Source organism: Geotrypetes seraphini, chromosome 8 (assembly GCF_902459505.1).
Source record: "Geotrypetes seraphini chromosome 8, aGeoSer1.1, whole genome shotgun sequence".
In the NCBI taxonomy this organism is placed as follows: Eukaryota; Metazoa; Chordata; class Amphibia; order Gymnophiona; family Dermophiidae; genus Geotrypetes; species Geotrypetes seraphini.
This window is the reverse complement of record NC_047091.1, coordinates 69,077,627-69,200,757: the sequence shown is the minus strand read 5'-3', so window position 1 is coordinate 69,200,757 and position 123,131 is coordinate 69,077,627. Positions and strand designations below refer to the sequence as shown.

The following is a 123,131-nucleotide window of genomic DNA, read 5'->3' as shown; positions in this document are numbered from 1 at the left end:
TTCCCTCCATCTTAGTTTAAAAGCTGCTCTATCTCCTTTTTAAATGTTAGTGCCAGCAGCCTGGTTAAGGTAGAGTACATCCTTTTGGAATAGGCTCCCCCTTTCCCAGAAGGTAGCCAAGTTCCTAACAAATCTAAATCCCTTATCCCTGCACCATTGTCTCAACCACGCATTGAGACTTCGGAGCTCTGCCTTCCTCTTTGATCCTGCTCATAGAACTGGAAGCATTTCTGAAAATGCTACCCTGGAGCACCTGGATTTTGCCTGAGCCAAAATTTGGATTCCAGAACCTTCCTCCCACATTTTCCTATGTCATTGGTACCTACATGCACCAAGACAGCTAGCTCCTCCCCAGCACTATCTAAAATCCTATCTAAGTGACGTGTGAGGTCTGCCACCTTCGCACCAGCAAGTGACCAGGTGATCCTCATGCCCACCAGCTATCTATATGCCTAATGATCGAATCGCCAACTATAACAGCTGTCCTAACCCTTCCCTCCTGAATAGAAGCCCCTTGGTGGGCAGGTCCTTGCTATAGGATTATTTCCTACTTCACCAGGGTGATGCTTTCCTTCTAGATCTCTCTCCAAGGCAGCACAGGGGCTATCACTGTAGGTCTCCTCTATGTGCTTCTCTGTCTCCCTCAGCTCCTCTAGCCTCAAGGGAACGTATTCATTCTCTGAGAGCTAGATGCTCTTTGCAGTGAGCACACACATAACTTCTCGCCAACCAGGAGAATATCATGCATATTACACTCAATGCAAAAGACTGGATAGTACCCCTTTTGTGGCTGGACTACTGTTTCAATCTTATTATTGAGCTGACTAATTAATTAAACCTTATTAAGCTACTAGGAATATATTAGACTAGGAAGGCAAACAAAATGTTAAGCATCATTAAGAAGGGTATCACGACCAGGACAAAGGAAGTCATCCTGCCACTGTATCGTGCAATGGTGCGCCCGCACCTAGAATACTGTGTCCAGTACTGGTCGCCGTACCTCAAGAAGGACATGGCGGTACTTGAGAGAGTCCAGAGAAGAGCAACTAAGCTAATAAAGGGTATGGAGGACCTCTCATGTACTGACAGACTGAAAAAGTTGGGGCTTTTCTCCCTGGAAAAGCGGAGACTTAGAGGAGACATGATAGAAACCTTCAAGATCATGAAGGGCATAGAAAGAGTAGATAGGGACAGATTTTCCAAATTATGGGGAACCACAAGTACAATGGGGGCACTCAGAGAAATTGAAAGGGGGAAGGTTTAGAACAAATGCCAGGAAGTTCTTTTTCACCCAGAGGGTGGTGGACACATGGAACGCGCTACCGGAGGATGTGATAAGCAGGAGCACGCTACAGGGCTTCAAAGAAGGTTTAGATAGGTACCTGGAAGACCAAGGGATTGAGGGGTATAGATAGGAGTAGAGGTAGGTTATAGGGATAGGATTAGAGACAGTACAGAATTAGTCAGGGACAATGTTCAGGCAACTAGGCCTGATGGGCCGCCGCGGGTGCAGACCGCTGAGCGAGATGGACCTCTGGTCTGACTCGGCGGAGGCAACCTGTTATGTTCTTATGTTCTTAGTATAGAGAGCCTTAGGATTACATTATACTAGTCTTTAAGCCCGTTGCATTAACGGGTGCTAGAACATATGTGTGTGTGTCTGTTTTTATTTCTTTCTCTCTCTCTCCTTAGCCGCTTTTTTTCTTTCTGCCTTTCTTTTTCCTTGGCTGTCCATCACCACCCCTTGCCTGCTCCCCCTGTCCATTTTCCCTTCCTTTTACCTCCCCTGTGTCCACCACCACCCCTTCACTGCTCTCCTTATGCAGCAGCAGCCCTTGTCCCTTTGTTTTACCTTCCCCCTGTCCAGCAGCACCTCTTTCCTTCTCCCCCTGTCCAACATTAGTCCTCCGTTGCTTTTCTTCAACCCCCTGTCCATCAGCATCTCTTTCGTTCTCCCCCTGTCCAACGGGTGCTAGAGTAGACGACTTTTTTTTCCTTTCTCTCTCTGTGCTTGGATGCTGTCTGTCTGTCTGTCATTCTTTCTGTCTGTGTCTGTCTTGCGCCCTGCCTGCCTGTATTTCTCCATTGCGCCATGCCTGCCTATCTCTCTGTGGCCCCCTTCTCTTCCCCGGCATGATTGGTGTGTGCCCCCAGCACACCCTTCCCCCCGTTTCCCATTGCCCCTGCCCCCTTTTGTGCCATGCCTGCCTGCTCCGTGGCCCCCTTATGTTTCCCCCCTATGATTGCTGTCTGGCCCAGCAAACCCCTCACCCCAAAGCAGCCCCCTTTCCCTCTCCCCTTGTTGAGCCATGGCTGCCTGCTCTGTGATCCCCTGCCCATGATTGCTGTGTGCCCTCAGCACACCCCTACCCCCAAAGCAGCCCCTTTCCCTCTCCCCCTGCTTGCCTGCCTGCTCCCTGTACATCAGCATCAGCATTTCCCTCCCCCTCACCTGTTCCTTCGTAGCAGCATGGAGATAAAACGGCTCCCTTAGTTCTTTGCTGGATTTTTTTTTTAAGTTTAAAGATGCCGACGCGGCTCCTCTCACGATCCGGTCTGTGTCGGAAGCCTTCTCTGACACAGGCCGGGATCGTGAGAGGAGCCACGGTGGCAGTTTTAAACTAAAATAAAAATGCAGCGAAGAACTAAGGGAGCCGTTTTCAAAGCCGCCGCCGCGGCTCCTCTTATGAGCCGCCGCCGTGGCTTTGAAAACGGCTCCCTTAGTCAGAAGATGAGAGAGGAGCCGCGGCGGCGGCAGATTTGAAATGAAAATAATTTATGCGGCCGGCCGGCTCCCTTGAAACCCTCCTCCCCTCTCCTTTCCCTTCCCGCGGTCCGTCTGGCTGCGGTGCGGCCTGTGGAGGCGATCGGCTGGTGACGTATTAGGGCGCATGCGCACTCCTTCGGCCACAGACCTACACGCACGGAACACGCAAATAGCAATGCACATGCGTGGCTAGCTCTTGATTATATTAGATGCTTTAGTGTTTGATTCTTTGCAGGTAATTAAATATAATAATATATAATTAAGTTCTCCTGTTGTCCTAATCAAGTTTATTTAAAATTTCTTATACCACTCAATCAGACTTCTGAGCCGTGTACAATAAAAAAAAATACAGCTTTGGTAATCCTATATAATAAAACCCTAGCCGCGCATGCGCACTTACCTGCATGCTTCCGTGATCTGTGATCAGTAGGTCCGTGGCCAGCATGAGTGCGGATGCGGCGGCCAGGCAACTCAGAGACACACAGCACAGCCGGCGACTCCCCTCCTCCTGCCCTCACTCACCGCCAAAACCACCACTGCCAAAGCCTCCTCCTGGCCGGCTCACCCGCTTTAAATTAAGAGAAAAGCGCTGCACCGCGCTAACGCTGGCCTCGCCATCTTCTGTCCACTGTGGCCCGCCCTCTCTGACTACTTCCTGTTTCCGCTAGGGTTGGCCTCAGTGGATAGAAGATGCCGAAGCCAGTCCGATGTGTAGCGGCATTGTGTCGGGTTTCTTTTTACACTCGCCGAGTGCATAGGTGGCCTCTGGGACCTCCCACTGCTGCCGTTGACCTTCATAGTGCCGAGGTTTTGAGGAAGACAGCTGCAGTTCTGGCATATGGTCCGGCGAGAGCAGGACGGCATAGCAGGGTAAGGAGGAGGGGCTGCCGGATTCCCTCCTGTGTTTCGCATTGAGGTGTTGTAAGGGAGTAGGACTGAGGTTTTCTTAAGTGGATGGGAAGGGGCTGCTGCACAGGGAAGTGGGTGTGTGTGGGGAAAATGCTGCTTCTGCACAGGGAAGGGTGGGAAATGCTGCTGCTGCTGCACAGGGAAGTGTGTATGCGTGGGAGGGGGAATGCTTCTGCACAAGGAAGGCCGGGAAATGCTGTTGCTGCAAAGGGTAGTGTGTGTGTGTGTGGGGGGCAGGACTGCAGGAAGGGAAGGGGGGTAAGGGAAATGCTACTGCTGCACAGGGAAGTGGTGTGGGGGGAGGAAATGCTGCTGCTGTGGCTGCTGAACAGGGAAGTGGGGGGGATCGAAATGCTGCTGTACAGGGAAGTAGGGTGGGGGGAAATTCTGCTGCACAGGGACATGGAGGGGGAGGGAATGCTGCTGTGGCTGCTGCACAGGGAAGTGGGGGGAAAGAAAGACAGACAGCTAGCACCCGTTAATGTAAAGGGCTAAAATACTAGTATAAAATAAAGGTGAACATTTGACTATTAGAATCTACATAATAAATTCAGACAATGATGGACATGAACAAATGGAAAAAGGGGAGGAACTACAATATTTTGAAAAAAGAGAACAATTAAGGAAAAAACGACAGGGAGGAAATGGATGATGCCATCTGCAGTCAATATGTGTTTAGCTCTTATAAGGGCAGTTAATTATCTAATTCGTCTTGAAACAGAAATGTTTTAGCTTTGTTTTAAAATGGGGCAGAGATACTTCTTCACAAATGTAATTAGGAATAGAATTCCAAAGCGCTGGTGCGGTCACTGCAAAGTTATTTGATCTTATCGTGTTAATATGCTTTAGAGATGGGACCGCAAGAAAGTTTTGTGTTGTAGAATGAAGTGTTTTAGATGGACAATGGGGAATTAGTAAGCTATTGATAAATTCTGGTTGGTTACTTTGGCGTGTCTTGAATGTAAGTAATAGAATTTTATAATTAATCCTGTATTCAACGGGCAACCAATGTGCTTTGTGCAGGAGGGGGGAAACGTGGTCGTATTTTTTTAGCATTAAATATAATTTTATTACGGTGTTCTGTACAATTTGGAGGCATCTTAGTTCTTTTTTTGTTATGCCTTTATAGAGGGCATTGCAATGCAATAATCAATACGTGATATCACTATGGAATGGATTAGTACAGGGCTGGGCAACTCTGGTCCTTGAGGGCTGGAATCCAGTCAGGTTTTCAGGATTTCCCCAATGAATATTCATTGAAAGCAGTGCATGCAAATAGATTTCATGCATATTCATTGGGGAAATCCTGAAAACCTGACTGGATTCCGGCCATCGAGGAGCGGAATTGCCTACCTCTGGATTAGTATGTTTAAAGAGAAAGGTTCCAGCAACTAAGACTACAAGTAAAGAAGTGAGCTAGAAGTGGGATTGGAGACTAAGCTAGACTCTGCTCTACCTGCCAGAGACTATCTCTAGCAGAAGATTCAAGCTTATAAAACTGTAGAACTATAAAAGGCTATTATTCTATGGAGACTAGCTAAGTAAAGTGCTCTTTTAAGATCTAAGCTCAGAGGAAAATAATGTATACTTTCCCAGAGAGATCGCTTCTACTTTTCTCCTCTCAAAAAGAGAATGTCCTTTTCCCTCTTTCTCTCCTCCAGAAAGAATGTTCTTCACAGGATGGATAAACATCAGTGATTTACAAAATAATCTGATTTTATTTTTTATTTAAAGGGGATATTTTTAAATAAATTGCTTTTTGAGGAAAAATTTGATAGTTTTCTATTTATGATACACTAGCTGATTACCTGGCGTTGCCCGGATAATTATTTATCCCACTCTTCCAGTAGCAATAGACTTGTGTTCAGTGATTTCGCCTGGTAAAATGGTATTTGATTATTTTGTGACCATCTTCATTTTTAGCAGCAAGAATGTCCCTCTGTATGGGGCTGAACTTGGACTTAAACGGCATCAGGAGTGTATTAATCTCAGTGAGGGTGAAAATTATAAATTAGACAAATATCTGTCGTTTTTGATTATTTTTACATGTCACCTCCATCCCATAAGAATGTCCCTCTCTCTGGGGCTGAACTTGGACTTAAACGGCATTGGTAGTGTCAGTATTCATCTCAGCGAGCCCAAAAACTATGGATTAGACACTAAGGGCTCCTTTTATCAAGGTGTGCTAGCGGGGTTAGCGTGTCGGACATTTAATCACGCGCTAACCCCTGCGGCAAGCCAAAAAACTAATGCCTCGTCAATGGAGGCGTTAGCGACTAGCGCGGCAGGCGGTTTAACACGCAGTATTCTGCGCGTTAAACCCCTACTGCGCCTTGATAAAAGGACCCCTAATACTATTTACTGTGCCTCCTAGCCAAAGACTAATGCCACTGAAATTGCTAAATACTTCTCTCAGCTCCCTAAATATCCTGAGATGGATCCCATCTGGTCCCATGACTTTGTCCACCTCCAATTTTTCAAGTTGTTCAAAAACACTTTTTTTTCCTGTGAGTGGTGTGATATCCACTCCATTCTAAAATTTACTTTTCTACACAATTGTAATTCTCCTCCAGGATTTTCTTCCATGAACCCAGAAGTATTTAGCACATTTGCTTTAGAGAATGACACAGGAACAAAGTTTGTTCCCGTCCACACAGGCTCTTTCTCCATTCCTGCCCCCACCAACCCCATGAGCTCTGATCCTGCAGACTCTGTCCTCATTTGCACAAGCCTCATACACTTATGATTTTATATTTAAATTTTTATTAAAGTTACTACTGTTATGCTGTTAACAAAATTGTAAGTTTTATGTTGAATCTCTTCATAAAGGCGGTTAAGAAATCCCAAGAAATAAAGTATAGAAAGGGTCATTATTCTGTACAACTGTTTATAAATCACAAATAGGGGCTTCCATTTCGATCTGGTTTTGGTAGAACCTTCCCAAAGATTCAGTTGTTTATGTTTTTATACCATCTGGGAAGGCAACTGGATTGTCTCTCAGAGATGGGTGTGGAAGCGAACCTAAATTGTGTAGTGGATGTTAGAAGTGTTCCTTGATGCCAGCAACAATGGATGAATCTGTTGCAGTAATAGTAAGATGCTTAAGCAGCTGGGCACATGATGGAAGGACTTTGCAGATGGTAGGAGTCTGATCAGCAGACAAATCTCTTGTTGCCACATCAAAGGCAGACAAGACACAAATGGTGTCAGTAGAAGCAGTACCCATAATTACGAACGGGGGTCCTGCTCTACCTTTAGTGTCCCAATGCGCCCCTCTCTCCCTTCTGTGCCCCAAGTACGTGCCTCCCTCCAGTGGGTGTTTACCTTCTAGTTGGCTTCCTAAAGCCGCAGGCAGCGGTTCCTACGCATATCCTACGGCTGAGCCAGAAGCTTTCCTTCTGACGGGATGCACATAGGAGCTGCAGCCAGCGGCTTCGTGCACAGAAACAACTGCAGCTAGAAGGAGGGAGCCAGCCAGAAGGTAAACACCCGCCAGAGGGAGGCACATACTTGGGGCACAGAATTGATGAAGGGAGAGAGAGGGGTGTGTTGGGACGAGGGAGCACAAACTTAGGACAAAGGAAGGAAGGAGGGGTATGAACTTGGGACACAGAATGGAAGGGAGCATGAGACATAGTATAGAAGAACAGAGTGAGGGAAAGAGATGCTGAGGTGGGGGAGAGAATAGAAAGGGTGAATTGGGTGTCTGAGAGAGAGGGAAAGAGATGGTGCACATGGGGAGATGAAGAAAGAATTGTTGGGCATAGGGAGGGAGAGAGAATTATTGGACATGGTGCTGGGAGAGGAGTAAGGTAGAGATGAATGGGGAAGAGAGATATGAGAGGAAGTATTGTTGTATGTGGTGGTGGAGAGGGAACAGTGGGATGGATGGAAAGGGATGCAAGAGGGGCCTCAAGGTGGGAAGAATACTAGGATCTAGGTTACATACAAATTCAACTTAAGAAGGTTTAAAAAATGGAATCCGTTCTTAACCCAGGGACTGCCTGTAGTTCATTTAAATCCAAAAGCAGTTTCTGTAGTTATTTTAATGATTGAATTCAGGTGCCAATTAACTAAGACGTGTTAAGGTTTTACATATTGATACTAGTCTCAAGTAAATTAAAGAATGACACGGACAAAGTTGGTCCCTGGGCCTGTGAGCTCTGTCCCTGTCCAATCCCTGCAGGGTGTCTTCATCCAGGTGCCAATTAACTAAGACGTGTTAAGGTTTTACATATTGATACTAGTCTCAAGTAAATTAAAGAATGACAAGGACAAAGTTGGTCCCTGGGCCTGTGAGCTCTGTCCCTGTCCAATCCCTGCAGGGTGTCTTCATCCTGCGGTTAACCACAGGTATCCGTCCCCATGTCATTCTCTAGTTTGCTTTCTCCTCATCACTCTCCACATAAGGGCTCATAGCTTCTTTCAGTTTCACTATATTTTTAGCCTTCATCCTTTCACTAATATACCTGAAAGAAGGAAGGCTAAAACTACTAATCATTTCTAGTGCTGCTAAACAAACACACAGCTGTTCATTAAAACATTCAAGAGAGTCTCTTCTCAGTAGAGCTTACAATCTAATCAGAAAAACAGGACAAATAGGGAATTGGGGAGTTTCTCAAAAAGGGGCACTTTACAATGGAACTGTGAGATTTATTTTATACCCTGGATGTAACTAAAAAATCTCAATCCTTGGTCTTCAATCTCACTACTCCTTGGTGTGGGAAATCTCACTCTTTGGGATGGTTCAGCTTTGGCATGTCTGGAGTAAGAGTAGAGAGAAGAGGGAGTGTTGGCCACTTGGGTGGGGGATTAAAGAGGAGAAGGCCAGTAGGCTTTAAGCCACACCTTGGATGGGGAAGTACAGAGCTAAAGGTGGGCTTAAAAGCCTTAGGACTTCCAGTCTCTTTGGTCAGACCTGCATACGTCAGCTGTATCCGCTGCAGAAGCTTGTAATAAAGGAAACACTTTGCAGACGCTTCCTACGGTTTATTTGAGTCGCGACCGTCTGGAGCGCATGTGCAGAAGTGACTTACGAAGAAAAAGAGGCGGAACTTCGCCGGTGACGTATTTGGTGTCGAAAAAAGTGGGGGAGGGGCACTCCTCTGCTTAAAGGGACAACCGCAAGAGCTCTTCTCTATCCCATGCCATGTCGTGCCGCGCGGGTGGTGCTGGCAGAGGCCGCTGGCAGGAACACGAGCGGCGCTATTCCGTTTCCGAGACCCGCACCCACGAGAAAGGCTTCACAGAATACCGGGTAACCGCCCAGGTGTGGCGCATGTCTTTAACGAAGGACATTACGTCATTAGGGACCTTAAGGCAGAACGAAGAGGGGGTTACGCTTGTAAAGAGCTGTGAGGGAAGTAAATCGGAAGGTCCTTTAAAGGGGAATAAGGGAATCATATCCAATTAACTTTATTGAGGCATAAGAGTTTAAAAGGAAGACCAAAGTAATACATTTAATAGTTAAGGTGAACAATAAAAAACAAACAAACCAGTTTTATAAACTTATAGGGAGGATTCCCTAAGCTTAAGGTGTTATGCAGGGAATAGCATAGGGTATTTTAAGGAGGGCTGAAGAAGACTGCTGGGTTTCTTGACAGGACAAAGAGGAAGATAATGATGGGGGAAGGGAGGAAGGTCTATTGAGGAATGAATTGTACGGTGTACAGATACAATTAGTTCCTTAAAGATTGAGCAAATCCTATTGGTGGGTATAAAAAAAATCCAGGGGGTTCATTCTATACTTTTTTTTTCTTGAGAAATTTTCTCTTTCTCCTCCTTTGGAGTCAGCCCAATTGGAGCTAGCTGTGAGCTCAGACCTTAGTGTAGTAGGTACTGGAGCACCCCCAATATTGAGCAAACTCCTTCATTGTGTTCACAGAGGAATAATCCAAATGAGGTTTAGTACCCTCAGTTATTTTGATTGTTGGCTCTATAGGCCCGGCTACTGCATCATTAGCTTTCGTTTGTAACTGGCTGTGATTTTTGTCCTATTTTGTAATCCCATTCCCCACCTTGGCCAAGAATCACTGATGCAGCTCTCCCTGCAGCCTGGTGCACATGCTCCTTAAATCCAACCACCAACAACCCCTCATTCTATAAACTTTTGTGCACATTTTGTGCAATAAAGTACACACAGGTTATAGCAGTGGTTCCTAAACTTTTTCTGTTTACAGCTCACTTAATGTTTCAAAATTTTTCCACAGTTTCCCAGGTCAAACAATAGTTCTGTAATCTAATACATACCTGATAGTTGTTAGCTTGAGACAATTATTAATTTAAAAAATTAAAACAATTTATCATAAAGGTTATCATAATACTGTAATCTTAAATTATTTATTTGAAGAAATTCAACAACGAATATAAAAAAAATAATCACAAAAAATATTGATAGAACTAGTGAGATGAATGAGCTTGCTGTTCATTACAAATTTTCTCAAACCTCGGAACCATGTTTGATACGGCCAGTCTCATTTCTTGTTCCACATTCGCTCTGTATTTGCTTCTAATCACAGTGAGCGTCAATCTCGCATAAATAGAATGTCGCAAACCAAATTAAGATTCTCTGTGCTCTACTGCTTAATAGCGGATATTCATCTCTTACTGAACACCAAAATTCAGTAATATACATGCTGCTAAATCGTGTCTTGAGCGTATTGTCGCAAGATAGCTCAATGAGATTTTCTTCTTCAGAAGTAAAGTTAGCTGGAGATTTGGCTCTGAAGGGATCCTGAATCCAGGCGAATTTCGTGGGATCATCTTATTGAAAATATTTTAAAACCATTTGATACTTTGTGATAGGTGAGCTTCAAAAACTGATTTTATATTGTCAGACAAAACAACTTAATTGGAGATCATGAACTGCTGCAAAAGGGGAAAACAATCTTTGCCACTGTCTTCATGCATTTTTCTCCACCTTAATTAAAATTTATTTTTTGAAAGCTGAAATCTTCTCGATCAGTTTCAAAATGTAAATGTTGCCTCCTTGCAAGGAGAGATTCAGCATATTTAACCTTTCAAAAATATCACACAAGTATGTCAGTTTCATCAAAATAACTCTCTCCACAAAGTTTTTGACATACTTGTGTTTTTCTTCTTCAAGAAAAAATGTAGAGTTCTTGTCATAATTAAAATATACGGGCCAACAAGAAAGCCAGTGTGAGTGGCAGTAGTATAACAAAGATGTGTATTCAGCTCCCTTAGCTTCACACAATTAAAAAAAAAAAATCTTGCTTTTACTAGGCGAGTTTTTATAAAGTTTATCACATCCACCACATATTCTAGGACCAAATTCAATGTAGGATTCAAAAGATTTGATGCAAGTACTTCTCTATGCATTATGCAATGGGTCCACATTGCAGCTGGAGCTTTCTTTCAAATAAGTGCTTGTAATACTCCATAACGTCCTGACATCGAACGACCAGGCAAGTAAGTAAAAGTAAGAGGACAAGAAGGCCACTTTGGTTCTCAAAAGTAGTAACTTGAGAAAGTAAGGAATAAAAGGGTTAGGGTTAGGTAAAGTACAAAAGATCACAGAAAGAGGAACACAGGCAAAAAATAACTGACATTTTTTAGATATATTAGTGCTAGGATGAAGTGCAAAAGTGGCAGTGTGAGTCGGAGGTGAAGGGGAGAAATATGTAGAAGCTGATAAAGAAAAGGCTGCATTGCTTAACAAATATTTCTGTTCTGTGTTCACGGCTCCTGGCATACCAGGATACAAGTTATATCATAGGGATCGAGTGAATCGAATCGGTGGAGGCATAGTGTTATATGTTAAGGAGGGCCTTGAATCGAATGGACTGAAAATTCTACAGGAGCAGAAACACACCTTGGAATCCCTATATGTAGAAATTCCATGTGTAAGAGGGAAAAGGATAGTGATACGAGTGTACTACCATTCACCTGACCAGGATGAACAGAAGGATGCTGAAATGTTATCATAAATTAGGGAGGCTAACAAACTGGGTAACATAATAATAATGGGTGATTTCAACTATCCTGATATTGACTAGGTAAATGTAACATCAGGGCATGCTAGGGAGATAAAATTCCTTGATGTAATCAAGGACTGCTTTATGGAGCAGCTGGTTCAGGAGCCAACAAGATGTGAAGCAATTCTAAATCTAGTTCTTAGTGGAGCTCATGAATTGGTGCGGGAGGTAGTGGTGCTTGGGTTAATTGATAACAGTGAACATAACATAATCAGATTTGATATAATCTCTGGAATAAGTTCACAGAGGAGATCCAATACAAAAGCATTTAACTTAAAAAAAGAAGACTATGATAATATGAGGAGAATTGTCAAAAAGAAAGGAGCAGTTGCAAAGGTCAAAAATTTACATCAGGTGTAGATGCTATTCAAAAATACCATCCTGGAAGCCCAAGCTAGATATATTTCATGTATAAAAAAGAGGAAGGAAGACCAAATGGCAGCTAGTGTGGTGAAGGAAGCTATTAGAGTTTAAAGAGAATCCTTCAGAGAGTAGAAGAAGGATCCGACTGAAAATAATTGTAAACAACACAAGGAATGTCAAGTCAAATGCAAGGCGTAAATAAGGAAGGCGAAGAGACACCTTAATCAGACGATTGTGCTGGAAGCAAAAATACACAGTAAACTTTTTTAGGTATATTAAAAACAAGAAGCCAGGAAGAAAATCAGTTGGACCGCTAGATGACCGAGGGATAAAAGGGGTTCTCAGGGAAGACAAGGCTTTAGCAGAGAGATTAATTCATTATTTGCCTCGGTCTTCACCAAGGAAGATGTAGGGGAGCTACTGATGCAAGAAATGGTATTCAATTCTGATAAATCAAAGAAACTCAAATAAATCTCTGTAACACTGGATGATGTAATGGGTCAATTTGACAAACTGAACAGTAGTAAATCACTTGGACCAGATGGTATACATCCCAAAGTATTGATATAATTGAAAAATGAACTTGCAGAGCTATTAGAAATTAGTAATTTTTCTTTAAAATCCAGCATAGTACTTACTGAAAGACTGGAGGGTGGCCCACATGACACCGATTTTTAAAAAGGGTTCCAGAGGTCATCCGGGAAATTATAGACCAGTGAGTCTGATGTCTGGGCAAAATAGTAGAGACTATTATAAAGAACAAAATAACAGAACATAAATAAGCATGGATTAATGAGAGAAAGCCCACATGAATTAAGTGAAGGGAGATCATGCCTTCTGCATTTCTACTAATCAGGCCACATATCATGCAATTATACCATCATTCTTTATTTTTTATTTCTTATTTTAAACTTTTAAGGATTTCGGATAGGTGCAGTAAAGCTTCATTAATATGCTTTATGAAGTTATGCTAAGATCGTAATTCATCCTTAAAATTATCTTAACTTTTAGTGCTGTGTTATATGCTTATATTTTCTTTGTGCTTTTCTTATATAAATATATGTTTAAAAGCCACTTATCTTTTGTGTTCAATTTAGTCGGCTGGGGACTTCTGCTAACATGTTTCACCGTACTGACTGTATCAAGGATGTCCCCTAGGTGAAAAATAGGCTGGTTATTACTGCATCCTACCATACAAATTTATTGCAATTAGAAGAACGAATGCCAAAATAATTTCGACTTTCTGTATTTCTACTGCATTTTCTCTCGCTCCTGCCTTCTTGTGGCTGCCTTGACCTCTTGCTGCAGATCACAGTACTACAGGAAATGCCACGAACAGCTGCAAGAGGTCATGGAAGCTATTTTAGAAGGCAGCCATGAGGAGGCAAAAGCGAGAGGGCCACGCTTCTGCCACAAAGACCCCTGCTGGACCACCAGGTACCTCAGTAGGCCCGGGGGGGGGGGATTGTGGGGCTGGGAGGGAGATTAAAGGATGAGAGCCTGGAGAACGATTCCATCAGGCAGCCTCAAGGCTTTTGTTAAGCAGACCACCTCTGAGGAAAGAGGAAGTTGCATCATTGGAGGCAGGCCGCTAGCAAAGATCCCAAGGCTGCCTGATAGAATTGCTAAAGTAACGTTAGCAGCAGATGTGTGGGGAAGTTAAGAGCACAGTGAGCTGCCACTGCTAGTTTGGGAGAGCTGGGGAGAGAAGACGATGGTGATAAAATATGCAATGGCAGAAGGAGGGTGGGAGACTTAAAGCACCGTACTGTGTACTCCCTGACAATGGTGAGTATCGCGTGTTGAAAACTTCTGTAATAGATTAAGGGGATTTCCCTCCCCCATGCAAATGCTATACCTCCGGCAGCAGGAGGTGCTAATCAAATGTGGAACTACAGGTCCCAGCATGCACTGGGCTATGGAGCTCAGTGTTGAGTCACAGGGGTGGGACTTGCAGAAGAGAGGTATTTCTACCCAGGCTGGGTTTATTCTGGAGTGGTCCCCAAGGGAGAAAGAGGAATTCTCAAGTTTTCCCTAGAGATAGGAAGAGGCAGGTCTTGGGAAAACAGACTAGTGCCTGTATGTGCTTGACTGAGGTAAGCCAAATTCATTCTATTTTGTGTGAGGCAAACAATAAAACAAAGTGTTTTGTTTCTGTGAAAAGTGTTTGTATTACTTGCTCCTAGCAAACTGGCTAGCCTGCTAAACCAGGCTAGTCTATCATAGTGAGCAAGTGCAAAATGATGCATGTGGGAAAGAGGAACCCAAACTATAGCTACTTGATGCTGGGTTTTATGTTAGGAGTCACTGCCCAGGAAATGGATCTAGGTGTCATTGTTGAGGATATGTTGAAACCCTAAGCTCAATACTATTTTAGAATGTTGCCTGAGTAAGACCTGGGTTTCAGTGTCTCTCTCTTATATTTTCAAGTTTTTAGTTATATTTAGTTTTATTTTGTTGGTTTCTACTTTATTTTGTTCCTTTCATCTATCTTATTCATAGTTCTATACTTTATTCTTTTAATTTTCACTCGGGCGAGTCAGAAAACATCTTGGATAGGAGGAGTTTGACAGTTATAGAATCACAGCATAACAGTCTACTAACCTAAAGACTTGGAACGGTTAATTTTCAGCAGAGGCCCTTCCTACCTGCGTGTGGTGACTGGAGATCGCTGCGGGGAGATCGTTGCTGGAGACGAGACCAGTGGAGGCATGGTTGATCGCTGCTGGTTGTTGCCTAGGATGGTCCAGAGTCTGCTCTCTCATTGGGGAGGGGCTGGTGGTGTCTCCGGATCCGTGGAGTGGGGCCATGCCATGGACTTCTCCCGGTTGTCCGCCGATGGAGGCAGAATGCTGTATTCTTTGGGAGCTGCCTATGAGCATCCGCCGCCCACCAAGAGCAGTGCGGCTCGGTGCTGAATTGTTCTATCTCTTTGCATCTTCTGCCTGAAAGTGATGACTCGGGGCTGCAGCAGCTGGAAAGCCCAAGCTGATATCTGTCCAGTCTGGACTTTTGCCGTTGGGATTATTTAAAATATGCTGAGGCAACAGAGCTACTTCAGGAAATTGGACTTCTGTCAGACTTATTTGATTTTGTTTCCCAGTTAATGAATTATTTAAAATTTTATTCCATTGTTTTTACCCCTATTGTTTTTATTTTATTAATTGATCAAATCGGGAAAGATTCTGGAAGACTGGAAGGTGGCGAATGTTACGCCGATTTTCAAAAAGGGTTCGAGGGGAGATCCGGGAAACCATAGACCAGTGAGTCTAACCTCGGTACTGGGAAAAATGGTAGAGGCGCTGATAAAGGACTGCATCATTGATCACCTTGACGGACACGGTCTGATGAGGACCAGCCAGCATGGTTTCAGCAAAGGCAGATCTTGTCTGACGAACTTGCTGCACTTCTTTGAGGGACTAAACGGGTGGATAGACAAGGACGACCCGGTCAAGTTTCAAGTTTATTAGGATTTTATATTTTGCCTATCAAGGTTATCTAAGCGGTTTTTACAATCAGGTACTCAAGCATTTTCCCTCTCTGTCCCGGTGGGCTCACAATCTATCTAACGTACCTGGGGCTATGGAGGATTAAGTGACTTGCCCAGGGTCACAAGGAGCAGCGCAGGGTTTGAACCCACAACCCCAGGGTGCTGAGGCTGTAGATCCAACCACTGCGCCACACACTCCTCAACATTGTATATCTGGATTTTCAGAAGGCGTTCGACAAGGTTCCACATGAACGACTACTTTGGAAAATTGCGAGTCATGGAATCGAGGGTGAAATACTCACGTGGATCTAAAACTGGCTGGAGCTTAGGAAACAGAGTGGGGGTAAATGGACAATACTCGGACTGGAAGAGCGTCACCAGTGGGGTGCCGCAGGGCTCAGTTCTTGGATCTGTGCTCTTCAACATCTTTTATAAACGATCTGGACATTGGTACGATGAGTGAGGTAATTAAATTTGCGGATGATACGAAGTTATTCAGAGTAGTGAAGACACAGGGGGATTGTGAAGGTCTGCAGCATGACATAATCAAGCTTGAGAAATGGGCATCGACATGGCAAATGAGGTTCAACGTAGATAAGTGTAAAGTGATGCATGTAGGTAACAAATATCTCATGCACGAATACAGGATGTCCGGGGTGGTACTTGGACCCAGGAAAGACTTGGGAGTTCTGATCGACAAGTCGATGAAGCCGTCCGCACAATGTGTGGCGGCGGCAAAAAGGGCAAACAGAATGCTAGGAATGATTAAGAAGGGGATCACGAACAGATCAGAGAGGTTATCATGCTGCTGTACCGGGCCATGGTCGCCGTACACAAAGAAGGACACGGTACTACTCGAAAGGGTCCAAAGAAGAATGACAAAAATGGTTAAGGGGCTAGAGGAGTTTCCATACAGTGAGAGATTGGAGAAACTGGGCCTCTTCTCCCTTGAAAAGAGGAGACTGAGAGGGGACTTGATCGAAATGTTCAAAATACTGAAGGGAATAGACTTAGTAGATAAAGACAGACTGTTCACCCTCTCCAAGGTAGGGAGAACGAGAGGGCACTCTCTAAAGTTGAAGGGTGATAGATTCCGTACAAACGTAAGGAAATTCTTCTTCACTCGGAGAGTGGTGGAAAACTGGAACGCTCTTCTGGAGTCTGTTATAGGGGAAAACACCCTCCAGGGTTTCAAGACAAAGTTGGACAAGTTCCTGCTAAACTGGAACCTTAGCAGGTGAAGCTGGGCTCATTTAGAGCACTGGGCTTTGATCTGAGGGCTGCCGCGTGAACAGACTGCTGGGCAGGATGGACCACTGGTCTGACCCAGCAGCGACAAATTCTTATGTTCCCTGAATTCTATTGTTTAATGGTTCCTCCCTTCTATTCCTTTTTACATATTACTTTAATTTATTTAAATATCATTTACATAGATGGTGCTCCTATCTGTAAAGTTAGGAATTTCTATGAAATATACCACATGCTTCTCTCCACTCCTTCCTGCCCTTCATAGTCCTCCCTACCCTCTTCTAACCCCTTCCTCTGTAATGTCGCCTAGAGCTTGTATAGGAATGTGACGCACAAATGGAAGAAATAAAAATAAATAAATAAATGTGCGGCGACTAAAAAGGTAAATAGAATGTTAGGAATTATCATGAAAGGAATAGAAAACAAAGATGAAAATGTTATAATGCCCTTTTATTGCTCTATGGTATGGCTGCACCAGTTCTGGTCGCCGTACCTCAAAAAGGAGATAGCGGAATTAGAAAAGGTACAAAGAGCAATGAAAATGATAAAAGGAATGGGATGACTTCCCTATAAGGAAAAACTAGAGCTGCTAGGGCTCTTCAGCTCAGGGGTGTAATGATAAGAGGTCTATAAAATAATGTGTGGAGTGAAAAGGGTAGATGTGAATCACTTGTTCACTCTTTCCAAAAATACTAGGGCATGCGATGTAGCTACTACCGTGTTTCCCTGAAAATAAGACAGAGTTTTATATTAATTTGTGCTCCAAAAACACACTAGGGCTTATTTTCGGGGAAACACGGTATATCTCTCCCTTTTCCTTCCCTTTGTGTGCAGCATGTATCTTCAAAGGCCTCTCCCTTCCTGTGCTGTATGTCTCTCCCTCCTCTTCATGTGTAGCATGTCTCACCCTCTACCTTTCCTTTCCTGTGCAGCATGTCTCCCCTTTGTATGCAGCTGCATTTCTCTCTTGGCCTCTCCTTTTACTCTCAATATGTCTTTCTCTCCTGCTCCCTTTCCTTCATGTGTAGAACATCTCTCTCTCCCTAACTTTCCCTTCCTGTGCAGTATGTCTCGCCTCTTTCCCACCCACCTTCCCTCCCATGGACCCAATCTCCCTTCCTGCTTCCTCCTCACTCCTCAGGTTGGTTTCAAGTTTACCAGTATTGCACCCCTGACAAACCTCTGAAGCCTTCAAAACCGCAGTGGTGGCAGTGCTCTGAACGAGCTGCTTCGCGAGTTTGCGGTCTTCCCCACCAGGATCTTACCTCTGCCGCGTCACTGACCCATCACTGATGAAGTGGCAAAGGGAAGGCCATGGTGGGGAAGACTGTGAACTCGTAAAGCAGCTCATTCAGAGCGCTGCCACTGGTTTTGAGGCTTCAGAGGTGTTGGTGAGGTTCCGGTGCACAAAGGGATGGGAGGGAGGGATTTTAACTAGGGCTTATTTTTGGGGTAGAGCTTATATTAGCACCTACCCTAAAAATCATGCTAGGGCTTATTTTGGGGGAAACACAGTAAGTAGTAGATTTAAAACAAACTGGAGAAAATATTTCTTCACACAACATGTAATTAAGCTCTGGAATTTGTTGCCGGAGAATGTGGTGAAATCAGTTAGCTTAAAGGGGTTTAAAAAAGTTATGGATAATTTCCTAAAAGAGAAGTCAATAGGCCATTATTGAGATGACTTGGAAAACCACTGCTTATTCCTAGCATAAGCAGCATAAAATCTGTTGTACTACTTGGGATCTAGCTAGGTATTTGAGACCTGGGTTGGCCACTGTTGGCTTGATGGACCTTTGGTCTGTTCCAGTATGGCAATTCTTATGTTCTTAGAATAGACATGTTTCTTGAGGAGCGTCCCCATACCCCTCCATTTTCTCTTTCATTTCCAGGGCTGACCTTCTGCTTTGATATGAACTGAGGATTTGGAGTACAGCCCAGAAGGATGGGAGGCAGAGCAAAAGAATGCTAATGAGGCTTTCTTCAAGAATTCTTACGAGAAGGGATTAACTACCCACATGTTCAGGAATAAAGTGTCTGTCTGCTAGAAAGAAAATTACTGAGGTAAGAACCTAATTTTTCCATATAAATAGCACAATCCACTTTATTTATTTTTAGTATTTATATACCACTTATAGTCTAAGTGGTTTACATTCAGGTACTCAAGCATTTTTCCCTGTCTGTCCCGGTGGGTTCACACTCTATCTAATGTACCTGGGGCAATGAGTGATTAAGTGACTTGCCAAGTGTTGTATGGAACAGTGTGGGATTTGAACCCACAACCTCAGGGTGCCGAGTCTGTAGCTCTAACCACTGCACCACACACTCCTCAATGATAGCCCATTGATGAAAAATCCTAGTCTAAACTCAGTTCAAAGTCCAGATTGTCTGATATGGGAAGAAGATTGCTATGTTTAGTCTTTGACTTCCACAGTGTCAATAATATTTGCCCTCATTCTCCTTATTGAAAACAGCAATACATTCTGTTTCAAATACACAGGAGCATCAGTATATGCAACAGTGGGGGAGCATGATGAACACTGGACCAAAATAAGAAAGGAGAGATGAGAGGGTGGTCCCAGGATGGGGTAGGAGGGGGAAGAAATGGTGAATGGGGGAAGGGGAGATGAGACACTGGACCTGGAAGCAGGGGAAATGCTGGATCTAAGGGAAGATAAAGGGGGGGGATGTTGGCTACTTGGGGGGGGGCAGGAAGGAGAAGAGGAGATGCTGGCTGGATTACAGGAGTAGGGCCCCCTGGAGCTGATGAGGAAGGAGGTCACCTTGGGCTAGTGCTGAAGGAAGACCAGTGAAATAATACTGGAGACTCCAAAAAGAAAAGGCTTGCTTATAATGGGCAGGAAGGAAACTCTGGGTTGCCTTAAAAAGTAGGAAGGTAAATCATTTGGCAGATTCTTAAGGAGAAATGAGAGCTTTATCTACTCTTAGTGACACGGTGTATGAAAAACAGATACACTGAACCATAGGGCACACTAAGGTGAGGAGGGAGGGTGACTTGCAATGTAGCGTATATGCATAGTTAACACAATACATGTGTGCGCGTATGTATATGTGTATATATATATATATATATATATATATATATATATATATATATATATATATATAGTACATGTATATACATACATAAATATATATATATATATAGTACATGTTCTATATCAGCATCTACCGGTACCTTGCAACATATATAAATTTGTTGAGAGCATTTGCATGCTATTGGGGATAGTTTTGGGTGGCCGTTTGATAAGACATGTAGGTGCCTATCTTGTCTGCATAAAAAGGCACAATTTTGAAAAATGATATAAGTGGTCTGCTATAAGAAGTACCCTAGTATTAATTCTCTGTTCATTATGTTTAACTTCCCACCAGTTCATTTCAAAGAAGAATCCAGAGGATATCAAAGAGGTAAATGACACAGTATTGTGGTTTTAATGTCATCGTATTAACATTTTCACAAAAAGTCACACATGTCACACAGCTAGCGAAGTGGCTTCCCAGTAGGACACACACACTCTATTCATGTGAAGCATATATGTGTGATAACCTTGGACCTGCTCTGCAGTCATCTGACATTTTGGGTAAAACATCAACTGTGCCCTCTTCCCAGGGTGGTCAAAGCTGTACACCTTCTCCACCCAAAAGTCCAGCACCTCTCCTTTTCTTCTATATCTCACCAGGTGTCCATCACCCTTCCTTTTCCTACCTTCCCACCTGGTGTCCAGTATCTCCCCTTTCTTTAGCAACTTTCCATACCAGCATAGGTTAATTTTACAAGCGGATTATCTCATCATGACCAGCAAGTGAAGACTGAGACAAAACTTTAGAATAGTACATATCATGTGACCCCTCCCTAATTACCTCAGTCTTCTCTCAGTCTCCAGCAGGTGTGAGCTGTACCCATCTCCCTTGGTAGGGCTTTTGGAATTTGTTTAGGACTTTTGTCCCCTTTTGTATGCTGGATTAAGCTTGGGTGGACCCTGTATGGGATCCGTCCGACCTTAGGGGGGTGTCAAACCCGGTGGGTCGTGTGCTGGGTCTCTTCCCCCCCTTTCCTCCACCTCCCCAACATTTTTTTAAAGGTGCCTCAACAGTAAGCCTTACCCCCTGGTTGGTAAGGCATACTGTTTTGAGAGCCAAGTGGAGTCTGTTATGTGAAAACAAGACAGCCAACAGCGTGTCAGATTTTAAAAGAAAATGGGATACTCACGTGGGATCTCTAGGGGAGTAAAGTCAGGGGGTGGGTCATTAGAGTGGGCAGACTTGATGAGCTATGGTCCTTTTCTGCCGTCATTTTCTATGTTTCTATGTTTCTAAACCAAAAAACTCTGAGGTAGTGCCAGTCTGAAAGGTTGTTTTCCCTCTAAAAATACTGTAATTTACTGTATTTCATCTAACCGGCACTTTTCTTTAGTTAGGTCGCATATGGAACAATGAGCACTTCTCAAGGGAAGAAGTGCTCAATTTGCTCCAGACGCAAGGCACTCTTCTTAAACAGAATTTTGATATTTCTGCCTTGGGGGTCCAGGCAGCCATTTGTGGGGGGCTCGTGGCTCGTGCCGTGTTTCGGTGGGCCGAGTGTGTTCTTGACTGTGAGTCTGATGATTGGTCCTTGGTGGATCTTGGTGCAGACCTCCGCCAAGTCTGTGGCTTTTGAGGTAGCCGCGCGTCATACCTTGTGGTTGCGCTCTTGGTCAGCAGATGCGGCATCTAAGACTAAACTCACAAAATTTCCCTTTTGGGGTCTTTTTTGTTTGGAGAGGATTTGGATAAGTTGGTCTAGACTCTGACCAACCTGCCCCGCCTGCCTGAGGATCGTGCCCACCCAGCGATTAGAGGTGGCACTGCTAGGGGGCGTCTGTGGGATTTCCACAGCTTCCGCCCTGGGCGTGGGGCTACTACCTTCCCGTCTCCTGGGTTTTCTCAGGGGCGTTTCTTTAAGCGCATGCAGTCCTTTCGGGGAGCCCGTCGGGGGGCTGGGAATCCCCCCTCCAGTTCCCCTGCAGCCTGTCCTGCCCAATGACTCCTTGCTGGCATCTCCTCTGGTTCTGGTGGGTGCCCGGCTGCGCAAGTTTTCTCACAAGTGGGCAGAGATCATGTACGATCAGTGGGTCTTGGAGGTGATTTGGGACAGTTATGCTCTGGAGTTTGCCCACTCCCTGCCAGATCTTTTTCTATCTTCTCGTCAGGCAAAGTGGAAGAAGCAGGCTTTTCTCCAGACCTTTCAAAGATTGCTACATCTCAGAGCTGTGGTTGCAGTGGCCCCTCAGAAGTGGTGCACCAGCAGGTACTCAATTTTTCTTTGTGGTGCCCAAGAAAGAGGGGACTTTTTGGCTCCTCTTAGATTTGAAGGGGTCAACAGGGCTCTTAGAGTTCCGTCTTTTCTCATGGAGACACTGCGATCGGTGATTCTAGCGGTTCAGCCAGGGGAGTATCTAACCTCTCTCGACCTGATGGAGGCCTACTTGCATGTTCCAATCCGGGCCTCCCATCAGCGCTTCCTTTGTTTTGAAGTCTTGGGTCAGCACTATCAGTTCTGTGTGCTCCCTTTTGGTCTGGCTATGGCTCCACAGACGTTCACCAAGGTTATGGTGGTTGTCGCGGTGGCCTGGAGGACAGAGGGCATTCTGGTGCATCCCTACCTGGATGACTGGTTGATTTACATTCCAGGAAAGCACCTGGGTCACGGCTCGGGTGGTAAAATTCCTACAGTCACTGGGATGGGTTGTCAACCTTGCCAAGAGCCGGTTGGTCCCCTCACAACGCCTGGAGTATCTTGGAGTTGTGTTTGACACCTCCTTGGGGAAAGTCTTCCTCCCAGAGGCCTGGATAAGCAAATTGCAATTAGAGAATGACACGGTGGCGGTTACCCACGGATAGCCGCGTTTAGCCGCGGGTAACCCGCCGAAACGGGGAAGAAAAAATAGTGGCCTCTGCGGGGACGGGGACAAGGCCATTCACCGCCCCGTGGAGCGGTGAATGGACTTGTCTCCGCAGTGAGGCAATCAAGGATCGCGTGGTCCCCACCCGGCCATCTCCCTCCCTCCACCTTACTTTAGATTTGTAGATCACTGTTCCTCAACTGCTGGTTGAATTTCTGCCAGTCCGCGTGAAAAAAAAAAGCCTCTCCTTTTCCCCTGCTCTCAGTTGCTAAAGCCAACAGGAAGTCTTTCTGACGTCAATTCTGACATCGGAGAGGACGTTCTGGGCCAGACAATCACTGCCTGGCTGGCCCAGAATGTCCTCTCCGACTTCAGAATTGAGTCAGAAAGAAGACTTCCGGCTTTAGCAGCTGCAGCATGGCGGTAAGAGAAGGGGAAAAGGAAGGAGGCTTTTTTTTTTTTAAGCGGCAGGGAGGCAGCAGGCTGGCTTTGGCTAGGGAGGGAGAAAGGTAGACCGGCAGGCAGGCTTCGGGGGTGGGGGTGGGACAAAAATTATTGGTATGGTGGATGGGATAACTACAAAGGAAGGGGAGAGAGGGTGTATTTACACTTTATATGACACCTATATCGCTGTAAAAGCAAGTCTGATTTGTTTCAGAATTCAGATATATTCAAATCATTGCCACGAATCATGGTTTAAAAGCTTTACCGGGTAGTCCTGCTCTAAAGGTGGGGCTAAAACCAGAATATCTACTGCATTATTGTATTCAGCCAGGCAGGCTCATCCTAGCACACTGCACATGCTGAGAATTTGCAGACCGAGGCCAGAGGGGAGGCAGTGAGAGGGACATAGGAAGGAGGCACTAGGGGCACTAAAGACATGGGAAGGAGGCACTAGGGGCACTAAAGATAGGAAGGGGCACTAAGGACATGGGAAGGAGGTACTGGGGCACTAAAGACATAGGAAGGAGGCACTGGGGGCACTAAAGACAGGAAGGGGCACTAAGGACATTGGAAGGAGGCACTGGGGCACTAAAGACATGGGAAGGAGGCACTGGGGGCACTAAGGACATGGGAAGGAGGCACTGGGGCACTAAAGACATGGGAAGGAGGCACTGGGGGCACTAAAAACAGGAAGGGGCACTAAGGACATGGGAAGGAGGCACCGGGAGCACTAAAGACATGGGAAGGAGGCACTGGGGGCACTAAAGACATGGGAAGGAGGCATCGGGGGCACTAAAGACATGGGAAGGAGGCACCGGGGGCACTAAGGACATAGGAAGAAAAGAGGGAGGGAATAGAAAGGGACAATTCTTGGGCCTGAGTGCAGAAAAAAAGAAAGGATAAACAGGCAGAAGGAAACGCAACCAGAGACTCATGAAATCAATCACCAGACAGCAAAGGTAGGAAAAATGATTTTATTTTCAATTTAGTGATCAAAATGTGTCAGTTTTGAGAATTTATATCTGCTGTCTATATTTTGCACTATATTTGTCTATTTTTCTATAGTTACTGAGGTGACTGAGCTTGAGGAGATGGGACGGAAACAGGGTTTTAAAATTTTAGTCCTAGTAGTTTGCCGGTCCACAAAATAATTCTTTTATTTCTGCCGATCCACGGGTGTAAAAAGGTTGAAAAACACTGATGTAGAGTATGGCGGCTTTCTTTTTTGCCTAGCCGCACGCGTTCAAAAAGCCGCGCATGCGCGGCTGCTCGAGTTGATCAATCTTCTCCTCTCTTGCAACCTCCTGTTTCTGGTTGCATCAGAGGAGAATATTGAACAAATGAGCAGCCGCGCGTGCGACTGGGCGAAAAAAAGCCAGCATACTCTACCTCTAAGGTGAGGTGGAGGGAGGGAGATGGAGGAACGCTGCAATCGGTCTGGTGTCTGCTGTTTTTGTATCACTGCCTGCCTGCGCTCACGTTCCATTCAGATAAAGTGTGCATTTTAGTGTGCACAATTGACCTGATTCGAGCTATAGGTGAACATGGGGGACACGTCATTGCAAGGGAGGACAAGTCAATTGATTTATTTTATGTTCTGTTTTTACTACAGGGCAGAGGCACTGAAACAGATTTTCAGTGCAGTAGTAGTAGTGGCAAGACTCTCTTCTGTGTTTATGGTGTTTCGCAGTACTGAGGCTTATATGGATGCTGTGGGGACGGTGACGAGGTGGTGAATGAGATGGCAGTGGCGGTGAGGGGGCGATGAAAGGGATGGCGGCGATGGTGACGGGACGGTGAAGGGAACGGCGGTGACGGGGCGGTGCAAAGGATGGTGGGCCGGGGACGATGCAGTGACGGGGACAGATTTTTTCCCCGTGTCATTCTCTAATTGCAATCTCAAATTCACCTGCTTATGGCGTCCCGGTGTCCTCGGGTGCAGGGTTTCCTCCAAGTTTTGGGGTCAATGGTGGCTTCCCTCAACGTGGTGAGTATGCTCTGCTTTGGAGGTGATCGCCTCAGAAGCACTGTCTGGATCACCCTGTTCCTCTCTGGGGCTTGGCTCACTGCAGTCTTCGTTGGTGGCTCCAGACCTTCCATCTTGTTCAAGGGACGAGTCTGGATCAGCCACAGTGGACGGTGCTTCTCACCAAAGCCAGTCTCCTCAGTTGGGGAGCTCAGTGTCTAGGTCACTCAGCTCAGGGCACCTGGTCCATGGAGGAGGCGTCCTGGTCGATTAATGTTCTGGAGACCAGAGCCATCCATCTGGTGATGTTAGCCTTCCACTCCTTCTTGACGGGCAAGTTGGTCCAGGTTTTGTTGGACAGTTCCATGGCGGTGGCCTACGTCAATCGTCAGGGGGGCACCAAGAGCACTCAGGTGGCGCAGGAGGCGGCTCTGCTCATGGTCTGGGCCAAGTCGCATCTTCAGGACATCTCGGCTTCCCACATAGCAGGCGTGGAGAACGTTCAAGCAGACTTCCTCAGTCGTCACATGTTAGATCCTGGAGAGTGGTGTCTAAGTCACATGCCTTTTCAGTTGATAGTTCAGTCTTGGGGTCAACCCCTCATGGACCTGATGGCCACAGGTGTCAGTGCCAAAACACCCTGCTTCTTCAGTCATCACAGAGACAGTCGGGCTGAGGGCCTGGATGCTCTGGTTCAACCATGGCCAACGGAGGAGCTGTTGTATATGTTCCCTCCGTGGCCATTAATGGGCAGAGTTCTACTCTGCATTGTTTGCCATCCGGGCCTAGTGGTTCTGGTGGCTCCGGATTGGCCCAGACGACTGTGTTATGTGGATTGGTGCTGCATCTGTTATCGGTTCCTCTTCCTCTGTCTTTTTCGCCCGATCTTCTGACGCAGGGCCACATTACCATGTTTGATCCAGCTCCCTTTTGAAAGGGTATGCCTAGGTAAGAAAGGGTATTCAGATAAAGTGATCTCCATTCTCTTGGGGTCCCACAGACTTTCCACTTCTAGGGCTTATGTGCGGGTTTGGCGTATATTTGAGGAGTGGTGTACAACGTGGGGAGTGGTCTCTTTTCGCACTTCCCTGCCTAACATCTTAGAATTCTTGCAGGATGGCCTGGCTTGGTCTTCTCTCCAGGTTCAACTTGCAGCCCTATCAGCCTTTCGTGGGTTATTACAGTCTGATTGCCATTCCTGATGTTGTTCGCTTCTTGCGGGCAGCCAAGTTGCTCAAGCCTCCTGTGTGACCATCTGTTCCCTCTTGGGATTTGAATCTGGTCCTCTCCAGGCTGGTGCATCCCCCTTTTGAGCCTTTGGGTGCCTGCTCATTGAAGGACCTTACTCTTAAGGCGGGCTTCTTGGTGGCTATTACTTCTGCTAGGTGTGTTTCGGAGCTGCAGGCTCTTTCTTGTAGGTCTCTCTTTCTGGAGTTTTTTAGGGAGCAGGTTGTGTTAAGGCCTATTCCTTCCTTTCTGCCGAGGGTAGTTTCTCCTTTTCATGTCAATCAGTCTGTGGTCTTCCCGGTGCTGGGTAGTCGGGAAGGTTCTTCTGAGCAGAAGCAGTTGCGCAAATTGGATGTTGGTCAGGTCCTTAGAGCCTATATGCGGAGGACCCAGAAGATCAGGGAATCAGATCATCTTTTTGTCCTTCTAGTGGGTCCTCGTAAGGGGGGTGGCACTTCCAAGGCTACCATTGTGTGCTGGATCAAGGAGACTATTGCTTCCGCTTACCTTCTTCAGAAAAAGCCTGTTCCAGAATTTCTCATGGCTCATTCAACTTGGGGTCAGGCATATTCTTGGGCTGAGTCTTCGCTAGTGCCTCCAGTGGATATTTGTAAGGTTGCAGTCTGGTCTTCTCTGCATTCCTTTGTCAGTCACTACCTTGTGGACATTCAGGCGCGTTGGGACGCAGTGTTCGGTGAGCGTATTCTGGTGTCGGCCCTTTGGAGGTCCCACCCATGATGGGGACTGCTTTGATACGTCCCACTTGTAAGATTAACCTATGCTGGTCTGGAGAGTTGCTAAAGAAGGAAAAATTATGTTCTTACCTGCTAATTTACTTTCTTTTAGCCTCTCCAAACCGGCACCCTGTCTTTTGTTGTGTTGTTCTTGCGTGCAGATTTTGATTTTTTGGCAGATTCTAGTATTTTTTCTAGGGCCGGAGAGATCTAAGAACAGTGGCTGTGGCTCGGCTGGCATAGCTGGTGAGCTGTGGGGACCTTTACTATTTGCATTTGTTCTTTTGCATTTTCCAGCAGCATTCCTGTTTTTTATTAGTTATTACTCCTTTTGGAGTCGTGTTTGTTTCTGTTTATAGTTTTTAGTTCTGCTGGCTATTCGTCAGACTGAGATAATTAGGAAGGGGTCACATGATATGTACTGTTCCAAAGTTTTGTCTCAGTCTCCACCTGCTGGTTATGATGAGATATAACCCGCTTGTAAGATTAACCTATGCCGATCTGGAGAGGCTAAAAGAAAGTAAATTAGCAGGTAAGAACCTAATTTCTCCTTTCATCTCCTCAGGTGTCTAGCATCTCTCTCCTGGCTTCCCAGGTGTCCAGCATCTTCCACTTCCCTTCCCCTTGCTGCTGCTGTACCTACACCAGAGCCAACCTGTACACAATACTAAAAGCAGCATACAGCAGGCTTTTGAGCACCACATGCACTTATGGCCTGCTGGGTCTCACACTCTCCAGGCCTAGGCCTTGAGTGCATTGTGTGGGTGTTCAAAACCTGCTGCCACACTGCTGCTTTTATGCCTTTTGTACCCAGGCTGTGTTGCCAGCCTCCTGCCCTAAAGCCTATCCTATATGACTATCTGCCACTGACACCCTACACAGGACTAGGAGTAATAAGCTCACTGCTTGATCCTAATGCATGGCTTCCCTTCTATTCCTTGTGCAGTAAGCTCTTGAAAGAAGAACCTTGCCACCCTCAATTATTCACAATGTGCCAGCTGTTCTTTTTTCTACAGATAGTGATTTGGAAGCGGTACAGTGACTTTAAGAAGCTCCACACAGACCTTTCCTACACTCACCGAAACTTGTTCCGCAAGATGGAAGTATTCCCAGCCTTCCCCAAAGCCCAGCTGTTTGGTAAGAGTTGAGGTCTTGCTCCACTGAGCAGTGATTCAAAAAACCATTAGCCATTCCTTGTGGAGAGTGTATCAGGGAGTTAAGAGATCCTTGTGGACATCCTGCGATGTGTGTGTCGGGGCTCAGTTATGATTTTGTAAGGTTGCAAGCTGGCTCTAGATCAGGGGTGGGCAACTCCAGTCCTTGAGAGCCAGAATCCAGTCGGGTTTTCAGGATTTCCTCAATGAATATGCATGAGGTCTATTTGCATGCACTGCTTTCAATGCCTATTCATTGACTGGATTATGACCCTCAAGGACCGGAGTTGCCCACCCCGGCTCTAGATTATCTGATAAGGTTGATCCAGACTTGGCTGTGCCCCAACATATGTAGGACCTTCTAGTTCTAATTTCCCAAAGCATTCCCTGAGAAAAGTAAGACTAGGTCCCTGCATTCAGTGGGGTAAACCCCAGGAATGGAACAATTAACAGGAAAAAAATAGTTGATAGTGCTTCTGTATATGTCTTTAGTCTTTATTACATTTGTCTTAGTATTTATTACATATATATCGCTCAAATGGCCCAATGGACTTCATGGCAGTTTACAATAAAAAAATATATATAATAAACACCTTCAAAGCATATTTAAAATACAGTCCTAGGATGTTTAAATTGCACACAATGGGGACAGGATAGAAGGATCACATATAATAACAAAAAAACAGACAAATTAGGTTCGGTACATCATCATAGCCAGAGAGATACTACTGGGGGTGGGTGGGAGAGAGGGAAAGGAATAAAGGCTTGTGTGAACAGGGGAGTCTTCAGAGCTTTTTGTAAATTCTGAAAGGGAAGATTATGATTGGGTAGCTCGTTCCAGAGTTTAGGACAAATATAACAAAGCGCTGAAAGATGAGAGGAGGAAGTTGTATCTCCAATAATGGAGGGAGGGTTCATAGGTTGTGATTGGTAGATCAAAGGATTTGGGTGGAGTTATATGAAATGATTAGTTTATGGAGGTAAGAGGGTGCAGTTGATAAGCAAGACTCATAGACTAGGGTCAGCAGTTTGAAGTTGATTTGGGAAGAAAGTGGAAGCCTGTGTTCTATTTTGAGCAGGGGAGTAACATGGTCAACTCAGTGGGCTGAGTGAATCAGCTTGACAGCTGTCAACTGAATAAGCTGTTATATTTTCAGTGAGGTTAAAGGCAAGCCAGTGTAGAGAATTGTAGTAGTCTATGAGAGATATAACTAAGGTATGGATGAGTAGGCAAAGGAGGATAGGGGAGACCTCATTTATAGTACTGTGTACAGTTCTGGAAACTACACTCTCTAAAGGATATAAACAGGAAGGAGTCAATTCAGAGGGTGGCTAATAAAATGGTCAATGGTCTCTGTCATAAAGCATATAGAGGGGAGAAAAGATAGACATTTAAATATCTGTGGCATAAATGCACAGGTTAGAGCAGTGTATCGCAAACTGTGTGCCTCGGCACACTAATGTGCCTTCGAAGATTTCAAGTGTGCAACTGCACACTGGGTAGGAAGAGAGGCTCCGGCACGGGTGTCGGCTGACTTGCATCTTCCTGCCTTCTGCTGCTGGGATTTGTGCTTTCCTCTTCTCTCCCCACGCCCGACCAGCAGTGGCAGCTCAGTTTAATTTTAACTTAACCACACAGCTGCCGCGAGCATTAGTTTACACGCAGTTCATCAGGCAGCCTCGGGGCCTTTGCTAGGTCGGCCTACTTTGATGATGCAAGGTGGGCCGGCCTAGCAAAGGCCCCGAGGCTGCCTGATGACACCATGGCTAAACTACTGCTAGCGGCAGCTGTGTGGCTAAGTTAAAAGCTATGCTAAGTTAAAAGCTGTGTGGCTAAGTTAAAAATGGATGATGAACCATAAGCTGAAGCTGAATGCGGAGAAAACCAAATTCCTACTACTAGAGAAGGAACAAAAACCATCCCTAACAGAACTGGAAGTAAACGCAATCAAATATCCAATACAGAGCACTCTCAAAATTCTGAGAATTCAATTAGACAGATGCTGCACAATGCAAACACAAATAAACAAAATCATACAAAAAGCATTCTTCACCATGCGAAACCTAAGAAAAATAAGAAAATTCTTTACCAAAGAACACTACAAGATCATTGTACAATCCCTCACACTTAGTTCCTTAGATTACTGCAATAGCCTCTACCTACCATGCCCAAACAACATGATAAAACAACTACAGACCGTTCAGAACACAGCCATCAGACTCATCTACTCTCTTATCAAATTTGACCACATCACCCCCGCCTATGTAGACTCTCACTGGCTCCCGATAAAAGCAAGAACCCAATTCAAACTCTATTGCCTACTATTTAAAGTAACCCACGGTACCGCCCCCAGTTACCTAAACAACCGCCTTTACCGCTACCGAGTACCCAGATCAAGGAGAACTCAGAACCTATTCACCTTCCCCCCTCATAAAGATACCCGACGTAAGAAACTTTACGACAGCCTTCTAGTGACACAGGCAGCGAAAATTGACCCCACCATCACCAATCTGATGATCAATACAACAGACATCAAAGTATTTCGAAAAGAAATCAAAACATTCCTATTCAAAAAACACGTCCTTACTTACTAATCTCCTCCCTAATTGCACACGATCTCTCCCCCGTGAATAACACATCAGTCAACTCCTCGAACCTCACCTGCCAAAAATATTAGATTCCCAAATAAGCATCACCCATCGCTATCCAACAATCCTATCCCTTCAAAGTAAGGTAACTTTCTTCTGTTACCCGAATATATTGTTATTCTCCACTGTATCCTGTAATTACTGAATCTTGCTAAGTAATTCTATCGGAAAAACTCCAGATATCCTCTAATTTGTAGTTCTCTACCACAATATGTAAACTACTTGTTTCGTTGTTATGTAATTCTCTCGGTAATGTCCAGATCTCTTCTAATTGTAATCCGCCTAGAACCGCAAGGCACAGGCGGAATAGAAATCACTAATGTAATGTAATGTAATGTAAAAGCACATAGTGAGTTGCTGCTAGGCTAGAGAAAGGAGGAGTATTGCTGCAGAGGGAAGGGAGAAGGGGACCTGCTGGACAGGGGAGGAGGGAAAGGGAAGGGATGAAAGTTTCTGATGGATGGGGGAAAGAAGGGAGGAGAGTTATTGCTGGACAGGGGGAAGAAAAAAGGGGTACTTCTGGACAGGGAGGAGGGAAGGGAAAAGGGGTACTGCTGGATGGGGGGAGGAGGGAAGGGAGAAGGGGTACTGCTGGACATGAGGAGAGAGAGGCCCTGCTGGACAGGGGGAGGTAAAAGGAAGGAAGGAGAGTTTCTGATGGACGGGGGAGATAAGGGAGGAGAGTTATTGCTGGACAAGGGTAGGAGGGAAGGTGTACTTCTGGACAGGGGGAGGAGGGAAGGGAGAAGGGGTACTGCTGGACAGGAGGGAGGAGGGAAGGGAGAAGGGGTACTGCTGGACAGGAGGTTGGCGGGAAGGGAGAAGGGATAATGCTGGACAGGGGGAGGAGGGAAGGGGTACTGCTGGACGGGGGAAGTAAAAGGAAGGGAAAAGAGGTGCTGCTGCTGGGTCTGGCAGAAAGGGAGGGAAAAGAAAGGTGCTGCACACTGGAGGGGAGGGTTAGATAGTGCATGGGAAGAGAGTATGTTGGGTTAGGGGGTTGGGATGGATGGATGCCACTCGAGGGAAGAGGCAAGGACAGAGAGAGAAAGTGTGCAGGAGACAGAAAGTGTTGGACTCATGGAGAAGGCGAGATGAATGGGGTGGACAGAAAGGGGGCAAGGAGAAATGTTACATTCTGGGAAAGGGGGAGAGAGCAGAGAGTGAAAAGTTGGACTCATGGAGGGAGGGAGAGAGAGAGATGTTGGTTGGGGGAGGGAAGAAGGACCAGAGAAGAAGCAGGAGGAAGAGAGAAAAAAATGTTGGACTGGTGGAAAGGAGGGAGATATGTTGGACTGGGAGGGGGGCCAGAAAGGAGGAAGGGAAGGGAGATGGACTGAAGGGGCAGAAAGGAGGAAGGGAAAGAGAGATGACTAAATGATGGGAGAGATATCAGACCAGGGAATGGAAGGGAAGGAAGGGAGTCTGGTAGCACTATAGAAATAATAATAGTAGTAGTAGAGAGAGATGCCAGATTATGGGAAGGAGAGGAGAGAGATGCCAGATTGGGAAGGTGGGGAAGGAAGGAGAGAGATGTCAGACCACTGTGGGGGGGAGGGAGGGGAAGGAGAGAGATGTTGGACCATGGAAATAGTGAGGGAAGGAGAGAGAGTTAGGAAGGGAAGAGAAGACATAAAAAAGTAGATTTTGAGAAGAAAGCAGAAAAAATTGAATGTTAAGTTAATGCCAAAGATGGATGCAAGGCAGAAAGTGAAGATGAAGAGAAACAGTCAATGGTTAAGAAGGCCCTGGAAACATAGTTAAAAGCACAGAAAAATAGTCACCAGACGACAAAGGTAGGGGAAATGATTTTATTTTCAATATAGTAATTGAAATGTGTCAGTTTTAAGAATTTATATCTGCTGTGTATATTGTGTGTGTGTATGAAAATTGAAAGAAAAAAATTGCATTACAATTAGTAAAGGGGGTGGGATCAAGGGAATAGCTTGGGTGGGTCTAGGATGGAGTTTGGGAGGTCTGTGGTTGGGGGTACTCAGTTGATATTTGTTAGACTTCCCTGCTGGCACGCCCTACTGGCATTCAGAGCCTGTCTGGAGGGCCTCTGCGCATGCATGGATGTCATCACGGTGACGTCTGCGCACTTCTGGGTGCCTCGGGCCATGGCCACTATCTTTCGTGTGCCCTGGCTTGAGAAAGTTTGAGAGACACTGGGTTAGAGACATCTTCCAGTTAAAGGAAACTGAAATGAGAGAGCATAGTAATTTAAGGAAATATTTATTTATGGAAAGGGTGGTGGATGTGTGCAATGGCCTTCAGTGGAGGTGGTGGAGATGAGAACTATACCTAAATTCAAGAAAGTATGAGACAAGCATAGTGGATTTCTGAGAGACAGGAAGGGATAGTAGAGATTAGTAGCTGTTGTTTTCTATGTTTAATTATATTGAATGAATCAGGAGCCACTTGGCAACCCTGAATTCTTGGTGACGAGGCTTCTACTTTATATTGCTGAACCACTTGCATAGCGGGCAATATTTGGCTCTTCAAGGAAATTGCCATGGAGAGTAACCACCTAGGGAATGTTTCACAACATAGCAAATACATAGGAGAGACATGAATGTTTGCTCCCTGTACTATGCCAGCATTAAAAATTGGTGAAGGACTATATCACAAGACAGAGCCTAAAAAGCTCATAATCAAAACATCCAGATGTCCAACCCGCCTAAGTCGGCACTTGGATGTCTTAATCGACAGGACGTACAAGTACCAAGTTTTGAAACCAATATTCTGGATGTTCAGAAGGACTTCTAAGCTGCTGTGCATTCAGAGCTCAAAAGGGCGTGCTGGGAGGAGTATTATGGGCGGTGTTCGGGCAGGCTCTAGGCAGGCTTGGACTTAGATGTCCTAAAGAGATAATTGAATGTTTTGGCAGATGTCCTGGATGGAATTGAGGGTGAAATACTCACGTGGATTAAAAACTGGCTGGCGGATAGGAAACAATGAATGGGGTAAATGAACAATACTCAGACTGGAAAAGCTTCACCAGTGGAGTGCCGCAGGGTTTGGTGCTTGGGCCTGTGCTCTTCATCATATTTATAAACGATCTGGAAATTGGTACGACGAATGTGGTGATTAAATTTGCAGACGGATACTAAGTTATTCAGAGTAGTGAAGACGCAGGAGGATTGTGAAGATCTGTAATGTGACATAAACATGCTTGAGAAATGGGCTGCAACATGGTAAATGAGGTTCACTGTGGATAAGTGTAATGTACACAGGTAGGGCTGGTCTCAGTTAGGGCACTGGTCTTTGACCTAGGGGCTGCTGCGGGAGCGGACTGCTGGACACGATGGACCACTTGTCTGACCCAGCAGTGGCAATTCTTATGTTCTTAAAAGAGTATAAGTGTAAAAAAGGTACCCAAAGTGACCACATAACCACTGCAGAGATAAAGACCTCCACACACTTCCCCAGAGCTCATTGACTCCCTCACACTCCACAAAGATCAGAATACAAAAGTACCTCCAGAACAGCAGCACCTGGTATAGGAAAGCCTAGTAGACCTACACACAGATGTTTTAAGTAGCCTGGTGAGTGGGCTAGTGAACCACAGAGAGGAGTAGCAAGTCCCATAAGCCCCATTAACCACTACATTTATGGTAGAAAGTGTTGAGCCCACCAAAACCCACCCAAAACCTATTGTACTGCCATATAGATGACACCTGCATTGATAAGGGTTATTGGGGTGGTAGTCAGGTGGATACTGTAGATATTGGGGGAGTTTTGAAGGGCTTACCAAACACTAAGAGGGTTCTGGTGAAATATGTACATTTATGTGACATTCGCAGCAGTACCTCACTGCCCTGTTGAGATGTCTGTGTGGCCAGTCCATTAAGATGCTGGTCCCTCCTATGTCCAAATGAACTTGATGTGGATGTTTTGAATGTGGACATTTTTGTATTTGAAATTGGCCAAAAAAGTTAGACATCCTAAGGACCAAAACGTCCAAATAGGTCATTTTTCAAAAAAACATTTAGATGTCTAGCAGTTTTGAAAATGGATGTTTCCTTGCCCCAATTTTTGGACGTCTTGCAGGAAACATACAAAATCGAAAATGCCCCTCCACCTGTATAATTTTGTGGTTGAAAGGACAACATTATGACTCCTGGTGATCTAGGTTCCAATCCATCATCTCCCATAAATTCTCCCATGTGGTGAAAGCACAGAGCAGTCACCACTGTAGGTTTAGCTTCCAGTCAGATCCCTGCCACTGAGATGTGGAAAAGTCATGTCTCCTCCTGAATTTCTTTAACTTCTCTTTCTTCTCTATGGCATTTCACAGGACGTTTTGAGGATGCAGTAATTGAAGAACGGCGGAAGGGAGCAGAAAACCTGCTGAGGTTCACCGTGAATATTCCAGCCCTGAACAATAGCCCCGAGCTTAAGGCCTTCTTTAGGGTATTTATTTATATACCACTTATATCTTAAGTGGTTTAATATTTAAGTACTTTATCATATTTCCATATCTGTCCTGACAGGCTCTATCTGGTGTACCTGGGGCAATGGGGGGATTAAGTAACTTGCCCAGGGTAGTGAGGGATACAGCTGCCAATCACTATTTTCACTTTTTTCACAGACACAAAATGGGAAGACCCCTTCAGTATCTTTGGCCTGCTGTTTCTCACTTATATACTGGCTATAATGCCACCTCTTGGCGCTGGCTTAACCATTAGGCAAACTAAGTAATTATCTAGAGCAGTGTTTCTCAGTTCAGTTCTGGAGTAACCCCTTGCCAGGTTTTCATGATATCCACAATGAATATGCTTAAACTTGATTTGCATATACTTCCTCATCATATGCAAATTTCTTTCATGCATATTCTTTGTGGATAGGAGAGACAAAAGAGGCAGATGATCTGCAGTGATTCAGGGGTAGAACAAAGAGCAGACCAAATGATTATATGGAGCAAAAATAAATTTAATTTAACATGTGTCTGTTGTGGCCATGTTTCAACCAAGGGCTGCGTCAGAGGCAAAACTGCAAATGAAATCCTAATTGTTAAATCAAACCAACATTCATAGCAATAAAATCATATAAATCATATACTTAAATAGTTAAAAACATTTGAATGTTTACATAAAACAGAAAAGACGATATACAAAAACCATTCATGAATAAGGAAATCATGCATATATAGAACCTGTACTTGGCTTATCTTTTTCTTTATGTATGGTTCTTTTTTTTTTTTTTTTAAACCAGTGATGGTGTAAGCTTAAGGTGTAAGCTTAGGGAGATCAATACTATACAGATAAGTGACAGGATCCAGCCCAGTAGGAGGATTCTAACAAATAAAGATATTTATAAACGCTCAAAATAGCATTAATTTCCATATCAGTATGTACCAGGGTTAAAATCTGGGGACCCGCCCTGCCTTGGAAAGCCTAGACAACAACCTCCCTGCCTTATTCCCATGTTTATGCAGCTAATATTGAAAGTAAAGGGAAGATTTTTTTTCACTTTCTGGTGGATCAGCTCATTAAGAGCCACTTGCATAGCCAATAATTGAGCCCTATTCTGAGATGTGGGAGAGGAGCCACAGAGTTGGCAATAGCAGATCAATTGCTGTTACAATCCCAAGATTGCCTGATCTCTAAATGTTCTCTTTGGACTAGCATAAGCAGTAATGTTCCCTCTAAGAACAGCTTTGGCTGTATCCCAAAATAAAGCAGCTTCTGATATAGGCTAAATTAAACCTTTTATAATCCACCCATTTGAATCTAAGATACTCCACAAAATTAGCATCCAAATATAATTCCAATGGGAAATGCTATCATCTTGTCCCTCACTCAGCCCCAGCCAACTGCAATTCCATCCACACCAGAACATGATCCAAAATCTCCACAGACTCCATATTTGCTCCAAGAACATCAGAAAATATAGCTCTGTCCACTAATATGTAATATATCCTAGATAGAGTGTCATATGAGCCTGAGAAAGATGAGTATAATCACGCTCTGCAGGATGGAGCATCCGCCAAATATCAATAACCTCCTGTGTCTCATAGAGTAAAGGAACTCCCTTGGTGAAATCTTACAATGTAGGTTAAAAGTTTTATCTAGAATAGGGTCAGTGACATAGTTAAAATCGCCTATTATTTTTGGATATTCACTGTAAGGATGAATGAGACTGATAAGGATATGAAAGAAAGATTTGTTGTATATATTGGGAATATAAAGGTTGCACAGCAAAAAAGGATGTCTGTCAATCACAACCTGAGCAAATCTTCAATGGAGATCAAGCAGAAAAATTAACATACATGGAAGTGAGCCTTGAAGACATACGCAGGCAGATAGAAAAATTAAAAACTGACAAATCCCCGGGTCCGGATGGAATCCATCCAAGGGTTCTTAAGGAACTAAAGGAGGAAATAGTGGAACTACTGCAGCAAATTTGCAATCTATCCCTGAAAACAGGCGTGATCCCGGAGGATTGGAAGATAGCCAACGTTACGCCTATCTTTAAAAAGGGATCAAGAGGTGACCCGGGAAACTACAGACCAGTGAGTCTGACCTCGGTTCCAGGGAAAATGGCGGAAGCACCGATAAAATAAAACATCGATGAACATTTTGAAAGAAACGAACTTCTGATAACCAGCCAACATGGTTTCTGCAAGGGGAGATCGTGCCTAACGAACTTATTGCACTTTTTCGAAGGAATTAACAAACGGATGGTAAGAGGAGACACCATAGACATCATATATCTAGATTTCCAAAAAGCCTTTGACAAGGTACCCCATGAACGCCTACTTCGGAAACTGAAGAACCATGGGGTGGAAGGAGACATACATAGATGGATCAGAAACTGGTTGGCGGGTAGGAAACAGAGGGTAGGAGTAAAAGGCCACTACTCGGACTGGAGGAGGGTCACGAGTGGTGTCCCGCAGGGCTCGATGCTCAGGCCGTTGCTATTTAATATATTCATAAATGATCTAGAAACAGGGACGAAGTGTGAGATAATAAAATTTGCGGATGACACCAAGCTATTTAGTGGAGCTCGGACTAAAGAGGACTGCGAAGAATTGCAAAGGGACTTGAACAAACTAGGGGAATGGGTGACGAGATGGCAGATGAAGTTCAACATTGAGAAATGTAAAGTATTACACGTGGGAAGCAGAAACCCGAGGTATAGCTATATGATGGGAGGGATGTTATTGAATGAGAGTACCCAAGAAAGGGACTTGGGGGTAATGGTGGACATGACAATGAAGCCAACGGCACAGTGCGCAGCGGCCGCTAAGAGAGCGAATAGAATGCTAGGTATAATCAAGAAGGGTATTACTACCAGAATGAAAGAAGATATCCTGCTGTTGAATCGGGCGATGGTGTGTCCATATCTGGAGTACTGCGTCCAATATTGGTCGCCATACCTTAAGAAGGATATGGCATTACTTGAGAGGGTTCAGAGGAGAGCAACACGTCTGATAAAAGGTATGGAAAACCTTTCATATGCTGAGAGATTGGAGAAACTGGGACTCTTTTCCCTGGAGAAGAGGAGACTTAGAGGGGATATGATAGAGACTTACAAGATCATGAAGGGCATAGAGAGAGTAGAGAGGGACAGATTCTTCAACTTTTGAAAAATAAAAGAACAAGGGGGCATTCGGAAAAGTTAAAAGGGGACAGATTCAAAATGAATGCTAGGAAGTTCTTCTTTACCCAATGTGTGGTGGACACCTGGAATGCGCTTCCAGAGGACGTAATAGGGCAGAGTATGGTACTGGAGTTCAAGAAAGGATTGGACAATTTCCTGCTGGAAAAGGGGATAGAGGGGTATAGATAGAGGATTACTTCACAGGTCCTGGACCTGTTGGGCCAGCGTGTAAGCGGACTGCTGGGCACGATGGACCTCAGGTCTGACCCAGCGGAGGCATTGCTTATGTTTTTATAAAATGGCCTTCATTACAGATTGTTTATCAATGTTCAGATTTTTATGGAACAATTATTACCCCCCACTTTCTTGCCTACAGCAGGAACTTTGATGTAATCACCAGCCCACTAGGTTTTAAGCTTGCTATGTTCTGTGGTAGTGAGGTGAGTCTCTTGGAGCATGGCTGTGGAAGCCCAGTTCCTAAGAAGAGTATGTAAAATCTTCTTCCTTTTAATTGGAGAGGATGTATCTACCACATTCCAAGTATAAATGTTCAGACTCATAAAATAACTACATCAGTGACAAAGGATCCCAAGCAGAATCGTGACCTAAACCAGAGATGTTGTCCAAGCCACCAGCACCCCCAAGAGGCCAAGCATATTGGAGGTGAGGTGGGTCTCTCTTTATAAGACACGTCATCACAATAAGAATAATCAGCATATGACCTCCCACCTCTTCCAAAGCCTAGAATTCCCCTTACAGACAAAACAGAAGAGTCGCAAATATATATCACCTTCCACACCTACCCGAGGCATCATTCAAACCATCCTATGCCCACAATCCCATCCCCTGTACCTCCCATACAATACCCCCACCTTTCCTGAAACATCACATATTAACCCACCCCCCACTATGCAATTAGACTTCTCCTTGCTTTCATACAAGAACTCCCCCCCTGGCCTCCCCCACAAAAAGAAAAAATTATAACAATGACATAAGACCCCAGCACCAGTGGCATAATAAATCCAGTGTCTCATTGAGGTGAGAAAAATTAAATTTCACTGGAGACGGCAGCAGAATGATAGCAACCTAGAAGTTCTTCAAATTTCAAGTTTATTTTTAATTTGATATACCGCCTATCTGGTAGTCAAGGCAGTGTACATGCATATAAATTTAAAAGCAAATAAAAAAAGGATAAAAACTAATTATAACAAATACTGACAATGTACAAAGACGTGGCCCAAGAGGAAGGGAAGAGAAACTGGTTACAGTAATTTCCTATTAAAAGCAAAGGGTATGACACAGTGGGATGAGGGAATGTGTCTGGGCATAAAGTTTTGATTGATGGAATTATGTGGTAAAGGCATCTTTATACAGAAATGTATTAAGATTGGATTTAAAGTTTGTCAAGTTGTCTTCTTTCCTAAGGTAATAGGGGACGGTGTTCCAAAGGCTGGGAGCTGTAATTTGAGAAAATTGTTTTCCAAGTTGTGTCCTAGAATATATGACGAATCGGAGGGACTGAAAGAAGATTTTGTTTGGCCGAACAAAGTGATTTTGAAGGGGAATAAAGTATGAGTAGTGTACGTTTTGATTGTGTACATTCTGATCGTGCTTTGAAAGTAAGTACAGTATAACCTTGGTTTGCGAGCATAATTCGTTCCTGAAGCACGCTTGTAATCCAAAGCACTCATATATCAAAGCGAATTTCCCCATAGGAAATAATGGAAACTAGGATGATTCGTTCCATAACCCAAAAACTTTAATACAAAATACTATTCAGTACATACTTGTATTGCAAGACCTCATTAATTTAGAACAGTCACTACACTCCCGCAGCATCAGAGAGAGAACCATCGGCTCAGTTGTGATGACGTGACGCGTGTACTCGTATTGCAAGACTTTGCTCGTTTAGAACAGTCATTACACTCTTGCAGTGTCAGCGAGAGAAGAACCTTCGGCTCAGTTGCGATAATGTGATGTGTGTATACTCTATGTACTTATATTACAAGACATTGCTTGTATATCAAGGTAAAATTTAATAAAATGTTTTGCTTGTCTTGCAAAACACTTGCAAGCCAAGTTACTTGCAATCCAAGGTTTTACTGTATAAGGATTTTGTATGTTATTCGATGGGTGAAGCAAAGCCAATGGGGGGTTTGAAATAGAGGTGTGACATGACCAAATTTGTTTTTCTTGTAGATGATTTTGATGGCGATATTTTGGATTAATTGGAGTCTTCTTATCTCCTTATTAGTAATCCCTTGGTGTAGGGAATTACAATAGTCAAGATGAGATATCACTAAAGAATGAGGATATTCAGTGAATGGGGGTTCAAGAAGAGTGGCAATAGAGCGGATCGTTTTTAATTTGAAAAATATTTCCTGACGACTGTACTTATTTGCTGGTGGAAAGAAAGTTTGTTGTCTGTAAGGCTCTGAGAAGTTTGACTGTATTATATAATTTGATCGGTGTTGATTTATATGGATTGGGATTGCTTGAGTTTCTTGTTCATTAGAACAGTGGCAAGGGCACAACCAAGCTACAAAATAAATAAATATACATATGCACATATATTTAAGTTTATTTAAATATATAACTCTAACAAACCACCAGTTATGCTGTGTTATCTTTCCAAAAATTTCACTATACCATAAATCACAAAAGCTGGATAAGGGAAAAGGCCTCAGAAGCCACGAGGTGCACTAACATCAGGGCTATGGGTGAGAGCTGAATATGGCTCTTGGCTTTCCCCACACTTAATCATCAGCCAGAAAAACCCTTGTTATACTACAGCGATTGTACTATGTGTAAACAGATAAATTAAAATTGACCAATGCAAGGCAAAAGGACTGAACTTATCTTTGTGTTATATTGTGGTATCAGTGCAGTCCATTGCTGTTGCCATGGTCCCATGTATTAAAGAGCTGAACGCTGAAGCTGAAATAACCAAATGTTGACACTGTGCTGAAATAGCCGATGATGGACAACATTTCACGATAGAATCATCGTTTCATCAGGGCTCTAAAAAACAAAAAATGCAATCAAATTCATCCTATCGCTGCTTACACCACACTCGAATAAACAAACATACCTGAATAAGCAGGAAAATTGCCTGTCCTGCATTCCGTTCTAGAGTGAAAATTGCTTTTATAAAAACAGCTGACAGCTTATGACGATCTTGATGCGCTGTGATTGGCTGGAGCTGCAACATTGCTAAATAGCATTTAAAGACACAGAAAAAGTGTCTCATTGCTGAATGAGCACAAACTCTTCGCTGATTGTCCAGCACTTCTTGTTGTAAACCGCCTCGAACTTTCATGGCTTTGGCGGTACATAAGATACATAAGCAATGCTTCTGCCGGGTCAGACCTGAGGTCCATCGTGCCCAGCAGTCCGCTCACGCGGCGGCCCAACAGGTCCAGGACCTGCATAATAATCCTCTATCTATACCCCTCTATCCCCTTTTCCAACAGGAAATTGTCCAATCCTTTCTTAAACCCCAGTACCGTACTCTGCCCTATTACATCCTCTGGAAGCGCATTCCAAGTCTCCACCACCCGCTGAGTAAAGAAAAACTTCCTAGCATTTGTTCTGAATCTATCCCCTTCTAATTTTTCCGAATGCCCTCTTGTTCTTTTATGTTTTGAAAGTTTGAAGAATCTGTCTCTCTCCACTCTCTCTATGCCCCTCATGATCTTGTAGGTCTCTATCATGTCTCCTCTGAGTCTCCGCTTTTCCAGGGAGAAGAGCTCCAGCTTCTCCAGTCTTTCTGTGTATGAAAGGTTTTCCATGCCCTTAATCATTCGTGTCGCTCTCCTCTGGACCCTCTCAAGTATTGCCATATCCTTCTTAAGGTGCGGTGACCAATACTGAACACAGTACTCCAGGTGCGGGCGCACCATTGCCCGATACAACGGCAGGATGGCTTCTTTTGTTCTGGTCGTAATACCATTTTTAATAATACCCAACATTCTGTTTGCCTTCTTCGCGGCTGCTGCGCATTGCGCCGTTGACTTCATAGTTGTATCCACCAGTACACCCAAATCTCTTTCAAGGTTACTTCCCTCTAATACTAATCCCCCCATTTGGTAGCTGAACATCGGGTTCTTTCTCCCTATATGCATGACCTTGCATTTCCCTACATTGAATTTCATCTGCCATTTATTCGCCCACTCCTCCAGTTTGCTTAGGTCCCTTTGTAGGTCCTCACACTCTTCCGTAGTTCTGACCCTTCTACAGAGTTTAGTGTCATCCGCAAATTTTATAACTTCACATTTCGTCCCCGTTTCCAGGTCATAAGAATAAAATTATTATTATTATTATTATTAATGTACTAGAAACAGTAAAACTGAAACAGATAGAATAGTGTCAAGAACAAAAGTCAGTAAAAATGAATCCAATCAATGGATGTGTTTAAACCTGCAGGTTGTACTGTGTGTAGTTTGTGAATCCACAATTGTTCCATCCTCAGGAGCAGAAGCTTCCTGTTCCCTCCTCATATATTCTGCAATATGTGGTCAATGATGAAATATTTAAGATCACTGAACTGGTGAGACTGTTAGACACAGTGTTGCACCATAGGTGCTTCCATTATTCATCTGTTGATGGCACTGCGATGCTTATTCACTCTTATATGTGAAAGAGGCCTGTATGTCACACTAATGTAAATTACATTTTCCCATTCCCTCTTTCCAGTTTGACCCACGGTGCCTCTTCCTTACTTTGTAGATCCTGCAATTTTGTTGCTTTAACATATAATGCCACTCCTCCTCCTGTTCTTCCTATTCTCTCTTTTTTGAACAGATTATAGCTGGTATAACTATATCCCAGTCATAGTTCTCTGTGAATCACATCTCTCGGATCGCCACTAAATCCAACTGAGTCTGCTATCACTGCCTCTAGATCCAGACTTTTGTTTCCTATACTTCAAGCATTAGTATATACCAGCGATGGCGAACCTATGGCACGCGTGCCAGCTGTGGCACGCGTGCCAGCTGTGGCACGCGAAGGCCTTGCAGCTGGCACGCGGGAAGGTCCGCAATTAAGATATGTGGCGCGGCGGGAGGCGAGTGTGCCGGTGTCTGCTTTGCAGCTCACCTGGCAACAGGGCTGGACTGGCCATTGGGAGGACCGGGCATTGTCCCGGTGGGCCGCGGCCCATCCTCCTGTGCTGGCTGCAGTCCTGTGAGTGGATGTTTAGCCTGCCTGTCTTCCCCTTAGTATCCTATGAGCCAGGCAGTGTGTGAGGGGGAAGTGGGGGCTGCTCAACCTAAAATGCCCGGGCCTATTTTTTGTCCCAGTCCGGCCCTGCCTGGCAATGTGTTCCTCGCGGCTGCCTGAACCTCAGCGGGGCTGTGAGAAGCAAAGTCTCACTCCCCGCCTCCGCCTCTGAACCCGCCCAGGTACTCGCCTACAGCACCGAGTGTTCTTCTGTCACGCCCTCCCACCCTGGCGGGAGACTTGAGGAGAACAGGAGACGCAATCTGCATTCTACATCATTTATTATTAGGTAAACTTCTACTTTGCCCTACCTGTGCTGCCTAAGTTTAATTGGACCAATAATACTAATGTTAATTATAAACTTACCTGGGCTCCTTTTTAAAAACCTATTAAATTATCTGGCTATTTGTCTAGGTGTCCAGGTTAGGGTTGCACAAGTCCGGTTTTCACCCGGACAGTATATTTTTTGACCAAAACAGATGTCTACAATTAGTAAAATTCCCCAATCACATATTTTTTTATGGGGACGGATTTGTATACAGCACTTCATTAGATTTTTTTATTATACAAATTTTATCTTTTTGTAGGCTTGAAGTCTTGAACAAAGAAAATGAGTACAGCAAAAAAAGCAAAAACAGATAGTTGAAGACCATTCCAAGAGGCCTAGACAGAGACATATGGAGTGATTGAACGCAGTGGGGAAAGCATTGTGTATTATGTGTAATGAAAGTGTTGTGTCTCGCACATCAAGTGTCAAACGTCACTTTGAGACCAACCATAACAGTGTTGCTGAACTTGGTTTAGCTCAAAGAAAAGAGTTCCTTGTAGGAAAATTAAAGAAATATCACTCCCAGTCTCTTAGTTTTAGCAACTATCTTTCAAAAACTAATCATCTTACAGTTGCCAGCTTTCAAATTTCACTGTGCATGGCAAAAACATGGTAAGCCCCTCTCTGATGGAGATTTTATCAAAAAGGCAATTTTGGCTGGGAGTAATTCACTCTTCCATGATTTCCAAAACAAGGATAAAATTGTGCAGCGCATCTCTGAGATGCCGCTAAGCAGAAATACTGCAAAAGATAGGGTTCTGCGAATGGCTGCTGATGTTAGTCAACAGCTTACTTGCGACTTACAAAAAGCACCCTTCTACTCCATGTGCTTGGATGAAAGTACAGATATTACTAACCATGCAAGACTAGCGCTCATTTTGCGTTATGCTACTGGTGACATCATGAGAGAAAAGCTGGTAAAACTGCTGTCTTTGCCTGGAAGAACACAAGGGATAGATATCCACAATGCTGTGATGGAGGCTTTTTCATCACTAGACATAAGTCCAGAAAAAGTGGTTTCAGTTACTAGCGATGGAGCACCTAGCATGCTGGGGACAACATCAGGATTCATTCATTTCTTTGCTAAGGAAGCAAAACATCCACTGATTCAATTTCACTGCATAATACATCAAGAGGCTCTCTGCACCAAAGAAAGCAGCAAAAAACTTGACGATGTCCTCAAAGATGTAACAAAAATGGTGAACTTCATCATGGCGCGTGCTCTTAATTTTTGACAATTTCAAGCCCTTCTTGATGAGGTTCAGGCACAATATAACACTTTACTGATGTACAATAATGTCCGGTGGCTGAGCAGAGGACAAGTGTTAGAGAGATTTGTGGCCTGCTTGGAAGAAGTTAGGCTATTTATGAACGAAAAGGGGGAAGACTATCCTCAACTCACCAACATGGCCTGGCTTACCATCCTCATGTTCTTTATAGATTTTACTAACCACTTTAATGTACTAAACAAAAAATTACAAGGCATGGGAAAAACAGCAGAAAGCATGTTTAGTGACATCAAAGCTTTTGAGAGAAAATTGCATGTTTTTGAAAAAGACCTTGAGAGTGGACAGCTAAAATATTTTCCCAACCTAAAAATACATTTGGATAATTCTACAACATTTGTGGACAGTCATAAAAAACACCAGAAAATCCACAAAGCATATTCCACCATTGTAGCCGAAGCAAAGGAGAATTTTAGTAAAAGATTTTCTCAGTTCCGTAAGATGGAGACAACCCTTTCATTTATAACTTCCCCAGAAAAGTCCACATTTGAAGATCTTGATCTTTCCTGCTTACAGTGGTTGGATATTCAAAATTTGGAAATGGAGCTACTGGAATTTCAAGAAAGCTCTATCTGGAAAAGTAAATTCAATGACTTGCGTGCGGCTCTTGAACGTATTGAGTGTGAAAGGGTGACAAATGAAATCACTGCTAGCAGTTCTGAAAATGAAATCCTAAAAGCGTGGCATTCTCTGCCAGACAATTTTAAGTCCATGAAAGCACTTGGGATTGCTCTTCTTACTTTGTTTGGGTCATCCTATGCTTGTGAGCAGCTGTTTTCGGCTTTGAATCATCTAAAATCTGATGCTAGAAACAGATTAACGGATGACATGAGTGCTGCATGTGTTGCTCTGAAATTAACGCACTATGAGCCAAGGATTGACAAGTTATCAGCATGCATGCAACAACAAAAATCACATTAATTTTTTTCAGAGCATGCCCAATGCATATGTTTACATGAAGCAGTGTTTTCAGTTTGCAGTTAAGACACTTTCTAAGTTATTTAAATATTATTTAAAGATGTTATTTAAAAAAGGGACTTTACATGGCCCTGTTGTATTCCAATCTGGAATCTAATATAATAAAATGGTAGATGCGCATGCGCACTAAAAAAAACGTGTTCCCTGAGATGTCCCGAAAATACGAGTGCGCATGCGCGCCTACAACGTCACCACAGCCTGCTCTCCGTCTCCACCTCGCGCCGCTGCAGGCCCCACACTCGCAACTCACACATCCGCTGCAGCCTAGCAACTCCGACCACAACCTTCCACCCTCAACCGCCTATGCCGGCTCAGGCTGGCGCGTTAAGGAGTCGGAATGCAGACCCGGAAGAGCGAAGGAAGCCTCACACTGAGCAACTGTATTTACACTGTGCAACGAGCCTCTGCCACGGTCCCGGGTTCCTCTCAGCCTACCCTTCTCGCGGTCTGGCCGGCTACCTTAGTCCTTTGCCGCCGCCGCCACCCCCTTTCCCTTCCCTACCCGCGGTCGACAAAACTCTTGCCTCCATTAGCCGCCGCAGCACTGTAAACACGCTGCTTCGCGGCCTCTACTGCCTTCATTTGCTCTTCCGTTTCTCTGATGACATCATCAGGGACATGGAAGAGCAAATCGGGGCAGTAGAGGCCGCGAAGCAACGTGTTTACAGTGCTGCAGCGGCTGCTGGAGGCAAGAGGTTTGTCGACCGCGGGAAAGGAAGGGGGGTGGCGGCGGTGGCAAGGGACTAGGGGAGCTGGCCAGACCGCGAGAAGAGAAAATCGCGTGGGCCACGAAGAGACAGGGAGGAACTGGGAAGAAGGAAGAGGGAAAGGGGCCTGCTTTGGGGTAAGGGTGTGCTTGGAGGCACACAGCTTTGCTTGGGGGGGAGACAGAAGGGGGGCCACGGAGAGACAGGGAGGAACTGGAGCTGGAGAGGGAAAGGGGCCTGCTTTGGGGAAGGGCTGTGCTTGAAGGCAGACAGCTTTGCTTGGGGGGGGAGACAGAATGAGGGGCCACGGAGACACAGTCAGGGAGGAATTGGAGGGGTAGAGGGAAAGGGGTCTGCTTTGGGGGGGAGGGGTGTGCTGGGAGGCAGACAGCTTTGCTTGGGAGGGGAGACAGAAGGGGGACCACGGAGACACTGTCAGGGAGGAATTGGCAGGGTAGAGGGAAAGGGAGCTGCTTCGGGGGGGGGGGGAGGGGTGTGCTGAGAGGCAGATCATTTTGCTTAGGGGGGGAAGACAGAAGGGGGGCTACGGAGAGACAGGGAGGAACTGGAGGGGGAGAGGGAAAGGGGGCTGCTTTCTAGCACCCGTTAATGTAACGGGCTTAAAGACTAGTTTCCAATAAAACGGTTGGTTTAATTGAAAGCTCTTTTGTTTTCTTTACATCATATTATTAGAAATGTAATGATTTAACTATTTTCTAATTTGATTGTAAATTTTACAAAAAAACATGTATAGACTCTTTGGGAATACACACCGAGTCTTGACACAGTTAACAGTTTTAAGAAGTTTATCTTTTTTTTTACTCAGGATACATTTGACATGTTATGTGAATAATACATTTAAAATATATTGTGTAACTGAATCAAATTCTTCCTAAATTCATTAAATTGAATGAAATCATTAAAACATTATAAATTGCCAATAAATTGAAATGAAAACCAAAGGATTGTGAATCAAATTGATTCTCTGACAATACAAAGATTCCAACCTTTAAAAATGATGTTACATAGTTCAGGCAACTTTATAAAGAGTTTTTAGATACTAAAATCTTGTTATTAAGGTTTAATTGACGTGCTGGCACTTTGAGGAAATTCTTTGGTTTTGTGCGGCAGTTTGGGCACTCGGGCTCAAAAAGGTTAGCCATCACTGGTATACACTGTACTACTTTACAGACATTGCCCCTTTTTCCCATTTGTGTAGAGATATTTAGTGATTCACTTACTTGAGGGCTTATACTTACCTGGTGGCTTGGTCACCCAGCCCCAATGATTCTAATTTAAAAGCCCTCTTCAATAGGTTAGCCAGGGCTGCTGAAGACACTTTTTTCCCTTCTTTGATAGATTCACACAATCCCTGCTTAGCAGTCCTTGAAAAATCATCCTATGGTGCAGGAAGCTGAAATGCTCTCTGACACCATCCGTGCAACTACACATTCATCTCCAGGATGAGAGTTTCATTGCCTTGGCCTTTAATCTTGACAGGAGGCTTGACTAGAATACCACCTGCGCACATAACTGCTTCACCTTTTCTCCCAGAGCCATGAAGTCACTTTTGATATATTCAATGGAGCACCTAACAATATCGTTAGCACCAACATGAATGAGCAGCATTAGATAATAGTCATTAGGCTTGATGAGTCTCAGGACACTCTGCATAACATCTTGAATTTTGGCACCAGGCAGATAGCACACTTCCTGGGACATCACGTCTGGTCTGCAGATAGACGCCTCTGTACCCCTCAGCAGGGAATCACCATCCACCATTACCTTACGCCTCCTAGTGGTCAAGGATCCAGCAACTTTGGGGATTTCGAGCTGTTTCTTCCTCTCCCAGGGGTGCTCTCATCTCTACCATTTCCAGGGCTGTATATTAGTTCTTCAGTTCAAGGGCAGGTGAAGTCACAGTTTCAATCCTGCAGGGTCTGGTAATCTTGAATCCAACTGTCCTTCCTCTGCTGGAAATTTTTGATGCCTCATGAAGCATTTCATCGATATACCTGTCATTCTCACTGGTTCTGTGGTTATCTCCACTGTTCCAATGCTAATATTCCAAAGCACCTGTTACCTGGATAAGTTTCACTCCAACAGCCAATAAGCAATTTTCAGTGGCATTATCCAAATAATTACAGATCAACCCAGTAGTCTGGAGCAGAGCAAGAAAATATCTGTTAGTGGTGATATTTAGCTCTGAATAACTATCCAATTTAGGACATAATAATAGTTGTCTAGGTAGTTGGTTGCACTGGAAATCACTATTATCCAGATAATGATTGTGGTCTGTGGAATATCCCAAAATTGGTTAATGCTGAATATCCAGGAATATAATTAAATCCCACAGCTGGTGTTTAATCAAGATACTGATTGTAGAGTTTAAATTGTGACCCTCTACTGTCCAGTTGTGCCATTTTACAGGATTATTCTGAGAAGAATGATATTGGAATGATCACAGTTGTTGAATTTAATTATCAAACTTTCAAGTGGGTGGTGTAGGGTTGGGTGCAAGGCTGAAGCTCTTTTAAGGTACCTGATACCCTTGCAGCAGCCTTGCCCTTAATGCTTCCAAATAGCTGGAGGGATTTTAATTGTACTGGCTGCTAAAGTCACTCTGACTATCCTTGTTTTGAGGCAAAGCCACAGGGGGTGCGGAGGGCCCCCCCAACCCCCCCAGTGCATGTGGGACCCCCAACTGCCTGAAAATAGGCTCTGCACAAAGAAAAGATTAAATCGGGAGAAAAAAAACACTTGTAAGATTTAACCTCTACCGGTCTGGAGAGTGCTAAAGAAAGTAAATTAGCAGGTAAGAACCTAATTTCTCCTTTTCCCCCAACAGGGTGGGGAAGTAAGGAGAGATGTTGATGGGGTGGAGGCCGGAGGTTCACAATCACCATTACCCCCACCTATGCTTCCAGAGCCTTCCAGCCCAGAGAAGGGTGTTAAGCCATGGCAGAACAGTGAGATTTTAGAAGACAGCAATACAGGAGAGGTATCCAATGTGCTTCCTGAACCAGGAGACAAGATGGAAAAATGGGGTTTGTATCCAAAAACAATTGCTATTTCCCAATGAGAGCTAAAAGGAAGAGAGACTGAAGAGAGATCTTGCAGAGGCAAAATTCCTGATAAGTGTCAAATGAGAAAGAATAAGCAGAGCGATTAAGAACATAAGAGTTGCCATACTGGAATAGTCCGAAAGGTTCATCAAACCCAGTATCAGGATTCCAACAGTGGCCAGTCCAGGTCACAAGCACCTACTGCTTATCTTAGAAATAAGCAATGGATTTTCCCAAGTCCTTATTAATAATGACTTATGGACTTTTCTTTTAGGAAATTATCCAAATCTTTTAAAAACCCTGCTAAACTAACTGCTTTCACCACATTCTCTGGCAATGAATTCCAGAGTTTAATTACACACTGAGTGAAGAAATATTTTCTCCAGTTTGTTTTAAATTTACTAAATAGGATGAGGATTCCTGATGAGAGTCAGGTGGAAAGGGATCAGGAAGAGGCTTCACAGGGAGAGGATCATTGAACATAAGAACATAAGAAGTTGCCCCTGCTGAGTCAGACCAGAGGTCCATCTTGCTCAGCGGTCCGCTCCCGCGGCGGCCCATCAGGCCTAGTGCCTGAACAGTGATCCCTGATTAATTTTATAACTTACCTCTAATCCCATCCCTATAATCTACCTCTACTCTTATCTGTATGAGCAGTGGGGTAGGTATCAAAGAGCAGAGGCTCTAATGCTCAAAATATTTCCGTAAAAGTAAGACTGGTTGTAGCCAGTCTAGCTTGCAAGTTGTTTCAGCCTCCAATGCATGAAAAGATTCTTGGTGGCTTTTACCAATGGTGGTATCAGCTACCGAGAACCTTATGCAAGTGCATTACAAGGAGCTCATTAAAATGAGCACTCCATGTAATGCAGAGCATGGAATGCCAACCTTTCAGCATGCAAAATTTTCCAGCAAGTCAGGAGGGTGATTTCAGGCAGGAGCAGTTTCTTGAATTTAAAATTCTGCAAGAGTGGCCATAGGTACAGAACACACGCACACAAAACAAACAAACACAACAGCTGCATCCTCCCAAACAAAAAAGACTGCCAAATTTCTGCCATAGCAAAAAGAGGCTTTGGCTGCAGCTGGGAAGTTGTTTTTTTTTTCTCTAGCTGCTTCTTGCCTCTTGTTCGGAGATCCAGCGATCACAGCCTTGCAATTCTACTGAGCCTGTCCACAAGAGCTGTGCCCACCACAGTCCTCCCTGTTTTACTACCAATAACAAAAACAGCATGAATATAATTTGCATGCTGTTTGTGTTATTGCTTTGTCACCCCCAGTGTTTTCTGGGTAGTGCCAGGACTTCTGTGATCTGCCCCAGCGGCAGGTAAGGAAAGGCCCAGACAATACCATTCCAAATCTTTTCCTTTGCTCTCTCTCTTTCCTCAGAGAATGTCTCAATGGTCCTGGAGGAGGAGGAGAATCTGGATATGCTTTTTGACTGTTCAGAACAGGCAGAAGATGCTCAATCTGGCCCACTCTCACACCAAGAGCTGGCTCTCTTCGATCCCTGTTTTACCCAAGGTGAGATTTCTTGGGTGCTCCAAAATTAATATACAGGCTTTGTTTCATATGACACCGATGCCCTTAAATGTCAATACAATGGATTAGGAGCATAGAAGAGAGTGAGCCTGGCAAAGTGCTGCTGATTATCTCCTCTGACTGCCACAGCATTATCCTGTTAGTTCCAAAAGGGTCTGGGGGAGGAGACTGGGTAGAGCTGGTACATAAATGGGTGCCAACCATATTTAGTGCTGGTGCCTGCATACCTAACTGAGCAGTTAAGACTCAAAAACATTCCTATCTTTGCTTGCAATGAGGACCACCTATTGTCTCAGTTCTTACATTCTGATAATTGCTGCAATGCTGACACCCAGAGGAGAAGTGGGAGTGAAGAAAGGTGTCCATCTTTCTCTGCCTGGGATCCATTCACTCCTAGCTGCACTACTGCAGTCAATGTTAACAAAATTTGGAAACATGCAACACATGATAGGGTCCCTGCCCATAAAATCTTATGCTGAATATAATAGCTTTATTCTTTGATTACTGTCCATAAACACACCTACTGCCGATATATAATGATGTAACCTCTAATTCAAATTTGAAGATGTATATTAAACTTTTATGCTGTAACTTCAAAATGTACTTCCCGGGTGGTTTATTAGTGTACCAACAGAATTCTCACACTGCATTCTACATCAACTCTTGTTGAAATTGATGTGCTGCACTCGTCACTGATCAGCTTTTTTAGTTTAGTATAGAGCTTCATATAAAACTTCATATGCATACAATAATTTCAATCTTTTTGTCAACTATATTTGATTATTTCAAACTTTTTATCACTTTGCAAAGTTATGTGGCACTTATCTGAGTGCTGTCTGATTGTCAGCCGGGGACTAATTCTTCCAACATGTTTTGCCTATATCAAGGATGTCCCCTGTAACAAAAATCGATAGTCAATATCCTAATAACATCTAAGATAAACCACACTTGATCAAGCTTCACTAAACATTTCTTCTTGCTACCTAAATGTGTTGCTCCATTAATTCCCCAGTAGTATAGAGCTTTATTGACAACAACACACACTGATACTCCAGACCTCTTTAAAGGAATACTCCCTTGTATATGTACAAAAAAATAAGCGCAAAAAATAAATATAAAAAATGAATGTAGAAAATAAACAGAAATACTTCTTTAGAAAAGAGTTGACCATTCAATTTCCAGATTCAAACCATTTGGAGTCACTGTATTTAGTTGGTAGATCCAACGCTGTTGTTTATGGTTTAATATACGTTCATAATTTCCTCCCTCCCACCCTTCAATAGCCTGATGAATGACATGCCACCTGATATCGCTTACTTGATGTTGTTCTTGCCAATGTTGTACCAAGGGCGTATGTTGGTTATGTGTAGTGATTCTTGACTTATGTTCCTTTAAACAAATATATAATGGTCTACTACTGTACCCAAAATATATTAAATCGCATGGACATTTTATTACATATACCATATTCTTGCTTTTACATGTAGTATCTGTATATGATGTAATCTTTATCTTTCTGTGGTACCACCCTATCAGAACCCTCCATGGTATACTCATACCATTGACAATTCCCACAATGGGTATGCATGGCTTAGTGTCACTCTTCCATGTAATTATATCTGTGTTTGAGCATTTCTCCTATATTTTTACCCCTTGTAAATGTTATTATTGAGGGTTCTTCAAAAGTATCTGATATTAGACGCAAAACGTTCCAATGTTTGGAGATATATTGGAGAAAGGGAGGACACAAACCATTCTATCAAAGATATTGAAACATGCTATCTGCTTCTTCCCTCCGTGTTTTATCTTGAATCAATAAATCCCTTTGGGCAAACTTGGCCCTCAAGTATGCTCTCCTAATTGATGTTTTTGGGTAACTCCTCTGTAAGAACCTGTCCTGTAACATCTTAGATTCTTCCTTAAATGATTGCATGGTAGTAAATATATGTCTCAGTATCAAAAATTGGCTTATTGGTAAATTAAACTTAAGCTTGTACAGATAAAAACTATTATATTTTAACAGTGTTTCTTTCATCAGATTTTCAGTACAGTGTGTAATCAACCTGGACCCTTGTTTAATTATTGCTACATCCAAAAATTCTATTTTGTGAAAATCATAAGACATATCCCCTCTTCTACAAAGCCGCACAGCAACAGCCCCAAAGCCCTTTAAATCTCTATGGGCTTCGGGGCCATTACCGTGCAGCTTTGTAGAAGAGGGGGATAGTAAACTGAAGATGTTGATTGTCTGTATTCAACCACCTCCCAAATTCAATAAGTTGTTGTTTTGATCCTCTCCAAATGATTAGTATATCATCCAAGTACCTTTTCTATAGTACTATCTAGGCAAAGTATTGTGATGGATACACAAAAGTGGTTTCAAAATGTTCCACATACAATGTTGTCATCGATAGAGCCAGTGTAGCTCCTATAGCCTCCCCCTAGAGTTGTTTATAAAAAGTTCCTGAGAACCAGAAATAATTTTCTCTTATAACTAGATTAGCTAATGATTGTAAAAATTCCGTAGGAAATCTTCCTGGGGATTCTCTTCTTTCTAAAGTGTGGGTGATAATCTTCAGGGCTCCATCTTGTGGAATCTTGGTATAAAGTGAGACCACATCCACCTTTGCCAACCAAATAGGTTCTCTAATTTTCCCCAGTTCTTCCAAAATTTTTAATAAATGGGAAGTAGAGAATGATGCGGGGGAAAAAATTGTCCCTGTCCCCGCAAGCTCGGTCCTTGTCCATGCCCCATCCCCACAAACCATCTGATCCCATCCGCACTAACCTTGAATAGTTATGATTTTATACTGAAGTTATTTTATTAAAGTATAAAAAGAAACAATATTCTGTACAATTGTAATTTTATAAATCACAAATAATACAGAGCAAGGATCAACAAAACCCGTCTCCCCTCTCCGCCCCCTCACAAATATCCCCTCCACTATTGAAAAAACTGAAGTTAAATTGGTACTAAAGAATGCTACATAGAAAAATCAATCACACGTGGCAGGAATTGTGTTAGGGGAGTGCAACTAGGGCAACTACACCCTGTTCATAGAGAGCCCTAAGCCATCTGGAAGCTAAAGATGCACATCCTGACCTTTGCAATCCCAGATATGGCTAATACCAGCATTAGCAGGATACATATTTCAAATCCGATATATTCTAATCACAAAATAGAAAATGTTTTTCTACCTTTTTGTTGTCTGGTCATTTTATTCTTCACATCACATTGGGTTCAGGCTCTGGTTTCTGTTTCCATCTGTCTACTCTTAACTCATTTGCCAGGGTCTCCTGAGCATTTGACATGTCTTCTTTCTCCATGCTCACCATTCATCTTCCATCTCTGTGTATGTTTTTTCCCCATGTTCAGCAAGCATCTCCCTTCTCTGTCTCCTATACTTCCCTAATATTTCCCCTGTGCCCATCTCCTTGCCTTCATCATCAACATTATTCTGTGTCCCTATGTCATCTTTGTCCAGCATCAATCCTCTGTGTTCCTATGCCCCCTCCCAAGTCCAACATCTCTCTAATTCGTTCCTCTTCTCCCTCATGTCTAGCCATCTTCTGTGTTCATATACCCTCCTGTGTCTGGCATTGCCCTACTGACTGTATCCATTTACCACCCCCATAAAGCGTTCCCCTTTATGTCCCTGTTCCTATGCTCCCATCCATGCCCATATCTCCCCTTTTACTCCTTTACACCAAAGTGTCTCTCACCCTCTCTTTTTTCTCTCCCTCCACCATGTAAAATATTTCACTCCATTCATCCCCTTGGTTCAGCATTTATTTCTCTTCCCTCTTCTCCTCCATGCAGGTCCAGTACTTCTCTCCCTTCTCTCAACACTCCCCAAAGATCTAGCACCTCTCTCCGTTCCCTCTAGCTCCAGCTCTGAGCCATGAATCTAGTACCTCTCCCTTCCTTCCAACTCCCAGATTTAGGTCTAGCACCTCTATTTTCCCTTCAACTCCAGTCCCTCCTCCACATCAGTACTTCTATCCCTTCCCTCCAGCCCCAACCCCTCTCCCCCCATTGATCCAACACCTCTTTTCCCCAGCCCAAATCCAGCACCATCCTTCAGCTCCAGCTCTGAAGACAGCAGCACCCACCCTCCCCCATTGATAGCATTAGGCAATATCCCCCACCACGGGTCATCATCTCCTTCCCATCTCACCTCGCGCCTACTACCCTTCCAAGCCAACCAAGCCATTCCGAAAAATCTTGAGAAGCCTGCTCTGATCCCTTCCTTTAGCCGAAGAGCCCCTCCTTGATGTGTCTTCCAGTTTTGCAAAACTGGAAATTACATCAAGGAGGGACTTGGCAGAAGGAAGGCTTCAGAACAGGCTTCTCAAGATTTATCATCATTGGCTCGGCTGGCTCCTTCAGGTAAAACTGCCACCATGCTGAAAAATCTTCAGAGGCCTGCTCCAGGCTTTCCTTCAGCCGACGAGTCTCTCCTTGATGTAACTTCTGGTTTCGTCAGCTAAAGGAAGGTCTTGGTGCAGGACAGAGAGGGAAAATGCTTGAGTACCTGATTGTAAAAACCGCTTAGATAACCTTGATAGGCGGTATATAAAATCCTAATAGGTCACGTGACGCTATGCGCCGATAGAGACACACTCTCTCTCGGTTCCGGGACCCCATTCCTCCACACGCGGCTGTAACTAGCCGAACCGGCACAAAAACAACATTTTTCGGCGGCGGAACAGCGCGGGCACGTATGGAGAAATACGTGACTCGTTCCCAAGAGTCAGCTCGAAAAAAACCCGCTGCTTCAGACCGCCCCTCCTCGAAGCCTCGGGACCCGAAAATGGCGGCTGCCATAGGTACGGCTGTGTCTGAATTCACAGACACTGCATTGGCTGACTTAAAGGACGCTATTGCTCAGGTGCTGGGACCACATATTGACACTCTCACCTCTCATATTTCCAAACTTGAACATTTATTGACTGAGACTGCAACTAGAACTACTGAATTAGAACAACGGGTCTCCAATGCTGAAGACACTGTTAACTCACATGAAATGGACATTGCGGCCTTGCAAGAAACAGTGCAACAGCAGGCGGACAAGCTTGATGATCTTGAAAATCGGTCTCGCCGCAGCAATTTGCGTTTCTTGGGCGTCCCTGAGACTATTCCAGATGCTCGTTTGCTTAAGGAACTGGAGGACTGGCTCGAGCTGGAATTTCCTGATACTTTGACCTCAGGCTCGCTCTGTTTGGAAAGGGCTCATCGCCTGGGTGTGAGGTCTGGCCGCGACGCTAGACCCCGTGTGGTGATTGCCAAATTCTTAAATTACAGACACAAGCAGGACATTCTTCGTCACTACAGGCTTTTGAAAGAGCCCCTGAAATTGAGGGACTCTGTAATCCGTCTCAGTCAAGATTATTCCATGGCACTCACTACTCGACGCAAAGCTTTCTACCCCCTTTGTTCTAGGCTGATGGAACTTCATCATCGGTTCTTATTTGTATACCCAGCCTTACTGAAGATTCAACATAATGGCACATGGCACTCTTTTGCGGTGGCCACAGAGGCACAAGATTTCATCAACGTACACCTTGGTTCTTCTAAGGACCCTCCTTGACAGTGCTACCCTTAGCTAGGGTCCGGTGCTCAGTTTGATTGCTGTTTATATTTCTCCTGTATTGCTAATCTATATTGCTGTTGGAGTTCGAGTTCAATATATTTCATGATTATATTGTTCGGAGGATTGGGGTCCCGTGAGGTGTCTTCACGGACCTCCTTCATATTCCTTCGGGGATATGTTTTTTGAGTTTTCTGGGACCTGGGATGGGGGTTGGGGGGTGGGTAGGGAACAGTCCTTTGCTTCATTATTTTGGTTACTGGGATTAATGTGGTTTCCACTGTATTTTTGGTTTTTCTCACCTGCTGTACAAGTTGGGTATTATATGACATGCACTTGGGTGGGGCTGGGCACCCGGGTGTGGACTTTACTAATACTGTGTTGTTTGCACTGTTTGTTTGACCATCCTGGGTGACAGCACACTTCGCATTCTTTCTTGGAATGTTTCTGGTATTACATCGCCGGTGAAGCGTTCCAAGTTATTGAGACAGTTAAAACACCATAAAGCTGATTTGGCCTGCCTTCAAGAAACTAAATTGACCGATGAGGAACACAAGAAGCTGCAGAGGGGTTGGGTGGGCTCCGTGTTTTATGCGTCCTCTGGGGGGAAGCGGGCTGGGGTCTGTTTGCTGGTTTGTAAGGGGTTGAAGTGTGCTGTTACTATATGTCACCAGGATCCGCAGGGTCGTAACTTACTCCTGCACGTTTCACTACAAGGTTCAGACTTTAGACTCTTGATAACATATGGGCCTAATTCCTATTCTCAGACTTACTTTGATTCTTTGACTACTTTAGGTCTATTGGATACTTCTTATCTCTTGATAGTGGCGGGAGACATGAATCAAGTAATGGACGCTTCGCTTGATCGTTCTGCTCCGGCGGCTTCCCCATCAGGTACATTGACTAAGGGCATTCCTTTGTTGTGCAGATCTCTGGGCCTGATTGACCCCTGGCGACTCCTGCACCCTTTTGAGAGAGATTACACACATCAGTCTCGGGCACACGGGTCTTTTTCTCGGATAGATTACCTCTTGATTCCTGAATCATTATTTGCCAGTATTACAGAGGCTACTATAGGGCCTTTGGAAATTTCGGACCACTGTCCTCTGTGGATTGATGTGATCTGGGGTTCTCCCCCTATGGGGTCTTCCCGATGGCGGTTTCCTTCCTACTTACACACTGACCCTGACTTTTTGAAGTACCTGCAGACTTGTTGGGAAGATTTTCTTCTCACTAATGGTCAACACCAATCTACCCCTGATCTTTTTTGGGACACGGCAAAAGTGGTTCTTCGAGGGGCAATTATATCTTACGTATCAGCCCGCCGTAAACGGATATCGCAAGGTATTCTACGTTTGGAGAAACAGTATTCCCGTATAAAACATAAGTTTTTACAACACCCCACTCGGGCCCTTCGGGAAGAGCTGCATTCCACTCAGGTGGAACTTAATGCATTGCTGCATGATCGGATTAAACGCTCCCTTTTTTATAGAAAATATAGGCTCTATCGTTTTGGAAATAGAACGGGTAAATTGTTAGCTCACTTGACCAAACATTGGCAAGACGATCGTTATATCTCTCGCATACGGGCGCCTAACGCTTCCTATCATACTAAGCCGGCGGATATTGCCGATGCGTTTTTCCACCATTTTTCTAACTTTTATGCTTCTCCTGGCCCCTATACTGGTCCCGACATCATCGATTACTTAGAGGATGCTGGTATGCCTAAATTCACTGCCTTGCAGAAGTCAGCTTTAAATCGACCTATTCAGGGCACGGAGATCCTGAAGGCGATTAAAAACTTGCGATCTTGCACGGCTCCGGGCCCTGATGGGTTTACCACTGAGTTCTATAAAATGTTATCTTTACAGGTATGTGAACCTCTTCTGGGCTACTATATGGTGGCATTGGAGAAGGGTTCTTTTCCCATCCATGCCAACCAAGCCACTATCACTCTGATCCCCAAACCGGGTAAATCTAGAGATGAGGTAGAGTCTTATCGTCCCATTTCTCTTATCAATGTAGATTTAAAAATATTAGCCCGTTTGCTGGCCAACCGTCTAACTCCATTGTTACCTACAGTTATTGCTACGGCGCAGGTCGGGTTTGTTCAGGGAAGGCATTCGGTAGTGAATGTTCGGAGGGTATTGTTGGCGGCGTCCAAAGCTCAAGCTACATCTACTTTGGGCATTTTGGCGAGTTTGGATGCCGCCAAAGCGTTTGACCAGGTTAATTGGCATTACCTTTTTCAGGTCCTGGATTATGTGGGGATAGAGGGCTGGTTTTGGTCTTCTTTGCAAGCGTTGTATTGTGCCCCGACCGCTTCCATACTAGTAAATGGCTGCCTCACTCGTCCTTTTTCGGTAGGACGAGGGACGCGTCAGGGCTGCCCATTATCCCCCTTACTTTTTCTCCTCTATTTAGAGCCCTTGCTTCGCACTATTCAACAAGATGATGTATTAGTAGGGTTACCGGAAGGTTCATCTCAACTCCGTGTGTTAGCTTTTGCTGACGATTTGTTGCTTACTTTAGCTCAACCTTATAGGTCATTACCGCGTGCGTTAGAGATTTTGGACGAGTTCCATCTTTTTTCTGGCCTCACCCTAAATACTCAAAAATCCCTGGTGCTCCCCCTGCAACTTACTGTCCGAGACTCATGGCCGGGAGTTTTTCCTTTGGTATGGGCCTCCTCTTCTATTCGATACCTCGGTGTCCTGATACCTAGGGATCTGTCCACACTATACACTATTAATATTCTCCCATTGCTGTCGAGGACTGATCAATATTTGAAGGCTTGGCGTCATTATCCATTGACATTGATGGGTAGGATAGCCCTATATAACATGATGATCATTCCTCGATGGCTCTATCTTTTTCAAACGTTGCCTCTTTTTCTTCAGCACACCCATTTTCGGGCACACCGACGTTCCTTGCTTTTATTTCTATGGGGTGGTAAACGATCCCGCATTTCTTTTCATGCATTATCTCTTCCTCTTACACAGGGAGGCTTAGGGTTATTGCACATTGGTCGCCTTAATGTAGCCTGTCAACTTCGTCATGTGCATGATTGGTTTTGTGAGACTAATTGCTTTTCTGCTACCCAGCCAGAATGTTTAGCTTTTGCTCCATATCATTTTAGCTATCTGATTCATGTACGCTGTCTGCCTCCTAGAGAACTTCACTATGGGGATTTTTTGCTTTTCCCCATTCGAAAAGCATGGAAATATCTTTGTACTCAATTAGCTCTCAGACCCGATGTGACTCCTTGTCTCCCGATTGCTGGTAATGGGGATTTTCTTCCTGGTATGGGACTGGAGTCACATCCTCGATGGGTTGGAAAGGGTCTTTATTATTTATACCATGTATTACACACTGATGGTTCTATCCGGCCCTTTCAGCAGTTATGTGAATCTTCTGCCTTTGGTGCTGGTGACTGGTTCCCTTACATTCAACTACACCACTATGTCCATTCCCTTCCTGGATCTGCGCTGACTGAGACTGTGCAAGAGCAACTTTCAGAAGCTCTGTGTCTTACTGCACAATTGCCTATCCCCCTAAGATTTTATCATCGTACTCTGCAAGACCTGGCTGGTGAATTGGACTATGCTGCACTAGCTGTTAAATGGACTCAGGACTTACATATTTCTATTTCTGCTGATATGCTAAAGCGGAGTGTTGCCTTGGGACCGAAATACTTGGTGTCTGTAGCTGAAAGAGAACGTTACTACAAATTCCTGATCCGGACATATTTTGCTCCAATTAGAGCCTATCGTGCTCGTCTTTGCACTACTGATCAATGTCCTAAGTGTGGAACGCCTAGAGCATCTCTGGGTCATATGTTCTGGCTTTGTCCGGGTATACGGGCTTTTTGGACACGTGTATGTCACCACCTTGCATCTTTTTGGAATTGCACTTGGACTCCTACTGACACTTTCCTCTTCACACTGAAGCTGTCCTTGCACCCGGTCCGTCCGGGTATGGCAGCATTTGCTCGGAAAGCTGTAGTTCTGGGCATCAAGACAATTCTACAATGCTGGTTGTCCTCTAACACTCCGACTGTATCCCATTGGAGGACTCAATTGATTCAGTTGGCAGGATTTGAACGCTTGGCTATCTCTAATATGGACACCAAAGCAGGTTCCTCTTACATTACCTGCTGGTTGCCATTTTGTTCTACGTTACAACCCGCTGTACGTAGCAGGTTACTTAATTAATTCTTTGAAAGTTAGCTGAGGCATTGACTGTTCCCATGGGTGGGTGGGAGGGGGGTAGGGGGGGTGGGCATGAGAGATGATTGTTCCTGTGCACTGTTTCTAATATGTTTGTTTCCTTGCTGTGTTCAAAAATTAATAAACAGATTTAAACATAAAATCCTAATAAACTTGAAACTTGCTTATCAAGACTTTTCTGCGTGACACGGTGGCTCAATTGGGTAAGGTAGGCATGAGGGGAACTGGGGAGTAGATGCTGAGCCGAGGTTATGTTGCTGCGCTGACCCTGGTGCAATTTTTTGCCACAGGAACAAAATCGTCTACCGCTCTAGAGGGGCGGTAGAAGACCTTGTTCCCGTTCCCGCTGTAAATTGGCTACATTGTTTCCCATTTTTGCGGGCTAACCATGGGTTGTTTCAGTTCGCCACCGGAATCCTTCACCATGTCATTTTCTAATGGGAAGTATCTTTTAAATAGGAAGAAATTTTAGTTACCTGTATTCCTTTAAAGAGAGCCAGAGTGTCAAGAGTGTTGTAAATAAAGTTCTATATAAAGCTGCCAAAGACATCGCAGCCATCTTTAGTAGAAAGAAAACTACTGGGGAATGAATCGGAGCAACATAATTAGGTAACAAGAAGAAGAAATGTATAGTGAAGCCTCATCAAGATGTTAGGATATTTAATATCGATTTTTGTTACAGGGGTCATCCTTGATACAGCCGATATAGGCAAAACATGTTGTAAGAATGTCCCCAGCTGACATTCAGACAGCACTCAGATAAAGTGCCACATAACTTTTCAAAGTGATCAAAAGTTTGAAATAATCAAATATATTGATAAAAAGATTGAAATTATTGTATGCATAAGAAGTTTTATATGAAGCACTATATTAAACTAAAAAAGTTGATCAATGATGAATGCAGCACATCAATTTCAACAAGAGCTGATATAGAATGCAATGCAAGATTTTCTATTGGTACATTAATAAACCACCCGGGAAGCACATTCTGAAGTTACAGCCTAAAAGTTTATACATCTTCAAATTTGTAATTAGAGGTTACATCATTATATATCACCCATAAAATCTTACTGACATTTATGTGAACTGCAATTGTTCTTTTTCCTGTTGTAATTTTCAAGTTTATTATGGTTTGATATGCTGTTTACCAATCCTAAGCAATTTACAAAAAAACATTATTTAAAAATTAGGCTAAAATAGACCCTTTAGGCTAGGGTTACCAGATGTCCAGGTTTCCCTGGACATGTGCTCTTTCTGAGGGCTCCGTCAGGTGTCCAGGCAGCTTTTTCAATTTGCTTCTTTAGTCTGTTTTTGTCATTTTAGGGGACACAGCAGCAGCATGAAAAAGATATCATCCCAGTCGGGGTCAGCATTGTATTCCGGAACTCTTTCCTCTTCCGGCAACCTTCACATCTGGCCCTTTCCCTTCCACCTGCACCAACACCCCCTTCCCCATGGCCCTCTTTGGAGAGACTGCAGCAATGTCAATTAAGACATGCTTATGGCGTTGGGGCTTTCCCTCTGCAAGTCCCATCTAGTTTTGTTTCAACTTTCTGTTTCTGAATAGGCGGGACTCTCAGAGGGAAGACCTCAACGCCAACAGCTTTATCTTTAATTGCCGCTGCTGCTGAGTCGCCTAAGAGGGCTGTGGGGAAGGGGAAGGGGGTGCAGATTGAAGGGAGAGGGCCAGATACAGAACTCGTGGTTGAGGAGGGAGAAGAATAGAGAGGGGCAGGAAAGAAAAGATGTTATACCATGCTGGGCCGGGGTGGAGGGAGGGTGGAAAGATGCTGCCAATATTTTTTTCGTCAGATGTAGCTGTAGTTCACCTCCTTCTTGTACAGAAGGTATGTTATTTTGGTTTCCCACTGCATCTTTGCATGTATTACTAATTTATTTACCCCCCAGCTCCATTTGTTTCAATTCAGGATTCATTTCTAACATTTCTTTTGGATTTATCATTGAAATACTCAAATTTGTTGATTCTTGGTGATTTCAATATTTGTTTTGATAAACCTCAACAATTCTTTGATTTTCGTGTCTTCTCTCTTATAGAAGAATTAGGTTAATCTCAACATGTTTCTACAGCGACTCATGCAGCAGTTCACATTCTTGACCTCGTTCTTACACAATTCTCAGATTCAAGGACAATCACGCCTCCTGTTATTTCTTTAGTTCCATGGTCAGATTACTCACTTATACAGTTTTCTCTCTCTCAATCTATTTCTTGTATTAGTGATTCCTCAGGTTCTATTCTTAAGCGTGATTTTCATTTTTACAATTCTACTTCATTGTCCCTGCTATTTACTAAATTTCCTACTGATTTCTTATCACTTTCTCTGGAATCACAGGCACAATCATGGAATCATTCTCTAGAATCAGTGATAGCGGAAAAGATACCTCTCAAGAGATTCTATTTGAATTTGTGGGAAAAAAAACATGGTTTAATATAATTGTCGATTTTCTTTTGGATACTGTTTGGGACCTTCCTGATTGGCCGCTGTGGGATATTTGCTCTCTCTTTGCCTTTCCTGTTACTTACTGTAATTTTCCTTGTTACCGTTATTGTTTGGGGGGGGAGGGGAGTTGTATAGGGGGCTTTACAATTGTATTTTGAACAAATACTATATCTTTTGCTGTATTTATTCTTTTATCTTTCTGTTCAATAAAAATTGTTTTCACACAATATAGATTGTTGATCCTTTAAATGGCATCTACGAGTGTTGGCACGTAAATGGCGTAGGTCTCGAACTGCATTCGATCTTCAGAATTTCCAGTTATATTCTCATTATCGTGCTCTCTTAAAAGCTGTTAGATGCTCAGATTAAGTGTGCTTCCAATCATCCTAAGAAGCTGTTTTGCGATTTTGAACAAATTATTTAATCCTAAATCTTCTCTCTTCTGATTCTACTTTATCAGCTCAAAATTTAGCAGATTATTTTACAACAAAAATCTCACCATTGAGAGGAATTTTCCCTTGTTCACCACCATTTCAGTCTTCGAGGAAAGATGATAGTTCAATATCTGAGAATTTCTTGTTTGACATTTCATCTACCTGGTCAAAATTTATACTCCCTTCTCTTGCTACCTTAGAACAGACACTGAATTTGATGAAGATGACGACCTGCTTATTTGACCTCTCCCTTCATCATGGATCCTTGAACATAAGCATGGTTTGTCTCCATTGCTATTAAATATGATTATCAATAGTTTGCAATAGTTTGCAATAGTTTCACCAGAATGGAAAAAAGTTGTTTATCCTATTCTGAAAAATCCTACATTAGTCTCGTCACAAGTTTCTAATTTTCAGCCAGTCTCTAATCTTCCTTTTGTTTCTAAGGTTCTAGAAAATATTGTATTTTCTCAACTTTCACAACACACAGAATCCTCTTTCATGCTGCATCCATCACAATCTGGCTTCAGAAGATTTAATTCTACTGAAACAATTTTAGCATCTTTGCTTAATGGCAAAAAAACAGTGTGACAAGGCGGTGGCTGCTGCCAGAAGGATGCTGGGCTGTATAAAGAGAGGCGTAGCCAGTAGAAGGAAGAAGGTGTTGATGCCCCTGTACAGGTCATTGGTAACTTGGAGTATTGTGTTCAGTTTTGGAGACCGTATCTGGTGAAGGACGTAAGAAGACTTGAAGCTATCCAGAGGAGGGTGACGAAAATGATAGGAGGCTTGCGCCAGAAGACGTATGAGGAGAGACTGGAAGCCCTGAATATGTATACCCTAGAGGAAAGGAGGGACAGGGGAGATATGATTCAGATGTTCAAATACTTGAAAGGTATTAATAATAATAATAACTTTATTCTTCTATACCGCCACAATCTTGCGACTTCTAGGCGGTTTACAGTAAGGAGAGCTGGATACACAGCGACATACAAGAGAGCTGGATATACCGTGAAATACAATATGCAGATATACAGAGGAAATACAGAGAGCAGAGACCTTAAGAGGCGATAGTACAGAAATGCAATTTGCTGAGCAAAATATAAGATATACATTTTGGTAGGTAATTTCCGACAGGACCTGTTTGGAATAAATGGCAACGTAAAATTACGGCAAGATGAAGATAACATATTATATTTATAACAGTGCAGTAAATTTAGGTGGATTATGGAGGGGGAGAGGGGGGAGATCGGGTCAATTGTTTAGGTATTTCTGGAACAGATATGTTTTTAGGCGTTTTCTAAATTTTCCGTAAGTAGTGGGCGAGAGTAGTTGGTCTAGGTCTTTGCCCCATAGGGCTGCTTGGTGAGAGAGAAGATATTCATGGTGTTTTTTCATTTTGCAGCCTCTGACTGGAGGGGAAATGAGTTTTGAGTTTGTGTTTCTCTTGAGTTTGTTATTAGAAAATGAGAAAAGGTCCGTTATGTACTTGGGGGTAAGGCCGTATAGTACTTTGTAGCAGAGGCAGGCAAATTTAAACCTTACTTGGGCTTCCATTGGTAGCCAGTGCAGTTGCCGATAGTAGGGTGTCACATGGTTGAATTTCTTCAGCCCGAAGATAATGCAAAATGCCACAGTCAGACTTATTTGGAGACTTCTCATATTCTTTGCTGAGATTGCTAGATAGGCGATGTTGCAATAGTCAAGTTGACTCAGTATGAGAGATTGCACTAGGATTCTGAATGTTGACATATTGAAGTATGATTTAATGGTTCTGAGCTTCCAGAGAGTAAGAAAACCCTTTCTGAATAGGGAATCCACTTGTTCCTTCATTGTTAGGCATTGGTTTAGAGTTATGCCTAATATCTTCATGGTGGGCTGTATAGGGTAGTTGAGTTTATTGATGTATAATGGGGAAGTATTGTCAAGCGGGTGAGGGGAGGCAGTGAAGAATTTTGTTTTTTCTGGGTTTGGTTTGAGCTTGAAATCTGTCATTCATTGTTCCATTTCATTTATGGCATCAGATGCCTTGGGAATGGTTTCTGAGATAGAGTTGGCGAATGGGACGATGATCGTGAAGTCATCTGCATAGCTGAATAGTTTTATTCCTAGTTGGGTTAGTTTCACCCCTAATGAGGACATGTAGATATTGAAAAGCAGTGGGGAAAGCGGTGATCCTTGTGGTACTCCGGATGAGTTGCTCCAGGTGTCGGAGTGATCGTTGTTAAAGCGCACCTGGTAGGATCGAGATGTGAGGAAGCCACGAAACCAGTTCAGTACCTCAGCTCTGATACCGATGGCGTCTAAGCATTGTATCATTTTGTCGTGGTCTACCAGGTCGAATGCGGAGCTCATGTCGAATTGCATGATTAGGGCTATTAACGTAGAACAAAATCTTTCCAGAGAAAGGAAAATGGTAAAACCAAAGGACATAATTTGAGGTTGAGGGGTGGTAGATTCAAGAGCAATGTTAGGAAGTTCTACTTTACGGAGAGGGTGATGGATGTCTGGAATGCGCTCCCGAGAGAGATGGTGGAGAGGAAAACGGTGACTGAGTTCAAAGAAGCGTGGGATGAACACAGAGGATCTAGAATCAGAAAATAATATTAAATATTGAACTAAGGCCAGTACTGGGCAGACTTGCACGGTCTGTGTCTGTATATGGCCATTTGGGGGAGGATGGGCTGGAGAGGGCTTCAATGGCTGGGAGGGTTTAGATGGGCTGGAGTAGGTTTTAACGGAGATTTCAGCAGTTGGAACCCAAGCACAGTACCAGGTAGAGCTTTGGATTCTTGCCCAGAAATAGTTAAGAAGAAAAAATTTAAAAAATTTAAATTGAATCAGGTTGGGCAGACTGGATGGACCATTTGGGTCTTCATCTGCTATGTTACTTCTATACAGCTTTTGATCAGAGTAAGGCGGTACTAACGTGTTTCCCTGAAAATAAGACTGTCATATTACTTTGGGCCAAAAAAACGCATTAGGTCTTATTTTTGAGGAATGCCCATGATCATCTCTCCCTTCCTCTCCTTCACCCCAATTCTTCATCTTTTCTTTCTCTCCCCCACATGTGCAGCATCTTTCCTCCCCTCCTTCTCCCCTGTAAAGCAGAAGTTTGCCCAGCTTCTATCCTTCCCTCCCTCCCATCCCTTGTGCAGCATAACCCTTGCCCAGCTTCTATCCTTCTCACCCTCCCATCCCTTGCCTAGCTTCTATCTATCCTTCACTCCTTCCCATCCCTTGAGCACCCATCTGCCCCCACTGTGCAGCTGAACCCCTGCTGACCCTCCATCCTTCCCTCCCCGCTGATTGCAAGTGAACCCTACCTTCATCGAAAGCAGCGTTGGGCCGGCAGCACTCTAATCAAGCTGCTTCGGCCTTGTCCGTCGGGGATTTCACTCTGCCGCGTTACTGATGATGCTAGGGCTTATTTTCAGGATAGGTCTTGTTTTCGGGGTAACACGGTATTAGTATCTTTGGATCTTTTGGCAACCTTTGATCTTGTTAGCCATTCTCTTCTCATAAATTGGTTGAAGTATTTTGGAATATCTGGGGAGGTATTAGAGTGGTTTAAGTTAGTGGCGTACCTAGCATATATATTTTTTGACACCCCCTCATCTATATGAAAAATATGATTTTTAGCAACAATCCACATGTCACACAACAAGAGTGTAACTAGCAAAAGGCAGCATCTTAAACACTGCAGTGAGCACTAGAACACCAACACATACATTGTAAAACTAAACAAGCCAGATCCTGCACAGTCAATTGATCCTGTACAGTCAATATCAACAGAAACCATGTCCTTTTCATACTCACAGAACAGAGATACACCCTTGCCCAATATGGAATAATCACAAACTAAAAACTAGAAATATATAGACAAAAGTTAAACTGAATTGCCAAGAAACCAGAAGACTCTGCATGCAATGCAACACCATAACACCATAGAAACAGTGATACATGTCCCCTAATACTGTACAAAATATAAAGCCAGTAGATGTAAATTTGAAAAAACTGATACATAACAATCACCACTTTACAAATTAACAATAGAAGTAAAACAAATACAGTCTGTTGTGAAATCTTGTTTTTCTCTTTACTTACATTGATACATCGAGCTATGAGTCTCTCATTTATGTCTTAGTAACTTCCAAACTCGACTATTGCAGCATTGCTTATATCGGATTACCATCGGTGTCTATTAGTAACTGCAAACTATATAAAATACTGCTATCAGAATCCTCATCAATGCTCAGAGATACGATCACATTTCTCCTTTTTTAAAGGCATACCATTGGCTTCTGGTTAAATTTTGCCTTATGTATAAGGCTTTAATGCTTGCATATAAAGAATTACAATCCGATCAACCAGACTACTTAGGAAAATTATTAATGCCCTATAAGCCTTCTCATACTGTATGTTCATCGACTACTCACCAATTGGCTTTGCCTGCAGTTCATTTGATACATTTGGCATCTACGCAAAAGTCTGCTTTTTTTGTAGCAGCAGTTCCTTTCCTGTGGAATTCTCTCCCACTTTTGATTCGTTCTGAATTATCCTTTATAAAATTCAGATCAATGGCTAAGACGCATCTTTTTGGTTTAACATTCTTATGGGGAGGGTTTCGATGGCTGGGATGGTTAAGATGGGCTGGAGTGAGCTTTGATGGAGACTCCAGTAGATGGAACCTAAGCACACTACTGGGCAGGGCTCTGGGTTTCTGGCCCAGAAATATGTAAGAAAAAGGACCATTTAAACTAAATTAATTTATGGAGCATGTATGATTGGGCAGACAATCAGGCCCTAGGATCCTGTGGGTTGGGCAGGGGAGGGGCGGGGAGGGGAGGGGCGGGCCCGCCTCATTTGGACGGAGGCGGGCTTGCTGGCCAGATGTGCGTGGAGCCGTCCGGTCCAACTTGAAAGTAAGACCATGGGGGGTTCCGGGGGGGGGTTGTTGGGGGGGGGGGGCCGGCAGGAGTGGTTGGGTACCCTCCTGCCGTGATCGTTGGGGGGTGGTGGGTTCTGTTGGCAGGAAGGGTTGAGCACCTTCCTGCCGGTGTTGGGGGTGTTGGGGGGTCCAGCAGGAGGAGTTGGGCACCCTCTTGCCAGCGATCTTCGGGGGGGGGGGCCGTTGGGGGGGTCCGAGGAGGGGAGTTGGGTATGTTAAACCTGATTCTGTAACTGGCGTCTTCAACATGGACATCGGTTACAGAATCAGGTTAACTTTGGGCAGGTATAGGCCCGGTTCTGTATAGGACGCCCACAGAATCCGGGCCTTAGTTCACAGCTCGCCATAATATATTAATCCAAAAATCAGAAGTGTAGTCTTGAGCATTTTCTTAAACTTCTGAATATCAGACAGAGCTTTTTGCGGTCCAGTTAATTTGTTCCACAGAGTTACTCCTATGATGGAAATAGCAGAAGGTCTTGTATTCTCATAATGCATTTTTGAGAAGTCCATCAACGACAATCGTATCATACCGTCAGACCACAGAGTTCTAAGCGGTCGATAGATTGCCATAGTTTGTGATAAATACCAAGGAATCCCATGATAAATGACTTTGAATACCAGTACTAATGTCTTGAAAATAATATGTAAGCATGCAGGTAACCAGTGGAGTTTCCTCAACTAAAGTGTTATGTGTTCAAACTTTCTAACACCACAACCATGCAGCAGCATTTTGAATCATTTGAAATGCTTTACACTGTATTGTTGTAATCCCTAAATAAAGGGCATTGCAATAGTCCAGTTTTGATAAGACTATCGTCTGTACACTATTCGGAAATCATATGTCGACATCGATTTTAAACGACTTAGCAGTCGTAACTGGAGAAAAGCAGATTTAACTACAGACAAAACTTGATCCTTCATGCTGAGTGTAGAATCCAGCCAGACTCCTAGAATTTTCAACTTTTGTTATATCGATAAGATCTGGTCACAAACCTCAATCTCTCTAGACCAGTGTGAATCATCCTTTCTCCCAATCAACATAATTTCTGATTTAGTGAGATTCAAAACCAATTTATGCTTCACTGTCCACTCGTTCACAATTTTCATACATCCAGCCAATCATTCATTCAACTCACCTCTCCAGTCTTGCATTGGAAAGAAAAATGGGATGTCATCAGCATATGCTACCTCTATTTTCCGAAGGCTCTCACCTAATGATGACATGTAGAAATTAAAGAGTAATGCTCTAAGGGCTGAGCCCTGTGGTATGCCTCTGTTCATTGGCTTACTATTGGATAATTTACCACTATTATGCACCTTAAACATACGGTCTTGAAAGTAAGATGTAATTCATTGTAACACAGTCCCTCCCACACCCATATCTTTCAAAGTCTACAGCAGGATATGGCTGTCCACTGTGTCAAAGGCTGAAGACACATCCAGTGAAATGAAACAAATGGTATTATTTTGATCCATCCATCTTTTCAGTTGATCAACAGTAGTCACCAGTAGTGTCTCAAAACTATGTCCTGTACGGAATCCAAATTGATAACAATCAAGGATTTTTTCTCTCTCAACAAATTCCTCTAGTTGTTCCAAAAAAGCCTTTTCTATGATCTTTCCTAGGAACAGTAGGCCTGAAATTTGCTAATTCTGTATTACCAAATGCATTTTTATAAATTTTGGCTTAACAATAGCTGTTTCAACGACCTTGGCATATAGCCCTGCAGAGATCTATTAACAATAATTACTAAAGAAGGTAGAATTCTGTTCCCTAATTTTTGAACAATAGAAAGTGAACAAGGATCATCCACAGTTCTTGCAGGATGCAAAGATTGTACAATTTTTGTAATTATTTCCTCACTAACTTCTCAAAAACGAATCCATTTATCAGTCGTTTTTGAATCTAATAACTCGGCAAAATCTTCCGTGCCCTGGATCTTCCCATACAACCCTTCCATCTTTTTAATCATAAAGTTTAAGTATTCCATGGCTTCTGGCGAATTTTCTCTAGTTCCACCTAAGCCTTCTATACAAAACTGTACTGTTTCAAACAGTTCTTTTGGATGATTAATCGCATTTTTTATCTTTTCACTGAAATACCTATCTTGTTAACTTCACAGAAGGCACAGTATTCTGTTAACCGGAATTGGTAGTAATCACAATCATCAATATAATTTGTTTTCCTCCAAATACGGTCAAATTTCCTCAACTCCCTTCGCAAACCTTTCACTACTTCAGATCTCCAATATGATGACTTCGAATTTTGCTTTATTACAATTTTTTTCAGTGGTGCAACTTTGTCCAAAGCACTATACCAATCAGTAATTAAACATTCAAGGTCTCCCTCAAAATCAAGTTGCGCAAAATCATTTCCAATGGACATCAATAAAGTTTCAATTTCAAATTGCGGTCGAATAAATTTCTCAATGTGTTCTTCCTTAGCATAAAAAGGATATACCAATTCAAAAGAAAACTCAATTAAATAGTGATCCGTCCATAACATAGTAGTAACCTGTGGAACATCAACTAGACTGCTTCTTTATTTCTTAGCTAGAAATACCAAATCTAAAATATGCCCTCCCACATGAGTAATCTCATCAATAATTTGAGATAAAGAGAATGCTTCAACCAAGTCTATAAAATTATCATATTGGCACCAGTTACCATCAGCAGGATTGATAGGAATGTTAAAATCTCCCAGCATACATAGATTATCCATGTCCACTGGGAGATTCAAGAGCATTTCGAACAATGTGGACATATCAGAGCATAAGTTTGAATTAGTCAGCACCACATATTCTAAACCTGTATCTATACCTGCAGTAGACAATTTAAATCCCAATTCTGTCTTTAAAAAATACAATAATTCCACCTCTTCTGAAATGGAGGGTTGATGGGATACAGATGGGGCAATATTAAAAAGGGGGAGAGGAGATAGGGACACAGAGAGGGAGCAATGCTGAAAAGGGGGAGGTGAAATAGAGACACAGAAAAGCAATGCTGAAGAAAAGGGGGGACAGTGAGAGAGCAGATGGTGAACAGGGAGGATAAGGTCAGCAACACAATGAAGATTCTGGAAAAGAGGTGAGATAGAATGGTGACTGACGGGGACAGATGGGGTTCAGGCTGGATGAAATGGGAAGAGGGCCAAGCCATATGGAAGGGACACAAAGAGGGCAGACATTGGAAATGAGAGAGTGAAGAGATGAGGAAAGCAGAAACCCATAGACAACCAAGATAGATAAAAAGTTGTGTTGGTTTTTTTTTTGCTTGAGGATAAAGTAGCTGTGTTAATAAATGTTTATAATTTGAAATAGAAACAAGGTGATCTTTTTATTAGACTAATTTCAATACATTTTTGATTAGCTTTAAGGGACCAAGGGCTAGATTCACTAACCTGCCTCTGTGCCCGATCCGTGGACGATTGCAGGCAAGCCAACGAATTCACTAAAGGCCATGCATGCAAATGGGGACGATCATTGGCTCGTCCCCACCAACCGCACGGATCGCTGGAGAGCGATCCTTGAGCATGCATAGACCATCTTCCTTGACTGTAGATAGTCTGCGCATGCGCTGGCCCTTTGTGCCGGCAGAGCTTTTTTTACTTTATTTAGCTGACTGTTTTTTTCTACTTCACGAGCCCGTCGTTTTAACCCGCTTTAAACCCGCGGGTTAAAACCACAGGCTCGAACTGCGGGGAAGGGCAGGCGAGTCGGGGCTGAGCAGGGCGGCGAGACAGAGCTGGAAAGTCAGGAGCTGAGAGCAGGAGATCGGGGCAGAGAGCAGGGCAGCATAAGGCAGGGCAGTCAGAAAGGACCTGAGTGACTTGTCCTCAGCAGTCGCTTATTTTTGGATCAGTCAGCCCAGTCGGTGTCCCTCATTTTGTTTAGTGAATCACTGCCTGCCTACATTTGAATGCCTTTCCCCCTCATTTGCATACATGGATCAGAGGATGAGTGGGACAGAGGTTAGTGAATCGGATCGGAGGGAAATCGGGTCACAAACTGATCAGTACATGATCGGTTTGCTTAGTGAATCTAGCCCCAAATCCCCTTCCTCACATCAGGAAAGGATGCTGTAACAGCAGTATATGGTACTGACCCAAGGAAGGAGATTTTGGCCTCTGAAAGCTAATTGAAAAATTGATTTGTCCAATAACATGGTATTTTATTTTCCATTTTTGTTTTATTTCTATGTGGTGATTGGTATTTGTCAGTCTTTTCAAATTTACAGCTGCTGTCTTTTTATTTTGCACAGCACTAGAGGACATGCATCACTATTTATGTGGTGCTGTAATCGGTGCAGAATCTGGCTTCATAGGATGCAATTTTATGGTTGTCTATATATTCTATTTTTAGCTTGTGATTACTTACATTCTCACTCAGTATATCTGTGTTGTATGTGTGCGAAAAAAACCCCCATGATTTTCTGTTGGCATTGACTGTGCAGGATCGATCTATGCTAATCTGGCTTATTTAGTTTTACAATTGGTGTATTGATGTTCTAGTGCTCATTGTGGTGGTTAAGATGCTGTCTTTTCCTAGGTGTGACTCATGGATTATTAGTAAAAATATATTTTTATATAGAGAGTGTTAAAAAATGATTAGCCCCGGGTGTCAAATATACTAAGTATATCACTGTCAGCTGGACTCGGAGTTCCAGATCTGATGCTGCAGCAGTCAGTGGCGCTGGTTATCACAGATGCAAAGCATGTGCCAGTAGAGGTCAGTTCAGGTCACGCCAGTTACCTGATCTTCTGGTGTGTGCTATGCGGCAAGCAAAAGGAACCCTCTTTCTTCTCTAGCATTTTGCACTGCATGTAACTGGCAGCCGCCGAGGAGAGGAGGAAAGATTTGAGACATTAGCCGGGACCCAGGATCCACTTACTGCACTGACAGTGCAGGTGCACCAGTGTTCTGCTGCCTAAGCCTAAAGTTAGGACAAAATAAAATATGCTGTCTGGCCTAAGATTAGGGGCAACCGAAAGGAGGATGTGTACCAGGAAGTTCCTCCCAATTTCTGTTCCCTGGGAAAGAGAAAAGGCTTTGGATTGGCTGCCAGGTCCTTAAGAAATAAACTCAAATGGAATGGATGCTATGGATTTAATATAATAGAAGATTTGGGGGGAAGTAGTGGTTTGGACAATCTTTAACATACTCTGCATGTGTTGCTTAGACATCTGGGGCTGTTTGCTATATGTGACCATTTGGCTGAATGTTTTTAGAAGGTTGGGAGGGAGAGGTACAGAAACTGACTATGGTCAGGAAAGAGAGCTAGTTTCCCTGGCTAGGCTTTGAAATAAAGCCCACAGAGCCTTCTGTTTGGTTAGTGTTTGCAATTGCCCCTGATGCTTCGGATCTGTTACATCTGGAGGACTGTTTAATATTTCCAAATGGTTAACTCAAGGGTTGGTCCACTCCACTCAGTATTTTATAGACTAACACCTGAAAGTCTGATATATCATGAAAAGGATGGGGGTTCCATGGAGTGCAAATTGCATGGGGTGAAATTATAGCTTGCTACGACCCTGACTTCACATAGCAGGCAATTGCCTTGGGGAGGTGAGGGACAAGGGGTGGGGCCAGGGGGGAGGGGTCATGTGTCCTCTTTTTTTTTTTTTTTTGGCTTCACAAATATGGCAACCCTACTTAGGCAGAATGGGATCTGGCTGATAAAAAAAAAAATCTAACTAAGCCTGGGCATTTTTTCAGTCCAAGAAGCAGGAGCCTAAGATGGGAATAGAAGCCAGGTTACTCTGAAGCACTGAGCTGGAAACAGAATCCAGGTCTTCTTACCTCATTACTCCTCTTGTTTACAGACAGAGAACCTTGCAACCTCTCTCATGAAGAAGAGCTAGGGTCCCTCATCGTGGAGCCCTTTAACAAGGACAAACTCCCTGACCCAGAGCTGTCTATCATCCAGGACTCTCCCTGTAGCCTTCTGGTCCCTCCCACTGAGGCCTGTGCAAAGTTGACAGAAGTATCTTCAAGCCCCGATGACTACCTCGTGTTAGCCACCAAACAGATCAAGCAAGCCCTGGAAAAAGAGGCAACAGCAGACTATGAGGGAGCTGTGCAGAGTTATAAAGATGGGGTGGACGTTTTGCTGAAGGGTATTCAGGGTAAGGAGTTTACTTAAAATATAATCCCTGTGTTCAGCTATGAACTAATAGAAAGACAGGAGCCTCTCCCCCTCCTTTCACTTGAAGTGTAATTCTAGAGCCCCACAGCATGCTCATCCTCAAAAGGAAGGTTTGATGGTTAACACTAATCTGATCCTAAGAAAAATCCCCAGCAAGTCAAGGGTACCAGCCAAACACTGAGATGCAATTCACTGCCTTCACCAGAAATCATATAACCACTTTTGAATAACATATTTTTTCTTCCACAGGAGACTCGAATGCAACCCGGCAGGAGGTGGTAAAGAGAAAAACTGCAGAGTATCTGCAGCATGCAGAAATGCTCATCCGGTTGCACCCGAAGGCCACAGCGACCCGACAGCAATGCCAGAACACAGGAGAGGGGGACTGAACACTACAGTACTGAAGTTGGCTAATACTGTCTTCCAGAATTTTAGCAACCTGGCCTGCCCCTATTTTTCCACCTACAAACATACTTAGATGCTGCAGATGGAAGAAGTCCATGAGAAAAAGCACATCCCAGTTTTTCCTACTCTGTTTTCTCTTTGCCAGACCCTAGACTGTGCTATAAAATAAAAGAAGACTTTTTAAATCAGTGAACTGAGGCAGGCAGGAACTCGCATTCAAAAATCGACTGCACAGACATAAATTTGCCAAACAGCTGTTTATTTCTTGTACCTTTTCTTAGCTCAAGGGCTGCATTTCTGGATGCAGTGATAGCAGGAATGATATTAGCACCATCCTCACCTATACTGTCAGGCATTTTCTGCTAAAACTTTGGGGCCTTTTTCCTAAAAACTTAGCATGCTAATGGAATTAGTGGCTGCTAAATGCTAAGAAGCCCATTTTATATCTATGGGCTTCTTAGCATTTAGCACATGGTAATGGAATTAGTACCTGTTAATTACATTACATAAATATTTGTGAATTACTAATATACCCCAATAGGAGTTCAATGCAATTTCCAAGTTAATAAGAAGCTGCCTATTACCAGGAATTAGAATCTTACATTAAAATCACAGATGATCTGCTCATCTGTCAGATTGAATGAGATATCTTGCAAACAAATAGGTCTTCAGGCCTTTACGGAAACTCTTATAAGAGGGGATAGGTCTTAATTATATTGGAAGAGAGTTCCACCATTTTGCTGCCAAATATGGAAAAGATATAGAGAGTGTTGTTTTATATTTGGAAATCTTAACCTCAGATGAATGCTAGTCAAGCTATAGTTCTTAACAGATGGTAGTTTACTTCATTCATCATATAAAATCTTTAGTAAAAGGGGGCCTTTATATTTAAATCCTGCTAAACTACAGCTTTTCTTGTATGTATTGCAAGGACCTGACTTTATTTGGAGATACAAGATTACATTCTCTGAGGGCAGAGCCTCTAAATACCTTATGCTGGTTTTTACAAAGCTGTGGTAGAGGCTTCCACCATTGGCCAGCGAAGTAAATGCTCTGATGCTCATAGAATTCCTATGAACAGCAGAGCATTTACCTTGCAAGCCCATGGTAGAAACCTCTACTGCAGCTTTGTAAAAGGAGCCCTTAATTTTGCATATAATCAGTTGAGCAAACATTAAAAGTATAATTTTTCGCTCACAGCTGATCAAGAAAAATTGTTTATTGTTTTTAATTTTTTGAGGAGAAAAAGACCTCACAAATATTTTCCCTTCTAGAGTATGCAAACTCACAAAGCTATATAAGTCTGAAAAAAACTCCACTTTAAATTACAATTCCTGAAAATTTTATATTACAAAGGGGCTCATTTTCGAAGCACTTAGACACACAAAGTACCTTAGGTTTCTATGGTACTTTATGGGCTCATTTTCAAAGTATTTAGACACACAATCAATTAATTGTAAATAGCATCAGTAGATTGTTAAGGGAAGATTAGGTTCTTATCTCAATCTTTTTTCTAGTAGAAAGATACGAGTCTTGAACCAGTGGGTTATTCTCTTATTATGAGTTGTGTAAAGGCATCATCTACTTTTTTTTGCTCTCAGCTCCACCTCCCGTATCACCAGGCAGTGCTCTAGTTCATCAGTTTGTACCAAAACAGTTGACAATCACTATAAGAGAAATAAAAAATGTGGGATACAGGGAAAACTATAAGAGAAATAAAAAAGGCGGGATATGGGGAAACTTCCCAAGCAGATTGTGCTCTGTTTTTGCAATGATTAAAATACAATCAATCAATCAATGCCAATAAAACAAGGTGGAAACAAACAAGCCACCTACCAGAGTGCACCCAGCACTAACACTTATGTAGCTCTCATAGCCTCACTTGCCTTTTTTCAATAGAGAGTTAACTCATCACTCTTCTGACCTGTCTGGCAGGAGAAAACCAAACAGCTGGAAATACATACCTGTCTGAGAACATAAGCAGGCAAAATGAAATTAACAGGGCAGGCCTTCAAGAATTAATATGCCTTTCTACTAGAAAGAAGATTATCAAGGTAAGACTTTCTAGTAGAAAGGCATACGAGTCTTAAACCAGTGGGATGTACCAAAGCAGTCCTTGAGTCTAGGGTGGGACAGATAAGCCTGCTGCTAGCACCGAAGACCCAAAAGTGTGCTCTCAAAGAAATTGGTGGTTGTTTCCACCCCCCGATATATAGTATGCTGAAGAAATAGCATACAAATACATCTTGAAATGGGAGCTTTAGTAAGATCAGAGCGCTGCCCAGTGATGCAGGAGTTGGAGCTGGGAGAGAAAAAATGTAATGATGCCTTCAGCACAACTTGCAAGTAGAGGAGAATAACATTGGTTCAAGACTCATGCTTTTTGCACTAGAATTAAGGTTACTGGGGGCAGTCTCTCCAAATAGATTAATTTTTCACATTCCATGATACTAATGGTCCTTACTCCTAAGCCAGCATATTTAAGCTGTTGATTGAGGCTTATAATGTAAGACTAATACATAATGATCACATATTAGGCGCTTCAAGCCAGAGATCACATAAAGCACTGACAAATGCAGTACAAGTATACCTCAGGCACATACTGTACCTACAGTAAGAGGAGTAACCTAGTGGTTAGAGCATCAAGCTGGGAGACCAAGGTTCAAATACTGCCACTGTCACTGATGCTTCTTGTGACCTTAGGTAAATTACTTCACCCTCTGTTGTCTCAGGTACAGGCTAGACTGTAAGCCCTCTACGGACAGGAAAATACTTGAATATAACTTGCCTTAAACTACTGTTGAAAAAGTATAAGCTAAATATATAAGGATATGTATCCATTTGCCTTTTTACTTGGACTATTGTTTACAGTGAACTAATTGTGCATATCCCATGACAGGAATGAACCTCACTTCTAGGACCATGATCTCAATCTGAGTTTTCCTTTGAAGTCTCTTTAGATCTGCCATGGTTTAAACACTAATAATATTTAATGGGAGACATTGGTGAGCTTAGGGAACCCACACTTTGATCTCTTTTTTTGTCCCCTATGCCAAGTGCTTCCCACAGGTAAGAGAAAAGTGCTTAATATCTATCTGCTGGGCCCCATAATCTCACAGCATCTGGCAGACACAAGAAGCAATGCTTTTCCTGCTGCTGGCAGAGGAGGGGGGGGGACTGAACATGTGTACAAATGTAGGGTTACCATACATGTCCTCTTTTCCAGGGTTCTGTCAGGCTTCCAGGCTGGTTTTGGGACAGCAGCCTGTTAACTCATCCCTACAATAAGCAGTTCCAGTGCATCAGTAATAACGGCAAGAAATGTACTTGGGGCTGCTCTGCTCAGGCACACGCTGTCAGCTATGCTGGTCCTCTGCCCCCTCTGATGTCAATTCCTGTTCAGGGCAGAGGACACACACAGCCAAGAGTGTGCACCTGAGCAAAGCAAACCCACAAGTGTTTCTTTTTCTTGCCATTGCAAATCAGAAGCAGAAGGAGGAAGGAACCTGAGATAACCCAGGAAGGTAGAAGGGGGGGTGGGAACAGCTGAATGGAAGGGTAGGGAGAACAGGAAGACACTGAATGGAAGAATATATGGGAGGGGGAGTCATGTTAAATGGAAGGATGAGGAGAGAAAAAGGGGGAGGGAATAAACTGGATGGGGAAGAGAGCATGTGAAATGGAAGGATGAGAGAAAAAGGGGACGCTGAATAGAAAAGAGATTGAGTGGAGATGCTGGATGAAAGGATGGGGAAAGAGGAGAGGCACTGGATGAAAGGATGAGGGAGAGAGAAGGATAGTAGAGTTGTCCAGAAAAACCTAAAGTTGGGAAAACTGCTAATTTAAGTTTTTCCCATGAATTTGTACTTGATCAGAAAAAAAAATTATAGCCCAGCCTGGGGTCGCTCAAAGCCATTGATTACATAAAGCTCCATTTTTCTTAAAATTTGCTGTTATTTTTGCTTAATGGAGCAAATTTCTTAGTATTATAGTTTAGAGAACGACACGGAGACAAATTTTTCCCTGTCCCTGCAGGAATTCAATTTCCCCGCTCTGCGAGTTTTGTCACTGTCCCTGTCCCATTCCTTTAAGCTCTGCCTTAACTGCACAAAAGTACTTATGATTTTAATGTGTTTGAGGCTTGTGCAGATGAGGACAGAGCTTGCACGAATGGGGATTTAGGCATCTCAGTCAATAAGGCCTTAGGCACCATCTATATCCAGGATACTGAGGGAGGAGCCTGGATATAGAGAAGTGCCAAAGACCTGATTGACTCAGACGCCTAAGGCCCCTCCCAAGTATCCCTGTGCATCACATAATGCACCAGGGAGGGGAAGGCTCGTCATTTAGACAGACGGCTGAAGCAGGAGCCTGAGAGCATTAAAAAGGTACAGGGGAGGTTGGGCGAGGATGTCCGGTGGCAGGAGGGAATGGACATCCCTCTTGCCATTTTGGGGGGTTCAAGGAGGGCAGAGGCTCTAGGGTGCCTTGCGCAGAGGGAGGCCATGTGTGGGGCATTCTGCGTGGCAGGAGGGATTGGGCATCCTGACTGAGCAATTCATAAATTGCATTTGCTGCTGGAGAATCGGCCAACAGTGATCGAGTCGGTATCTTTAATGCATCTAGCCCAGTGATCTCAAACTTGCAGCCCAGGGGCCACATGCGGCCCACCAGGTACTATTTTGAGGCCTTTGGTATGTTTATCATAATCACAGAATTAAAATAAAACAGTTTCTTGATTATATGTCTCTTTAGCTACAAATTACAATATTATTATTAAGACTTAGCCAAAAGTAAAGATTTATAAACTATAGAGAGTTTTACCTCATGCAAAATTATAATTTCTTTAATAAGACATTAACTAATTTTTCTGAGGCCCTCCAAGTACCTACAAATCCAAAATGCGGCCCTGCAAAGGGTTTGAGTTTGAGACCACTGATCTAGCCAAAAGTCAGTTATCAGTTTAACACCTTTCTTGGCTGTGTCCTTATTGAGCGTTTGGAATGCCATTGGTAGACTGTTATAATGACTCAGCTAATAGGTGTTAAACAGGTAATTGACTTTGCCACCAGCATCACCACAGACCCAGTGCAGTGTGAGGCCTTGTTGCAAGGAGTTGAACAGCATCATAGGCTTTGTCTTGACTATCTCAAGAAGACATTGAATGCTGAAGTGTTTGGAACGTCATTGGTAAATAACTACACCAAAGTGTACATGTTTAGCTATTAGCAAAGTATGTTAAATTTCTGCAGATATTGAAGGTTCATTTAATAAAATACTGCTAGATTTTTTACATAAAGGGCTCCTTTTACGAAGGTGTGCTAAGTGTTTTAGCGCATGCACCGGATTAGCGTGCGCTAGCCAAAAATCTACTGCCTGCTCAAAAGGAGGCGGTAGTGGCTAGCGCATGTGGCAATTTAGCGTGTGCTATTACGCGCGTTAAGGTGCTGGTGCGCCTTTGTAAAAGGAGCCCAAAATGTCTTTCTATCAATGTATCATTGCTGAATATGAAAACAGAAAAATTATAGATATAATACCAAGAAATTTGCTCCATTAAGCAAAAATAATAGCAAATTTTAAGAAAAACTGAGCTTTATGTAATAAGTGACTTTCAGTGACCCCAGGATGAACATAAGATTTGCCGCTGCTGGGTCAGACCAGTGGTCCATCGTGCCCAGCAGTCTGCTCACGCGGTGGCCCTTAGGTCAAAGGCCAGTACCCTATTTGAGTCTAGCCTTACTTGCGTATGTTCTGTTCCAGTAGAAACTTATTCAACCTTGTCTTGAATCCCTGCAGGGTGCTTTCCCCTATAACAGCCTCCGGAAGAGAGTTCCAGGTTTCTACCACTCTCTGAGTGAAGAACTTCCTTACGTTTGTACGGAATCTTTTCCCTTCTAACTTTAGCGAGTGCCCTCTCATTCTCTTCACCTTGGAGAGAGTGAACAATCTCTCTTTCTCTACTAAGTCAATTCCCTTCAATATCTTGAATGTTTTGATCATGTCCCCTCTCAATCTTCTCTTTTTAAGGGAGAAGAGGCCCAGTTTCTCTAGCCTCTCGTTGTACGGCAACTCCCCCAGTACCTTAACCATTTTCGTCGCTCTTCTCTGGACCCTTTTGAGTAGTACTATGTCCTTTTTCATGTACAGTGACCAGTGTTAGACGCAGTATTCCAGGTGGAGGCGTACCATGGCCCAGTATAACGGCATGATAACCTTTTCAGATCTGTTCGTGATTCCCTTCTTAATCATTCCTAGCATTCTGTTTGCCCTACTCGCCTCCGCGCATTGCATGGATGGTTTCAGTGACTTGTCTACAAGTACTCCCAAGTCTCTTTTCTGGGGGCTCTCTCTGAGTATAGCACCGGACATCCTGTATTTGTGCATATGATTGTTACCGATATGCATCACCTTGCACTTATCCACGTTGAACCTCATTTGCCATTTCGCGGCCCATTCCTTGAGCGTATTTATGTCTTTTTGTAGGTCTTCGCAATCCCTCACTATGAGTAACTTTGTATCATCCGCAAATTTAATCACATCACTCATGCCAATTTCTAGGTCGTTTATAAATATGTTGAAGAGCACAGGCCCGAGCACTGAATCCTGTGGCACTCCACTCTTGATGCTTTTCCAGTCCGAGTATTGTCCATTCACCCCCACTCTATTTTTCCTATCCGCCAACAAACTTTTAATCCACGTGAGTATATCACCCTCGATTCCATGATTTGCAATTTTTTTAAACAGACGTTCATGCGGAACCTTGTCAAACACCTTCTGAAAATCTAGATAGGCGATGTCCACTGGGTCACCCTTGTCTATCTGCCCATTTACTCCTTAAAAGAAGTGCAGTAAGTTTGTCAAGTAAGATCTTCCTTTGCTGAAGCCGTGCTGGCTGGTCCTCATCAGTTTGTGTCCGTCAAGGTGATCGATGATGCGGTTCTTTATCAGCGCCTCTACCATCTTTCCCGGTACCGAAGTCAGACTCACCGGTCTGTAGTTTCCCGGATCTTCCTTCAAACTTTCTTGAAGATTGGCGTAACATTCGCCACTTTCCAGTCTTCCAGAATCTTTCCCGATTTGATCAACAGATTTGCTATTAGTTGGAGCAGTTCAGCTATAATCCCTTTCAGTTCCTTGATTACCCTCGGGTGGATGCCATCCGGTCCTGGGAATTTATCGTCTTTAAGCCTATCAATCTATCCACATACCTCCTCTAGACTGACCATGGTCATCCCTGTCAATTTCCCATCTTCATTTCCTGTGTAAAGCCCGTCGGCTTCCAGTATATTGGATATATCCTCTTCGGCAAATAGATGCAAAAAACGCGTTCAGTTTGTCAGCGATGGCTTTGTCCTCCTTTAGTACTCCCTTTATTCCCTGGTCATCTAATGGCCCCACCGCTTCCTTTGTGGGTCATTTCCCCTTAATGTATCGAAAGAACGGCTTAAAGTTTTTGGCCTCTTTGGCTATTTTTTCTTCGTAGTCTCTTTTGGCCCCTCTTACTGCCTTATGGCACTTTGTTGTTTGTGCTTTTTCCAGTTTTCTTCCATTTTTGTTCTTTTCCATTCCTTAAACGAAGTTTTCTTGTCTCTGATCACTTCTTTACTGCTACAGTGAGCCACGCTGGTTCCATGTTCTTCTTCCTCTTGGAATCCTTGTCGATTCGCGGTATATATAAATTTTGCACCTCTGTTTCTGTGTCCTTAAAAAGGGACCTTGCTTGCTCTAGTGTATTTACAGTGCTTATCCTCTTCCTAATCTTCTTCCTCACCATGACTCTCATCCCTTTGTAGTTCCCTTTACAGAAGTTCAGTGCCATGGCCGTCGTTCTGGACCGATTTTTTGTTCCTGTGTCTAGGCTGAAATGGATCATGTTGTGATCACTGTTTCCCAGCGTCCCTTCTACTTCTATACCCTGTGCCGGTCCCCGTAATCCATTTGGAACTAAGTCTAGAATTGCATTTTCTCTCGTATTTTCCATGACAAGTTGTTCTAGGAAGCAATCGCCTACAGCATCCAGGAACTTGGTCTCTCTACAGCAGCTGGAGTTGCCTAGGTTCCAATCTATCCCCGGATAATTGAAGTCGCCTATGATAACTGCATTGCCTCCCTTGTATTCGTGTTTAATCTCGTCCATCATTTCTTCATCAGTCTCTTCGGACTGCCCTGGGGGTCTGTAGTAGATGCCGATTTTCATATCCGTTCCATTTTTTCCCGGTATTTTGGCCCATACTCTACCTTATTGTTTGTTTCCAGCGTGTTCTCTCTGGTGGACTAAATCCTCTCTTTTATGTATAGGGCAATACCCCCACCTTTCTGTCCTACTCTGTCTCTGCGGTATAACATGTATCCCGGTAGCAGTGTCCCAGATGTTGTACTTGTTCCACCATGTTTCCGTGATGGGCTTTTAAAATTTGTAAAAAATTATTTTCTGATCAAGCACAATCAAATTAATGGGAAAAACTTCAATTTGCAGTTTTTCCAATTTTTGTTTTTTCTGGACAACCCTAGGGGATATGCTAAATGGAAGGATGGGGAACGAAAAAGATGACATACTGGCTAGAAAGGGGGCAGAGAAGATGCCAGATGGAAGGATGAAGAGAGAAAGAGGGGACATTGGATAGACAAGAGGTAGAGGAGAGATGCTGGATGGACAGATGGAGAGAAGGCACGCTAAATGGAAGGATAAGGAGAGTAAAAGGGAACATGCTGGATGGAAAAGACATACTGGATGGAAAGAATCAGAGGGGAGATGCTAGATGGAAGTCAGGAGAGACCCAAGAGAGAGATAAGCGACACACTAGATGGAAGTGGTGGGAGGGAGGGAGGGAGGACACGCTGAATTGAAGTAGGAAGATAGAGGGGGACCTGCTGGATGAAGAGGGCTGAGGATATTGTTAGTGAAAGACTGAGGAATATAGGTAATACTAGACACAAGTTATCAGGCCCTCGGCTGTTTTATTTCCTAACACCCTTCTCTTAGTCTGCTACCAAAAAGTGCGCAAATCAGGACTGCTAAAGGCAAACATTCCACTTAACAAGCAAAAAGGAGACGGAGTCCTACAGAGGCTCACAAAACAGGGCCTCCAGCAATGTACAGAGTGCAGGGGGTTAAAAATACCAGAGAACACTCCAGCAAAACTCAGAGATGGAGGGGCTGAAAACATCCAAAGAGGCTAAAAATACCAGCGGAGACTCCAGTAAAACGCAAGTGCAGAAACTGAAAACACCAAAGGAGACTCCAGCTAAAAAAAAAAAAAAAATAAGAGAAACGTCATCAAAATGAGGAGGAGCTGAAACCACCAACAAAATAAAGAGAGCACAGAGACTGAAAGAATGACTTAAAAAAAACCCAGCTTCTGGACTCTGGAACAGAGGATTGTGGGAGAGGAGGAGCAGGAAGTAGTGGGGATGGAGGGGTTACACGTGTTATCGAGACCTATGGCTTCCCTAGGTCAGGATGAGATGGACAGAGTGCCAGTGCATTAGTTTCTGTCCTTCCCTGCCGGAGATTTTGGTTTCTGCTGTGTTTTATGCGCTCACAGAGCTGTGTGTGCAGCCAACTCGGAGGTGGGTATCAGCTTAGGAATCTGTTTTCAGAGGGGAGAAGTTAGCTTGGTGATGTTTTTTGTGACTCCAGGTAAAGGCTTTTGGGTGTGAGTTGTGCCCTTTCATTTCCAGTGGGTCTGTTCTGTTTGTCTGTGCCTCCTCCTCTGATTCCATAATACAGTAGTTTGGATTTAAGGACAAAGGGGGTGGCTGTTGGTTTGGCTGTTAGGAGTTCTTCTGTAAACGTTCACAGTCTTAAAGCAAATAGGACCAGGGTCCATCCTTCAAAATTTGGCATCTTAACAGGCCAGATGCTCAGAACTTCTGCGCTGTTCTCTACAGCGCAGGAGAATACCACAGGGAACAGCGCCAAATGATGTTCAACACTAAAGCATGCAAATCGTATCCATGTTATTAGTGATGAGCATTGAGAAGTTATTTTTCAGTAAGGAGAAGGAACGTGCCTGGCTCATGCACACAAGAGTTGAGTTTAAGCAAAGCTCCTATGCGCATATCCTGTCAAAGGGCAAGATTCTCAAAAGTTTAACATCCTTGCTAAACTGTTTTCTGGCAGTTTAGCCTGTATGCAGTTTAGCGGCGCATTATCAAATGGAATTATCTCTGTCTTTAGCCAGGTTTCTAGCAGTCTCCAACACCGACATGCAAATGGGCTCTTCAACATTGAAATGAGCCCTCCTGTGGATTCTTAAAAAATGCTGAGCCATTTTCAAAAAGCTGCGTTGACTTTTGGTGACAAAAAAAAGTGACTGGTCCAGGGGTGTTGGTCAGTGTTAGAGACTGCTAGAAAGCCCTGTGTTGTGGTGCAGCGGGAGAGATGCCCATTCTCTCTGCTGCATCACAACACCCCTTCCCTTCAGTGGTGGCGAACTCCCCCTCACCCCCGCAGCAGGAGAGATGCCTACTCTCTCATGCTGCACTAAAATCCCCGCCACCCCGCTGCGACCTGACCACCGGCCTGCAGCAGGAGAGATGCTCATTCTCTCCTGCTGCACTAAGATCTCCGATGCAACCACTGTGCCATGATCCGACTGCCCCCCTCTCCGCAACAGGAGAGATGCCCACTCTTTCCTGCTGCATTAAAAATCCCGACGCGACTGCCACGACCCGACTATCCTCCCTGCAGCAGGAGAGATGCCTACTCTCCCCCGCTTTCAAGTGACCCCCTTCCCCTATCTCTGACGCCCCCTTACCTCAACATAGATGAGCCGGAGGGACATAGACACCCTCCTTCCAGCTGCTGCATCATCTAAAATGGGCCTTCCCCTCCCCAGTCCATCTTGGGATGTAACGGGGAGGGGCCTGAGGCTCTGATTGGCCCAAGTTGTTTAAGACCCCATTTTAGACGATGCAGCAGCTGGGAGGAGGGTGTCCATGCCTCTCCGCCTCATCTATGTTGCGATAAGGGGGAGGGGGTGGCGGATGCATCGAGAAGGGTCCTATGGTTCTGATTGTTCTGGACACTCCATTTTCATTTCCATTTCATTCACACATCACAATCAGTTCATTATACACATATTCACACTTTCTCTGACCCCTGAAGAAGGAAGTTTAGTTGAAACATGGACCATGTCGGGTCCGCACCACCTTATACCTATGTGGATTCTGCTATTTGAATGTATTTTTGCATCATTTTATTGACTGAATAAATGACTACATCAGGAATGTCTTCTCCACAGGAATCAGGACTGGCTCCCTTTGAAAGGGTTTCAGTCTCTCCATCTTTCTGCAGTTCCACTTAACCTCCCTTCCTCTCTTATCCCCAACCCCATTGCAATTCCTTCCCTCCCTCCAGCAAGAGAACAGCAGCACTGTTTAAGTGTATCTTTTGAACCACACAGACCATTTGGTCTCACCAGTCTCATGCAGTTCAAACTTCTTAGTGGAGCCTGGGAAAAAAGTACTGCTTTCCTGCCAGTGGGAAGGTACGTGGGGCAGACAGGAGAAAGATAATTGTGCATGTCAAGAGTGGGTGGGAGCACCAGACTGTTTGGTAGCCAGGACTGCTAGCTCCAGATATGGTGAGGGGATGAGTATCTTTGACACCCTTGTTATTTTTTAATTAGTAGTGAAAAATCCTGAGAAGGCGCAGGGAAAGATTTTGACTCATTCTTTGTTTTATTGTTTTGTTTTATGTAGACATATGTCCACTGATGTCCTAAGGTCTTCTCCATCAGCTGCATGACCCGCCTTAAAAAAATGGATTCCATCCATAACACAGCTGCCTGTGAGCATTTTCCATTGGGGACCTGCCGTAGCATGTGCCCAGAGCAGGAACGGAAGGAGCGGGAGCTTCAGCACCGTTTGCACCGCTTTGAAATGTTGGCAGGCACTGAGGACAGCCACCTGCCCCAAGCCGACCCTCAAAAGACAGTGAAGGAATACTCCCGTCCAGCAGCGGGAAAGAATGCTTCTCAACTCAGTGATCTGCGACCCCCAGCAGTGCTCCTGAAGACTGTCTGGTACCTGGTGGAAGAGGTGGTACCACGGACTGATGCATCCTGGGGAGAAATCTACACCTTTGTATCAGACCGCCTTCGTGCCGTGCGGCAGGACATGATTGTGCAACGGGTGCAGGGGGAGACCTGCACTGCTTTGCTGGAGCCCATCATTGCCTTCCTTCTTTGTGCCAGCTATTTCATGATCTGTGAGGCCTCAAAACCACACCACTTTGACTCCACCCTCCATGCAGGTCATGTGCGGGAGTGCTTCAGCTGGCTGCTGCAATGTTACAAGGATGGGAGCCCTGGCAGGGAGGCGGAGTTCCAGGCACTCGTCCTTCTTTATGACCTTGGTGATTGAAGGATAAGCACGCTGGGGAGGGGAAGTCTCTGGTTAGCTGTGTCCTCTCCTTGTTGTGGGTAGTCTTGGTTGCAGACAGGAAAAGGCTAGTTTCAGGCAGTGGTATTTACTAAGACTGGTTTTAGTCATTTTGGGGTCTGAGGCAACAATTTGGGAAAGATCCCCAGTCTGCTACCAGGCTGTACCTCATTCAGCTTTTGGTAGTCTTAGGGGCCCTTGTGTCCTGGGACCCAGGCAATTGCCCTAATATATCCCTTCAACACCTGGTGGTCCTTGTATTAATTTCTAGTCCTGAAGGGCTGAAAAAGTCTAGTTTTCAGGCTACCTATAATGAATATGTATGAAGAAGGTTTACATGTTATACCACCTCCATATTACACACATTCGTAAGAGTGATCCTGAAAACCTGGCCTTTGTGGCCTCAGGGACCATCAGTGAATAAATACCACAGATTTATTGTTTCTGCCACAGAATTTATTATTTATTTATTTATTTATTTTTGCAGACTTTGATTGCAGCTTATTGTATTTATTTTGGCCTGCAAAACTGTAAGCTAATTGAACTTATGGTAAGAACCTGCAACAGGCAGAAAATAGCAAGAAACTTAAAATATCCCCTGCTTACTGGGGATACTCGTATTTTAAATACTAACTTTTAAATCACTCACCTACCCCCAGCATGTATTTAGAACTGTGGATCTTAACCCATTCCTTAGAGAACACCCAGCAAGTTTTCAGGATATCCACAATGAATATGCAAGAGATAAATTTGCATGCACTGCTTTCATGGTATGCAAATTTCTCATGCATATTCATTGTGGGTATCTTGAAAACCTGACTGACTAGGTATGCCCCAAGGATTGGGTTGAAAACACTTGATTTATAGCAAGACAGGGTACTGCCTATGGTTGATATGATTTGTGGTATTCATTCATTTCCAGTCCTAGATGGCCACAAACAGCTCACGTTTACAGGATACCCAAAATGAATGTGCATGTGATTGATTTGAATGCATATTGACTTCATTGTTAATCAGTATCTTATGCATATTTGAAAGTGAACCCACTCGCTGCCCTCGAGAACTAAAAATTATTTAGAAGTTGACTGTTGGAGAGGTTAAGTGACTGGATTAGTGGCTACAATGTCAGGGCTTTGGGCTCTAGGCATACAGTCAAAGTTGTGAAATGAAGAAGATGGATAGAGGAGGAGGATTAAAGGGAAAGATAATGTTATTGTGTGACTTGCATTGCATATTTTAGTTATGTAATGCTCCACATTTTTATGATGAGGACCAAGGCAAGGTGAAAAACAAATACATTTAGAGTCGGCAATGGGGCTTATAATCAAAAAATAAAGATGCCCAAAAACCATCATAAGTCGGCACTTGGGTGTCTGAATCACCAGGAAGTCTAAGAACCAATTTTTGAAACCATCTTTCTAGACGTCTTATGAGGCATTCTAGCTGCTGTGCATCCAAAGATCCAGGGGATATGTTTTGGGCTTACTTGGAAATCCTGCACCTATAATCGAACCTTTCCCAAGATGTCCTGGAAAGAACTTAAGACATTCTGAGCTAGACCTGTTTTAAAAGTGTCTTAAGTGCCAAAAAGGTACTCAAACTGTTCAGATGAGCACTGGAGGGATTAAGTAATGACCATCCTACACTCCCCCATTGGTCACTAATCCCCTCCTACCCACCCCATACCCTACATACCTGTCTGTAGAACAGCAGCATGTGGTATGGGATAGGTAGAGCATCACACAGGTGTCTTAAGTAGCCTGGTGGATGGGCTAATGAGCTGTAGAGACAAGGACCCAGGCCCATAAGCCGCTCTAACCAGTACATTTATGGTGGAAAGTGTGAGCCCACCAAAATCCTACTAAACTGCTATATATCCCCCATAAGTTTTCTTTTCTTTTTTCCTTTTTGAGAAGTAGCTAATTTTATTGTATGTTTTATAAATTATGTGAGCCACTCTGTTATTGTATAAGAAAGGGCAATATATTAAATAAAATAAACCATATGTGCTACCGGTAGCCATATGGGCTATTGGGTGGGTATAGAAGGTTTTGGGGGAGTTTTGGAGGGCTCACCATAAATTATAAGGAGGTTGTAGTGAGATGTTCACATGGCACCCTTTATGTGACATTCACAGCAGTGCTTTCTAAGGAGCCCCACTTCTCTATTGGCATGTCTACAAGGGGTTGCTGAAAAGTTCTCAACTCAACCAAGAAGGAAATGACATGGAGCCATAAAAATTACAAGTTATTCCACATATTCACCCCCAAGTTCAACACTCTTGGCACTTTGGGCTTGATTCTGTATAGGGCGCCCAGTTTCAGCAGCTAACTAAGTGGCTTTTGAGAACGTACACGGACCCAGCCTTGGGCGAACTTAAGCGTCCCTAAGTGCCTCCCTGATCTGCAACAGACACAGTAGGCGGCCTGCCTCAGTTTGTTTTTTTTTAGAAAACATGCCTTCCAATTGGCTGGTTAGACAATTGGGAGGCACTTCCTACAATCAAGACGCCATTTATAAAATATGCTCCATTTTGTCTGAAGTTTCTGTAACCCTTTCAAATAATACTCTGATGTGTAGTCACTGAAATACTGCTCCACATCTGCAGACACCTGAATTACTTGAAAATTGTCACCCTTTCAAACTCTTTTTAAGGTTTAAAAACAGAAAATAGTCAGATGGAGCAAGATCTACTTGAGTAAGAACATAAGAATTGCCATACTGGGACAGACCAAAGGTCCATCAATCCCAGTATCCTGTTTCCAACAGTGGCCAACCCAGGTTCCAAGTACCTAGCAAGATCCCAAGTAGTAAAAAAGAGTTTATGCTGCTTTATCCTAGGAATAAGAAGTGAATTTCCCCCAAACCATCTCAATAATAGCCTATGGACTTTTCTTTTAGGAAATTATCCAAACCTTTTTCAAACCCTGCTAGATTTCACCACATTCTCTGGCAATGAATTCAGAGTTTAATTACACATTGTAAGAAGAAATGTTTTCTCCAGTCTGTTTTAAATCAACTACTTAGTAGCTTCATTGCATTCCTCCTAGTTCTAGTAATTATCCCAGGACAAGCAGGCAGCATATTCTTAACTGTTGGGTGACGGCACTGATGGAGCCCCGGTACGGACAATTTTAGAGTGATTGCACTCTAAGAACTTAGAAAGTTCTAGTAGGCCGCACCGCACATGCACGAGTGCCTTCCCGCCCGACGGAGACGCGCTGTCCCCAGTTTCTTAGTTTACGCGGAGCTAAGAAGATGCATTTTTTTCAACGGTCGTTGAAAATTTTTTTTCTGCCTTCCCGCTTGCTCGTATTTTTCTGGAAGTTTTCACTTCCTTGTTTTCTTTTCATTTTGTTCTCATTTTGTTTAAAAAAAAAAAGTCTTTCTTTTTTCATTATTTTCGTCTGGGCCCGGCGGGGCCTGTTGGCACCATCGAAGCCTCCGCCTTCGATTTAGCGGAGGCTGTTTTCACCTTCATGCTCCCGCAGCCGGGATTTAAGAAGTGTCAGCGGTGTGCGCGCCCTATCTCTTTGACCGACCCCTACAATTGGTGTCTCCAGTGCCTGGGTCTGGATCATAGGGCTTCATCTTGCACCCGTTGCGCTTCTCTTAAAAAGCGCACTTTGAAGAATAGACAAATCCAACAGAAACTTCTCTTCGGTGCTGGGATGGAACCATCGACATCCACTCCGACGTCGGCTGCCCCCTCTAAATCGGCACCGACTCTTTTGACACCGCCCGAACTTCGGTGTCGCATCCCCCAGGTAAGCCGGCTAAGAAGCCTTCCTCTTCCCTGGAGTGTCCTCCGGTCAAAGCTGCAGTGAACCCAGTCCTGCCGACCTCGAGGCGCCCCCGTAAACGCTCTGCTCCTATTGAAGTGAGTGCCACGTCATCGGCCTCCTCATCTCCCGAACGTCGAGCGGCACCATAGGTACCGAAGAAAAAGAAAGTGGTACCGGTGCCGCCTTTGGATGATCGCATTGCGGCTATCCTCCAAGTCCAACTTCAGGAGCAATTGCAACAGCTTCTCCCTGCTCTGTTGGCACCGAACCTTCCAGTTCCTGTCCGATCTGAGCCGACGGTACCAATGGTAGTTCAGCCTATGTTATCGGCGTCGACACTCTCGGCACCAGTTCACAATACCTCCGCTTCCATGCCTGTTTTGTCAGCGGAACCGAGAACCTCGCACCATGCTGTGCAGACGGTCTCCGAGTCGAATCCCACTAGGCGCCATGTAACTTCTCTGGGTACCGCATCCATGCGCTCTGGGAAGTCAGTGCGCAAATCCTTGCATGGTGACCCCTCGACTCCGGTCTCCTGAGGTCGATGCCCTCAAGTGCGAGACCCTGACCTATGGGACGACTCTGAAGAACCTCTGGGTACAGATGATGAGGTTTCTTCTGATGAGGAGGATCCTTCAATCCAGGAGCCTACTAGTAAACCTGACCAGTCCTCCTTTACCAAATTCTTGAGGAATCTTGTCTGATTCCTTCTCCATCCCTTTGGAGTCTGACTCCAAAAAATCTAACTGTCAGCTTCCAAAATAAATGGCTTAGATTAAAGCAAAATAATGAAAGCCCAGGTCATTCAAACAAGTCAAAATATACCACTGTAGACTCGGGCTAGAACAACATTAACCAGTTTTTTTGTTGCTGCTAAAGGAAAGCCTCAGCCCCACCACTCCACCGCTAGTTATGAAATTCAAATGCGGGAAGAATTATGCAGGAACTCATCATCGGCTGCCAATAGCGTGTTTTATCAAACTAATTTTCTTGTGTGTATATATCTTAATACTTATATAGTAAATATTTTCAATTGTCATGTTTTTAAAGCTTGTACTTAGCTCATTCAATTACAGCCAATATCCAGGAGTGGAACCCGACATGCATGTTTCGCACCATAGACTAGTGCTGTGTCAAGGGTCTCCCAGAAACGCTCATGTCATCCGACTCCACTAGTTAAAGGAGTAAAAGATTACTTTTACTCCTTTTACTCCTTTAACTCTTTTACTCCTTTAACTAGTGGAGTCGGATGACATGAGCGTTTCTGGGAGACCCTTGACACAGCACTAGTCTATGGTGCGAAACATGCATGTCGGGTTCCACTCCTGGATATTGGCTGTAATTGAATGAGCTAAGTACAAGCTTTAAAAACATGACAATTGAAAATATTTACTATATAAGTATTAAGATATATACACACAAGAAAATTAGTTTGATAAAACACGCTATTGGCAGCCGATGATGAGTTCCTGCATAATTCTTCCTGCATTTGAATTTCATAACTAGCGGTGGAGTGGTGGGGCTGAGGCTTTCCTTTAGCAGCAACAAAAAAACTGGTTAATGTTGTTCTAGCCCGAGTCTACAGTGGTATATTCCAAAAAATCTAAGGCATTTCTTGATGCCTTGGATTTTGATCAACCTCCAAAGGAGTTCCTCAAGTTGCCCCTCCATGACATTCTGAGGGAAACTTTTAACAAAAATTTGGAGACTCCTTTAACCATCCCTGGAGCTCCACGAAAATTGGACACTGTACAAAGTCATCCCCATTCCGGGCTTTGACAAACCTCAACTCCCGCATGAATCCTTACTGGTGGAATCCACTTTAAAGAAGGCTGCAGGCACTAGTGTCTATGCCTCTGTCCCTCCTGGCAGAGAGGGTAAGGCCATGGATAAATTCAGCAAAAGCTTATACCAAAACGCTATGCTGGCCAGTCGTTCAGGCAATTATGCTTTTCATTTTTCCTTTTACCTAAAGCATTTAATCCAACTGTCTTCCCTTCAAAAATATCTACCCTCCGTAAGATCCCATTGTTTCAGCAATATACTTTCAGTTTACTACAGCTTCGGAAGTTCATGGTCCGTTCCATTTATGACACCTTCGAACTGACCTCCCGGACTACTGCCATGGCTGTCGCCATGCGGCGTTTAGCTTGGCTTCAGGTCTCAGAACTCGATGTCAATCACCAAGGCCGCCTTGCAAATGCTCCTTGCTTGGGTGACGAGTTATTTGACGAGTCTTTGGATACCACCACGCACAAACTGTCTGCCCATGAGACCCGGTGGGATACTTTGCTGAAGAACAAAAAGAAACCTCCACCTGCTCGACCCTTTCGTCAGCAGTCATCCTATCAACGCCGCTACTCTGCTCGTCCTCTTCAACCTCCTCATCATCAACCTCGGAGGCCACGTCAGCAACAGCATCAGCAGGCTCGTCAACAACAGCAGCAACCAGTAAAACCTGCTGCTCAACCAAAACCTTCTCAGCCCTTTTGACTTACTTCTCCAGGACATAGCCAGTCTTCCGCCATCCTCTACTCTTCCCCAACCGATCGGAGGACGCCTTCATATTTTTCTCAACCGTTGGGAACTCATCACCTCAGACAAGTGGGTTCTAAACATCATTCATCACGGTTACTCTCTCAACTTCCAGACTCTTCCACCAGCCAGTCCTCCAAAAGAGTCTGCTTTCAACTCCTCTCAGTCCTCCCTACTCCTTCAGGAGGTCCAATCCCTTCTTCTGAACGCCATAGAGGAAGTTTCTCTAGATCAGAGGGGCAAGGATTTTACTCCCGATATTTTCTGGTTCCCAAAAAGACAGGAGAAACTCGAATGGAAGAAACTCTAGCGAAGAACATCAAGAAAGGGGACAAATCATTCTTCAGGTACATTAGTGACAGGAAAAAGAACGCAAACGGGATAGTACGCCTTAGAACGCCAGATGGGAATTATGTGGAAACAGATTCTGAAAAAGCCAAACTACTGAATGATTACTTCTGCTCGGTCTTTACCTGCGAGGCACCAGGACACGGGCCACAGCTGGAAGCAATGCAAAGCAAGGAAGACCCATTTCAGAATTTTGAGTTCACACCAGCTGATGTTTACAGAGAACTGTCAGGACTCAAGGTGAACAAAGCCATGGGACCGGATGAGTTGCATCCAAGAGTGCTCAGGGAACTAGGCGATGTTCTGGCGAAACCGTTAGCCATGCTCTTCAATCTCTCCCTAAGTACAGGGAGAGTACCCCTGGACTGGAAAACAGCAAACGTCGTTCCTCTGCACAAAAAGGGTTGCAGAGCAGAGGCAGCGAACTACAGACCAGTGAGTCTCACATCAATAGTGTGTAAACTCATGGAAACTCTACTCAAAGGTAAATTAGACTCGATATTGGATGAAGGGAATCTAAGGGATCCCTGTCAACATGGATTCACAAGAGGCAGGTCATGCCAATCTAATCTTATAAGCTTCTTTGATTGGGTGACAGGAAAACTAGACTCAGGAGAGGCTCTGGACATAGTATACTTGGATTTCAGTAAAGCTTTCGACAGTGTCCCACACCGTAGACTATTAAACAAGATGAAATCGATGGGGTTGGGTGAGAAACTAACTGCATGGGTCAATGATTGGCTGAGTGGAAGACTTCAGAGAGTGGTGGTCAACGGCACCCTCTCTGAGACTTCGGAGGTGACTAGCGGAGTGCCGCAGGGCTCAGTCCTGGGACCATCCCTTTTTAACATATTCATAAGAGACCTGACCCGGGGGCTTCAGGGTAAAGTATCACTGTTTGCCGACGATGCCAAACTGTGTAACATAGTAAGTGAAAGCAACCTCAAGGACAGTATGACGCAGGATCTGATCACGTTGGAAAACTGGTCCTCGACATGGCAGCTGGGCTTCAACGCTAAAAAATGTAAGGTCATGCATCTCGGCAGCGGAAATCCATGCAGAACATACTCCTTGAATGGAGAAACGCTAGCTAGGACTTCAGAGGAACGGGACTTGGGGGTAATCATCAGTGCAGACATGAAAGCTGCTAAACAAGTGGAGAAGGCCTCATCTAAGGCAAGGCAAATGATGGGATGTATCAATCGAAGCTTCGTCAGCCGCAAACCTGAAGTCATAATGCCACTCTACAGAACCATGGTGAGACCTCATCTGGAATACTGTGTGCAATTCTGGAGGCCACATTACCGGAAAGATGTGCTTCGAGCTGAATCGGTCCAGCGGATGGCCACTAGGATGGTCGCCGGACTCAAGGGTCTCTCATACGAAGAAAGACTGGCAAACTGCAGCTCTATACCCTGGAGGAGCGCAGAGAACGGGGTGACATGATTGAGACATTTAAGTACGTCACTGGTCGCGTCGAGATGGAAAACGATATATTCTTTCCCAAGGGACCCTCGGTCACAAGGGGGCACCCCCTCAAACTCAGAGGGGGGAAATTTAGTGGTGACACGAGGAAGTATTTCTTCACGGAAAGGGAACAAACTGGAACAAACTTCCGGTGCAGGTGATCAAGGCCACCAGCGTGCTCGATTTTAAGAATAAATGGGACTTCCACGTGGGATCCCTACGAGGGTCAAGTTAAGGAACTAGGTCACTAGCACTCAATGGGGTGGGTCAATAGAGTGGGCAGACTTGATGGGCTGTGGCCCTTTTCTGCCGTCGTCTTTCTATGTTTCTATGAGATCTCAGACCTATCTTGGATCTCAGGGACCTCAACAAGTGTTTAGTCAAAGAGAAGTTCAGAATGCTCTCTCTGGCCACACTTTATCCCCTACTCACTCAGGGCGACTGGCTATGCTCCCTCGACCTCAGAAAGGCCTACACTCACATACCCATCCATCTGACCTCACGACGGTATCTCAGATTTCAGATCCATCACCGTCATTATCAATACCGAGTACTACCCTTTGGCCTAGCCTTTTCTCCAAGGGTCTTCACAAAGTGTCTGATAGTAGTGGCTGCCTTTCTCAGGTCTCACAGTCTCCAAGTTTTCCCTTACCTGGACGACTGGTTAATCAAGGCTCCGTCATCTCAGCAAGTGGTTCAAGCCACCAACCACACCATCTCCTTCCTTCACATTCTAGGGTTCGAGATCAATTATCCGAAGTCGCATCTCCTTCCCACTCAGCGACTTCAATTCATTGGAGCGGTCCTCGACACCAACCTCATGAGGGTGTTTCTCCCCTCCAACCGTCTGCACACACTGATCCACCTCTGTCATCATGTGCTTCTTCAACCCTCCATTTTGGCCAGACAGATGATGGTTCTTTTGGGTCACATGGCCTCGACAGTACAGGTTACTCCTCTCGCCCGTCTCCACCGTACTCCTCAGTGGACATTAGCCAATCAATGGTCACATGCGACAGATCCTCTTTCACGACACATATCTGTGACATTGTCTCTTCGACAATCTCTACAATGGTGGTCGAACTCCTCCAATCTTTCCAGAGGTCTTCTCTTCCATCTGCCTCCTCATCACATGATCATCACCACGGATGCTTCCCCATATGCCTTGGGGGCACACATGGACCACCTTCACACACAAGGTCTTTGGACGGTCCAGGAACGACAACATCAAATCAATTTCCTGGAACTCAGGGTGATGTTTTATGCTCTCAAGGCGTTTCAGCATCTTCTCTGTCCCCAGGTTCTTCTTCTGTGCACAGACAATCAAGTAGCCATGTACTACATAAACAAACAAGGTGGGACGGGCTCTCGCCTCTTATGCTAGGAGGCCCAAAGGATTTGGTCTTGGGCGACAGCTCGCAGTCTCTTCCTGAAGGCTGTTTACATTCAGGGCGAACAGAATTCGTATGCAGACAACCTCAGCAGAATTCTTCAACCTCACGAATGGACCCTCGATCCTGTCACTCTCCGGTCCATCTTTTCTCAGTGGGGCACTCCTCAGGTGGACTTCTTTGCAGCTCCTCACAACCATCAACTGCCCCAATTTTGCTCCAGACTCTACTCCCCTCATCGTCTGGCAGCAGATGCGTTTCTCCTCAATTGGGCAGATCGGTTTCTTTATGCCTTTTCTCCCCTTCCTCTCATGTTGCGGACATTGTTCAAACTTCAGAGAGAAAAGGCCACCATGATTCTCATCGTGCCCCGGTGGCCCCGACAACATTGGTTCTCCCTCCTTCTTCAGCTCAGTTCCAAGGAGCCCATATTTCTACCAGTGTTTCCTACTCTGCTTACTCAGCATCAGCAATCTCTGCTACATCCCAACCTGCCATCTCTCCACCTGACAGCTTGGTTTCTCTCGGGCTGACTTCCGCTCAAACATCTCTCTCTCAGCCTGTCCGTTCCATTCTGGATGCCTCCAGGAAGCCGGCCACTCTCCAATGTTATCAACAGAAGTGGACTCACTTTTCTTCCTGGTGTCTTCTTCATCATCATAACCCCATTTCCCTATTGGTAGAACAGGTGTTGGATTATTTGCTTTCTTTGTCTGACTGTGGTCTCAAGTCTACATCCATCAGAGTCCACCTCAGTGCTATTACTGCTTTTCATGAGCCTGTTCACGGAAAACCTCTTACGGCTCACCCTTTGGTTTCCAGATTCATGAGGGGCCTTTTCAATGTGAAACCACCTCTTAAGCCTCCTCCGGTTATCTGGGACCTTAATGTGGTTCTCTCCTCTCTCATGAAGCCTCCTTTTGAACCATTGGCCACAGCTCACCTCAAATTTCTCACTTGTAAAGTGGTCTTCCTTATTGCCCTCACCTCTGCCAGGAGGGTCAGTGAGTTGCATGCACTAGTAGCTGACCCACCGTTCACTGTTTTTCACCATGACAAGGTGGTTCTTCGTACTCATCCTAAGTTTTTGCCTAAAGTGGTCTCTGACTTTCACTTCAACCAGTCCTTTGTTTTACCTGTATTCTTTCCTAAACCTCATTCTCATCCTGGAGAACAGGCTTTGCATACTTTGGACTGTAAGCGTGCTTTGGCATACTATCTAGAGCGCACCAAACCTCACAGATCGTCTCCACAGCTTTTTCTCTCTTTTGATTCTAATAGGCTGGGTCATCCTGTTTCTAAACGAACGATTTCCAACTGGCTTGCTGCCTACATTTCGTTCTGTTATGCTCAGACCAGACTCGCACTGGAAGGTTCTGTCACGGCCCATAAGATTAGAGCTATGGCAGCCTCTGTAGCTTTCCTCAGATCAACCCCTATTGAGGACATCTGCAAGGCTGCTACCTGGTCCTCAGTTCATACTTTCACTTCTCATTACTGTCTGGATACATTCTCCAGACGGGATGGACACTTCGGCCAATCTGTTTTACAAAATTTATTTTCCTAATGGCCAACCTTCCCTCCATCCCTCTTTATTAGCTTGGAGGACACCCATCAGTTAAGAATATGCTGCCTGCTTGTCCTGGGATAAAGCACAGTTACTTACCATAAAAGGTGTTATCCAGGGACAGCAGGCAGATAGTCTTATGTCCCACCCTCCTCCCTGGGTTGGCTTCTTAGCTGGCTTATCTTAACTGGGGACCGCAAGCCTCCATCGGGCGGGAAGGCACTCGCGCATGCGTGGTGCGGCCTACTAGAACTTTCTAAGTTCTTAGAGTGCAATCACTCTAAAATTGTCCGTACCGGGGCTCCATTGGTGCCGTCACCCATCAGTTAAGAATATCTGCCTGCTGTCCCTGGATAACACCTTTTACGGTAAGTAACTATGTTTTTTGGAAAGAGTAAACAAGTGATCCACATCTACCCTTTCCACTCCATTCAGTATCATATCACCCCTGAGCCATCTCTTCTCCAAGTTGAAGAGCCCTAGCTGCTTTAGCCTTTCCTCATAGGGAAGTCGTCCCATCCCTTTTATCATTTTTTTGTTGCCTTTCTCTGTATCTTTTCTAATTCCACTATATCTTTTTTGAGATACAGTGACCAAAATTGCAGAGTATTCAAAGTGTGGCTGTACCATAGAGTGATACAAGGACGTTATAATATTTTCATCTTTTTTCCATTCCTTTCCTGATAATTCCTTACATTCTATTTGCTTTCTTAGCCACCACTGCACATTGAGCTGAGGATTTCAATGTATCCTCAACAATGGCACCTAGATCCTTTTTCTGGGCATTGACTCCTAGAGTGGAACCCTGCATCACGTAGCTATAGTTTGGGCTCCTCTTTCCCATAAGCATCACTTTGCATTTGCTTGCATTAAATGTCATCTGCCATTTTGATGCCCAATCTCACAAGTAGGGTGGATGGTCTATGCACTGAAACCCCAACTACATCAAAACATCCATCATTTTGCCAGCCTTGTGAGTAGGTGCATTGTCTTGCAGCTTCCCTCTCCTTTTTTCTTTCAATGCCTCCTTTAATCGGCACAGCAAATTATAGTAATATTCTGTATTAACTGTTTTGCCCCTTGGAAAATAGTCATTACAACACCTGCCTGATCCCAATATGCCATGGCCATGATCTTTCCTGATGACTTTTGGGCCTTGAATTTCCTTGGTCTTGGAGAACCCTGAGTGCCGCCATTGCATATTGTTTTGTCTCAGGGTTAGAGTGTTGTAACTATGTTTCATCAACAGTAACTAGTCGTTCTAAAAAGTTGGCATCAGCTCACTCAAAATGTTGCAAAATCAACTTGGAAATGTCCCCTCGACATCATTTCTCATCAGCATTCAAACATTTGGGCACCCACTTGGCTGACAGCCTCTGCAAACCCAGCTGCTCATAGATTATACACTCAACATGTTCCCTGGATATCTGTAGTGTTTGAGCTGATTTTTGCCTATCTGCCAAAATTAGGTCATGGCCATGGTCAACAGTTTCAGGAGTTGACACCGTTTGAGGCTTCCCAGAGCTTGCTGCATCTTTGGTCTCAAAATCTGCACACTAAAAGTTTGCAAACCACTTCTTCACTATGGAGTATGATGGGCATTTGTCACTTAGTATTTGCATCATACATTCATGGATTTCTTTGGAATTTTCTTCAGGAATAGGAACTTCATGATGACTCAGAGTTCCACACTTGAAAATTCCACACTTTTTGTTGTTGACATGATTAAATCAACGATCTGAAACAATGTCAAAACATAGCATTACAATTTGCAAATTTGCATTTTCAAAATACGAGGGTTGTTCAAAAAGTATCAGACTTTTATTCATAAAAAATACTCATATTCAGATACAACAATCTCATACTAATTTCCTTCAAAGTAGTCCCCTTGGGCTGCCACACACTTCTAACAGTTCTTCCACTGTTGTAAGCAGCGCTGGAACGCCTCTTTTGAGATTGCTCGCAACTGGTCCATCGCATTCTGCATGATGTCTTCTCTTGACTGAAATCTAATCCCTTTCAGGATCATTTTCAGCTTGGGGAAAAGCCAGAAGTCACACACAGCCATGTCGGGAGAGTAGGGATCCTGAGGAAATGCAGGTGTGTTATGTTTAGCCAGGAAACTCCATATCATATGTGAAGAATGGCAAGGTGCGTTATCGTGATGGAGCTGCCAATTAGCTGCTGCCCACAAGTCCAGCTGTTTGCGTCTCACAGTGTTAACGAAGGCGACGCATAACCTCTTGGTAGTACCCCTTGGTGATGATTGTGCTGTGTGGTGCGTACTCGTGATGAACCACGCCACTGGAGTCAAAGAAGATGGTCAGCATGACTTTGACATTGCTGCGGAACTGTTTTGCTTTTTTTGTGGCCTCAGGGATGTTAAATGCTTCCATTGTGATGACATTAACTTTGTTTCTGGGTTGTACCCAGAACTCATTGCCAGTGATCACTGTGCTGAGGAAGTTGGGATCACTGTTCACAGTCTCCAGCATGTTCTATGCGATCTCCAGAGTTGCTTCTGCTCGATCGTTACCAGCTTTGGCAAGAACTTCACTGAAATTCTCCTGAAGCCTAAATCCTCAGTCAAAATGAATGAACAGCTCCAACGCTGATGCTCGCCTCATCTACAAGTTCTCTGATCGTGAGTCGATGATCCTGTATCACCAGGGTCTTCACTTGGTCAATGACGATCTCATTTCTGGAAGTTGAGGGCCTACCAGAATGTGTTTCACTCTCCACTGATGTGTGGCCATCTCTGAAGTGGTTGTACCACTCCCATTGCTTCATCCCCGAAGGCCTATTGAATCTTGCGGATCGTTTCCACTTGGGAATTGCCAAGCTTTACACAAAATTTAATGCAGTAGTGTTCAGCTTTTTCTGTCATTTTGTCAAAAATGAAAATTGGATGGCGCTCACTTACACTTCCTCACTCATCAGCGGACTGCCGGCGACTGACAGCGTCTATAGGTTGACAGCGTCTGTAGGCAGGAAAAAATTCAAGCATGTGCTTACATACATTTGCCTACATAAGTACACCAAACCACACATCCCTAGCTTTATTTGTTTACGCAAGAAAAATTAAGGTCTGATACTATTTGAACAGCCCTTGTAAAATAACACTTTTCAGCTACAGTGGCAAAATAATACTTGGAATTTAGGAAGTTGGTTGGGCTGAGAACTTTTCAGCACTCCTTTGTATGTGGCTACTCAGTTACAATGCTGGCCCCTCCCACATCTAGATGGTCTAGATTTGGATGTTTCTGTGGTCAAAAATGGGGAATAAAGTTAGGCGTCCTAAGGTTGGATGCCCTGGTGACCAAGACTTTCAAGTAGATGATTTTCTAAAAAAAAAAAAATAAATTTTGGATGTCCAGTAGTTTTAAAAATGGATGTTCCAGTGCAATAGGTGAGACATTCTAGACAAGTGGATTGTGTCCTAATGGCCACTTGCCATATGCAGAAGGAATCCACTCCAGATTTTTTTCTCTGAATCTCCTCTACGGTGGAGGTAAGGTCAGGCACCGTGTCTGACTGGTAGCCCAAAGATCAACATAGAGGAAGCATTCCCAACATTTAGGCAGTAATTTCTTCTCCAGCTATTGTAAGAAAACTGAGGCAGGCTGCAGCTCATTTCCAGCACAGGTCACAGTGAGAAAGGCTATTATAGCCTGTGAGGTGATTTGGGGGGAGGGGGATCTGAATTTCACTGTTTTGGAGGTTTCTGCATGTCCCTCTGTGTTCCTCCAACTGGAGAAATCCTAAAATCGCCATTTTTAGACTGCTTACTATGAAAAATATCAGCATTTTGGTGCAAATTTCTTAGTGGTGGCCATCTTGGATTTTTAGCAATCTTTTTTTCAAAAGCTCCCTGTACTTCCAAAATTGCAATTTTTGCCTCAAAATCTATTGGGATGGGGTCCTTGGGCTCCTCTGCTCCAAATTCATGCCAGGATTGTGCAAATTTTTTGCTTCAGGAGCATATTTGCACCATGTGCTGCATGGTGTGGCTGGGAGATGCAGGAGCACAAAGCCTAGCTTCTCCCTTGTCTAAGCAGGTGACAAAAGGGCGTCTAGCCCATTGAGGCACCTTCTCTGTTTTCGGGTCCCAGCAATGCTGCCATTTCCACGTGCAGGGAGGCGGAGCCCCACAGCCCAGGAAACAGATTTCAGTCATCTGAGTGTGACTACACGCTCCATGGTCAGGAAGCCCTTGCAAACATTTTTGTGCCCTGCCTGTCAAAACAGCTGTATTTCTACTGTGCAGTCCTGCGCTTTGGACTTGTCTGTCTGCGGCTTTGCCTTCCTGATTGTGTCCTATTAGCAGAGCCTACTCTTTGTAGTACTCATGTTGGTGATCAGTTGTTGACCCCTTGTTTTCTGGTGATGCCATTCCCGTGGCTGAGGACCTGCACCAGCATTCCTGATCTGCAGATCCTTCTCTGGTTTTCCTCCCTGAGGATGATCTCATGGCTCAGCAGTTCTTTCAGTCTGCTGCCTTATTGCATCTCTTTTCAAGTCTCTGTATGAGCTCACTTTGAACCCGAAGCCAGCTCATTCTACCTCCTCCTCTTTCATGTGTGGAATGAGAGCTCTGTCTTCCGCATTTTTTTGGCATCCTGTTAAAATGACCGTCTACTCTTGGGACATGGACTCCTCTGGCAAGGGCTCTTACAGTAGTGAGTCAAATGTCCCGTCAGTATCCTATGATGCCTTCAGTGGGCTCCTCGGTTGCGCATATGTCACAAGCACTCTTTCCTTCCCAGCGCAGGTGGATTGGTGCTCCCGGGCATGTGGGATTGCCATGAGGATGTGGTTCTCCGTAGACCTTTTGCAGCAGTGGCTCTCAAGGACCTGGCTGCCTCAAAGGTTTTCTTGTCTCTAACGCTGGTTTGTTGCAGCTGAGCACCTTGGCGAATGATGGCTTAGTCTCCTCAGCTTCTCTTCTCTGGTGATCCTGATGCTCTGTATGTCCTTATGTAGGTTCTGGTTCAGGCATCAGCATCTTTGATGTCTGCTTGCAGACTGCTCTGGCTCGGACTCTGGGCTGGTGTAACCTCTTCTCCAGCTACTTTGCGAGGTTCCCTTTTTAGGGGCAGTTATTCTTTGGCTAAGGGGTGGATAACTTCATGAATTCTGTGGTGGACCGTTACCCTGAGACCCTGTCTGGCAGCAGACCCTGCTCCTCTAGAGGTTTGGAACACTCTAATTTTCGAGGCTCTAAGCATTCCTGCCTTTATTCCAGTTCTGCATCTTGGAGATTTTACCAGGGCTCCAGGCATGCTCTGCCTCCCGTGTGGCTCCCTCTGACAAAAAGACAATGATGCCAGGCTGAGGGAGGCCTCTGCATATAGGAGGCAGATTCGCAGTGTTCCTGCAAGCCTGGATGTACATCCCGTCTGACCAGTGGGTTCTGGACACCATTCATTCAGGCTACAAGCTGGACTTTACTCAGCCTCTGACAGATTGGTTTATGAACTCTCCCACAGGGTATCCAGACAAGGCGGTCATGGTACAAGCCACTGTACGATGATTGTTGGATATTCAGGCCATGGAATCGGTGCTGCCCGAGGACTCGGGCTAGGGCAGATACTCCATATTCTTTGTCGTACCAAAGAAAGGCTCAGATGATTGGAGAATGAGCCTGGATCTTACGTACTGAAGTTGATTGCAGTGCTCAGACTCCCCTCGCTTTTGCATGGAGATGGTGCAGTCTGTCATACCATTGGTGGCCCCGGGACAGTTCCTTGCTTTTCTTGTTCTCACAGGGGCTTACTTGCATATTCCCATTTCTCAGGCACACCAGAATTTTCTCTGATTTCATGTTCTGGAAAATCTTTACCAGTTTTCAACTCTGCCTTTTGGCCAGGCAATGGTGCCTCGTGCCTTCACCAAGGTAGTGGCAGCTCACTTGCAGAAGATGGGGTTGCAGGTGCACTGGCACTTGGCTGATTGCCTGATCAGTGGCCGAGGGTTTGTGCATGGTGGATCGAGTAATCCAGGTCCTGGAGGGCCTGGGCTGAATGGTGTATTGCTATTTTAAAAAAAAAAAACCCAAAACAATTTGACCCTGTTGCAGTCTTTGATATACCTAAGGGTCTTGTTCGACACGGCAGCTGGCCAAGCTTCTCGTCCAGAGACATGGCAACAGTAGCTGTGCTCTCAGGTTTATTGTCTTCTGGACAAAGCTGCTCCATCTGCATGTGACTTTCTCCAGGTCCTTGGCGGCCTCCATTGATGTGGTTCCTTGGGCAAGAGCACATGTGCGTCCTGTCCCACTGGGTTCTGTAGACGGAAGCATTACAGACAGCTCTGCCTTGGATTCTGGAAGCCTGGGCCATCATGAATTGGTGGCTCCTTCCACAGTCCATTTTCAGGGGCATGCCACTGCGTATTGCGTCTTGAGTAGTTGTGACGCTGGATACAATCTCCAGCTGGGGAGCCCATTGCAACCGTTATCCCTTTCAGGGGCAGTGGACACCCTCTTAAAAGATGGTCAGTCATCCAATTGGGACTTCGAGCCATTTGTTTGGCTCTGGTGAATGATGGCCAACTCTGGAAGGCCAAACGGTCCTAGTCTTCTCCGACAATGCGACAGCAATGGCCTACGTCAATCTCCAGGAAGGAACCAAGTGTGCTTCTCTGGCTCAGGAGGTCCGTCTGCTCTTTCTTTGGGCGGAGCGTCATCTCCGGGCCCTTTCGGCAGTGCACGTGGCGGGAGTCGACAATGTTCAGGCAGATTTCCTCAGCAAACAGATCTTGGATCCGGGCGAATGGATGCTGTTCTTAGTAGCGTTTCAAGCCATTGTGCAGTGCTGGGGTCAGCCTTACTTTGACCTCATGGCCACCACGAAGAGCCAGAAAGCCGACTGATTCTTCAGTTGAAGATCTGATCCCGGAAGTGAGGGCTTAGACGCTCTAGTAAAGCCATGGCCGTAGGGAGTCCTACTGTATGTTTCATCCCTGGCCCATGATAGGTCAGGTCCTCTGCCGGATTGCGACCCAGGGGATGATCATTCTGGTGGCTCCAAACTGGCCTTGCAGACTGTGGTATGCAGCTCAGATGCATCTTTGCATAGGTTGCAAACTCTTCCAGACCTCCTCTCTCAGAGTCCAATCTGTATGGAGGATCCCAATCGCTTTGCTCTTACAGCATGGCTATTGAGCGTGAAGCATCACAAAGGATATTCTCATGTAGTCATTTCTACTCTTCTGTAATCTCAGAAGTTGACTACTGTATCTGCCTCCACTAAGGCATTGAAGACTTTCTAACAATTGTGTGATCAGGAAAGTGTGGAGCTGTATTCTGCTCCTGTTTCTGTAGTGTCAACCTTTCTACATGCGGGCCTTGATAAGTGCCTCACCATGGCTTCTTTTCAGGTCTAAGTTGCTAGTCTCTCTTGTTTCAGAGCCCGGGACCGTAGTCCTTTGCTCGTGTCTCACCCTGACATGGCCAGATTTTTGAAAGGTGCTCTTTGCATTAGACCTCCAATCAAACCACTATTCCCTTCGTGTGATCTTAACTTGATTTTGTCTGGCTTCACCAAGGCTATGTTTGAACCTCTGAAAGACTCTTCTCTCTTGGACCTGAAGCTAAAGGCGGTTTTTCTGGTCACCATTACCTCAGCGAGACGTGTCTCGGAACTCCCGGCTCTGTCTTGTAGAAAGCTTTACCTGATCTCAGGGATCTCTCGCCACAGTTCCTCAGTTTTTGCCGAAGGTGGTGTTGGCATTCTATGTTAATGAACAAACCACAGTGGAGATATGTAGTAATGTTGATGTGCAGTTTATTCATAAATAAGAAGTCTGTGCGGTGGCTTGACACGCACGTGTTTTGGCCAATATGGCCTGCCTCAGGAGCCTTTCTGCGAATGATCAATTACTTGGGTAAATCATCTCATCCAAGTATTCTAAGTTCGATTGAAGACACCGTACTGGTCTCTGTGCACACGAACAGCTGACTCATTCTTATAAGCGGGTTGCTCCCGCTTCCAAGGTCATTATTTACAGATGGATCCATAAGGCCATTTTGTCAGCCTACATTCAATGCGGTAAATAGTTTCCTGTTTCTGTTAAGACGCATTCTACAAAGAGCATGGCCTCATCGTGGGCTGAAGCTAAGGCGATCTCCCCTATGGAGATTTGTAGAGCAGTTACTTAGTCCACTCTGCACACGTATGCCAAAGGTTTCAAAGTTGGTTCTCGAGGGCCGCAATCCTGTCAGGTTTTCAGGATTTCCCCAATGAATATGCATGAGATCTATTAGCATACAATGAAAGCAGTGCATGCAAATAGGTCTCATTCATATTCATTGGGGAAATCCTGAAAACCCGACTAGATTGCGGCCCTCGAGAAGGGACTTTGACACCCCTGTTCTACAGAGTGGATGTGGTAGCAAGATTCTACCTTTGAGTCCTTGGTCTTGAGGGTTGATGCAGTTAACCCTCCCATCTTTTTGGGACTGCTTTTTACATCCCACTTGTCTAGAAAAGGGCTGCCCAAGTCCGGTCCTCAAGATCTACTGGCAGGCCAGGTTTTCAGGATATCCACAATGAACATGCATGAGAGAGATTTGCAAACCAAGAAGGCAGTGTAGGTAAATCTCTGTCATGCATGTTCATTGTGGATATCCTGAAAACCTGGCCTGCCAGTAGATCTCGAGGACCAGACTTGGGCAGTCCTGGTCTAGAATGTCTCACCTACTGCACTGGAAAAAGAGCTTATGTCCTTACCTTGATAATATCTTTTCCAGCAGAAAGGTGAGATGTTCTAGACTTCTGCCCTGTCCTTCCTGCACCTGCCTACTGTCTCATTCTGTTTATGCTTCTGCAAGTTGATTCTTGGATGCCAGTCAGCCCTCTGCACTGGGAAGAATTCTGCATATATGTTTCTAAAGCATGTGGGGGCCTTTCCTGAGCTCCTTTGATGCTTTTATTCACTGTTTCAATTTGAGTTTACATGTTGCTTCTTTGAGCAGAATGGTTGTTTTGGGGAGTTTTCCCCTTGATGTCTCTACTTCACATTCTCTGTTGTAGCTCTCGGTGCTTGGGTACTAACTGTAGGTGGCAACAGAGTTCCTTGTGAAGTAGAGGAGTGGATTCCTTCTGCATATGGCACACGGCCATTAGGACACAACCCACTTGTCTAGAATGTCTCACCTATCTACTGGAAAAGATATTATAAAAGTAAGGACATAATTTATTTTTTCTCCACCCCCAACGTCTTGCAGGAAACGTCCAAGTTGGACTTAAATGTCCTCTTTGAAAATGGCCCTCTATTATTACAGTATTTAGAGGTCACAGAGCAGCTCAAGGTCGCAAGCTACTGTAAGACATGTTCTCATTTCCTTTCCCCATCTTTATGTATTTGTTTCTTTTTCTCTTTTCTCAGGTTCCCCAGTAGCCCTTCATCATGCGCTGCAGCTGTCCCCCCGAATTAGAGAGACGCCAGAGGTCCAAGCTGCTTTGGCTGTAAACTGGGCCCACCTCGAGGGGAACTATGTCCGCTTCTTCCGGCTCCTAAGAAGACTCTCCTACCTGCAGAGCATAGCAGTGCACCTCCACATAGCTCCCTGCCGGAGCTATGCTTTACGTGTGCTTAATCATGGCTACAGTTCCAGAGACAGCCGCTTTCCACTGGGGCTTTTGGCCAGTTTGCTGGCCCTGGACAGCCAAGAGCAGGCTGCCAATTTATGCCAGATTCACAGCCTCATGGTGACCCCAGATGCTGTGGCCTTCCATAAGGCAGCATTCAAAGACTCGCCAGGGCCACCAATGCATGAGTCATCACATGAACTGGTGGACAGGAAACTGGAAGGGTTGATGCTGCCAGAAATCATTAAGGACCAATGCTCTTAGCAAGCTGAACAATTCTGAGGCTTGGTTAAATTTATCCATTATCTGGACCAGATGTTAAAGGCTAGAGTCTTTTGGACCTTGTTTTTCTGGGAGGATGGGAGAAGGAGGGGGTGTATAGCATTCAATATAAACATTGTTCAAATTTAAATCATAAGTTTAAGGAGTGGCAAGAATAAAAACAGAAGGATAATGTGAAAATGAAGGTTATTAGGGCATATTCCAGCGAAAAGAAATAATCTGTAGAGAAGGTGATGTTCAAGATACAGGTTTTATTTAAAAATGTAAAATTGTATAATCCACATAAAATATATCTAGGACCAAAAAAATAGGTGTGGACCCAACACGGTCTGTGTTTCGACAATGCTGTCTTCCTCAAGGGTCCCTAAAAGTCCTGATATAAAAGCACGTGGATTAAACACTGAAAACAATACCGGGTGTAACTCTGCGCAGATGAGGATTCCTCAAAACGAAAGAGAATTACACTCGGTATAGTTTTCAGTGTTTAATCCACGTGCTTTAATATCAGGACTTTTAGGGACCCCTGAGGAAGACAGCATTGTTGAAACACGGACCGTGTTAGGACCACACCTTTCTATGGTTTTGGTCCTAGATATATTTTATGTGGATTATACAATTGTACATTTTTAAATAAAGCCTGTATCTTGAACATCACCTTCTCCACAGATCTTTTTGTTTTCGCTGGAATTTGCACTTCCTGTGGTACTGAAGGGTCAATTTTTTATTTGTTTTCCGGTTACTAGGGCATTCCAGTACCTTATAAACCCTGGAAATAATAATAATAATAACTTTATTCTTGTATACCGCATTACCATGGAAGTTCTATGCGGTTAACAGATGAAGAGACTGTACATTTACAGCGAAGTTACATTTTCAGTAATGTTACATTTACATTTTAGACGATAAATTTACGGTGAAGTTATTTTTGCAGCTAGGTTACATATACAGAGTAGTTACATTTGCTGTAAGATACATTCAGCGGTGTTACAAATAGCAGTGTTACATACGGCGGTGATGAGTCTGTGAGTCGAGGTCAGAGGAGGAGGCAAGGAAGAGGGTGGATAAATCAGAGGAATTTGTCAAAAAGGTAGGTTTTAATTAACTTCCTGAATGTTTGATAGGGGGGGGAATTGGAGATGAGAGTTGAGAGGCATTTGTTCCATTTGCCCGCTTGGAATGCTAGGGATCTGTCGAGGAATTTCTTGTAGAGGCAGCACTTCAGGGAGGGAAAGGAAAACAGGTAGGTGTTTCGAGTACGAGAGGGGCCAGCAATTTCAAGGTGCTCAGATAGGTAAATTGGTGAGGAGCCTGCTAAGGTTTTGAAGCAGAGGCAAGCGAATTTAAAGATGATTCTTGCCTCCACTGGCAGCCAGTGGAGTTTAGTGTAATAGGGGCTAATGTGGTCATATTTTTTGAGGCCGAAGATGAGGCGGACAGCAGCATTTTGAACTATTCTTAAACGTTTGGTGGTGTTTTTATAGGCTCCCAGGTATATGATATTACAATAGTCCAGTATACTTAAGATTAATGATTGGACCAGTAGACGGAAGGAGAGGTGGTTGAAGTGGCGTTTGATGGTGCGAAGTTTCCAGAGGGAGCAGAAGCATTTTTTGACCTGGGCACTGGTATGATCTTCGAAGGTCAAGCATCTATATAGGATGACTCCAAGTATTTTTATGGTGGGGTTGATAGGATAGTCTAGGCCGTTCAGTTTCAGGGAAGTGTTTGTTAGTTTATGGGTAGGGCTTGCCAGGAAGATTTTGGTTTTTTTCGGTGTTCAATTTTAATTGTGAGGTCCATAGTTCTAACTTGGTGAGGACAGAAGAGGTGAGTTGTTCCGTCTGTTGTGTGAATGAAGTTAGGGGAATGATAATGGTGATGTCATCAGCGTATATGAATGATTTAAGGTTTAAGTCGGCTAGTGTTCCTGCCAGAGGGGCCAAGTAAATGTTGAAAAGGGAGGGGGATAGGGGGGAGCCTTATGGGACTCCGCAGGAATTACGCCAGTGATGGGAGAAGGTTCCATTGCTGTAGACCTGGTAAGTACGGTTAGTTAGGAAGCTTGAGAACCAGTTTAGTACTTGGCCGGTAATGCCAATGGAGTCAAGGCAGCGGAGCATGATATCATGGTCGACCAGATCGAAAGCGCTGCTTAGGTCGAATTGGAGTACTAGGGCGTTTTTGCCCAGTGAGAAATTAGGAGAGGAGCACTAGTGTTCTGCTTCTGATATCATTTAGTGATATCAGGAACACTGCGAATCTGCTTTCTATATGCAGAGGCCTCCCTCAGCCTGGCATCATTGTCTTTTTGTCAGAGGGAGCCACACGGGAGGCAGAACATGCCTGGAGCCTGGTAGCAGAACACTAGTGCTTCTCTCCTTCTAATTTCCAGGGTTTATAAGGTATCTCTTCTGATATCATTTAGTGAAGAGATGCCATTCTGAAACAGGAAAATGCTCAGCACACTGACATTACAAGCCCTGTGAAAGAATGCTGAATCATTCCCTCTCTCCCCCTTGTCACAAATTAACCCTTATCTTATTTAATTAGTCCTTATTTGGAAAAGGACATCAGCTGACAGCCATTGAATACGTGCAAAGACACAGGTATTGTCTAAGTGTTAATCAGGCATTGCCTACGTGCAGAGTTGAGGGTAACACGATGTAAAAGCATGTATCTTTGTATCCACCAATCATTAGAGATGTACATGAGGGAGTTATTATGATGTCATTAGCATAGAAGCATAATAAAAGGAGTTCGGAGCTTGCCACGGCAACGCCTCCGCCTGACTCGTATCCTCTGTGTGTGTGCTGTGTTCCATCTCTACAATTTAGCAAACATTTAGCACAACACTGATCTTTGCTAGACCCTGTCCCTGTACAGACAACAGAGGGTCAAAGTAAGAGTTTACCTGAATTGTACAGTTGACTGTTTTCTTGAGCGTTTATTCCCAGAAGGCTGAGGATTTTTAATTCAGTTTAGCAGAGTGACCATTTATTTTTTTCATCAAAACGGGACATCTATTAATATTCAGACCCGTCCCCATATCGCCCTAGCCCCGCCCCCAATTTCTTCCATTAATTTTTCATGTACACACAATATCTTATTAATTCATAATGGTAAACATAAAATTTAAAAAAAAACCACAAAGCACACTACACAGAGAAAATGTTAATTATCATTTACGAGTTTCGGATTTTTTTCAAAGATGTCAAGGCAGAAGACTTTAAAATATGCAATGTCACCTCAGTAACTATAGAAAACCAGACAAATTTAGTGCAAAATATAGACAGGATATAAATTCTCAAAACGAACACATTTTGATCACTAAATTTAAAATAAAATAATTTTTCCTACCTTTGTTGTCTGGTGATTTCATGAGTCTCTGGTTGCACTTCCTTCTGACTGTGCATCCAATTTTTTTCTTTCGCATCCAACATTTCTTTCACAATCCAGCCCCATCCCCTTTGGGTCCAGGTCTCTCTCTCTTTTCCCTCCTACCCTCCCCAGATTTAGTGTCAGTTCTCTTTTGTACCTTTGTTCCAGGTCTCCCTCTCTCTCCCTCCTCTGTTATGATCTTAAATCTCCCTGTTCTTCCCCAGGGTTTCTCCCCCTCTGTCTGAACTTCCCATAGTCCTGCACCTGCTTCCTGTCTTTCCCCTGTGGTCCAGGCCTTTCTCTCTCTAGTCTTTCTGATCTGCTTACGGTTCATAGACAACCCCGCGAAAGACAAAGACGCACGCCGACAACTGAGCGCAAGACGGAGGCGCACGCTGAAGAAAATTACAGTTTTTAGGGGCTCCGACGGGGGGTTTTGTTGGGGAGCCCCCCCAGTCTACTTAATAGAGATCGCGCCGGCGTTGTGGGGGGTTTGGGGGGTTGTAACCCTCCACATTTTACTGTAAACTTTTTCCCTAAAAACAGGGAAAAAGTAAAGTTTTCAGTAAAATGTGGGGGGTTACAACCCCCCACACCCCCCACAACGCGGCGCAATCTCTATTAAGTAAAAACAGTAATTTTCATGGCGTGCGCCTCCACGCTGCGCTCAATTGTCTGTGCGCGCGCCTTTGTCCCGGCGCGCTTTTGACCTGACACCGTCTGAACTTCCCATAGTCCTGCATCTGCTTCCTGTCTTTCCCCTGTGGTCCAGGCCTTTCTCTCTCTAGTCCTTCTGATCTGCTTACAACCCCCCCCCTTTCTCTGCCTCTTTCTCACCTTCCTTCCTCCCTCCTTCTCTACCAGCAGATTTTAGCTTATCTCCTCCTTTTCTCCTCTCAGATCTGGTATCTGTCTCCTTCCTCTTTTCCTCCTCCCAGGTCTGGTATCTGTCTCCTCCCCTTCCCCACTGCTCAGGCATCTCTCCGCTCCCTTCCTCCTGTTCTTCCTTCTCAATGTATTTTCTACCGCTATCTAAATTATTTCTTACTATTCAGTCCTCAATTTCCCTTTCATTGTCTACCTATAACTTGCCACCTCTTTCCATCACCCCTTCCAGTATCTAACTCTATCCTCTTCCCTCAATCCAGCATGTGCCCTTTTTTCTTTCTCCTCCCCACTTCCTTCCAGCGTCTGCTCCCCCTCTCCCACACTTCCATTCAGTCTGCCCTCCTCTCCACCACACTTCCATTCAGTGTCTGTCCCTCCTCTCCCCCACACTTCCATTCAGTGTCTGTCCCTCCTCTCCCCCATACTTCCATTCAACGTCTGTCCCTCCTCTCCCCTATACTTCCATTCAACGTCTGTCCCTCCTCTCTTCCACACTTCCATTCAGTGTCTGTCCCCCTCTCTCTACCCCTTCCATCTACTGTTCACCCTCTGTCTCGCCCCTTCTATTCTCTGCCCTCTCTGCCCTTTCCATCCAGTGTCCGCTCTCTCATCCATATGGTATCTTCCCTCTTTCTATGCTCCTTCCATAAACTCTCCTTTGTACATGATTCATTTTAGCTTCCCCCTCTCCATTTTTCTGTCTCCCTATGCTCTGGAATCTCTTGCTTCTCTTTTCCTTTCTTCCTTCCTTCCCACTCCACCCCATGGTCTGATGTCTCTGTCACCTTCTCTCCCCTCCCCCATGCCCTGGCATCTATCTCTCTCTTTTCCCTCTGATCTGGCATTTGTTTCCTCTCCCTCCCCCTCCACGGTCCTTTCCCTCCCTCCAATGGACTTGGCATCTCTCGTTCCTCTCCCTTTTCCTTCTTTCTCCCTTTGTGTCAGCATGCCCCGTGTCCAGCATCTCCCACCTGCCTTCCTACTCGTCATGTCTGGTTTTTATTCCTTCACCCTACAACCTTCATGTCCAGCATCTTCCTGTGTTCCTTTTTTTCTTCCTTATCTGATTTAGCAGCTTTCTCTCCTTTCCTGAGCCAGCCAACCCACCATCTTCCCACATCCCATTCCAGTACTTCCCCTCTTTTCCCTCAGGGAATCAGCCCTTAGCTTAATTTAGAGGCGAGTGTTCTAGTGCTGCTGCGAGACTGGAGGCGATTCTTAGCTGCCATCAGCCCTGCCTTCGACTGCGCCGGTAATGCTAAACTGGATGGTAAAACCAAAGAGAGAAGCCGCGGGACTTTCTCACTTGCCTGCATCGCTCGAAGTTGTGCTGCTCTTGATCCCACCCCCCTCTGAAGTGACTTCCTGTTTTTGAGGGGCAGAATCGAGAGCGGCAGAACTTCGAGCAATGCAGGCAAGTGGGAAAGTCCCGCTTTACCGTCCAGTTTAGCATTACCGGTGCAGCCGAAGGCAGGGCTGATGGCAGCTAAGTGAGCTGCCTGGATTGCGGGGCCCCCTTGCCATCCCCTAATGCCGGCCCTGAGAATAGGGAGAGTGATTCCGGACCTATCGGCCCCCCTGACCATTTTGGCGCTGTAGGGAGGGAAGGAGGGAGGCAGGCTTTAGCGCGGGAGGGGAAGCGATCACCGGTCCGTTGTCCCCGTGCACAGCTTTGGGACGCTATCCCTGAAAACGGGACATTTCGGCGTCCCGAAGCGGTGGGTCGGGACAACGGGACGGTCGGTCCCATAACGGGACGTATGGTCACCTTATATATAATCCAAAGTGGGTAATGATCAATAACAAAAATACACAAAATAAATATAAACAACCATTATAACAAATATACCTATTTTCTGGTGCCTTGACATTATCTTTAGCCTCAGCTTACCCTGGGAGCAGATGATCCATCTGGAGAATCAAACCGGGTCTTTCCTATACTGGACAACCATACTATCACCCCTTATTTTGGGGAAGGAAAGATTAAGTTCTTACCTCGATAATCTTTCTAGTAGAAAAGCATATAATTCTTGAACCAGTGGGTTATTCACCTCTACTCATGAGTTTGTATATCTACATTTTTCAGCTCCACCTTCCCTATCTCTGCACTGTATATACTCTGCTTCTCTGTTCATACTAAAGCAGTTGACAGCCAGTACAACAGGAAAAAGAAATGGGGTACAGGGACCTCCCCAAAGCCAATCTGTTCTGTTCTTAACTAGCACTAAAGGAAACCAATGCCAATAAGGACATACAACCAAAGTGGAACCCAACAGCCACCTACCTGAGTGCAACTGGCACTAATACTTTTGCAGTTCCCCATTGTCAAAATATTTTTTATACATAACAAGCTATCAACAAATCTCCCCTCTCAAGGAGGATATCTCTGGACACTATAGACCACCAGGCAATGGGAGACATTTAAGGGGATGCAGGACGGGATAGAATGAGGTGGCGTGGGCCCAGGCAGGCGGGCTGAGGGCCTGTGCTGCTGGCCGATGCACCGCTGAAACACCAGGCAATGAACATTTGAAGAGAGATGGGAGGTGTTTTAAAAAGGGACGGGGTTAAAAAAGGTACTGGGGGTGTTTTAAAAAGGACCAATGGGGATGTTAAAAATTTGTATCTTCGCTAAATAAGATGCACCGATATTTCCACTCACTTTTGGGTTGAAAAAGTGTGTCTTATGGAGCGAAAAATACGGTATGCTGAAGAAATAACCATACAAATCCATCTTGAAATGGGAAACCTTAGAAGCCGGCTTTCCCAGGCGGCTAGGACTTGTTACTATAAAAAAATGATCTGAGAGATGAAAATCATTTGTCACCTCAAGATAATGAAGAAGAACTCTTAACATCCAGCAATACCAAGACTTTGTCCTCTTTCTTAGAACTCATGACATGGAACACGGGTAGCCAGACTTCCTGATTTATGTGGAAGGCCAAGACCACTTTTGACAGAAAGGAAGGTACCGTGTGTAATGAGACTCCTGCCTCCATAAACCTGAGGAAAGGCTCTGCATGACAGAGCCTGCAGCTCCGAAACCCTTCTCGCTTAGTCGATAGCCACCCAAAAAACTCAATGGTAAGATCCATCAGTGATGGAGAATGCAAAACCATATTGAGGTTCCAAGTCAGGAATGGCTGTTGCACAGGAGGATACAGCTGCATTGCTTCCTTAAAAAAATCATGCTACATTGGGATGTGAAGTGAAAGAAACTTTTTTTTACTTGAACCCTAAAGCAAAAGAGGCCTGCCACCTGTACTTTGAGGTAACCAACCACCAGGCCTTTCTCTAGGCCATCCTGAAGAAACACTAGGACCACTGACAGGGGAGGGGTGGGGCCTTAGGTGCCTGGGCCTATTGGAGTATTAGGCCCTTCCCAGTGCATCCCAGGATGCCCTGGGAAGGGGATTATCTGCCATTTTTAAGAGGTGGGCCTGCCAGCAGGAGGGCGTGGGCATCCCTCCCATTGATCTTCAATTTAGAGGTTTGGGGGGGTCAAGGGTTTACAGCAAGGCCCCGGCGGCAGGAGGGAGTGGCCATCCCTCCTGCCGATCGTCAGTTTCAAGGGAGTGAGGGGTCCAGGTGGCCGAGGCAGGAAGGAGTAGGCTTCCTGCCTGCCAATTTTTTTAAAGTTCAAGAAGTGTGGGCCGTTGGAGGAGGGGGCGGGGATTTTTATTTAATGGGGACAGATATAGTGCTTGTATAACACGCACAACTTTTGTGCCCATTAAAATTTTTTTAAAAGCTGCTGTTTGGGGTGCTTATTTTTAAAAAGTTTAACAGTATCAGCACCTGCAGACCTATTGGAGATTTCAGAGCTTTAAAAACCAGTGTTTCATTTTGTGTATCATCTGGGCATCAATCAGAGTGCTCATTTTAATATTGATGAACTCGTTGCAATCTATTTACATACAATTATTGGAGGCTGCTACAAACCACATTAAAGCCTGTGGTTTGCATTTTGGGCATTAATAGCTGAAATATTTTGATGCTAAACAGGTTAAAACTGGTTTAGCATTGATTGTTAAAGGCACAGTGAGTTTTGAGCTTATGGGCCTGAGTCTTCAGCATGATAAAAGTATATAGAGTATCTGTGGCTGAAGCCCGATTCCTCAGTTCGGATAGCTTGAATATCTAGGAGCCGTTTTACCATTGCTCAGACTTTGATCGCTTTCTCTGGCCGCCCAGCTGGAGAGTCCAAAAATAAATCCAGCAGAGGACAATGGGATTCCAACTTGTAGCCCTCTCAAATGATGTTTAGCACCCAATAATCCAAGCAAATTCTCGTCCAGGCCTCCCAGTAAGCCAACAATCTCCCTCCTATCCGTGGGAAATTGGCTACTGGCCTAGCATCATTATGACTTCTTGGAAGCTGCTGTGGTATGTGAACCTGGTGGCTGAGCTTGCCTGGCGCATCGAAACTTCTGTTGAGAACTTTGAAACGATCTAGAGGACCCCGCTAAGTACTGATGAAACTGTTGAGAACCACAAAAAGCACCATGACCCGTCCCCTCAGGGGCACATGGTCTATTGTCTGGCAAAGACTTAGGGCGACAATCTGCCACGCTGGCCTAGAGAGACTAGAGGAGGCTAAGCTCAAAGCTCCCACGGCACATGGAACAAGGATGCTCCTTAGCCGACCATCTAGAGCAAATCTGGCATTAATTGGGTAAAGCAGACTGAGAGCCCACCTCTAATGATTTTAATCAAAATTGAGGTGTTTTTTAGACAGATAGAATAGAGGCTTTTAAATCAGACTAAAAATTCCAAGATGGCTGCTATAGCAGCATTTTGGCGACAAAAAAATGGCCCAGGAGAGCTAAATAAAAGTTCAAAGAATGTTGGAAAGGGGTTTTTGGAGGTAGTGGACCGAAATCCAAGCTCCAGAAACCCCCCAAATTCAATTAAAGACACTCCCCTCCCAATATCGCCCATAAACTACAATAGGCAATACTTAGAGTTCTGCTGGTGCTGTGCCTGCTTCAGCTGAAACAGCAGCTGGAAGATTGTGAAGACCACTGCCTCAGACAAGTATGTAAAAATAGTTCCAGGTGCTTGTCAGACTGTGTTACAGCCTGAGACCCAGATCCCACAGCTCCTGGATCATTAGCATGGAATATTGCTACTTCTTGGGTTTTGGCCAGGTACTAGTGACCTGGGTTGGCCACCATGAAAATGGGCTACTGGGCTTGATTGACCATTGGTCTGACCCAGTAAGGCTATTCATATGTTCTTTTGTGTCTTCAGGGTGTGGGTGTGTGTGTGAACACAGCCAGCAACCGATACAGTCCTTGGCACCAACACAGATGCCACACAGCCTGTGGTCCAGCTCTGGTACCAACCAGAAGCAAGCCACCAAAAATGTTAGTGCAAGCTGGCTAGGTAGGTGCCTGAAAAAAGGGTTGCTATCCCAGCTACTGATTTATGACAGAGAGAGTCTGTGTCTTCACCCAGGCAGAGCTCCCCAGGGAACCTAGGGACTTCTATAGCACTGAGAAGCCTCTAAAAATGAGGCCAAAAAGTCCAAAAATAACAGCAGAGCAAATCAGAAAGACACCTTCAACTTGCATGTAGAAGGAGAAACTGGGGAACAGAGCCAAAAAATATAGATGATGTCTTCTACACAAACTCGCGAGTAGAGATGAATAACCCACTGGTTCAAGATATCTTTTGCACTAGAAGTGAGGTTTGGAAGTGGAGAAAAGTCTGAATTCAGGGGCTCCATTACAAAGAGGTTAAAGTGACTCACCATAAAGTCAAGACAGTGAATAGCCTATGGTTTTAATGGGTTTTTTGTATCGGCAGTAAGGGCGTTGTATGCCCTTCCGAAAGCCAAATTAGTGTTGAAAGATTTTGAAACAACGGTTCCTGATCTCTAGGGGGATGCGACAGGGCTGCCCCTTATCGCCTTTTATGCTTAAATCTTTTATTGATTTTTCAATTTAAATTTCAAGTATTACACTTGTACAGAAAGCAATAATAGAATAGATATCAATTATACAGTAAATATAACTCACAAATTTAACAAATTTTACTATTTATGCTCAAGTCCTCAACTTAGGATCCAAGAGTCAAAGAAAATTGGCGAAAAATAGAAGAAATTAATAATAATACATAAGAAACTGAAAGCTATAGCACTGAAATGAGGTCATCAATAATCAAATTTAGGGTTCAAAGGTTGTTGCATTCAGACGAGACATTGCCACAAAGTTTGTCAATTGGGATGGTTCAAAAAACACATATTTGAGAGTACGGTAACACACAATACATTTACACGGATGTCTCAAATAAAAAGTCGCCCCCAAGGATAAAACCCCAGGTTTCAAAAGAAGAAATTCACGGCGGCGCCTTTGCGTCTCCCGTGCCAAGTCTGGAAACATTTGTATTTTGTGACCAAGGAAACAACCTTATCGCCTTTATTAGTTGTGCTTACACTGGACCCCCTCATCCGGGATATTATCCATGCAATGTTATCTATACAGGGGATTAATATTGGTGCTACCACCTTTAAGCTATCGGCCTTTGTGGATGATATCTTAGTGCATCTAACGGACCCCCATGCCCTCCTTAATGGCCTTATTGGAATTGATCAAAGAATATTGAGACTATGCGGGTTTCTGCTTAAATCTGGAGAAATCTGAAGCGTTGGCGTCCTCGGTGGAGGTCCAGGCCCTATGGGGGAATCAGTTTCCATTGACTTGGGCGCCAAGGTAGTTTGTGTATCTGGGGACTCTGATGTCCATGAAGGTTCACCTTTTATATCACCTTAATGTGGACAAACTTCAGCAGCAGGCAGAGCTTTTACTGGACACTTGGCGGGCTTTGCCCCTTTCTCTGTTGGGCCGCATTTGCCTGGTTAGGATGTTTATTTTTCCCAAATGGCTGTATGTGTTACTGACTCTCCCTTTGCGTTTGATGAGGAAAGATCTGTGCCTCTTCTATAGAGGTATTACTCGTTTTTGTTGGGCAGCCAAGAAACCAAAACTGCAGCTATCTCAGCTTCTGGGGAATTGGAATGGGGGGGTTGGGTTTACCGGATGTCCAGGTCTACAATTACGTGTGTTTGCTTCGCCATTTGGGGGAATTGGGTGAATTTGACTAGCAGTTACACCCCTCTTTGGATGGAACGGGAGTTCTTTGCTCCCTTAGACGTGTTCGCTTTGCTTCATAATCCCCGGAAGGAGCTACCAGCACGTATCAGAACGAGTGTGTTATTTTGTTCATTGCAAGCTGCCTGGCGTTGGCTCTTGCAATCTATGGGGGGGGTGGAATATGACGGTTACAGATCTCTTGCCCTTACGGGGTAATCCAGCATTTCCCCCAGTTAGGGAGTCATAGGAGTATCTGTCCTGGGGAGAGAGAGGTGTTTCCCAGTTGGAACACCTCTTGGGGGCCGACGGGGAGATGTTAGCCCGTGCAGACTTGCAGGCTGTGATGGGAGATACCTGGGGAGCGCAGTTTGCGTGTCATCAAGTGGAGCATTATGTGGGATCCCTTGACAGAACACAATTGGGCAAACATTTGGGGGCCAGGCTGAGTGAGTTTTTCTCCTGGGAGGAGGGGACTTACAGCTAGCTAAGGACTATCAATTTGTACGGGGTAAATGGGAGATGGAATTGCAGATCAGTTTGGGACAGCGGGATGTTGCCCGTACTCTGAGGGCAACGCCTGGGGTGATCCTGTGTGCTTGGTTGCGGGAAACGTATTACAGGGTGACCTTACGAACTTTCTATACTCGTACACAGTTATATTACAGTGGAGGTCTCCCAATCCCAATATGTCATAAGTGCGGGATGGGGGGGCACACATTGGGGCATGCCTTTTGATCCTGCCCCATAATCCAGATGTATAGTCTCTTACATGTCAGGGTTGATTGGTAGAGTCCTGAGGAGTACCCCAGTCCACTTAGTTTTGGATTTGCCGGAGGCTTATGGCCATTTACCTAGGGGAAACTGGGCTCTTTGCAGGAGGATGATCCTGCTGGCCAGAAAATGTATTCTCCAATACTGGACAGTCCAGGACCCTCCGGCATTTTGGCATTGGAGGAACCAGTTGCATCAGTTGGCTACCTGGGAGGCGAGGGATGAGGGGGGTCTTGGAATCGGAAGCTAGTGTTCCTGAATATATGGAAACCATATCTACATTCCTTGCATCCAAAGGGACGTAGTGAGATATTAAGGTGGGTGTCCTAATACGGGCACTCATCTGATGATGGGGCGAGAGGGACACAGTGGGGCGGGGTGGAGAGTACCGGCGGGGGAGGCAGTTTTGGGGGAGGGGGGTGTTCCATTGGGTTTTGATACTCAGTAACAGTTATATTCTCTAGGGATGAGTGGGATGGCTTTCTTCGGGGCTCATAAGAGTCCAGGTATGTTGATGTTAATCCTACAATGTTGATGCTTGTTTTATAGTGTTGAGGACGATGCCTCATTGTTTGTTGATGAGAACCCTACTATGCCACTGTTTTGCTTATTTTGTTGTTTGCATCAATCAAAATTGTTTGAACCGTAAAGTCAAGACAGTGGTAGATGGGAATTAGAACTGAGGCTTATGGAAATTAAGTGACTGCCATCCTAAGTCACATGCAGAGTCAGAAGAAGATGTGGGATCTGGAACCTAATTTTTCCTTCCTGGCCCTTTCTCTCCCTGCCTTTAATCACTCCTTACTAGTGCTGCCCGATTCAGGGAAAAATATTTCAATTTGATTCAATTTGTCCTCATGAATAAATTTTTCGGTTCAATTCACTTTTCCTGCCCAATCGAATGTATTTTTTCAAACATCCTAGCGTGTTTATTTTTTGCTTTTTCACATACTCCACCCCCTTTACGCTCACGCCAACCCCCGCCCCCCCATCAGCTCAAAAAAAAGACAAATAATTTTATAGTTGTCTTAAACTATAAGATTTCTGTTACAGTGTTGTTTCAAGTTTATTAGGTTTTTATATACCACCTATCAAGGTTATCTAAGCAGTTTTTACAATCAGGTACTCAAGCATTTTCTCTATCTGTCCCGGTGGGCTCACAATCTATCTAACGTACCTGGGGTTATGGAGGATTAAGTGACTTGCCCAGGGTCACAAGGAGCAGCGCGGGGTTTGAACCTACAACCCCAGGGTGCTGAGGCTGTAGCTCCAACCACTGCACCACACACTCCTGTTGCTGAGCATATTTGGATTGGGGAACTAGGGTTGACTGGGAGCCACGTATTAAAGTACTTGTACATATTTCTAGAATACTGCAAATATTATTCTAATATGTTGTATTATTTTCATTTTTTTGGCACATAACTTCTGGAGTGTATTCAGTGTGCATACCAGGTACTGGGGAGATAGCTGATATAGCTGCATCGGAGCCAGAGGGACTCCTTTACTGTATTTAAAAGTGTCCCACTGTTCTTTTACTTCTGACATAGGCATTGCCTCCCACTCCAAAGATTTTAACTTGCTCTGTTCAGTTGTACTCCACAACATACCCCATCTTAGCTCTGCCCCATAGCTTCCCCTTAGCCCCACCCACTTTTAGCTTCCCCAAACAGCTGAGTCACCGACTGCCTATGGCTGCATCCCTCCATCCCTCATAACAGAAACTCCTGTGTCAGAAGGGAGTGGGATTTGGCAGTGCTTGAGCGTGAACCTATATTTAGAGGTCATACAGTTGGGCTGAATGTGCTTGAAACTTTGGCCTGGGTCCAGAAAGAGGTAGGGCA

At 44.4% G+C, this 123,131-nt stretch overlaps 2 protein-coding genes across 9 annotated transcripts; both read left to right on the top strand.

Moving 5' to 3' along the window:
- The first annotated feature begins 8,754 nt into the window (after positions 1-8,754).
- On the top strand, positions 8,755-78,634 carry SNX15 (sorting nexin 15). 8 transcript variants are annotated; one of them, XM_033955496.1, is made up of 10 exons: positions 8,798-8,933; positions 18,667-18,838; positions 20,168-20,203; positions 28,065-28,185; positions 35,152-35,267; positions 49,827-50,025; positions 51,430-51,564; positions 57,969-58,067; positions 75,071-75,373; positions 75,643-78,634. In XM_033955496.1, exons 4-10 carry the CDS (start codon positions 28,146-28,148, stop codon positions 75,780-75,782), a joined length of 1,032 nt encoding a protein of 343 aa, XP_033811387.1. In that variant the 5' UTR covers positions 8,798-8,933; positions 18,667-18,838; positions 20,168-20,203; positions 28,065-28,145; the 3' UTR covers positions 75,783-78,634. The 8 variants fall into 8 exon arrangements, with proteins under 8 accessions (XP_033811383.1, XP_033811381.1, XP_033811382.1 ...); XM_033955495.1 differs by having other exon boundaries at positions 8,826-8,945; XM_033955492.1 differs by lacking the exon at positions 18,667-18,838 and having other exon boundaries at positions 8,755-8,933.
- Positions 78,635-85,137: 6,503 nt separating this feature from the next.
- SAC3D1 (SAC3 domain containing 1) lies at positions 85,138-109,396 on the top strand. Its single transcript, XM_033953947.1, has 3 exons — positions 85,138-85,368; positions 87,505-88,159; positions 108,669-109,396. The coding sequence occupies exons 2-3, from the start codon at positions 87,547-87,549 to the stop codon at positions 109,133-109,135; spliced, it is 1,080 nt and encodes a 359-aa protein (XP_033809838.1). The 5' UTR covers positions 85,138-85,368; positions 87,505-87,546; the 3' UTR covers positions 109,136-109,396.
- The last annotated feature ends 13,735 nt before the right edge of the window (positions 109,397-123,131 follow it).

Bases quoted from the DNA above. Each gene is read 5' to 3' on its own strand.
- SNX15 (XM_033955489.1), top strand. From the start codon at position 8,826: ATGTCGTGCCGCGCGGGTGGTGCTGGCAGAGGCCGCTGGCAGGAACAC. The intron at 28,186-35,151 runs GTAAGAGTTGAG...GGCATTTCACAG, and splicing joins CCCCAAAGCCCAGCTGTTTG to GACGTTTTGAGGATGCAGTA. The intron at 75,374-75,642 runs GTAAGGAGTTTA...TTTCTTCCACAG, and splicing joins TTTGCTGAAGGGTATTCAGG to GAGACTCGAATGCAACCCGG.
- SAC3D1 (XM_033953947.1), top strand. From the start codon at position 87,547: ATGACCCGCCTTAAAAAAATGGATTCCATCCATAACACAGCTGCCTGT. The intron at 88,160-108,668 runs GTGATTGAAGGA...CTCTTTTCTCAG, and splicing joins CGTCCTTCTTTATGACCTTG to GTTCCCCAGTAGCCCTTCAT.